The following is a 144179-nucleotide window of genomic DNA, read 5'->3' as shown; positions in this document are numbered from 1 at the left end:
TAGTAACATGCTCATAATAAAAGTATTATTTTTAATTACACTACTTGTTGACTACTTATTAGAGAGGTAACTGGTTTGAAGTATCACTTGGGTTGCTAGATTTCAGAACGACTATATGCTAAAATGGTCTTGCCCTCCAGTAGTTCTCATCTGACCATGATCCTTATTTGTTAGTCTTGGAGTACAAAATAAAAACTATTAATAATACTGCAAACCTCCCCAAAAATAATATATACGAGTTATATATATATATATATATATATATATATATATATATATACTCTGGCCAACGATGAGAACACCTAATAAAATTCTAACATATCTTCAACTAAAACTAGAAACTCAATCCTTTACGTCAAACACCTCGAAAATGGTTAGTACCTGATGTGTGTAAAACGCACTAGTTTTAATCCTATTACTTCAAACACAAATTAAACACACGAAAGGCAGTGAACCTATCGATTAATAGTATAGTTTAAGCAAGTAGGGTATCGAACACAGGGAATGGTAACAATCAAATTAAGTACTAGTATTACCTAATTAAAAACAATTAATAAAAGAGGGGGTTTCTCTAGTTTTGCAAGACTAGAAACTTAATCAATCAATCAATTAACTTTCAAACAAAGACAATTAACAACTAAGAAGAACAAGAAAGGACAACTAGATTCAATGATAAAAGAGACTCCTGTTTAGATTCGATTCACTTATTCCTATGGTTGATTTCGTGGCAAGTGCAATGCATTAATATGTCAATGGTTACCGATTCCTAATGTGATTGGATTCATGTTCATTATTACCAATCCTTTAGTAGACAAGTTAATTCAAACAATGGTCAGTTGATTAAACTAACAAGTTTCCTAGTGTTTAGTTCGTATCAACCAAGACTTATAATAATAGTTAATCAAATTTGTTCAATTCAATCAACTCATGTATAGATGTTCATCACACATGCTCACACATTGATTTACATATTTTATAGTTAACGCTAGTTTCATATTCACTATTCCTAGGCATACAATCTTATATTTATAAAACTATATGAATCAAGTAATCAAGAAGATATTCATGCAACTCAATCGCTTATTTGTTAACCAAAAACATTTATCATCAATACATAAGGATCTTTAATAAGCTTAACAAGATGAATAACCAAATTAATATCAATTCAACCACTCAATCAAACCATATTCATAAGATTATCTCATCCAAACAGAAGTAAAAAGCTTTTAGCTCATATCTAAAGCAAGTAATAACCTAAAATCAAAATCTAATGTTTCAAACATGGTTCAAAACAAAGATTAAGAAAAGAAGAATGATTATTTTCCTTTGATTCTCTTCTAAATTGTCTCTTATGTTGCAATCTCGAAAATAGCAGCTCCAAGAACCCTTCTGGTCTTCAAAAGTCGCAACTAGCCTCCACAAAAAGTTAGGGTTTGAATGAGAAGAGTTTCTTTATATAAATTCTGAAAACAGCGTCAAATCGACGAGTTTTCACCAAAAACTCGTCGAGTTTTTTCGATAATCCGCGTATACAGTGTGTACGGCAAGGCATCCTTAAATCGAGAATATTCCAACCAACTCGTCGAGTTTTTCGTAAAAACTCGTCGAGTTTACTTGGAATCAACATTTTCACAAAACACGAAAGTCGTCTGAAATTGTGTCTAGTTTTCAGAACATTTTGAATCTCGTCAATCGGAGTTACGGTTCATGAGATATGGCCAAAACACTGACGATGGGTCAAACTGTCCAACAACATCCTTCTTTCTTCAGTCTTCATTCTCCAAGCTTCCAATCACTCAAATCCTCTTCCTTTTTCACCCGAGCATGTCTTTTATTGCTGAAATTGAAATATTAAGCTAATTAAGTACCTTTTATCCATTAAATGATATAATATCTACAATAATTAATAAGATAATGAATGATTTCTATGACTAAATAAGCCCATATCAAAATACCCCACACTTGACTTTTGCTTGCCTCCAAGCAAAACCGAATTTTAGCACGCTAATATCACATAAGACAATCCCAATTGAACCCAACCATTATGCCAAGACCGCAACGCATGCATTTGTGTCTAAAATTTTTCCTAAGGACCCCCCTCAATTCTAAATACTTACAATCCTCATAAACACTCGCCCACTTCTTTTGAACAACGCTCATTTTATGCATCCCTCCGAATCCATCCTCAGAAAACTTTCTTAACCTCAAGTCATTTTTGGTTAAATCCCCTAGCATACATACAATAAAATAACCTAGAAAAGAAAATTACAAATAAAAGACAAATACAACTTTTGATTGAATCTTTTATACTTTGTAGCTTTTCTTCATGATACTCTTCTTTGTCTTCATAGCTTTGTAGATTCTTTATTCAAACATTTCATCACTCTTTTTTTTTGCAACTTTTTTTTTCTTCTCTTTTCTTTTCTTTTCTTTTTCTTTTTTTTTTCAACGCACTTTTTCCACTCAAAACTAAAAACCTAGAAAAACATATGCTTAAGCAAGGGAATTTAACTTTATCCTTTATTGGTTAAAGGCATTAGTCTAGTGTGCAATGACTACTTAAGCTCTCCTGGATACATTTCTGGTATACGATGCTAAACATGTTGCGATCCTCAAACTAAGCGAGGTTATGTTCTTGTCCCATGATTTCACTAGAATAAAGGGGGCCACAAATGCACTATAACGTATGTTGGCTTAACTAAACATTTGGGTCCTCTTGCAATCATCAAACATAATATTAACGTGGGATCCTAATTGCTTTACCAAAATTTTTTAAATTAGCCCTAGCAATTTTTATGCATTTTTTCAAAAATTAAACCTAGGATTCTAATATAACTAATGTAATCAACCCCCTACCCCACACTTAATTTATGCAATGTCCCCATTGCATGTTATGCATGAAAAAGAACATAAAAGTAGAGAGAATTAGAACAAACTCCCCTGGGATAGTAGTTGCGAGGTTGATATTCTTCTTGTTAAGCTCCATCTTTAGCTGATTTTAGACATGGGAACAGCTCATCCATGCCTTGGGTGCCAAATCTTGTGTGGTTATGCTCCAAAATATAGAGGAAAAAGATCTTAGACTTTGCTTGAAAAATAATCATTGACAACACAGCCAATTGCCTCCTTAAATTGTAGTCAAATCACCAACTCAAAGGTAAGAAAAAGAGCCACTCGTCGAATTGGGTCGCTGAAACCGGCACAGTTGGGTTTCTCCAAAAGAACTCGTCGAGTTTATATAGAGAACTCGCCGAGTTTTCTTCGCTGAGTGAATAAAAGTAGCTCCGGCTTCAGGTTTGTTTCGGACTCGTGATTGGACTCAATTCACCTAATCCTCTCGTTTTAGACTTGATTTCACGTTTATTTCTCTCACGCTTTTAATTAGTTCATCAACTCTCACCCTAACTTTGGCAAGATAAAAAAAATACCAAGTAATAATAATAATAAAAACGTCAAAATAAAAAATCCTAAATTATCCCTAAATACTAGAAGTTTAGAAAGAAAAAGAAAAGCAAACTCTAATGACGGTTTGCCTCCTGCAAGAGCTTCTTTTTGTGCGAGTCTTTAGTTGGACTCTCAACTTAATAAACTTCCAATAAACTCAATACCAATCCATCCGTTGCATTGAATATTTTCTTTGGACCAATTTGTAAAATTTGGCTCTTTGCTTCTAAAATCGGCCAAACTAGCTTGAATATATAAAACCCAAGAATCTTGATAAGGGTTAGGACCGGTTGGATACTAATTAGAAATGGATCGCGCTTCAGAACTTTCTACAAAGTTGGAATCGTCACCCCATGCTTCGAAACACAAACCGAAAAAACAGGGGGCCACGTCGTGGTAATGGTCAAACCACGGCTTGGTTCCTGCAACTCAGCTTGTTCTTGTTCTTCATATGACCCTTCTGCTAGCAATCTTTCCAGCTCCTCCAAATCTCTTTCTGGATTAAATTCTTCATCTTTTAACTCTAGCTCTTGCGACTCAGATTTCTCTTGTTCGTTAGACAAGATGTTATCTAACCATCTTCCAAATTTCATCAAATCATCATCTGAGTCATATTATTCATCTTCTTGGTCAATTTCGTGTACTACTTCCTCAAGAAAAGCATCAAAAGCATCGAGATTTGGAAAATACATAATAAATAAAAATAAAAATAAAAATAAATCAATAAAATAAAAACGATAACAATTAGCAAATAAAATTAACTATTTGAGCCGTTCCCCGGCAACGGCGCCAAAAACTTGATGTGTGTAAAACACACTAGTTTTAATCCTATTACTTCAAACACAAATTTAATACACGAAAGGCAGTGAACCTATCGATTAATAGTATAGTTTAAGCAAGTAGGGTATGGAACACAGGGAACAGTAACAATCAAATTAAGTACTAGTATTACCTAATTAAAAACAATTAATAAAAGAGGGGGTTTCTCTAGTTTTGCAAGACTAGAAACTTAATCAATCAATTAACTTTCAAACAAAGACAATTAACAACTAAGAAGAACAAGAAAGGACAACTAGATTCAATGATAAAAGAGACTTCTGTTCAGATTCGATTCACTTACTCCTATGGTTGATTTCATGGCAAGTGCAATGGATTAATATGTCAATGGTTACCGATTCCGAATGTGATTGGGTTCATGTTCATTATTACCAATCCTTTAGTAGACAAGTTAATTCAAACAATGGCCATTTGATTAAACTAACAAGTTTCCTAGTGTTTAGTTCGTATCAAGCAAGACTTATAATAATAGTTAATCAAATTTGTTCAATTCAATCAACTCATGTATACATGTTCATCACACATGCTCACACATTGATTTACATATTTTATAGTTAACCCTAGTTTCGTATTCACTATTCCTAGGCATACAATCTTATATTTATAAAACTATATGAATCAAGTAATCAAGAAGATATTCATGCAACTCAATCGCTTATTTGTTAACTAAAAACATTTATCATCAATACATAAGGATCTTTAATAAGCTTAACAAGATGAATAACCAAATTAATATCAATTCAACCACTCAATCAAACCATATTCATAAGATTATCTCATCCAAACAGAAGTAAAAAGCTTTTAGCTCATATCTAAAGCAAGTAATAACCTAAAATCAAAATCTAATGTTTCAAACATGGTTCAAAACAAAGATTAAGAAAAGAAGAATGATTATTTGCCTTTGATTCTCTTCTAAATTGTCTCTTATGTTGCAATCTCGAAAATAGCAGCTCCAAGAACCTTCTGGTCTTCAAAAGTCGCAGCTAGCCTCCACAAAAAGTTAGGGTTCGAATGAGAAGAGTTTCTTTATATAAATTCTGAAAACAGCGTCAACTCGACGAGTTTTCACCAAAAACTCGTCGAGTTTTTTCGATAATCCGCGTATACAACGTGTACGGCAAGTCATCCTTAAATCGAGAATATTCCAACCAACTCGTCGAGGTTTTTGTAATAACTCGTCGAGTTTACTTGAAATCAACATTTTCTCAAAACATGAAAGTCGTCCGAAATTGTGTCTAGTTTTCAGAACATTTTGAATCTCGTCAATCGGAGTTAAGGTTCATGAGATATGGCCAAAACACTGACGATGGGTCAAACTGTCTAGCAACATCCTTCTTTCTTCAGTCTTCAATCTCCAAGCTTCCAATCACTCAAATCCTCTTCCTTTTTCACCCAATCATGTCTTTTATTGCTGAAATTGAAATATTAAGCTAATTAAGTACATTTTGTCCATTAAATGATATAATATCAACAATAATTAATAAGATAATGAATGATTTCTATGACTAAATAAGCCCATATCAGTACCATACATAAGCCTTACTATGAATAAACCTAGAATGTGCACCTATGTTATTTATGGTCGAGCAAGTGTACAACCAACCTTGAGCAAGGTGTTTGGCAGACTATAATGGTTGATCTTACTAGAATAAACCTGGAATGTGCACCTATGTTATTTATGGTCGGGCAAGTGTACAACCAACCTTGAGCAAGGTGTTTGGCAAACTATAATGGTTGAGGTAAAGATTGAAGAATGTTCTAAAGATTCGCTACAGATACCTAGTACCTTAGATTCCTTATATCAACTCCCAAAAACAACACATACATTTTAAAAATCATAAAAATCTGTTATCCCATGTTTTCCTGATTTACTTAAATCCGAAGACGAACAAGGAACCAATAGCTTCGCTACCCTCTTAAGCAGAGAAACCCATAGTTCCCAGTCAATTGTTCAGTAGTGTCCAAACTTCTCTCTCCCCTATCTTCCAAAGAGGACAAGGATACTTTCGAGGTCGAACCATCTAAAGAACCCACTAAAGGGGAGAGACCCGATGAAGAGAAAGGAATGATCAAAGATAAGAAACCAGTTTGAGAAATCAGAAAGAATTTTAGTTCTCTCCCTATCATTTGAAATCATTAGGATTTCAGTTCTCTTCTTATCATTTGAAATTATTCATATGTCAATTCTCTCTCTAACATCTGTAATCAGAAGAGTTTCAGTTCTCTCCATATCATTTGAAATCAGTAGGATTTCAGTTCTCTACCTATCATTTGAAATCATTAGGATTTCAATTCTCTCTCTATCATTTATAATTAGTAGGATTTTAATTCTCTCGCTATATATCATTTGAAATTAGTAGGATTTCAATTCTCTCTATCATTTGTAATCAGTAGGACTTTAGTTCTCGCTCTATCATCTGTAGGATTTCAGAACTCGATCACTCTCTCTATAATTTGGAAATCTATAGGATTTTAGGAACAAATTACACTACTACAATATCATAAAATACAACTCATACATACTTGTTTATGATTACATGGTGTAAAACAACATAACTTATCCGTCTAAATATATTAGGACAATGGCCCCTCGAAGGAATCAATAAGTTCGTCTACCACCATTATTTCAAATGGATCCCACACTTATGCAAACCCTGCTTGCACAAGGGATTTCCACATCCCTAGCTATCTATGAGGCTGCCCGCAACGAATCTCCCGTAAACAATATAAATGGTGGTGGTATTCCAGTCTTTAACAGAAACAACCCAAGATCCTATTCATACAAGGATTTCTTAGCCTACAAACCCCAATCCTTCCTTGGTACAGAAGGAGCTGTTGGGCTATCCCGTTGGGTAAAGGTGATAGAGGCAATGTTCCGCATTAGTTCTTGTACTGATGACTGCCGACTTAAGTATGCTACTTATACGCTAATGGATTCTGCCCTGAGTTGATGGAATGGCCATACTAAGTCTATGGGAATCGATGCAGCCTGTGCATTTACTTGGGGATCCCTGAAATAGAAGCTGATCGATAAGTCTTGTCCTCTATAGGAAATTCAAGCTATAGAACAAGAATTGTGGAACCCTACTATGAAAGAGTCAGAGGTGACTGCTTACACACTCCAGATTTAATGACCTCGCTAACGTCTGGCCGAGAATAATGAACCCGAAATACAAGAAGATAGAATGGTACATATGGGGGCTAGCTCCCCCAATTCAAGGATTGTTTGCTACAGCCAGACCCACTACCTTCAATAGTGCTAAACAATTGGCCTATCATAGGAAGGAACAATATCTCCGTCAGGATTCCACGACCCAACAGACAGAACAAAGTCGAATGGAGGGTACAAAATGGAAATACTACAAGGAGTCCAAAGGGAAATTTAAACTACTCAAGCCCAAATAAGAACCTATGATTGTCTATGCCGCAAACACAAAAACACCCACCCCATCCAAGTTCGACATTGGGACTTTAACCTACTATACCAAGTGCAATTTCCACCATGTCGAAAATTACAGGATGTGGTTTGCAACAAATGTAACTCGAGTGGTCACATCGCTAGGCAGTGAAGAAAGGCCCCAATCACTACAACCTCAACCACTACTACAGGAGGAAGCCGTAACTGCTTCAAATGAAACCAACTGAGACACTTCAAGAAGGATTGCCCTAAAATGAAGTATCAAGGTGATAAAGGAAGAGCACTGTTATTGGTGCTAGAGACGCTCACCAGGAACCAACTATGGTTACTGGTACGTATCCTATCAAAAATATATATGCTCCTGTATTATTTGATACTAGTGCCGATAGAAGCTTTATTTCCCATAAATTTAGTAGCATGATAAACCATAAATCATGCAAACTTAACGAAGTTTACACGGTAGAAGTAAAAAATGGCCAGTTATAAAGCACTTTAGAAATACTCACCAATTGCCTTCTCATCCTGAATAACCACATCTTTCATGCCGATCTAATGCTCATAACCATTGGAAGTTTTGATGTAGTCATCAGAACGGATTGGTTATTGCCTCATCAAGTAGAGATTTTACATTACGAAAAGGCCATTCAGCTACCTTTTCCCAACAACGAAGCCCTCATGATTTATGGAGATAAATCAAGAAAGAATCTAGGAGTCATCTCTTGCATCAAGGCGAGAAAGTATTTATAGAAGAGATGCTTCGCTTTCTTGACCTACGTGGTAGATATGCAAGGAAAGTGGAAATCAAAGAAATTCCACAAGTATGCAACTACCCAAACATATTTCCAGACGATTTACCCGGAGTACCTCCAGTCAGTCAGGTTGAATTCCAAATCGACCTAATCCTGAGTGCAGCACCAGTGACAAGATCTCCTTGTCATCTGGCTCCATCGGAAATGCAAGATCTCTCTAGTCAACTCCAAGAACTTATTGACACCTTTATCTGACTAAGCTTCTTACCATAGGGAGCTCCGATATTATTGTCAAAAAGAAGAATGGATTGTTAATAATGTGCATCGACTATCAAGACTTGAACAAAGTCACCATTAAAAACCAATATCCACTCTCGAGGACCGATGACCTATTTGATCAACTATAAGGATCATGCTAATACTTGAAGATCAAAGTGATTGGGGATTGGAAGAACCAACAATGCCAACTGAAGCATGCCAATTCCTAGGGCTTGCGGGCTATTACCGAAGATTCTTCAAGAAATTCTCCAAAATAGCCAAGCCTCTTACAAATCTAACCCAAAAAAAAAAACAAGAAATTAGATTGGGGAGAGAGACAATAATCCGCCTTCAAAAAATTGAAACAACTGTTGTGCTGTGCACCAGTTTTGTCTCTTCTAGATGGAACAAAAGATTTGTATTATTCTGTGGTGTCTGTCAACAAGGGTTAGGATGCGTATTCATGTGAAGGAATAAAGTAATTACATACACATCCAAACAACTTAATCCAAACGACACAAAACTACACTACCCATGAATTAGAGTTTGGAGCTGTAGTATTTGCCTTAAAAATTTGGAGACACTAACTATACAAAACGAAGTGTGTCGCATTCACCAACCACGAAAGCCTTCAAAACATTTTCAATCAGAAGGAGCTCAACATGAGCCAACGAAAATGGATCAAATTGCTAAATGGTTTCGAATGCAAAATTCGTTATCATCCCAGTAAACAAATGTTGTAGATAACGCTTTAAGTAGGAAAGAGCGAGAAAGCTGCTTCATGTAAAGGCTATCCTAACGATCCACTCCAATCTCGTCACCCAAATTCGAGACGTGATACCCGAAAATATCTTAGAAGAAAATCTACGAGGGATGGACAAAAAGTTCGGCCCTAAGGAAGACTAAACATGATATTTCATGAACCGAATTTGGACCCCAAAGTTTGGTGAAGTCAGGAGTCTAGTCTTAAATGAAGCTCATAAGTCAAGATATTCGATACATGGGGATCAGATAAGATGTATCTCAATCTTAATAAACTTTATTTGTGGCCCAACATGAAGGAAAAGATTTCTACCTATGTCAGTAAATGCTTGACTTGCTTTAAAGTCAAAGCAGAGAGTACTGAAAGCCATCTGGTCTACTACAACAATCGTCAATCCCGTAATGGAAATGGGAACAAATAACCATGGACTTCATAACGAAGTTTCCAGAAACTTTAAGCATTTATGAAACCATTTGGGTATTAGTTGACTTTTTTACCAAGTCTGCCCATTTCTTAGCCATCAAAGAAGATGACAAGATGGAGAAACTTACCAGGACCTATCTCAATGAAATAGTCAGACTGCATGGTGTGCCAATATCTATCATCTTGAATTGAGATAGTAGATTCACTTCCAGACTTTTGCAATCATTGCATAGGTCCCTAGGAACCAAACCAGGCATGAGTATTGCATATCATCATCAAACGAATGGACATAGTGAAAGGACGATATAAACTCTATAAGACTTGCTCCGTGCGTGTGTGATAGACTTCGATAAATCATGGGGTACTCAATGATCGCTAGTTGAGTTTTTATAAAACAAATAACCTAGAAGAAAATAATTTCGGGATAAAATTCCTTTAACGGGTAGGTAATGTGACATCCTAGAATTCAGGCCTAAAACTATAGATAGTCAATTCACCGCAAACCTCTTTGAAACCTAACCTATTGAGATTTTGTTCATATTTTGGAAAATAAATAGTTTCATGACAATTAAAATAAGATATGAGATGGTATCATACTTCAAATTGTGGAAAATCTCAAACAAAACATGCAACCCTAATTAACATGTGTGAAAAACTAAAACTTCATATTAAGCAATTATGAGCAAAGCAAACATTATAGTTTCGTAGTACATGTTCACCTAATTGCATAAATATAAAGAACGTCCAAAACAGACTTCATATGCAAAAGATACGGCCGTTATAAGAAACCAAACCACTATAATACTCATTTCTTTAAACCGCATAAACAGTTTCAATCTGTTGACGCATTTGCACACCTCTGAAAGAAATTATGAGAACATTTTTGGACTCAGGTTATGGTATATTATTTAATTCCATATTCAAAATATTTTTAGTAAAAATATTTGTAAAAGTCGAAAAATCGGACGTTTCGGGTGAATTAAACACGAATCTTTGAACACAATTTCTCGGAGTTCTACAACTTGAAAAGTTAATCCGTTTGAGTTCATGAACTTGGTTCTATCATTCACCACTTTCAAAAAAGATATTAGGGGTCAAGATTTTGGCACACAAATCTAGAAAGGTTTTGGGGATTTTTTGAGATGATGACATGATTATGTCCCACCATACTTGCATGAAATTCCAAAAATTCAGCCAACTCTTCTCCTTCCTTGCTTCTCACGTCAACCATCATCATCATACTCCATCACCACGTTACCTCTTGAAGTGCACACTACTCCAAAGTACCAAGCATGGGTTTGTTTGTGTAATTGACTAACTTTGAAAGTATGGCTTGCATGATCTTGTGAGACATGCTTATGACTACAAATAGAGACACACTTAGGAATATAAATAGAGAGCTTAGAATTCTCAAAAATCATCACCAAAATCCCAATCATCTTTCATTTCTTTCCTTCTTCGTTTTCTCTCTTTTTCTCGGCCAAAACCACCCCCCACAGAAGGTGACGACCAACGACCGAGGAACACCTTTAGCCTCCAAATTCCAACGACAGTAGCCCCATGTAACACTCCAAATCAGGTAAATACCCTTTGTACTCTTAAAATAAGAATTTATAGGATAATGGTCCCTTACTATGTTGGGCGTACTTCAGGAGTACGCTTAGCGTACTAAGGATGGATGATCGCGAAGGGTGGTTGCATACGCTGGGCGTACCAAGATGTAAGTGGGGCATACGCGACTAGAAGAGCAAAACCCTAAAAACCGGACTTGAGACCTATGTATTCAGTCTTTAGCCTCTTTGACCAAAACCCTAATCAGCCTCCTGGACCAAGCCTTAATCAGCCTCCATAGCCTCATTTCACCCTTTTACCCCATATTTCCTTGTGAGAGTGTTCTTGAGCTTAAAAAGTGTATATGTGGCCATTTTAGAGAGTTTTAAAGAAGAAGAAGTTAGCGAGGATGTTGGGACCCGAAGTGTTGTGTATGTGGCTCGCTCCATAGTCCAGTTTTGTTACCGGTTTAGGCCTGTCTAACCGTGTTTATTTTATTAGGGTTTAGTATTTAAGGTGCATGCATGCATCTTTTGTCATCATCACTTTCATTATTATTCTCATAATTGTACTGCAAACCCTAGCTCGCCACTACAGTGGAAGTTATTCATCGAGCTCTGCTGAGGTGTGACTATTCTTGAATCATTAAGCAATACTTTGATTCTATCTTGTGTTTACTGTGTTTGTTTGTTTTTATTGATTAACCTGTTGAAGATCTAATCGAGCTAAGAGTTTTCAACTCATCAGTTGGTATCAGACCAGGAGACTGTGTAATCCATACACATCTCTTCTGTTGAAGAAGATCTTAGGGTTTTCCGCTTTGATTGATATTGTTAGAGCCGTCATCTGCTATTGACGTAGTTCTTTAATAGTCGATCTTACCCTAACATTATTTACAAGTCTGATCTTAAGCAGGTTTTTGAACAAACATCATCATGTCCATGGAAGATTCTCATACACACATAATCAATATCTCCAACAGTATAGGATCGACGACAAGGATTCCTATATTACACACTCAAGATTATGAAGTCTGGATGCATCACTTCGAAGACTATGTGATTGGTTCAGAAGATAATGGATACTTGATCTAGGAGGCGATTACTGTAGGTCACTGAAGCACTTCAAGAATTGTTAAAACTCAAAAGGAGTACAATCAACTCGTTAATGATGTGAAAGACATACCCCAAGATGAGAAGGAAAAGTTTCAGTGCAACATCAAAGCTTTAAGGATGATAAGGTTCGCTTTACAATCGGACATGTTTCGGTTGGTAAGCTCACGCACAACAGAGAAAGAAATTTGGGACAGGTTGAAGGAATTGTACTCTACGGATGAAGATCTTGAGCATTGAATCCAAACATTATTGCTCTAAGAATTTGGTGACTACAAGCAGAAGCCCGCAGAGAATCTTATTCAAGCCTTTGATCGCTTTAATAATCTCCTTAGAAAGATGATAAAGCATGGGATTGAAAGGAAAGTCATTGAACATAAGGTCACATTCATGAATGGTCTTAGACCCGAATGGATGACTGTGGTGTCTACTGTGAAGGCACATGAACAATTCAAGGCTTATTCTCTAACAAAACTGGTGGGAGTATTAAAGTCACATGAGAGTGCAGTGACTAAAGAAACGAACGTGGTTTCTAGCATGGGGTCCTTGGCCCTAATCTCCGAAGGAAAGAATGCTGCTGAAGAAGAAGAAGATTTATATCTTTCTGAGTATGATCTAACAAGTGAAGATTATGCTTTGATGGTGTCAAATCCCAAGAAGTTCATCAGAAGAAGGTTCCCAGCTAATAAGAACCGAAACTGGCAGGGAAGCTACAGTGTCGAGAAAGCGAAGGAGGAACCAAAGAGTGTTTCTCAGACCGAAGAACCAAAGAAGGAAGTAAAACTTGGTGGTGACTCTGGTTTTAATTGTCACTACTATGGAGGCAAAAATCACTTTGCCAAAGATTGCATGTTGAGAAAGATGTCAGAGAAGAATGATGATGATGATGAGGAAGCGAACCTCATATGAAGATTAGAGGAAATCAAGAAGAAGAAAGCTTGATCTAATAACACTATGAATGATCTTATTATGCAGGGAAATACTATTGACGATCTGTTTGGCGGTGTTGAATTTTGGTCCATAGATTCTGAAGATGAAGAAGTGAGGAAGCCCACTCATGGTAGGGCTTTGTTGGTGAAAGAGGAGGACGTTGCAGGAAAGTGTCTAATGGTGACCTCATGGGTGTGAAAAATGAGAGGATATACCACTGATGGGGGACTAGACAAAGCGAAAGAACGAGAAGACAGGTGTTTTGCAGCGAAGCCTGTTAGTGAGTAGATCAACGAATGCGATGAGTTGATCAAGAAGGTACAATCTATTCTTGCTTCTTCACAAATCCCCATCACAAACTATGAAAAAGAACTAAATGGATTAAAATCTAAATTTTTTAGTATAAGTGGTATTTTAACTCAAACTCGCGTCACAAACTCAAACCTAACCGATCAAATCAGCAGGGAATCATCGAAGAGTGAAGAGAGGCGTATGTGGATTGAGCAAAAGGAGAAGTAGTTGACTAGGTCTAGGGATGAAACAATTTATTTGCAAAGAGATAATTTAAAGCTTTTAAAACAACATAATGTTTTTTGTTTGATTGCTAAACGATTATATTCCAACAGTACTCAATTGCATCTTGATTGTGATATAGGTAAGAAGACACATCATATGATTTTACCCTTCCTTGAGTTAAAGGAGGATGAAATCGATGCCGATGCATATAATTGTGAAAACATTGTTTCTTCTGATGATATCTCTCCCGCTTACAAAATTGGTCTTGAAAAAATAGAGTCCTTCATAAAGTCAAAAGACCATAAGGACATGCTCAAAAATTTGTTGGATGAAAATGACAGATTAAAAATCAAAACCGAAACTGTATAGAAATTTGAGTCTTTGAATGCGAAGTTGAGCTAAGAAAATAAAATTGATATTGAAAACACTTCTAAATTCAATGAGGATGATGATATGAGTGAAATATTTGTAGAAGATGAGGTGGACTTTTCCGAATTTGTCAAGAGCGAACCCGAAACCAACAAAAATCATATTTCTGATCTGTTGAGTTCGCTCGTTTGTCCAAAGACAAGACCAAAGTCCTCAAGGCAAAGGCTGTTGTATATCAAAAGGTCTAAACAACTCCAAACCAAGTTTATACAGTTAAAGGAGTTACTCAGCAACAGATAGCCGAACAGACAACATTAGTAGAAGAAGATAATGTTGATGGCTGTGATGAGTTTTTCTGGTCAGCACCGATGGATAACGCCGACGAAACAGTTGGTCTATCTAAGAGAACATCATGGAGGGTTAAAGGTGATAGGTTTTGAGCAAAACATCATTCCTATGGTGTACATGCAGACCCTAATAGCTTTTGGATCTAGTTTGTCTAATGAACATGCAATTGAATATCCAAAGCTATAAACCCTAGATCTAGCATACACTTAATTATATTAACATAAGATTGCGGTTTAGATCTTACCTTGATTGTTATGTAGCAATAACAATCTCAAATCCTCCCTTGCAATGGCTTGAGAAAGCTTAGAGTCACAAGTGTCACTCCTCTAATGGCTCACAAACACCAAGAGCAAGAGGATGAAGAATGATAAGAGAGGAGGCACCCAAAAACGTGTAGAAACCTTAAGGAAACTCTTCTCAACGTTTTTGGTGCTCTAGGGATCCTTAAATAGTGAGGCTATTAGGGTTATCTAACAAGGAAACCCTAATTTGACTGGTTAGGCCTTAAGCAACCCATGGACTCCCTCTTTAGAGGCCTTGGACATTTTCTAATGGGTTTCCCCATAGAATTCGTCCACTCCATCCTCTATGGAGTCCATTAGCCCAATATTCAACTATCACAAAATTGACAGTTCTAGTCCCCTTTATTTAATTAATATCTTTTAGCCACAAAATTAATTCTTGACTAATATTAATTAAACAATATGATTTCTCCTTTAATATATTATTATCATAATATATTAAGAAATCATAATTAATCCTCTCTCTCCATAATTTATCCTATTAAGTTGCTTTGATGAAGGCAACCCAAAATGACCATGCACCATTGGGTCAGGTACATACCAAAATAGTTATGGACTTAGACACTAATCCAACAGTCTCCCACTTGGATAAGTCTAATAACTATTATACATATGAATTCAGATCCTGACCCGCAACCGTAGCTTTCAAAAACCGATGTCAACTCTGATCCTATCAGAAGCGTGTCCTTTAGATAAGGGATCATATATTCCTCCATTCTAGATATCGTATAGACTGAGACAAGGATTTAAATCATTCTCTCTATCTATGTGTTGTTTCCTGATTTCCGATTTACGACGACTGACAACAGACTATAATTGAACACATCAAATTAGTCTCGGCTTGGCCAAGCACTTATGTGTCATCACTAAATCATCGAGGGCCCCACAAATATCGCTTTTATCCCACTTTGGATAAAAGGAACGGATAAACTTTGATTCAATGCTTGCTTGCACTCACTCACCGAATCACACACAACAATATGTTTTATAACACCAAGTTACTGGTGCGTTTGCATATTATCAATGTGTAACCGACTTGCAAGATACAACTCACACATCTCGGTTTCAAGAATATAAGATGTTATCGTCGCACCAATCACTCGTGATAAAATCCATGAAGTGATCCAAGTGAGAGTGGGTTTAATCTAATGCTCAAATCATATTCATAAGCAGTCATGAACGTTACAACAAACATTTGCTTATGTCTAATACACTTTAGACACTCCACACACCAATTCACGACAGTCTTCATTCATACCTGCTTCGAATAATTTGATTGTTCTGAACTAATTTAATTATTCAGGAAGTCAAAACATGCAAAGTGAAACACAAGAATAATACTAATCCCATATGGCCCCAAACTCTGGGTATAAATAAAACATTTTATTTAATCACCATATTGATTACTCTTTATTTGTTGTTTCGGGTAATCAACTTGTTACTTGAATTATTACTACACTTGTCCCATGCTCTCAGCATGAACACAATGTTTACCTATGGTCCTTACTTTGTGAAATAGATCAAATAAACACATTTCCAATCATAGCCATTTCACAACTCCCAATCCTTATCATAAGTATAAGAATATCAAATTCTTGTTACTTATGCTAGATTCTAACATTTTATGCAATGATTCTTTTGTAAAGTCATAGCTGAAAATCATCAAGACTTGGCCAATCTCTATCAGAAACAATTCTATAGATAAGATGTCTCTCACTCAAAGTACATTCCTTTGAACATCCTTCTTGCATAAAAGTTTCTAATCTAGACATAGATTCTCAATATCCAACTCCCAATATGGAAACATTTCCATATTTGCCATATGACAATTCATTCTTAATAGAATCTTATCTATTCATAATAATGTCGATATGGTCCATCCAATACCATACATCCAACTACTCACAAGCAACCAATCTTCAGCGAACTTTGGATCGTCCTTTGATAGTTGTTTAATTATTTTAGTCAAAACTAATTCTAGTCCTTTTTCCCTCTAAATGCGCTAGACATTTGGAAAATTTTAGAATGGTCAAATATAATAGCGCTGGCAATCAATCCTATACCCGAAGCATATGGGACACGATGCATAATGTCTTAAATAAAGATATGATACTTTATCAATCTTCCGCCATAATATTTTATGTGTCACGTTCTTACAATTCGAACTATGAAGAGGGATAGCATAATTATAATAGAAATTTAAGAACACACTATGTATACTGTGACTAAATTTATTAAAATTTCTCAATCTAAGCTTTAGATTTTGTAACGAAGTACAATATTCTCTCCCTTAATTATAGCAAAACAACTTTTCAACCCTTACGACTTTGCAAAGCATAACTCTTGTTTTCTATAATTAATGTTGCTAACTTGCAATACATGCCTTAATAATCATAAAAGCACAACATTTATGCTCCCACTATCATGATTATTATCATATAAGCATAACACTTTTGCTCCCACTAGCTTTGACATGTTTTAGAAAACAACTGAACTTCTAGAAAACAACACTTATTGAATTTCTGAAGTTCATATTTCTAATACCTAATGCTTTTATAATCCTTTATCAAAGCTTCTTAAACTTATACACCATTGCCTTAGATAGCTTATATGTGTGTCTAAACAATTCAGACTAATTGCCAAATCTCACAATTCGAATTATGGAAAGGGATACCATTACCATAATCGAATTCGAGAATACAATTTTCTCAATCACAATCTTCTTAAAATCTCTCTTAGTGAAAGCATTTCCTCATAGTCATTTTCATGAACGAGGGAATCTTATGACACTTAGATTTTAATGGTGTATGTGTTCCTATCCATACGAATTTGTCAAAACCAAAGTTTGCGAGAAATCCAAACTCATATGGACTGAACTTTCTCGATCTTGATTTCTTGCGTTATGGTAACATGAGTGCCCACCATGTCTTCCAAGTAGTTAAGCAACTCACCCTTTCATATCAATGGACTTTTCATTGATCAAGGTGCTTGCTTTAATTCGTTCAAATGAGAACTCATAGAACTCACATGCATAATTAACTCAATTGGAATGGCACAGAAACAAAATAATGTCAACACAATAGGTCATAAACCTCAACTCGTGTGCTAGTGATGATTGATAAGGTTTATTCTTGATTTGTTCTTGAAACCTTTCAAGACCATTGAGACTCCCATTGACTCCTTGACATATAAGATTCTCTTGTCAATAAATATTTCTTGACAAACAAATATTCAAGAGTTAGTGTAGCTTTTATCAAGACAAAACACTTCACAAAATTGGTCCTAGTTGGTATTTGTATTATCGAAGACATCACAACTTTCCAATTTCAAATGTGCAAGAATAAGAAAACCTTTTCCAAATTCCACATTTGATGAATGTTACAAACCTTCTTGAGACTTGTCACTCAATTCACAATCTTAACTCTGAGACTTGATATTGAAACGAAGTATGATTGACTTCTTGATTTAACCATTTCTTCAATTCTTGATTCCTCTTCTCAGACATACAATTGCACTAAGACTCACTTAGAGGATCAATGGAGATATGGTTCTTAATTATTAAGACCTATCATCAAAACATAATAAAAGGTACTCTCCCTTCTTCTTAGAATGGAGAAACTTTTAACTTTCTGCCTACTTGATTCTTCTTTATTCGTTCTGCTATTTATTGAAACTCTTTCAATCAACTGAGAATTACACTTAATCTCATAAGTATAATCATATTTACTTAACCTTAGTAAATCATGACGAATATCTTTGTTACTCTTGTGGTGGACTTGATCAACACACAACCTTGTGTACTCGATCTCCTAGTCCTTCATTTGACACTTTGTCAACGAATTAGTCTAATTTCCAAATATGAAATTTCTCATTCATCATGCAACCAAGTTGTATGATTCCAAGTTTCTGTCCAATTGAACCTTGGGCGATGAAAACTTTCCTTATTTGGTAAATTCTTGACCTTTCCACAAATATCATAATTAAGAATCAAATCCATTATTGTTAATAATAGAAACTTACAAACATCAATTTTTCATACACGCCATTGCAAGGATAAATAAATAATATAAAATCAAAATTTATATTATTGCGGAAAAATTTGTCCTTACAATGCAGTTCAACTGAAAAACTATGTTGTTACATATTCCTAAGCAATCTATTCTAACTCCAAGTAATAGCTTAAGAGTTTAATCTTCAAGCAATGCGATTGAAATCCATTTCTTCACGATTAGATTCAGCTCATTTCTTCCTTTAAGCTCCCTTTCTTTTCTTCGATCCTTCAAACATCAAAATGTAATCTTATCACATCATGTATCAAGAATCTAGAATAGGAACTTAAAAGATTTAGTTAATGGATTTTACCTAAACTAGAGCCATACATTTGACTCTCCCATCTCTTAGATCTCTTAGGTAAGTTGGGCAGCTTCGTCTCCAATGCCCCTTCTCTTGGCAATACAAGGAACTATCTTAGAATTTACCTTTTCTGGATCTCCAATGTCACCATTTTCAATGTCCATTGAAGTTTGGGAGTTTGATTGACCAGAAAAATTTGCTCGATCAGCTCGCCAAATCATTGCTGATTCAGCAGCTATAAGCAAATAGGTCAAATCAATGAGGGTCACGTAATGATCCATCATATAGTACTCTCTAGCGAACTCACTATATGATTCAGGAAGCAACTAAAGAACCCAGTCAATATGCAACTTACCTGAAATCTCGACACCCAATATCCTTATCCTATAAATGTGTGACTTCATCTCTAAGACGTGTACACACAGGTTTCCTATGTTTACTTGACAAAACGGCTTGAGTGAGCTTGAACTTTTCAAGCCTTTGAACTTGTGGGTTAGGGAGAATAATTGGAGGAGGTGGAGGAAGTGAAGCATGATCTCTTGTTCCCCGATCGAATCGTGGAATATCATCTTCATGTGGAAAGTTTGTTCCACGAGATTTGGGAGGACCATAGTTTTCATACTTTGACATCTACAAAACGGGAGAAAATTCAAGTTAAGTTGATTAGGATCCTCGATGTGACACCCAAATGAAACATCGAGGCTAGGATCCAACACAATACGCCACAACCTAGAAGAGGGATGCCGTAATCCAGTTGCAGAATATTTGAAGGTAGGTAAATGACGATTTACCAATTTCCACCATGAAAAATGAAAAAAAAATTTAAGTTTTAAATCTATTGAAAATTCCTAGATCTTTTGAGATTCATTGAACATTTCAATGGCATGTTTAAATCTCGATATGCCCCTCGATTTGTGACTGGGATTTCGAGGATCACAAAACAGGGTGTGAATAACCATGCAAACTTACATGGTGCCCCCAATGTTACATTCACCTATTCGATGTGTCTGTTAACCACACACATTCCACCGAACTATGACAAACAATGAGTCACCCTTTGCTACCTTTGCTTAAAACCATTTAGTGTGTCGGTTAACCACACACACTCCACTAACGTCTTCGCAAGGGCACAAAGTGTAATTTCATGGAATTGCATCAATTCACTTTTGCCTAAAGTAACTAAGATTGGGAATTTTGTAAGAGCATTTAGTTAATTTTGTACTTCATTATACTTATAATGGAAGGTTTCTGTCCTATCCTACCCGTTCGGCTAACGACCCTCCACTAGTCAAGAGTGCGGTGAGTAAGAGTGGATACCCATTCAATCGCCATTTTATAGGCAATTTCCTTAAACACCCCTTATAGACTAGCTTCGTGAATGAGGCCTACTAACGGTAAGACTGACTGTTTACTCATACATATATAATACTAGACTTTTAATGTTATATATAGTATAGGGTGTATTTTACACTTTTAAAATACTAGGTGGTCTAATTTAATAAATTATACTTTTAATTTAATCAAATGCAAACCAAAACTTTATGGGTTTATTAAATCTCTTTTAATTATACACTTTAATTAATTAATAAAACCATAACGGTGTAATTTGAACTTTTCAAAACAATACTAGGGTTTTAGAATTTAACATTTCTAAATTAAACTTTTAATCAACTTTTAAATTCCAAAACTTGAGGGCATGTTTTGAAACATTTCAAAACATTAGGGTTTAACTTATTTAAATTTCAAAACCAAAACTTTTAAGTTCAAATTTAAACTATAAAACCTAAAGGGATTAATTTGAAACATTTCCAAACTTTGTCAAGAATATTCTAGATCACAAAATTCAAATAAGGAAATTAACAATTAATTGGTGGTTATCTAATTTGACCTAGTCCAAATTCTTGCAAGATAATTCATCAAATAACTCAAATAATTAAACATTATCTTATAAGGTAACAAATATTTGATTAATTGGTAATTATCTTCTATTTTGGTAAGGATATTCACCCAAAATCAATAAACATCGGATTTCATTCATCAAAAACGTTTTTGTAATAATCCTAAGCCAAAATAGCACAAAATCCTGATTTTCCCTCTTTCTGACCAGCTGACTCGTCGAGTCAGACATGAACTCGGCGAGTTCATCTATGGACTTGGCGAGTTCAGCCCCTATAAACCCTAAATTTCGAATTTTAAGTAAGGATAATTCATCATAGCATCAAATACATCAAACAAACAACCATGACTCGGATACCACTGATGGGTTTTGAGCAAAACATCATTCCTATGGTGTACATGCAAACTCTAATAGCTTTTGGATTTAGTTTATCTAATGAACATGCAATTGAATATCCAGAGCTATAAACCCTAGATCTAGCATACAATTAATCATATTAACATAAGATTGGGGTTTAGATCTTACCTTGATTGTTATGTAGCAATAACAATCTTAAATCCTACCTTGTAATGGCCTTAGAAAGCTTAGAGTCACAAGTGTCACTCCTCTAATGGCTCACAAACACCAAGGGCACGAGGATGAAGAATGATAAGAGAGGAGGCACCCAAAAACGTGTAGAAACCTTAAGGAAACTCTTCTCAACGTTTTTGGTGCTCTAGGGATCCTTAAATAGTGAGGCTATTAGGGTTATCTAACAAGGAAACCATAATTTGACTGCTTAGGCCCTAAGCAACCCATGGACTCCCTCCTTAGAGGCCTTAGACGATTTCTAATGGGTTTCCCCATAGAATTTGTCCACTCCATCCTCTATGGAGTCCATTAGCCCAATATTCAACTATCACACAATTGACAAGTCTAGTCCCCTTTATTTAATTAATATCTTTTAGCCACAAAATTAATTCTTATTAATTCTTGACTAATATTAATTAAACAATATGATTTCTCCTTTAATATATTAATCTCATAATATATTAATAAATCATAATTAATCCTCTCTCTCCATAATTCATCCTATCAAGTTGCTTTGGTGATGGCAACCCAAAAGGACCATGCACCATCGGGTCAAGTACATACAAAAATAGTTATGGAGTTAGACACTAATCCAACAGTCTTGGGGCTTCGGCTCAGCAGTTCGGTCCCTTCATGGACCTTCGGCCCTAAGAGGGTTCGGCCCTTTAAGAGGGGTTTCGGGTCCTTAAGTCTATTTTACCCATTTTTATCCCGTTTTAAGTGATTTTTGACCCGGTTAAGGGTCGGGATGACCTGAATGATTTCAAAAAGTTAAAGGAACCTTCTAGAGAGATTTGGGAGAGATTTTTAATAGAGAGAGATAGAGTGAAAGAGATTGGGAGAGGCTTCTTTTGTGACCTTTTTGAGTGTTTGGCTTCGCAACGCAAGGTCCGTAAGCCTCGTTAAGCCATGTTTAAGGATCTTACACACTCCCGATGAGTATGCAACATTGTTTTATCGGTTTGGTTCATTACTTATGACTTTGCAAAGCATAACTCTTGTTTTCTATAATTAATGTTGCTAACTTGAAATACTTGCCTTAATAATCATACAAGCACAACATTTATGCTCCCACTATCATGATTATTATCATATAAGCATAACACTTTTGCTCCCACTAACTTTGACATGTTTTAGAAAACAACTGAACTTCCAGAAAACAATATTTATTGAATTTCTAAAGTTCATATTTCTAATACCTAATGCTTTGATAATCCTTTATCAAAGCTTCTTAAACTTATACACATTTGCCTTAGATAACTTATATGTGTGTCTAAACAATTCAGACTAATTGCCAAATCTCACAATTCGAATTATGGAAAGGGATACCATTACCATAATCGAATTCGAGAATACAATTTTCTCAATCACAATCTTCTTAAAATCTCTCTTAGTGAAAGCATTTCCTCACAGTCATTTTCATGAAGGAGGGAATCTTATGACACTTATATTTTAATGGTGTACGTGTTCCTATCCATACGTATTTGTCAAAACCAAAGTTTGTGAAAAATCCAAACTCATATGGACTGAACTTTCTCGATCTTGATTTCTTGCCTTATGGTAACATGAGTGCTCACCATGTCTTCCAAGTAGTTAAGCAGCTCACCCTTTCATATCAATGTACTTTTCATTGATCAAGGTGCTTGCCTTTGATGCGTTCAAATGAGAACTCATAGAACTCACATGCATAATTAACTCAATTGGAATGGCACAGAAACAAAATAATGTCAACATGATAGGTTATAAACCTCAACTCGTGTGCTAGTGATGATTGATAAGGTTTATTCTTGATTTGTTCTTGAAACCTTTCAAGACCATTGAGACTCCCACTGACTCCTTGACATATAAGATTCTCTTGTCAATAAACATTTCTTGATAAACAAATATCCAAGAGTTAGTGTAGCTTTTATCAAGACAAAACACTTCACAAAATTGGTCCTAGTTGGTCTTTGTCTTATCCAAGACATCACAACTATCCAATTTCAAATGTGCAAGAATAAGAAAACCTTTTCCAAATTCCACATTTGATGAATGTTACAAACCTTCTTGAGACTTGTCACTCAATTCACAATCTTAACTCTGAGATTTGATATTGAAACGAAGTTTGATTGACTTCTTGATTTAACCATTTCTTCAATTCTTGATTCCTCTTCTCAGACATACAATTGCACTAAGACTCACTTAGAGGATCAATTGAGATATGGTTCTTAATCATTAAGACCTATCATAAAACATAATAAAAGGTACTCTCCCTTCTTCTTAGAATGGATAAACTTTTAACTTTCTGCCTACTTGATTCTTCTTTATTCGTTCTGCTATTTATTGAAACTCTTTCAATCAACTGAGAATTACACTTAATCTCATAAGTATAATCATATTTACTTAACCTTAGTAAATCATGACGAATATCTTTGTTACTCTTGTGGTGGACTTGATCAACACACAACCTGGTGTACTCGATCTCCTAGTCCTTCATTTGACACTTTGTCAACGAATTAGTCTAATTTCCAAGTATGAAATTTCTCATTCATCATGCAACCAAGTTGTATGATTCGAAGTTTCTGTCCAATTGAAACTTGGGCGATGAGAAAGTTTCCCTATTTGGAAAATTCTTGACCTTTCCACAAATAACATAATTAAGAATCAAATCCATTATTGCTAATAATAGAAACTTACAAACATCAATTTTTCATACACGCCATTTCAAGGATAAATAAATAATAAAAAATCAAAATTTATATTATTGCGGAAAAATTTGTCCTTACAATGCAATTCAACTGAAAAACTATGTTGTTACATATTCCTAAGCAATCTATTCTAACTCCAAGTAGTATCTTAAGAGTCTAATCTTCAAGTAATGCGATCAAAATCCATTTCTTCACGATTAGATTCAGCTCACTTCTTCCCTTAAGCTCCATTTCTTTTTCTTTGATCCTACAAAACATCAAAATGTAATCTTATCACATCATGTATCAAGAATCTAGAATAGGAACTTAAAAGATTTAGTTAATGAATTTTACCTAAAGTAGAGCCATACATTTTGACTCTCCCATCTCTTAGATCTCTTAGGTAAGTAGGGCAGCTTCATCTCCAGTGCCCCTTCTCTTGGCAATACAAGGAACTATATACTCCACAACAGAGAAGGGGACAACTCATAACTTCTCGGCTCCATATACTCCACAACAGAATGGAATTGTCGAAAGGAAAAACCAATCTTTGTGTGAAGCAGCCCGGAACATGCTTAGCTTCGCTTATCTACCTCTATATTTTTGGGCTGATGCCATTGCTGATGCTTGCTTCACGCTGAACATATCTTATCTCAACAAACATTTCTCCATCACTCCTTATGAGATCTTGAACAACCGAAAGCCTAATGTAAATTTTTTCCATGTGTTCGGTTCAAGATGCTTCATATTCAATTCAAAGGAGCACCAAAAGAAGTTTGACGTCAAAGCAGACGAAGGAACCTTTTTGGGTTATTCCTTAAACTCCAAAGCATATAGGGTTCTGAACAAGCGTTCAAAGAAAATTGAAGAGACCTATTATGTCACCTTCGATGATAACTACGTCAAGAAACTGAAGACAACCGAAGGTTCTGTGGAGGAAATATTTACAAAATCTAGTCAAGCTGCAGTACCAATTTCAATCCTCTTTGAGCAATACATGCTGCTATTTGATGAACCAACAAAAACCATTCACTCGGTGTCACACCCCAAAACCCATAATGCCGGAAAACGTTTCGGGGTGGAGGACGTCATGTACATTATCATCACAATTGCATAATAGTAAAACAAGAAACATACAACCATTGCATAACATAGTGAGTTTAATTACAGTTGTGTTTTGTAATGTTTAACAAGCACCAAGAGTATTACAAAAACAAGAGATGGATCTTGTATGCTCCACCTTCTCCAAAATGCCGCACCTGTACCTGTCTATCTTTGACCTGAGGATACAAGTTGTTTTGAAAACGAATATCAGCATAAAGCTGGTGAGTTCATAAGAGTTTAGTGTGAGTTTTTGTATAAAGAGCATTAGAACCGATAGTATGAAAAGCTGTAATTTACATTCATAATTAGTAGAAAAACCTAGAAAATCCTATATTTTCCAGAAATACATTGTAAGTGAAAACCTTCAAGGAACATGTAATTTTCATCTTTGAAGAAAAACATTCATTGTAACAGTATAATAGTGGATTTCCAATAAGTAATGCAATATGGTAGGTTATGCCTGAAATCAATAATAGTGGTGCAAACTTTATTTAGTGTTAGATTCTTGATTTCTTCGGGATATTAACCTAACTCTTAGTTTAGTATTTTAGTGTGGTTATAGTGTATTTCTTGTATGTTACCGATAATGTGAGTAATAGAGGACGCCATGACCTTCCCGGTCATGCACAATGTAGTGAAGTAGTGGCATCCCTGGACCTGTACGGCTCGGACTGAAGTTAACAGTCGGGATGTAATAGCATCTGCCCCGTATAGATCTATACATATCGGGTCGTCTTCCTGTCAGAAGACTCTGGGCGTAGTGCGTAGCGAATAGAGTATCTCGTAGTGGGTTAGTGTGTTATCTCTTGATTAGTGCTTTCTCTTGTATTATAGTGTAGTAGTCTTTTGTATAACCCGTAGTGTGTTCTCTTATTAGTGTATAGTATTGTAATAGAGTGTATTATAGTGTGTAGAGTAGTAGCTATAGCGAGTAATAGTGGCCTTAACTTTACCTATTATAGTTAACTTAGTGTGTATGATTCTTGTCAGTTTAGTGGTTTAAACATCGAATGAAATGAAAATACTCGTATCCAACACTAATATATATATATATATATATATATATATATATATATATATATATATATGAGATATAACTAAGAAATCAACGACAGTCAGATGAATCGGGTGGTGCAGTGGTAGTGGGGGTTGCTGTTGCTGGAGTGGAAGAGACTTCATGGTTGATCAGACTCTGGGCCAATTCCTTGGCGCTGTCGAAGGTGGTAGGGCGTGAGGCCAGAACGTTTCCTTGATATGGGGGCACTAGGCCCCAGATGTATCGTTCGATCTCTTTGCTTTCGAATGGGATCATATTGGGACACATAGCCGCCAAGTCGCAGAACCTGACCGTGTAAGCTGTTATGTCAGTCCCTTTCATCTTGAGGTTCCAGAGTTCCTCCTCAAGCTTCTGAACTTCGCCCCTAGGGAAATACTCCCCTCTCATGAGATCTTTTAGAGTGTCCCAGCCCATCGCATTGGCTGTAACCAGGGAGAGTGCACTGACATGGCCGTTCCACCATGTCAAGGCCCTATTAGTGAGGGTGGCAGTAGCGAACTTGATTTTGCTCTCTCCGGGGCAAGAGCACATTTCAAATACAGCTTCAGTTCTTTCGAACCATTGGGACAATGCCAGAATTCCTCCGGTACCATCGAAGAAAGTAGGTTTACAGTTCATGAAATCCTTATAAGTGCATCCCTGCACTCTTTGATGCACTTCACCGAATCTAGAACTTCCACCGCTCGCGTCCCCAGAGTTCATTTGGGCCATGGCTACTGTCACAGCCGCAGTCACAGTTGTTTGGAACAGAACTAGATCAAACTGCGGAGGAGGAGGTGGTGGAGGAGGGGTTTGAGTTGCTGGTCTTCCTTTGTTCGGACGCTTTCGTGGAGGCATCTTTCACTGGAAGATTATAGAAATGATAGCAATAGTAAGAGTCTATTGCGAATATGAATAGAGTGTTTCATGGATTAAATCAACATAATCCAAAATCAGAATGAGAGTCATAGCAATAGAGTAGTCAACTGCTAATATACTGGTATTAATGATGTAACACAAGTTCATGAAATGTGACCTATCAGTAGGTCTTACATCAAACCATAAAGAAAATGTTGGCAGTTTAGAGGTCTAGTTAGAGTATTTTTAAGCTAGGAACGTTTACAGACAAGAGATCTACGGAACATAGAGAGGAAAGGCTAGTCCTTTAAACAAAAGAGTGAGGTAACTAGACGTCTTCTACTGGCGACGGTTTCTTGTTGGGCGAATTCTCAGATCCGCTAGCTGACGTATAACTTCTTGAAGGTGTCAATCATGAGTCCTTTAGCGTGCTCGGAGTTCCCTAACTTTGGCTCGGGATGTAGCCAGCTGATGCTGCAGAGCCTTGTTGGTCCTCCTTGTCCTGTCCATGGCTTCTATGAGTTGGCAGATGCGAACCGTATTGAGATTCGAGTTGGCATCCACTTCTACAACTCGACCAATAGCACCTTGACCCTGCTCGACATTCCTGGCAATCCTCCGGATCATGATGGGAAGAGCCCAATCCGCTGATCCTCCTTCTCTTATGTTGTAGAAGCTTCGATCTCCATTGTAAGGTAAAGGCTGGCCCTGCTCCTCGCTCCATCGATGCAAAGATATGGCCCACATAGGAGTGGGACCCTGAAATGCCGGACGGAGGTTAGGGTTCGGAGCTTCAGGAGGTTATTTGTTAACTTCTGGTTTGGAGCTCGAGCTATTCGAGAAGCCTTCAGCACGATGATCATCCAAAGGGATCGAGTGATCATCGTCTGACTCCTCATCGAGCCATCCTCCACTGCCCTGGTTTGGATAGTACGGATCACCAGGATGGTGGAAGCCAGCCATGCTATCTACGCGAGAAAGGGGAAAGGAAAGGTTAATAGACGTACTACTCTAAGATACTCATAAGTTGAATCGTTATTAGTCGACCCAATACTTGCGTAGTGCGTACCGATTACATGTAACCGAAGCAAGATAGTCCTTCGAATAAGCAACCCTAACTTCAGACCCCCAATCAAACAAGAACAGGGAATGAAGCAAAGGCTACAGATTCTGAGTCTATAGCGCCCTAATCACATGTAACCGTGGTGTATCCACTTAGCAACTATTGTCCTACCAGTAACGACCCTTTTAGTTATCACACATGTATGTTTTAGTGATACAAAATACTCCTATAGTATTCTTATGGTAACGTTATTGTTGTAGTGTTGGTAAGTTTTTAGACTTGTTGTAACACCACAACCAAGCATAGGCACATGCTAGTCACCCCCAGGAAAACGTAGTTGATCAGGCTACATCCCCCCAAATGTGACTATATGTCTCTAAGCCCAATTGTGCTACCCAACAATCTTAATACTTTTGTTTTGTTTTAGGGTGATACTGACTTCTGTGTTTTATAGTGATGTGTGTGTGTATATATATATATATATATATATATATATATATATATATATATATATATATATATACTTAGTTAAATCTTTTAGATACTTAACAGTATACATTCTTGGTCAGAGTGTTTTAGTCCCGAAGTGTTTATAGTTCGTATATCTTTTATAGGTTGATATACTTGATTCACTATAAACCTGGCTCTGATACCAATCTGTCACACCCCAAAACCCATAACGGCGGAATACGTTTCGGGGTGGAGGACGTCATGTACAATATCATCACAATTGCATAATAGTAAAACAAGAAACATACAACATTGCATTACATAGTGAGTTTAATTACAAGTGTGTTTTGTAATGTTTAACAAGCACCAAAAGTGTTACAAAAATAAGAGATGGATCTTGTATGCTCCACCTTCTCCAAAATGCCGCACTTGTACCTGTCTATCTTTGACCTGAGGATACAAGTTGTTTTGAAAACGAATATCAGCATAAAGCTGGTGAGTTCATAAGAGTTTAGTGTGAGTTTTTGTATAAAGAACATTAGAACCGATAGTATGAAAAGCTGTAATTTACATTCATAATTTGTAGAAAAACCTAGAAAATCCTATATTTTCCAGAAATACATTGTAAGTGAAAACCTTCAAGGAACATGTAATTTTCATCTTTGAAGAAAAACATTCATTGTAACAGTATAATAATGGATTTCCAATAAGTAATGCAATATGGTAGGTTATGCCTGAAATCAATAATAGTGGTGCAAAATTTCTTTAGAGTTAGATACTTGATTTCTTCGGGATATTAACCGAACTCTTAGTTTAGTATTTTAGTGTGGTTATAGTGTATTTCTTGTATGTTACCGATAGTGTGAGTAATAGAGGACCCCATGACCTTCCCGGTCATGCACATTGTAGTGAAGTAGTGGCATCCCTGGACCTGTACGGCTCGGACTGAAGTTAACAGTCGGGATGTAATAGCGTCTGCCCCGTATAGATCTATACATATCGCGTCGTCTTCCTATCAGAAGACTCTGGGCGTAGTGCGTAGCGAATAGAGTATCTCGTAGTGGGTTAGTGTGTTATCTCTTGATTAGTGCTTTCTCTTGTATTATAGTGTAGTAGTCTTTTGTATAACCTGTAGTGTGGTCTCTTATTAGTGTATAGTATCGTAATAGAGTGTATTATAGTGTGTAGAGTAGTAGCAATAGCGAGTAATAGTGGCCTTAACTATACCTATTATAGTTAACTTAGTGTGTATGATTCTTGTCAGTTTAGTGGTTTAAACATCGAATGAAATGAAAATACTCATATCCAACACTAATATATATGATATATAACTAAGAAATCAACGACAATCGGAGGTTTAACAACTACCCTAAGCCCACAATCAAAGAAGAACAAGAAATAAGGCGAGCTATCAGTCCTAAGTCCTTCAAGTCTTACTTATATAAATATATTGGTGTGGTTACATTTTATAAGGAATTTATTTAATAAAAATCTTGTCAAAAGGGAACATTTAGAAAATTGTTTACTTATCCAAAATAGTTTTGAAAACGAAATCATTTTCATAAAACATAGTGGTAAATCACATGTGATTTGAACTACGGATAGTGAATCACATGTGATTAATGTCCGTAACATGAATAATTGACTTGTAATAATTTCCATAAACATGTATAATTGACTTGTATCCCCCCCTAAAACATATAAAACATTTGAAAGGTTCATTAAAGGGGTATGAACTCACCTGAAACCGAGTAAATCGGGTAAATCGGGTGAAAGTGTCGGTTGAGCGTTTTGTACCAATTGAGGACTTGTGCACCTTTTAAGACCCTAATATCATACGAAATATGTATTTTACAATAAATTAATCATTTTGTGCTTTTCTTTAAGATATTTAGATATTCTAGCATTGATTCGGGGTTTTAGGGCTTAGAAGGGGTTCCCGGGGATCGTATAAGGCCAAATAGGGGTTACCGGGGGGGGGGGGGGGGTGGGTCCAAGAGTTTACTCCCTCAGAGTTTACGGCCCAAAGGCCACTCCTTGGGAGTTTACGGCCGTAAGCCCCTAGGCTTGGCCGTAAACTATTGTCCTTCACCCAAAATGCAAGATAAGGCCTTTAATCCATCCCCTAAATTTCTAGTGAATGCCTAGGACCAAATTTGGGGGCTAAAACCTTCATTTGGTGGTGTTTGAGGGAGTTTATGGTCCTAGCTTGTGCTTGGGCCGTAAACCCCATTTTGTCCCTCAAAATGGATTGTTAAATTGTCCTAATCACTCCCTTAAATCTTAGCTAAATTCTAGAAGGCCTTAGGTGGGTTTTTGGGACATTTTAGCATGAGAAATGGGTGTTTACGGCCCAGGTATACTATTGGCCATAAACTCCATTTTTAGGTCCTAAAATGTGTTATTTAATGGTATTAAGCATTTCCTAAGGTCATAGCTAAATTCTATCATGCCTTAAATGAGTTTTTGGGACAATTTAACATTGAAATTGGGTGTTTACGGCCTAAGCACAAGCTTGGGCCGTAAACCCTCTTTTAGACTCTAAAAACTTGTGTTTTCATGTCCAAACTCATCTAGGCTATTTCCTTAATTAGTATCCAAGCTTAAAGGAAGGGAAAATGGGGTTTTTGGCCAAGTCTTGGGTGTTTACGACCTAAGAGGCTTTCTAGGCCGTAAACTCCATGTTTTCCACTAAATCCTATGATTTTTGTGTGCTAAATGCAATGGAGTACGTTTAGAACAAGCTAGGGAAGAAACTCTTACGTTTGGAAGCCGGAATTCGCGGTTTTGGAGTCGGGTTCGGGTCTAGAGAGAGAAAGTAGTGAGAGAGAGAGAGAGTGAATGACTGGTAAAAGGGTTTAAAGTGATTTCCATTTCCTTTATATATGCCTCGGGTATTGCACCCGGTACACGGCTACCCGATGCTAAAGTTTAACGGGGTTAAAACTTTTTACCCGGGTGAAGTGGTTAAAAGTAATATAGTTTTGTTTGGTTAAACGGGGTTAACACTTACAAGTTATATTTACTCAATAACAAAATGATAATGTCAAGAAAATATAAATAGTTAGATATTTATTTATTGACGACTCCAAATATTACAGAAATTAATACATAACGACGAATTCCGTTAGGTGAAACGAGATTATGTAACGACAATAAATTTGGGTTGTCACACTCGGAATCCAAAGCTGCAGACAACAAGGTAAACAACTTGAAGAAGATAATCGATGATGCTGCAAAGAAAATGGCAGAAGAACAACCGATATCAACATAACAACCTGACACAAGCGAATCTCCAAAAGATAGTTCTCGTATTCAGGGGGAGGGTTCGTCGTTTCTAAATAACCAAGATTAACCATTCTAGGGGAGAACCCATCATATTCCATACCAACCGAAAGTCAAGTCCAGGGGGAGAATTATGAGCCTGAAGTTGAGGAAGTATCATCATTCGAGGTGGAGAATGCAAATACAAACGATGATGAAACTCAGCCAGAATTCGAAGAAGAAGTGAATGTTGAACTGGATCCCACATATGATTCTAATTACCATCCTCTCACCAAATGGACCCAAGATCGTCCACAAACACAAATTATTGGTGAATCAACAGAAAAATGTACTCATACGATCACAACTGAAAGCGAAACAAACTGCACTATTCTCTAAAGTGGAATTTTTCATGTTTAATTCATTCGTCTCCAAGGTTGAAGCGAAGACGATCAACACTGCACTCGATCATTCTAATTGGGTACAGGCGATGTAGGACGAACTAAATGAGTTCGAGCAAAATAAAGTGTGGAGACTGATTCCAACCCCAAAGGATGCTTCTGTGGTTGGACTAAAGTGGGTTTTTAGGAACACGATAGATAAGGAAGGAAATGTGATTCGCAACAAGGTAAGATTGGTTGTGAAAGGTTACTATCAAGAAGAAGGCATAGATTACGAAGAGACCTTCACTCCAGTAGCAAGGCTAGAATCAGTTCATATTTTTCTCACCTATGCTGCACACAAGAACTTTAAAGTATACCAATTAGATGTGAAGTGTGCCTTCTTAAATGGAGAACTAGAAGAGATGGTGTATGTAGATCAACCACCAGGTTTCGTGAACAGGAAGTATCCAAATCACTGCTACATTCTGCACAAGGCAGTCTATGGTCTGAAGCAAGCAACAAGGGCATGGTATGAAACGCTAACTAGATTTCTCAAAGTGTCAAAGTTTAAACAAGGTTCGGTTGACCCAACCTTCTTTCGTAAGAAAGCGGGTGCCTACCTTATGATCGTTCAAATTTACGTTCATGATATCATCTTCGGTTCCACAAATCCTGGCTTAACAGCTGAATTTAGGAAGTTGATGGAAGCTAAATTTGAAATGAGCTCAATGGGTCCTATAAACTTTTTGCTTGGCTTGAATATTAGACATGGACCCAAAGGCATTTTCATTAATCAAGAGGCTTACAAGAAGACCTTGCTTGGCAAATTTTGAATGATGGGAGATTCAAAAGTAAAGGTTCCTATGGCGTTTGGCACGAACTTAACACCTTCTCTGGACAAACCGGCTACTGACATGACCCTCTATCGTCAGATGTTAGGGTCCCTAATGTATCAAACAACAAGTCGACCATATATAATGTTCTCTATTTGTTATTGTGCTAGGTTTCAAGCTAATTCACATGAACGTCACCTGCTAGCTATGAAGAATATCTTTCGATACCTAAAGCGAACCTCTTCTCTCGGTCTATGGTACCCAACCAAATCAGGGTTCTTTGTCCAAGAAGTCTCAGATGCTGATCTAGGACGATGTGGACCGGACTGAAAGAGTACCACTGGAGGATGCCAATTTCTGGATGGCAAACTTGTTAGCTAGCAGTCAAAGAAACAAACTTGTGTGTCTCTCTCTACAGCAGAAGCAAAATACATAGCTTCAACATCGTGCACATATGAGGTCATTTGGATACAAAGTCGACTTCGAGACTATGGCCTGAACATGAAGAAAATCTCACTATATTGTGACTCAGAGAGTGCAATTAGGATTTGTCATAACCCAGTGCAACACTCAAAGACGAAACACATAGCACTGAGGTATCACTTTATCAAGGAACATGTGGAAGATGGTAATGTAGAAATTCATTTCGTAAGAACCACTGATCAATTGATTGACATCTTTACTAAGGCCTTGCCTGAAGCAAGGTTTAATAAAATCCTACAAGGCTTAGGAATGATGGAAGCTGAATCTATACCAAAATCACTTTCGCCTCAATAAAAATTGGAAGCGAAATAGAGCGAACGCTTGGTCCTTTTCGGGTTCGGTTCTTCTAGGAACCGAAATAAACCGAACGCTCGGTCTATTTCGGGTTCAGTCTTACCGGGCTCGGTTCACCTCTCATCTCCAAGTGATGGTTTCGGTTGTATAGTATGTACACTCTTTTTTCTCGTAATTTATTTTATGTTTTTCCTTTTATTTTCATAAAATCCAAAAATATTTTCGTTTCTGTTTTTAATTTTTTCAACAAATCTTATAAAATCCAAAAATATTTTTCATTTCTGTTTTTATTTCTTTTCAGAAAATTCAAATCAGAATTCAAATTATTTTCTTTCATTTCATTTCTGTTTACTTCATTCTTAATCTAATTCGTGTATAAGGACTATTCTTAATGATGGAACTGGCGCATGTATAATGCTTTATCTATGTATTAGCTAAGTGTCCCTAGAAGCATGCTGCTGCATGTTGACCCAAGCCTCCAAAGATTTTGTGTGAAGCCTTAATGACTTGATATATACAAATCATGTATTCCCAATTAGGCTGTCAAATTCACACTAATCATGAGCTACCTTACTCTTCTCCAATTGAGTTAAGAGTTTTTCTGCTTGGTCCATCTTTTATAGCAGAGGTACATTCGGTTCTTTAACCACCTCAAACTTATTCTCCATTGTAATTCGTTTCAATGTAACCCTTGAGACTCTCAACACTACCACAGAGGTTTATGGTTACACAACTTATGTGTTAATGATCTTAGTTTCATGCCACTACGTGCTAAGTGAAACCCAAAATTCAATACCTATAATGCATTGACGGTGAACAATTAAATGTTCTAGCTTTCACCTTTGACTTAACGAAACAACTTTTTTGGAAGTACCTTGAAATCTCCTTTTATTTTGAGAGATCCTTATGAAAATGTATATCACCATGACTTTTCTTCCCATATGATCCAATTTTTATTTTTCTTTGAGATTTCTAATTATCGAATGTCAACAAGTCACTAAATATATTGCAAACCTACTTGTTTAACATGCCACATCGGTCTCACAAGTACTTCGTTCTATTTCGGTCTTATGTCAAGAACCGAAAACTGAATTAAAGCGAAAGCCAACCATAATAACTTTATATATAAAAGGTGTCTTTCAATGCTTCTTAATAAGTACTTGATCGTAATTCAATGGGAATCCACACAAGCACTTTGAAGTCTCTCTTGACTTTGATGGAAGAGATTCGTGCCCGGGATCAACTGCTTTATGTCTTAAATGAAATCACTAAATCCCACAAATAGTTTGATTTATTTCTTTTTATTTGACACTATCTTGCACGAAAATCTTGGATTTTCCAAAAGTCTAGTTTGGTCACTCACAAGCTATTACTAAATATATAGCTTCGGTTCCTAACGGTGTAATGCTGTTATTTACAAGCAAAGGGATGAGTCAGTATATAGCCTATGTTAATTATGGTGGTGACGGTTCAATTAAAGGTACAAGAGGTGAGTCAGCAGGAAGTCTAATAAAGTGTAGATTTGAAAAAGGGGATAAGTATGGAAAGGCACATGAGTTTGAACCGCTTACCCAGTCATGCATCATCAGCTACTTTATTGGGGTTGCTTGTTGTCTAATCATGCCTTTTTAGGCGTCGTTTCCCAAAAAGGTGGAATCATTGCTCCAAATTTTTTTCTCTCTCCACAATCGTATATAAGGGTTTTGATTACCGTGTCTAATTTTTTACCACTCTTCAACTCTCTCAAGCAAAAGAAGGCGATTTCAGGTAATTACGTGTTCACTGTTCATCTTCCTCTTCATCAAGCTTCAATAATGGCAGACTCTTCCTCAGTTCAAGAAAGCTCTGCGCACTCCATTCTTCTCACAATCAAGCCTAAACAAAACTTGCTGATCAATCTCACACCATTCACATATGATACTTACATGTATCAAGTGGTGGAATGTCTTAAGTATTCCCCACTCGTCAACGCTCTATCAACGGTGGAAGTCGTACCAATGGTGTGCCTCTCACAAATCTACTCCACTACTACTTTTGACAAAGCTGCAGACAAGATTTATTTCGACATTCTCAACCAGAAGGCTTCAATCACCAAGAACCGATCCTGCTCGCTACTAGGGCTTACTTATGAAGCATCCATGGTGAATCCTGATTACACTTCCACAGTTCAGCTCTTGTCGATGTTCTACAACATGGGGTATACCAAAACCCTAACTACTGTGACCTAGGTCAAGAAATCATGCCTTCCTCCTCAACGAAATGGACTCTTCACCCTCCTTTTCAAAGGGCTTTCAGAACGAAGTGCCGGCTTAGATGGTGCTAACAAGTCATTCATGACTCTGCTTTATGGGTTGTACCATGGTATCAACCTGGATTATGGTTCGGTTTTATGGCTTCAACTGGTTCAAAGTTTGTCATCTACCTCTCGCCACACAAAAATTTCTTGTGCCCACTTCTGGACCATTGTCACTCAATGGACAATGGAGCGCTTTCATGTTCCCATCATGGCAGATTCCCTACTCTCCTCCATCGCTACATTTCACACTACGAAAATTGTTGTCATTGATCCCTCGATGTATCTCTTTATTGGCTCAATTCAAGAGTCAATGTATGCCTGTGTGTCCCCTGAAAGCAAGATTATTCAGGAGTACAAGAAGCTCCCTTCATCTGGTCCAAAGGAACTCAATCCAAAAATGATGAGGTCTATTGAAGAAGCAGACAAACCTGCTAAGAGGAGCAAAAAGCAAGATGCGAAAAAGTTTGAGAAGGCAGCACCTTCCCAGCCCAAGCAGAAGAAAGCCAAGATACCAGTTAGGAAGCTCATTCTTTCTTCATCAAGCGACTCAGATTCAGAGTACGTGGCTACTGGTCATCATCCCATCAATCCACCCAACGAATGTGAATCAGAGAGCGAAAGCTCAGATGACGAAGGTTCGGTTGGTGGAGACACACCACCTCGTTCGCCTACACTTGAGGTATTAGTTCGCTCCCAAGCACCTTCTCCCCCATCTATTTCCATCCCCATTTCCATTCCTCCCATTTCCCTTATCATCACATCTCAACCCTCTTCCTCCATTCCTATTCCTAATCCTATATTCTTTAAAGCTACAACCACAACCACTACTGGATTCATACCAACGTATCTGATACGGGGGTTCATACTTCAGCACCCGAAACCCCTGTTACTACCAAACCTCCATCCCCTACCCAATCAACAGACACCAATACCATTCTTGGTGGTGAGGGTGTCAATTTCGATACCTTCTACTACAGTCCATACAGGGTGCAGAGCAATGACGATGATGATGCTCCTGTAACCAAGAGGCACCTCAAGGATTTGCACGAGAAGCTTGAAAAGCTTGTGGCATCTTCCTCCTCTTCCCAAAACTCATTTTCATAAGTTGCAGTTAAGGCTATGATGGCCACATTTGTAAAAGAGCATGAGGCTTCAGTCACTAAGGCAACCTATGATACAGATGCCTCCTTCCAGCCCTGCAAAGAAGTGACTGAAAAAGTCGACAAACTAATTCTTGAAGCTAACATTTTTCTGGAGTCATTATAGGTGCAGCGGAGTTAAATGCAAACTGATGGGTTTTGAGCAATTCTAACACTCCTATGTGTACATGCAACCCTAGAAAACCTTGGATCTATGTTTGTCTAAGATACATGCAAAATACTTTTTCCAAGGTTCATAAACCTATCTAGCATACCTGGGAACTTTATAATATAAAAGATAGCTAGAAATACATACCTTGTTGTTGTTATGATTCCTTGAAACCTTGAGAGCCTAGCACCCCAAGTGTGATGCCTCAAATGCTACACACAACACCAGATGCTTTGGAATAACTTTAAGAGAATGTGTAACACCCTAAAAATCGGTCAAGCCCTCTTGTCACTATGTGTAGCCGATTTTGGTGAGTATGATGTTCTTTATATAGTGTGTCACATCTAGGGCTACACCATGTAAACCCTAATGTGGCATGACTCTTCATTTCCATGACCCATGGGTTTGGAACTCCCATGGAGCCTCCATGGAGCATCCAATTGGTTTAACCCAACTTGATTATCCATGGAGCCTTTTAGCCCACTATATAAGTTATGGATGATTTACATAATCAACCCATATATTTAATTAGTCACCATTTGATCACTTAATTAATTCTAGATTAATTCTTGATCAATACTAATTATATAATACTATTAATATATTAGAACTTATAATATATTAATAAACCACAAGTGTTAATTCTCTCATTTAGTCTATCCAAAGGCATGATGCTATGCAACCTAAATGGACCATGCCGAGTTGGGTCAAGTATATACCAGAAATAGTTATGGACTTAGACACCTTATCCAACAGTCTCCCACTTGGATAAGTCTAATAACTATAACTACAAGTATGACTTCAGGAACCGATCGGCAATCGTAGCTCTTTTCAAGGTTTCTCGGAATTGAGAAGATGATGATACGCCATTTCAGATAAGTGATCATATAATCCTGTATTCTAGATATCAGCCAGACAAATACATGGAACAGTGTCTTACTTTTTGTCCAGTAGTTTGTTTACCGATTTCCGATTTGTTTGACATAGAACTTAATTGAACACATCAACTTAGTTCTGACTAGGCTCGGTACATGGGTCAAAACAAAATCATCGAGGGGCCCAGATATCGCTTCTAATCCAAAAAGGAACAGATAAACTTCGACTCATATGCTTGATCTTCTACTTGTGAAATTACACACAACCACACATTTTATAACATTGAGTTACCAATGCGTTTTCACACGATCAATGCATAACTAAATCATAGTTAACAAGTCATATCTCCAGGTTTGAAGACTTATATGATATTACCGTCTCACAATCACTCGAGATAAATTTCATGAAGTGATACCAGCGAGCGTGGGTTGAATCCAATACTCAAAACTTATGAGCACTCATGAGTGTCGAGGTCATGTCCAACGTCTTAGACCACTACAACCAACTCATGACAGTCTTACTTCATATCTATTTCCAACATATTACTGACTGTGGATAATTTGAATAATATGTAAAACTAAAGATAAATATTTTGGAAGTCAAAACATGAAAACAAAATAGTAGTAAGCGATTGACAAGGGATAGCAACACTTTACTCATAAATAAACACACCTTTTATTCATCATCAAATGTCAATTAAACTTTACAAATTTCAAAATTATCTAACTACTAAAACTAATATCATCCTTCAGCCCTATGCTCCCTGCATCCTAGAGATGCTTAACACTACCCAGTCCCTTCGTGAGGGGATCTGCCGGGTTCTCATCCGATAATACCCTCTTTGCCACGAGGAGTCCCTCTTCTATACGATGTCTGATGAAATGGTATTTTCTGTCAATGTGTCTGGATCTCCTGTGATCCCTTGGTTCCTTTGCTAAGGCAACTGCACTTTCACTATCACAAAAAATCTCTATGGGCTCCGCTATAGTTGGTACAACTCCAAGGTCTCCAATGAAGTTCTTTAGCCATATAGCCTCCTTTGCTGCCTCGCTTGCCGCTATATACTCTGATTCGCAAGTTGAATTAGCCACTATCTCCTGCTTGGAACTTTTTCGAGAGATTGCTCCTCCATTTAAGGTAAAGACCCAGCCCGACTGAGAGCAGAAATTATCCCTATCAGTCTGGAAGCTAGCATCACTATACCCTACAACTCTCAAGTCATCATTCCCACCAAGGGTAAGGACCCAGTCCTTAGTCCTCCGCAGGTACTTGAGAATGTTCTTTACCGCTGTCTAGGGAGCCTTACCAGGGTTCCTCTGATACCTACTAACCATGCTTAAAGAAAAGGCTACATCAGGACGAGTGCATGTCATAGCATACATGATCGAGCCTACTGCAGAAGCATAAGGTACTCGACTCATTTCTACTATCTCAACCTCAGTACTCGGGATTTGATTCTTACTCAGTCTAGCGTTACTCTGGATGGGTAACTCTCCTTTCTTGGAATCTTGCATGTTGAATCTCTTCAGCACCTTCTCCAAGTATGTACTCTGACTACGCCCAATTAGTCTTTTACTCCGGTCCCTCAGAATCCTTATCCCTAGAATATAGGCAGCTTCTCCAAGGTCCTTCATAACGAAGCACTTCCCTAGCCAAGAGTTAACTTCCTACAAGGTTAGGATGTCATTTCCTATGAGTAGTTTGTCATCCACATACAGTACCAAAAAGCTAACTATACTCCTACTAGCATTAACATATACACAAGATTCATCTTCACTCCTCAAAAATCCAAACTCTTTGACTTTCGCATCAAAGCAAAGATTCCATCTGCAAGGTGCTTGCTTTAATCCATAAATGGATTTCTCAAGCTTACACACGCTATTAGGGTACTCTATGCTGACAAAACCCTCTGGTTGATTCATATAAACATCTTCAGCTAACTTTCCATTAAGGAAATCGATTTTGACATCCATTTGCCATATTTCATAGTCATGAAATGCAGCAATGGCTAACAATACCCTAATGGACTTAATCTTGGCTACTGGTGAAAAGGTCGCATTATAGTCAACTCCTGGAGTTTGAGTAAAGCCCTTTGCAACCAGTTGTGCCTTATAAGTGTGTACATTACCATCCATGTCGGTCTTATTCTTGAAGATCCATTTGCAACCAACTGTCTTACGACCTGGGACATTGTCAACCAAGTCCCAGACCTGATTGTCATACATGGACTGTATCTCGCTATCCATTGCCTCTTTCGATTTAACAGACTCGGGGCCTGCCATGGCTTCCGCATAGTTGTTAGGTTCATCCAGACCTACCAATGTCCCATCACTGATAAGTGTCTCACCTTCCGTAGTAATATGGAAACCATAGTAATGCTCAGGTACATTCCTAACCCTTGTAGAACGCCACAGAGGTACAATTGGAGGTATAATTGGATCAACAGGAGTTTCCTCCTCAAGTTGACTGCTAGGTTTTGAGGTTCCTTCACCACTTGACTCTTGAATTTCTTCAAGGTCAATTTTCCTCCCACTGTTTCCTTGGCTAATGAGCTCTCTCTCTCTCTCTCTCCCTCTCTCTCTCTCTCTCGAAAGACAACTCTCCTTGCTACAAAGATGTCACACCCCAAAATCGAGAACGGTGGAATACGTTCTGGGGTGGAGGACGTCATGTTCAGTATCATAACAATGCATAATAGTAAAAACAAGCAACCACGTCCATTGCATTAATACAATAATTGTAATACAAGCGTGTTCTGTACATTTATGTAGACACCAAAAGTATAAAAAAAAATAAAAGATGAGTCTAATATGTGCTCCATCTTCCAAATGTTGCACCAGTACTTGTTTATTGTTGACCTGGGAATACTAGTTATTTTGAAAACGAGTATCAACATAAAGCTGGTGAGTTCATAAGTATTTAGTGTCATTGTTTGTATAAAAGTGTTTGCAAATCGCATAGTATGACATTTATTAACAAAGTTTGAAGATGGTTTGATCCCTAGAAAATCCCATATTTTCCAGCAAAAGTAGTCTTTTACCAAGACTTAGTTATTTGTAAATTTGTTTCTTTGAAAATGTAATAGTTTTCTTATGAAAGTATCAGAAATGAAAAATAAAGTTTTAAATTTGTTCATTATAGAGAAATTACAGAGTTTCACCCCAACAGCATCACTGCCGGTTAAGTGTATTAGTGAATGCAAACTTCGGATAGTATTATATGTGTACACACCTCGGGATGTGTGTTTAATTAAGGTTTGAATGTGAGCTTGTATGTAACCATACTGAGTGATAGTAGTGTAGTGGCTGACCCTCCAGGTCACCAATGGTGTAGTAGTGTTTTGTCATCCCTGGGCCTAAAAGGCTCGGACTGTAGCTAGCAGTCGGGATGGGGGAAATATCCGTCCCGTATAGATCTATACACGTAGCGATCGCTCTCCTTCCAGGATACGATGGTTATCTGACGATCGCATAGCGATAGGTCATATAGAGAGATAGTGCATCACATTCTGTTGTAGTATTTTCTTTCGTATGGTATATAGTGTTCTCTTAGTATACTATGTACTGTTCTCTTGATGTAGTTTATAGTATTTCATCTTATAGTGGGTAGTGTTTCCTTAGTATAGTGTATAGTGTTCTCTTCGCATCGTGTATTGTACATATAGTCTTGTAATTGTACTGACCATAGTGTGTATCATAGTAATATCAGAAATGAGTGGTAATCCTTAACTATACCTATTATAGTTAAATTGAGTACTTGATTGAGTGTCTTTGATATGTAGAAGTATCGAACTAGAGTGAAAACTTTTATGTCTAACGCAAATATACAAGATATATAACTAAGTATTCAACGACAGTCGGACAGATAACCTAACACCCTATGTCCACAATCAAACAAGAACAGGAAATAAGGTCAGTTATCTGTTCTAAATCCTTCAATACTTACTTAGATAAATATATTGGTGTAGACATGATTTGAAAATAATTTAAGGATTGAAAATATTGAAAATTTGTTTTAAGATAATTGATTTGCGAAAATGAGGTTGATTGTAACACTCGTGTTTCTAGCCTAGGCATTTATATTGAGTTGATAGTCTAGGTTAACCTTTGTAACTCATTTTGATGAAATGAAAAGGAATTATGTGAATATTATGTGAATTATTTGTTTTATGCTTAATTATTAGGGCTTAATTAATTAAGAATAAAAATAAGCGTCAAAATTAAAGTGTGAGGTAAGCCCGATATCTTTACATAAAGTTGTAGTGGTCGAAGCAAGGATTTCGGGGATATAAAGAAATACCAAAATCCGAGTTATAATGAAGAAGTTATAACCTGTCGAAGTTTCGCGACAAAACCGGCACGGCGCTGAATGTCATAAAAAGTGAGTTTTTGATAAACTACTTTTTAGCCTTAGTAATCTAAACAAAAGTCGTAGTGTTCGTTAAGCCGAGAAGTTCGATAAAAAGAACGCCCAAATCTGACTTCGTATGAGGAAGTTATGATTTTTCGAAGTTTCAGCTTAGTAGTAGACAGCTAAAAACTTGAATTTTAGATCGAGCGATTTTTAACAAACACAACCTAAACAAGAATTCAAGATCTCGTCATTAGTAGCACAACGGTAAAAACTCTGACAAAAACGGACGTCGGATGAAAAAGTTATGAATTTTTAACGAATTTCCTGTCCCGGTCTGTTAAAAATAATAATAAAAAAAGTAAAGTCAAAATTAGCCGACGAAGTCTAAACGGAAGTTGTAGAGCATAATTTTAGGTACGCGTGCATATAAAGAACGTCAAAAACGGAGCTCGTATGCGAAAGTTATGGATTTTTCAAGTTTTGGCGCGAAAATCAAGAAAATTCGCATAGTCACACTTTGCCACGTCCCCTCGCTTAGAATGTGACACGTGTCCTGCTGAGTCACCGAGCTGTTGAGTCATCCGAAGCCGTGGCACATCCGAGGAGCGACGCGTGTGCAGCCTAGTCCGTGCCCCGCAATGCCTGCCGCGTGTCCGACCTTCGCACCAGCTGTCTCCCTTCCCTCCTGCTTCGGGTCCGAACCTCGGACCTAGACTCCGGTCCACTTAGAAGCTGCCAGCGAGCCCTGGCAGGTGCGACCCATGTTCGAGCCATGCGCAGCCACGTGCGAGCTACCTCCTCTGCGAGCTTCTGATCTGCGACGCGTGTCTTCTTTTTGACCGTCCGATCAGAAGCCTCGCCCTTATATATAGAAGGGTGCGAGACCTCCCGGGTAACTTTGAAAAATTGTCAATTTTAACCCCTAAACCCATATTTCTTTCATCTTAACATCCCGCAAAGCCCCGATATCGATTGTAAAGCCCGGAATACTCCACGAAGTGCCCGAGAAAACCGGAAAATTGATCTTTTCGGTTTCGAAGCCCGACTTTTACAAAGCCCGGTTTCTCAATAAAACTCTCGGTTTTATTAGAAACGATCGTTTTAGGAAACGAATTGCTGCCCGGTTATCATCAAATCATGTGAGTGTGTAGTTACTTTCAATTTACACATAGATATGAAGTATTTACCTTGAAATACGTGTTATGTGTAAATATGCTAATTGTTTATTTGAGGTGACTGTTGAATTGATATTTTATACAAGTTTGAAACTGTATATGCTTTTTATCTACAAAATATGTTGTGTAGAACATGGGTAGATGAAATAGTTGATGTGTGTTAAAATGGTGAGAGGCCTCGATAATGTGGTTGTTGTTGTTGTTGTAGTCATCTAGCGGAGTATAGATGACAACCACAGACTTTTCTAGACAGTCTAGTGGAACACTAGCAGGTTCGCAACTTGTAGGTGTTGATGAATTAAATGTTCTTTGGCGTACTCCATCCCCCTCATGGTTACCTTTAGGACATGTATGACTGAGGAAACCCCTTAGCAGTAGTTTCCATCCCGATGATAATCCTTAGGCTAGGTCCCTTGTGATAGGTGTTTAGGGACGTAAAGTGAGGACAACGGGAATGGGTAATCAGGGTTATTGTTGATTGGTGAACTTAATAAGTATATTATTATTGTGGGTTGAAAACCCTATATGCTCACCAGGCTCCCAAGCCTGACCCACTCAGTTTTTATGATTATAGGTAGTGAACCCCGAGCATAGTCGGAGGACGACGAGAGAATTTTGGATTATAGGCCAGTAGTTGTAAATAGCTATTGAAAGGCTTAGAAGGACACGGTCTGCTACATGGAATTCCAAGGATTTTCTTCGTTTATCTGCGTAACTTTTCTGTCGGTCTCTAGCGGCTTTCAATCTTTCACGAATCTGAATGATCTTCTCGGTCGTTTCTCGAATGATCTCGGGACCTATGAGAGTGCTGTCAGGAATTCGTCCTTTAGCTAACTGAGTGTCACCCACCTCAGCCCATCACAGAGGGGATCAGCACTTTCGACCGTGGAGGGCTTTGAATGGAGCTGCCTTGATGCTCATGTGGTAACTGTTGTTATAGGAAAACTCGACAAGGGGTACGTGGGTATCCCACGCTTTACCAAAGTCGATCACACAGGCTCGTAGCATATCTTCCAGACTTCAGATAGTCCTCTCACTTTGTCTGTCGGTCTGCGGATGGTAGGTTGTACTCATGTCCAACCTTGTTCCTAAGGCACTCTGCAGTGATTGCCAGAATGTCGAAGTGAACCTACTATCCCTATCGAAGATAATAGATACAGGAACACCATGTAATCAAACAATCTCTTGGATGTAGATTCGTGTGAGTCTTTCCATCTTGAAAGTTTCTTTGATCGGCAGGAAATGGGCGGATTTCGTCAATCGATCAACAAGTAACCAAATGGTATCGTACCCACTCGGAGATTTAGGTAATTTGGTAATGAAATCCATAGAAATCATCTCCCATTTCTACTCAGGTATCTCGGGCTGTTCTAGTAGACCTGAGGGTTTCTGGTAATCGACCTTTACCTTGGCACAAGTCAGACACTTGCCCACGAAGGTAGCGATCTCGGCTTTCATTTTTGGCCACCAATATGACTTTTTGAGATCAAGGTACGTCTTGTCCGAACCTGGGTGAATGGAGTACTTGGTCTTGTGAGCTTCGTTCATGACCACCTCTCGGTAACCACCAAACTTTGGGGTCCAGATTCGGTCCCTGAAACAATAAACTCCATTTCCTCTGATCTCAAGATTCTTATCCATTCCCCTCAAAACTTCGTTCAGCACGTATTCTGGTTTTAGGGCTTCCATCTGGGCTTCTCGGATTTGGGCGGATAAGTGGGAATGGATGGTCATCGTCAGTGATTTGACCCTTCGACTAGAATATTCTTTCCGACTTAGGGAGTTTGCTACTACATTGGCTTTAACCTTGGATGGGTCCGTGTGGATTCCTTGCTCGCTAACCACGTGTCCTAAGAATTCGACTCTTCGGATCCAAAATTCGCACTTAGAGAACTTCGCGTATAGCTTCTCCGATCGCAGGGTTTCCAGGAGTCATCGTAGGTGTTCGCTATGCTCCTCCTGACTTCGAGAGTAAACCAGTATGTCATCAATGAAGACGATTAGATGATGACGAATTGATCCAAGTAAGGACGGCACACCCTATTCATTAAGTCCATGAATACTGCGGGTGCATTGGTCAGTCTGAATGGCATCACTACGAACTCATAATGTCCGTAATGAGTTCGGAAGGCAATTTTCAGAGCATCCTCTTCGAGCACTCTCAACTGATGATACCCGGACCTAAGATCAGTCTTGGAAAAATAACTTGCCCCTTGTAGTTGGTCAAATAGATCGTCGTTACGCGGAAGAGGGTAACGATTTTTGATTTTGAGTTTGTTAAGTTCTCTGTAATCGATGCACATACGAAACAAACCGTCCTTCTTCTTTACGGACAAGACCGACACTCCCCAGGGTGAGAAGCTTGGTCTTATAAAGCCCTTGCTGAGCAGCTCGTTAAGTTGACCGAATTCGGAGCTATCCGAAAATCCCTCTGCGCGGTGATCATCCAAAGGGATCGGGTGATTATCATCTGGCTCATCGTCAAGCCATCCTCCATTTTCGTGGTTTGGGAAGTGCGGATCGCCGGGAAGGTGAAAACCAGCCATGTTATCTACGCGAGAAAAGGGGGAAAGAATAGTTAATAGACGTTCTAAGATACTTATAGGATGATCATTACGAGTTGGACCAATACTTGCACGGTGCATTGTAATCACATGCGGCCGAGGCAGAATAGACCTTCGAATAGATGACCCTAACTCTAAATCCACAACCAAACAAGGAACAGGTGGTAAAGCAAAGATCACGGATTCTAAGTCTATAACGCCATAATCGCATGTAACTGTAACGTATCCACCTAGCAACGATTGTTCTAATAATAATGACCTTTTTAGTTCTCACATATGTAAATTATAGAGATGCAGAATACTCCTATAGTATTCTCGTGGTAGTGTTGGTAAGTTTTAGACTTGTTGCAGCACCACAACCATCCTTAGGCACATGCTAGTCACTCCTAGGAAAATGTAGTTCATTAGGCTACATCCGCCTAGATGTGACTATATATCTCTAAGCCTAATTGTGATGCTCAAAAATCTTAATACTCTTGTTCTATTCTAGTATGATACTGACCCCTTGTACTCGTGGATGTATATATATATATATATATATATATATATATATATACTTAATTAAATATTTTAGTATCTAAAAGTATATATTCTTGGTCAGAGTGTTTTAGTCCCAAAGTGTTTATAGTTCATATATCTTTTATGGGTTGATATACTTGATTCACTATAAACAAAGCTCTGATACCATTCTGTCACACCCCAAAACCAAGAACAGCGGAATACGTTCTGGGGTGGAGGACGTCATATTTAGTATCATAACAATGCATAATAGTAAAAACAAGCAACCACATCCATTGCATTAATATAATAATTGTAATACAAGCGTGTGCTATACATTTATGTAGACACCAAAAGTATAAACAAAATAAAATATGAGTCTTATATGTGCTCCATCTTCCAAAAGCTACACCAGTACCTGTTTATTGTTGACATGGGAATACAAGTTATTTTGAAAATGAGTATCAGCATAAACCTGGTGAGTTCATAAGTATTTAATGTCATGGTTTGCATAAAAGTGTTTGCAAATCGCATAGTATGACATTTATTAACAAATTCTAAAGATGGTTTGATCCCTAGAAAATCCCATATTTTCCAACAAAAGTAGTCTTTTACCAAGACTTAGTTATTTATAACTTTGTTTCTTTGAAAATGTAATAGTTTTCTTATGAAAGTATCAGAAATGAAAAATACAGTTTTAAACTTGTTTATTATAGAGAAATAATAGAGTTTCACCCCAGGAGCATCACTGTCGGTTAAGTGGATTAATGAATGCAAACTCCGGATAGTATTAATTGTGTGCACTCCTCGGGATGTGTGTTTAATTAAGGTTTGAATGTGAGCTCGTATGTAACCATACTGAGTGATAGTAGTGTAGTGGCTGACCCTCCAGGTCACCAATGGTGTAGTACTGTTTTATCATCCCTGGGCCTAAAAGGCTCGGACTGTAGCTAGTAGTCGAGATGGGGGAAATATCCATCCCGTATAGATCTATACACGTAGTGATCGCTCTCCCTCCAGGAGACGATGGTTATCCGACGATCGCATAGCGATAGGTCGTATAAAGAGATAGTGCATCACATTTTGTTGTAGTATTTTCTTTCGTATGGTATATAGTGTTCTCTTAGTATACTATGTACTGTTCTCTTGATGTAGTTTATAGTATTTCTTCTTATAGTGGGTAGTGTTTCCTTAGTATAGTGTATAGTGCTCTCTTCGCATCGTGTATTGTACATATAGTCTTGTAATTGTGCTGACCATAGTGTGTATCATAGTAATATAAATAATGAGTGGCAATCCTTAACTATACCTATTAAAGTTAAATTGAGTACTTGATTGAGTGTCTTCGATATGTAGAAGTATCGAACTAGAGTGAAAACTTTTATGTCTAACGCAAATATACAAGATATATAAATAACTATACAACGACAGTCGGAAAGATAACCTAACACCCTAAGTCCACAATCAAACAAGAACAGGAAATAAGGTCAGTTATCAGTTCTAAATCCTTCAATACTTACTTATATAAATATATTGGTGTAGACATGATTTGAAAATAATTTAAGGTTTGAAAATATTGAAAAATTGTTTTAAGACAATGATTTGTGAAAATGAGGTTGAGAAACATTTGAAATAACTTTACTGACCAGGTACTTTGAAAATGTAGAAAATCTTTTTGTTAGTGTGACAACCCAAAAACTTCCGTTAGTTTTAACGTCGAAGTTAACGTCAAAAATGAACGTCGCAATTGGTAACGTCAAAAATTAGCCAAATTTATCCCGAAAATATTTTTGACCGGATTTTAAACCCGTTGGAATATTTTTAATAATATTCGTCTAGCGAACCAAAATTAAGGCGGTATAATTTTAAAATTTGCCGTGATTAATAATAGTTGTGAAAAACCCCGTTCGTGGTTGGTGTCAGGTGAACCCCAGCCAGACCATAAACTCCACCCTATATAAGGGAGGGATGGGTTTCATTCCCACCTTTTTCCCACCTTAGACACACACTCTCTCTACTTTCTCTCTCTACAAATGGGTTTTGGTCAAAAATCGCCCCTCAGAGCCTCAAATCGGTAAGTAAACCTTCCTAGCTTGTTATCTAACTTATCTATCTTTCAAATTCGTGACTTAATCATCCAAAAACCCCAAGAACATGAGTTTACGGTCTTGGGAGCCTCCCAAAACCATAAACCCCTTGAATGTGGGTTTTAATGCTCAAAAATCCTTCAAAACCACTTCTCATGCTTAACAATGACTTAGAGGCTTACCCGAAAGGACTTAGAACACCAAAATTGGACCAAATGAGGAGTAAACATGAGTTTACGGTATAAGGATGTTCTTAGACCGTAAACCCATATGCATGGACCATAAACACCTTTAAGGTGTTAAACCACCCCTCAAACACTTCTAAAAGCTTCCACGAGTGCCTAGAGCCTTGTAATCCTTCATTTGATGCACCAAAACATAGGATTCATGGAAAAAATGAGTTTACTACCGTAAAGTCATGTTTTTAAGGTAGTAAACTCCCCAAGAGCATCTCTTTAGACCGTAAACACCTTTCCAAGGTGTTTAAGTGCCCTATACACCTTCCAATGCCTCTAAAAGCCACTAGAACCTTACATGCATGAGTTAGAACAACCAAACAACCAAAGGAATGGGCTAACATGAGTTTACGACCGTAAATCATGTGTTTACGGCCGTAAACTCCTCAAGGAGTGAACAATGGACCGTAAACTCCCAATTGTGTTCATTTTGAGCCCTAATCACTTCCTTAACCCTTGATTCAACTCTAGCATGATTCTATGAGTGAGTTAAGACCTTTAAACATCCCATGACACTACTACCATGAGTTTATGGCCGTAAACTCATGGGGGAAAGGGTCTTGAAATCGTAAACACTCATAAGGGCCATCATTTGAAGAGTAAACTCCAATGTGAGTCCATACACACCTTCTATGCAACCCTTGATACTTCTAACACTTGTAGCAAAGTGTTTTTATGTCGTAAGACATCCTTACTTTCTTAATGAGTTATTAAAATGACTAATTAGATACATAAATGTATCATTACATGTTAAATAGGATTCGCGTGTGTGGTCAAGTCCTCACTTGACACTTAGCATCCTATACCGGCACTTTCGTTCGATCCGCTTACAACAGGTGAGTTCATACCCCTGAATTAACCTTTTAAATGTTTCTACATGTTTTTATGGGGGGGGGGGGGAATACAAGTTAAACATACCACTTATCATATCAATCACATGTGATTGATAACCTGCATGCACGAGGATTTCTTACACTGTCAACTGTTTTACCAAGTATGATACTGTAAATGGTTTTCTAAGACGTTTTTACTTGTTCAAAGCTCTTCTCAAATTGTCTCTCGCGCTGTATGTTTTATTTCAAATTCAGTTACAACAACATTTTAAACAAATGTTTTCTTTACTTATATTGTCTTAGCAAAGTTATAATCAAAACTTGTTTATGAAAGGTTTTCAAACTTATTTTACAAAAGAATACCAAGTCGTGATTTTCTTAAAGTATAAAGGTTTTCCAAAGTTTTCTTCCATGCTTTTATACTCCTACTCTGTTAAGATACTACTACTTCACTTCTACTTAGTTAATGCTTCTACTTGTTAACGCTTTCGCTTTGTGATACGCTTATACTTCGAGAAACACTTCTACTTATTAACGCTTTTACTTCGTGATACGCTTCTACCTAGTGATATGCTTCTACTTATTAACGCTTCCACTTCATGATACGCTTATACTTCGAGAAACACTTCTACTTATTAACGCTTCCACTTCGTGATACGCTTATACTTCGAGAAATGCTTCTACTTATTAACGCTTCCACTTCGTGATACGCTTATACTTCGAGAAACGCTTCTACTTATTAACGCTTCCACTTCGTGATATGCTTATACTTCTAGAAATGCTTCTACTTAGTTAAATGTATGCATGTGCTTGTATAGTTATATAAATAATGTTTAAAGGACTTAGGAAGGCTAGTTCGCCCTATTTCCTTTTCTTCATTGAGATGTGGTCTAGTGGGATCGGATATCCGACCGAATGTCGTTTGATCATTAATTATATATTACGTCGGTCAGTTTATTGTGAGTCTCTATCATGAGTCCAATATTTACATCAGAACTCACTACACGAGATGCATCGTCAGGAACGGCCTTCTCCGTTGTCTAGTTGGTAACTAGAGTCTCCTATAGGGAGAGCGGGCTTTATGTGTATAGATCTATATGGGATTGACACCCCCACACCCTGACTGCTAGCTTCAGTCCACGGCCTACCAAGCCAAGGGGTGACAAATGTCACATTCTTTCCGACGCTTGCAAGGAGTCAAGTTCTCTAGTGTCTATCAATATGGTTACGAGTATCTCGGGGTTACCTTATAATTCATAGCCTTAAGGTAACAGGAATTAACATTGTATTCACTGTTTTAGACCTTGCTAGACGTATCATTCATTTGATACTGTATGGGGTCTGTGTTCGCTGTCTTTAGACCTTGCTAGACGTATCATTCATTTGATACTGTTTAGGGTCTGTATTTACTATTTTTAGACCTTGCTAGACGTATCATTCATTTTATACTATCTGGGGTCTGTGTCTCCTTTCGTTAGACTGAACCAGTCGTGTTGTTCATTCGATACTCTCCTGGAGTCTATGATTTCTTTTGCCTTAGTCAGCAGTATTTCCTGCTGAGGCCTATGTTATTTCCCCTAATGCTTTTACTTGTGATATCCTTCTGCTTTCTTTAAATCCAAATACCGTATTTTGGTAAGGATAATATTTTAGGGAAAATTCTCTTTAAAACATAACACTGTCGGGTCTTCGTAGAAGACTACTTTTATTTAGAAAATATAGGATTTTCTGGAAAGGAACTCTAATACACCGTTGATTCTAAACTACTACTTTTTATAAAGTTATTTGAATAAAATGACACTATATACTTATGAACTCACCAGCATTTATAAAAATGCTGATACTCACATTCAAATAACTTGTATTCTCAGGTCAGCTATAGACAGGTATATCCCAGGAGCTTTTGGTGAAGACACTTTAGTACCAAGCTGCACCTATATTATTACTTGTATTACTTTAATGTCTCTATGAAATGTAAACCATGTAAAACTATTACTATTAATGCAATGATTGTTGTACTCTGATTACTATACTTCATATGTTGTGATACTTGACATGACGTCATCCACCACAGAACGTTTCCGTCGTTCCGGTTTTGGGGTGTGACAGTTAGCAAGTTTTAAATCACGTGTGATTGATACTATAATGTATTGAATTCAACTTGTATTCCACCCCATAAAAGTATTTAAAACATTTGAAAGGTTAATTAAGGGGTATGAACTCACTGTTTAACGTAGGGTTCGAGTGTGCGATTCGTATGAGTGTCGAGTGTCAACGGATGCTCTGAACGCAAGTAGCCCCTATTAATCATATGGTGACACATATATAGGTTAGAGCTAAGGTGTTTCATGACTAAACATGATGGGAAATCCCTCCTAAGGGCTTGGAATCACTAAGACTATGTGTCCCATGTTCTATACCCAATGATCTATGCAAGTTTAAGGCCAAATATGGGTATTATGGTGTGTGTATGGCCATAAAGGTGAGTGTGCGGCTAGGGAATGCGGCCAGACTGGTGTGTGTGAGGCTGCACACTAGAGTGCACGGCCGTACAGGGTGTGTGTGCGGCCGTACACAAGGGTGTGCGGCCGTACACTCCTTGTTTGAGTCCTATGTGTCGATTGTGTGGCTTTACTCTCACTTTGGAGGGTGTTTTGAGTGTGTGCGGCCACCTGATAAAGGTGTGCGGCCGCACTCCTTCATGGGATGAAGAACACGAAGAACATTATGAGTTTGAGGCTTGGATTCAAGTGTATTACCTCTATGACAAGCTGAATGATGATGTTCTTCACGTTTTGGAGGCCTTATAAGTGTCGTTGGGTGGTTTTCTAGAGAGAGAAAGTATAGAGAGAGAAAGGATGCAGCCAAAAGTGAATGGAAGAGGGGCCTCCACTTTATATAGGGTTGAGTGTGAGGCTGGAGTGGTTTGCTACTGGGTGTGCGGCTGGCTAGCCGCACACACCTCTCTTGGTGTGTTTGGCTGGATTTTGTGATGCAACACCCTTCCTAACCCTTCCTAAGGTCCATATCTATTATATATTAAGCCTAAAGCACTCGTGCAGACCCAACATTCAATTAAAAGATGCTAAATTCAAGTGAATTATAGATACATGGATCGATTGCATAGTGTAAAAGTGTCGGGTTGTCACAAAAGACCACATTTTCACTAGGTCTGTAGAAGAGGTAACCAAAGGATTTTTGTGGGTAGCTGATGAAAATACACCTCTCACTTCGAGGTTCGATCTTTTTGTGAGCCTCGCGTCTCATGAAAGCCTTGCAACCCCAAATCTTGATGTGGGCTAGACTAGGAACTTTTCCAGTTCACATCTCGTGAGGTGTTTTGGCAACCTTCTTTGTAGGGACCAGATTAAGGGTATGGGTGGAAGTCTCTAAGGCATACCCCCGAATTGAGATTGGTAACGTAGCTCGACTCATCATGGAACGAACCATGTCCAACAAGGTTCGATTACGCCTCTCATCTATACCATTCAACTGTGGTGTTCTGCGAGGTGTCAATTGTGAGACAACCCCACATTCCGTGAGATTGTCGAGGAACCCTATACTAAGATAATCACCACCACGATCGGATCGAAGCATCTTAATGTTCCTGCCCAATTGATTCTCGACTTCCTGGTTAAACTCTTTAAACCTTTCAAAAGTCTCTGACTTATGCTTGATTAAGTAGACATATCCATATCTACTGCAATCATCAATAAAAGTCAAATAATAACAATTAGCATCCCTTGTGGCATGTTTGAAGGGTCCATACACATCCGTGTGTATAAGATCTAACAAACCTTCACCCCTCTCACAAGAACCAGTGAAGGGTGACTTTGTCATTTTTCCAAGTAAGCATGATTCACAACTATCATCTGAGTTTAGGTCAAATGATTCCAAAACTCCATCCTTTTGGAGTTGGCCTATGCGTTTCTTGCTTATTTTTCCAAGACGACAATGCCATAATGATGCTTTATCCAAGTTATTATCATTTGTGGAATCAATACACAACAAATTATTTCCTAAATTATCTACAATAGACACAACTTCATACACACCATCACAAGGTAATGCTTTGAAATAAAACACATTATTAAGGAAAGCATTTATTCCACCAATTTCATTATCAAAAGAAAAGGTAAAACCTTGTTTGTACAAAGCATGAATGGAAATAACATTTCTTGCCGTTTTTGGCGAATAACAACATTTATTCAAATCTAAAGTAAACCCACTACTTAGCAACAAAGTATAAACTCCAATCTTGGTGACAGGTGAAACTTTCCTATTTCCCATGATCAAGTTTATCTTTCCATGCTCCACATTCTCACTTCTTCTTAGTACCTACAAGTCAGAACAAGTATGAATACCGCAGCCGGTATCAAGGACCCAAGAGTTAGAATTGAGTGAATTATTAGATAAGATAGTGTAAATACCTGCATGGTGGGGTTTCACTTTCCCATCCTTCAAATCTTGCTGGTACTTTGGGCAGTTCTGCTTCCAGTGCGCCTTTTCATGGCAGTAGAAGCATTCAGCCTCTTTGGGATCAGAAGAAGGTGTAACAAAATATTTCTTGGTTCCGCTAGAAGAGGAGCCATCAAGCGTCTTACCCTTGGTACCCTTCGAAGGGGTCTTCCTCTTCTTACATTTCCCTTTCCCGATTACCAGGACAGTTGAGGAGTTTGGAGTAGGAGTAGAAGTGGTAACAACCGACTTACCTTTAAGACCTGATTCTGCGGTCTTAGGAGTCCCTGAAGTTTGCTGAGGGTGACTTATTCCTGGTTCATGTGGTATGTCTTAAGGAGTCCCGAAAGTTTGCTGAGGGTGACTTCTATTTCTAACTCCTCTGGGAAGTTCACATTTAGCTTCATCAGACGGTCCACATACCTTTGCATTTTCTGCATGTGGCCTGTGATGGGTTCACCATCTTTCATTCGGGTTGTTATCATGGAGGAGATGATTTCATATCGTTCTTGACGATCACTCTGATGGTAGCGGTCCATCAAATCCTGGTGCATCTCAAAAGGATGGTAGTCCTCATAGGACTTTTGGAGCTCGACTGTCATAGTGGCCATCATGATGCATGCCACTTTGGTAGCATCTCTTTCATGTGCCTCATATTCAGCAAACTCCTCAAGAGTAGCAGTTGGCTCAGGCACCTTGAGCTCCTTGTCGAGAACATATTCCTTGTTCTCGTATCGAGTGACCATCCTGATGTTTCTGATCCAGTCAGTAAAGTTGGATCCATCAAAGATGTCTCTCTTACAAAGGTTCATGAGAGAGAAGGAGCCAGTAGGGTTTGAGCCAGGAGTAGCATTGTTGGAAGACATCTGAAAAGAAGAAAACAAGTTTTGTTTAGATATAGAGAAAGTCCTTAATAAAACACCCAAATGTAATATTAATGCTAGGATCCAATCACAATATATTATAACTTAGAAGAGGGATGTTGTAATCCAATCTATAACACACTTGAAAGGTAAGTGAATGACGATTCACCAATTTCCACCATGAAAACGAAATATAAATTATTAGGTTTTATTTGGTTTTTAGAAATTCCTAGATTTTTTTGTGATTCATTGAGTTTTTCAATGGCATGTTTCAATCTCGAGTGTGCCCTTCATGTTTTGTGACTGGGATACCGAGGATCACAAAACAAGGTGTGAAGTAACCATGCAAATTACTTGGTACCCTTAATGTTTTTCCACTTAATCGATGTGCCGATAAACCACACGGGCTCCACCGACCTTATGAAAAACCTTAAGTCACCCTTTTCCTACCTTGTTAAGTCCAAGTTAGTGTACCGGTAAACCACACACGCTCCACCAACGACTTAAACATAGTGTAAAGTGTAATTTCATGGATTAGCACCTTATTCACATTTTTCCTAAAGTAACTAAGATTGGGAATTTATAAAACATTTAGTTACTTTATAATAATCATCATACTTTTTAATGAGAATTTTAAGTCACTGTCCTACCCATTCGGCTAACGACCCTCAACCAGTCAAGGAAGCGGTGGGTGAGAGTGGACACCCATTAAGCTGCCATTTTATAGGCAACAACCTTATACCCCCTTATAGACCGGCTTCGTGAATGAGGCCTACTAACGGTAAAACGACTTGATCTTGTACGTATATATATATATATATATATATATATATATATATATATATATATATATATATATATATATATTAATCTTATAATATTAAAAGTATAAGGGTTGAATTTTTACATTTAAAATTCTAGGGGTTGGAACTAAGGTTAATTAGGTGACTTTACAAGTTCCAAAACTTGAGGGCAAGTTTTGTAACTTAACAAAACTCTTCAATTCATAACTTATGAGATTAATTGGTTCATTAAAATGAGTGACTCTTCATTTTATATAACCTATGTGTTTCTTTAATGGACAGTAAAAGATAAAACATGTGGTAATCCATAACTTGAGGACAGATTATGGATTCCATTAAAACACATAATGATAAAAAATTAAAAACTAGCAAGAAGTTACACATAATTCCTATGATCATCTAAACTCATAAGAACATGAATATGAATATCAAAATTTCAAGAACACATAAAATCATGGAAATTTGATATTAGCCATTGTAAATGGATTAGAACTACCATTACACCATCTAAAACAAGTTTAATAACACCAAAGCAGTTTAGGGTAATGTTTCTCGTCCATTTCCAGCATCAAAAGTCAAAAAACTGCATTCCGAGCCTCCTACTCGTCGAGTGAATGAACCTACTCGACAAGTAGGATGAGTTTTCACATGAACTCGGTGAGTCCCCCCATGGACTCGGTGACTTCAGCATGCAGACAGCAAAAAATCGACTTTTTTCACTATTTTGCATCAAGTATCAAACAAGCAAGCCTAGGCTCTGATACCACTGATGGGTTTTGAGCAATTCTAACACTCCTATGTGTACATGCAACCCTAGAAAACCTTGGATCTATGTTTGTCTAAGATACATGCAAAATAATTTTTCCAAGGTTCATAAACCTATCTAGCATACATGGGGAACTTTATAATATAAAAGAAGCTAGAAATACATACCTTGTTGTTGTTATGATTCCTTGAAACCTTGAGAGCCTAGCACCCCAAGTGTGATGCCTCAAATGCTTCAAACAACACCAAATGCTTTGGAATAACTTTGAGAGAATGTGTAACACTCTAAAAATCGGTCAAGCCCTCTTGTCACTATGCGTAGCCGATTTTGGTGAGTATGATGCTCTTTATATAGTGTGTCACATCTATGGTTACACCATGTAAACCCTAATGTGGAATGACTCTTCATTTCCATGATCCATGGGTTTGTAAATCCCATGGAGCCTCCAATGGGTTTAACCCAACTTGATTATCCATGGATGATTTACATAATCAACCCATATATTTAGTTAGTCACCATTTGATCACTTAATTAATTCTAGATTAATTCTTGATCAATACTAATTAAATAATACTATTAATATATTAGAACTTATAATATACTAATAAACCACAAGTGTTAATTCTCTCATTTAGTCTATCCAAGTGCATGATGCCATGCAACCCAAATGGACCATGCCGAGTCGGATCAAGTATATACCAGAAATAGTTATGGACTTAGACACCTTATCCACCACAAACAAGGTGAACACCACTGTGGAAAAGCTTGCTTTGTCTCTTGAGACGGAAAAGTAGCACTTTGCCACCATGCGTCAGAATATCCAAATAGATAACGCTGAATTGCAGACCTCTATCAATGAGCGTCTCAACAAGCTCTAAGAAGATCTGGCCTTGGAAAGCAGGATCATGGATGAAGTGGCTCTAAAAAAAACTCAACTGAAGACCAAGTCACTGTAACTTTCTCAGGCGAACAAGGAGGTTGACAACCTTCACTCTGAGAGGACAGTCGTCAAGTGTTTTGTCTCAGATGTTCATACCAGTCTCTCCACTATTCTCGAAGCTAACAACTTAGTTCTCACTCTTTCTGTCAGACGTCACCTTGCAGAAAATCATGGCATGACACTTGACATGTTAAGTTGGATAGAGGGTGTTTCGGAGACTGTTGTCCCTTCGAAACAAGGCGGAGAAGGAATTACAAGCACTACTCAACCTCCTCCTACATGAAAAACTGTTCCACCAAAAGTCACCACTGAATGACCGAAGAGTAATGAAGCTTCGGGTTCTAGTGTGAAGGACAAGCGAAAAGGTGTTATAGAAGATAGTGACGAAGAAGAAGAGACCATTGCTGAGGCTCTGAAGAGATAGCAAAGGGACAGGGAACATGATCTTAATGCTAAGGCTATTAGGGAAGCCGACGAGAAGGAGAGAAAAATGAAAGAAGCTCACGATCTCCTGGAAAGCAAGAAAATGCTTTTTCCTCTTTGGTCGGTAGAAAAGCTGATTAAGGAACCTATCAAATGTCCAAGCACACATTGGCTTGAGCCGGTAGTGTCACTAGACCGTGAGAACACTAGGGATTCTCAGTTTTGACATGCCTATAACCCAAAAGGCATTTGTCTTTCATTGCTTCCTTCTTATTGCTGAAGTTCCCCATCTTGACTCAAAAGTAGATAGGGATCTGATCGACTACTATCTTGAGTTTGCTCAGTCTCAGTATCTTACCTAGAGCGCTCAAAAGTTAACAACTGTCATGGTACTAAAACCAAATACAGCAGGGAACTTCATCAAAGTCAAATTCAAGGTGACCAGAGGTGCAGCTAACTCTGAGCATATAATTTCTGTGGCTGATCTACCAAATCTCAATCCCCACAACTGGATTTTGCTAGACAACTTTTTGATCTCCAATCCAGTTGAATATGAGCCGATCATCGATCACATCAAGAGGATGTTGGTGTGCTACATTGTAGAAGTGGCAAATATGGATCAAGAAATTGATTCGGTTCTTAGAAAGAAGCTAACGGTGTTACCCATTGGTTCATCTAGCGACATCAACAGAATGAAGATGGGGAAGATTGACCTGAAGCTCAACTCTGTGATGTTCACCAGAAGCGAAGGTCAAAAGTTCTTGTTCGCTCTAATTGACAAACATCTTTACACTACAACTTTCTTGGAACGTGTTTTGGATATCATACATAAATGCAAGCAAAACAGTGAAGGTGACAAGAAGTATTTCACTGACATGATTAGATGGTATATCAATTTTTGTCAAGTCCTACTCGCTATCATTCCGAAGCTGTTCAAAGTGGTGAAGCGTACTACAGCGAATCAACATAAGTGAAATCTCGCCCTACGCAAAGGGGGAGATTATTGGGACCCGAAGTGTTGCGTATTTTGCTCACTCCATAGCCCAGTTTTGTTACCGGTTTGGGCCTGTCCAACTGTGTTTATTTTATTAGGGTTTAGTATATAATGTGCACGCATGCATCCTTTGTCATCATCACTTTCATTATTATTCTCATAATTATACTACAAACCCTAGCTCGCCTCTATAGTGGAAGTTCTTCATTGAGCTCTGCTGACGCATGACTATTCTTGAATCATTAAGCAATACTTTGATTCTATCTTGTGTTTACTGTGTTTTTTTTTGTTTTTATTGATTAACATGTTGAAGATCTAATCAATCTAAGAGTTTTCAACTCATCAGAGGAAGCTTGGTGTGGCATTGAGCTTCAAGATTCTGCATCTAGTTCATCTTAAGGAGCTTCTGGAGGTATAAAGTCTTAATCGTGGCATATAATTCATTAGATTGATAGAGTTTTCTATATTGTCCTCTTTTGGGTTCATAAGTCACCTGTTAGGAGTTTGAGCAACTACAGAGCTTAGGAAGAGTAGATCTGAGGTCCCTTAGTTCATTCATACCATAAAAACGCAGTCTTGATGGGTGTTTTGACCTCATGCATGAGTTAATACCCTTGGAAAGGTCTTAATGAGTTGTAAAGGGTTGTGGGGAGCATATGGAGCATGCAAAGGCATAAAGTTTCAAATTTTATGCCTTAAGATATCTTAGTGGACTCAGATCTAAAGTTAGATGTTAAAATCCCAAGCATTAAGATATTAATGGTCGTTTGTGCACGTCTGACTTGTATGTCGCGTGTAGTAGCACATACGTTGCACGTAGTAGCACGTACGCAACACGTACTACTTAAGGAACTAGTACGCTGAGCGTATTGGAGTGGTATGCAAGGCGTACACACTTAGATGGGGTTTGAGCCTATAAGCCATTGGGACTTATTCAACGTTGGGTTTGGACTCCTTTTAGAGTTTTGTGTTGATTTTCGTGTTTTGGGGATATAGTTGTATTGGTTGGGCCTTATTAGGTCATGAGGCATATTAATAGCTTTGGACATGGACTTTGAGCCCACTAGCAAAGGAAAGACTCCTACGTTATTATAAAAGGACTTGGGCTTATGTAAGTGGGTTCTTTAATTAGATTGTATTTAATCCTAATTTTGGGTTAATGGTAATATTGTTCAACATGGGTGGTTTCAGACTGTTAGGCTAGCAACTTTCGTGTTCAACAAACTAAGGTGAGTCTCCTTACCATACCAATGGGTCGAAGGCACCAAGGCTAGCCCATTATGTGTTATTTGGAATGCTAGTTGATTTTGTGATGTGTGATATGTTAGTTGTGCTTGTGATACTCGCATGGAAGGCCTCGGGGGTTTCCCGTGGCAGTGGACTAACACCATGCAGAGGTTCCCATGGCATCTGGTGTAAGAACTTGGAGGGCTTCCATGGCATCCTAGTATGTTTGCATGTTTAGCTTATATGACATTTTTGTGGTTAGCTAAGACCATGTGGGGGTTCCCATGGTAGGTAGCTAAGACCATTTGGGGGTTCCCATGGCAGTAGGTTAAGACCACATGGGGGTTCCAGTGGCACCCGGTGTAATACCTTGGAGGATATCCATGGCATCCTTATATGTTTATTGTTGGATTAGGTGTCTAAGCCCATAACTATAAGTGGTATGTACTTGACCCTAGAGTAGCATGGTCCATTTGGGTTGCCTTCACCAAAGAAATTTGATAGGATGGACTTTTAAGAAGAGGTTATTTGTGATTTATTAGTATATTATAAGTTCTAATGTATTAATATGAAGTCATATTATTTGATTAGTATTGATCAAGAATTAATTTGGAATTAATTTAGTGATAAGAGACTAATTAAATATACAAGGACTGATTAAGTAAATCAATGATTCTTATAGTGTGGGCCAATGATCCATGGTTATTTAGGATGCGCTAAACCAATGTGATAGTCCATGGATAGTCCATGGAGGTTTAACCGATGGAGCCTAAGTAATACGAAGGGTCATGTGAATTAGGGTTTGCATGGATGTAACCCCTAGACCTTGCCGCACTATAAAAGGAACCCATAGTCACCAAAATTGACCCCATACATTCTAAGAAGAGTGATAAACAATTTTGTATGCAAAGTAGCCTCTCTCTCAAGTCCTCCTTTGCTCATGGTGTTTATGAACCATTTGCGGCATCACATTTGAGGTGCTAAGTTCTTAAAGGCCAAAACTACAAGCTACAACAAAGAGGTAATTCCATAACTCAATTCTAGGTTGTTTATGTCAGTTGTATGATAGTTGTAGGCATAATGCTTTGGAAATAATATTGCATGTATAATTTGAAAACATAGATCCAAAGCATTTAGGGTTGTATGTGCGTCATAGGACGTTGTAGTATACTAAAACCCAACAGCGGTATCAAATCCTAGGATTGTTTTCCACTATATTTGATGCATGGCTTTTTTTTCCAAAGCTGAAAAATTGATCTAACAACACCTACTCGACGAGTACATGCTTGGACTCGACGAGTAGGATGAATTTTGCCTTGAACTTGACGAGTAGGATGAATTTTGCCTTGAAATCGACGAGTCGATAGTTGGGCTCGACGAGCTGTATGATCAGATTGCAGTTTTTCGGGGTTTTTTTTTGCCAGAATTGGATTAGGATCACCACAACAAACTGTTTTATATCATTTTTTTTTCTGATATGGTAGTGATTATCCTTTTCCAATTAAAAGATAATTGTCAAAATTTCAAGATTTGTATTAGTTTATATGATAAACTAGTTTCTTGTAAATTGTTGATATGAATTGTCTTGACTTATGAGTTTAGCTAGATCATAGATAAATTATATGATAATTTTTTATTTGTTAAAATATTGATCTAAATGTTCTTTAAAGTCCGCCATAACTTATCCTCAAGTTATGGAACATGAAATTTTTTTCCATAAAAACCACATTAAACTCCTAAGTTATGGAAATCAAAGGTTTTTAAAGAGTTACAAAACTTGCCTTCAAGTTTTGGTATTTGAAAAGTCTCAAATTAAGAAACTCTTGTAATTAAAAAGGTGTATATCTTAGGTTCATAAATTATAAAAATTAATTAATTAGGTTTTAATTTTGAATTTTTTATATTTAGAACCTTGAAGTAATTTAGTAGTTCAAATTGCACCTTATGGGCTTTATTAAATTAATTAAAGTGTTTAATTAAAAGAAAATTAATAATTCCATAATGACATGGTTGATGTTTAATTAAATTAAGCGGATAATTTATTAATAGATTAAACCATCTAGTATTTTAAAAGTTTAAAATACACCCTTATACTATATAAAATTAAAAGTTTAATATGAGGGGGGTATATGATTACTTCCTATAAAATGGTGGTTTAATGGGTGACCACTCTCACCCACCGCTTCCTGGACTGGGGGAGGCTACTAGGGTTACAAACAATAAAAAGTAATTTCTCTGAATGATCGACTCCAAATCTTACGTACTAAGATGCATGCAAGCATCAATAAATACTAAGCCCTAGAACATAACTCACGGATGGACAGGCCCAATCCGGAAACAAAATTGAACTAAGAACGAGCCCAAGACGCAACATATAATGGACCCTACAATCTCCCCCTTTGCATCAATTGGAGCGAGATTCTACTTCGGCTTGCTGGGTCCAGCTGCAAGAACTTTCTTTGTGGTTTCGAACAGACGAGGAATAAGGGCAAGGATGGTTTGTCTGAACCGAATTTACCACTGGATCTGTCATCAAAATATATCTTGTCATCTGCAGAGTTCTGCTTGCATCGACTGATGATCCCCAGAACATGTTCCAAGCACGCAGTGGTATACAAATGCTTGTCTGCTAAGGCGAACAAGCATTTTGGCCTTCGTTCCTTGTGAACATGATAGAGTTCCGCTTCGGGTCGATTCTTCCCATCTGCATCATATTTAAATCACTTGCAGAACCAACAGGAGAGATGGTGGGCTTTTTCTTGAAAATACTTGCGATCTCCTGATCCATCTTGGCAACCTCCATTATGTAGCAAACCAACATCCTTTTGAATTGATCTATGATTGGCCCATATTCAACTTCGTTGGTGAGGAGGATGTTATGCAGAATGATCCAATCATGTGGGTTCAGGTTAGGAAGATCGGCAAGTGAAATAGCATGTTCGGTTTTGGCAGATCCCCTCAGCACTTTGAACCGAACATTCGTGAAGTTACCCTCCCGAAAAGGTTTGAGGACCCCAATGTTTATTATCTTCTGATCACTCCATGTCTGATACTGAGGCTGAGCAGACCTTAGATAGAATTCAACGAGCTCCCTATCAACCTTCGGGTGAGGATGAGGGAGAAAGCATGAAAAATGAAGGCCTTTCGGGTCAAGGGCCGAACTGAGAGTCGACAGAATTAACCTTGTCCAAGGAAATCACCGGTTCGAGTCATAAGATGCTGGGAGTATCAATGGCTTCTTTGATAAGCTTCTCGAGAGTCCACGGAGGGAATAGAGTTTTTCAACTCTCAAGAAGATCATGAGCCTCCTTCATTTTTCTTTCGTTCACCTCGGCCTCTCTGGCAACACGAGCACTCATGTCTTCATACTTTTCCCAGCCTTGTTTCTTTAAGAGATCAGCGATGGCCTCTTTATCATCATCATCATCATCACTGTCTTCAACAATCTTCTTCCCTTTATCTTTAGCACCCGAACCTGAAGGTTGACCCGTTGGAGGAGGTTTGGTTGCTTTAGTTGATGTAGAAGTAGGAGGAGGTTGAGACACATCTTCTCCCCCTTATTTTGGATGGGCTACGAACTCAGGAAGCCCTTCAATTTTCCTGAATAGGTCAAGGCCGGGAGCAAGCTTCTCAGCTAGAGTGCGCCTCACTGAATAGTTAAGGATGGGATCATGTGTTTCAATAATGTTGGAGAGGGCGACGGGGACATCCGAAACACACGTGGAAATGACCGCTCGCTCAGATCGGAGAGACGCACCCTCCTTTTCTGATTGGAAAAGTTGAAGACTCTTGACTTTTAGAGCAGTGGTTTTGCGAGCAAGAGCATCCATCACGGAGGTTTCTGAAACGAGATCTTCTTGCAGCTTTGTCAAGCGCTCCTCAACAGTCGCCTGGAAGGTTTTATTGTCAGCTTCAAGAGACTGACGAAGACTGGCAAAGAATTGTTGTTCTAATGCGAATGAATTGGCCAGCTTTTCGACAAGAGAGTCAACCTGCGCTGCATTGGAATCAGCGGCTCCCTGTAAAGACTGTAAAAGATTGTTAGCATTGACAAATAGTTTTTCGACTTTTTCGGTCGCTGAAGCACACGCCTTTGTAGATGCGCCGATAGTAGCAGTGGCGGAGTTGATTGAGGCTTCATGTGCCTTGGTGAACGATTCAACTAGCCCCTAAATGGCAGCCTCTGAGATAGTGGACCGAGAGGAAGAGGAGGAAGCGATGAGACTGTCGATTTTCTCATGAAGTTCCTTGAGATGCTTTTTAGTGACAGGAGCATCATCGTCATCATCACTTTGAACCTGGTATGGACTATAGTAGACAGAGTCAAAAGTCATGTCTTCTCCTCTAAGAAATGTCTCGTCATCTGCTGAGTGATTGGGAGATGAAGGTGAAGGTGGAGGTTCGGTTGTGTGAGTAGTTTCGGGTGTGGAAGTATGTTCAGTGGCGGGTGTGTGTTTGTGTGCTGAAGTATGAGCCCTCGTATCAGATACGTTGGTTCGAACTTCAGTGGTGGTTGTTGTCGTAGCTTTTGAGAAAATAGGAGGTGGTACAGGGATAGAGGTGGGTGGTATATGAGTAGTTGAGGTTATGGGGGGAATGGAAATAGAGATGGAGATTGGGGGAGGAGAGATAGGTTTAGCTGAAACAGGTACCTCAGGTGAAGGAGAACGGGGAGGAGTGTTACCTCTAAGCGACTCCTCTGAGTCTGAACTCTCATCCTCTGATTCACTGGAGGAAGATGCAAGAATTAGTTTGCGCCTGAGCTGGGTTTTCCTCTTCTTTGGTGGAGGTGATTGAGCTGCCTTCGAAGGTTTTCGCATCCTTGGAGAAGGACCTTTCGCTCCTTTGACAACTTTCTTGTCTTTCCCCTTTTCTGGTTTCTTGCCCCTGGGAGCAAGCTGGTCAGCGTCGTGGATAGATTGAATCATTTCTGGAGTGAAACTCCTTGTAAGTCTTGATGATGCGACTATCCCTTGGAACACACACATACATTGACTCAAGGATTGAGTTAACGAACTGAAACTTGGAAGAATCAGTCACGATGATCTTCGTTGTGTGGAAAATACCGATCGAGGATAGTGGAGAATCAGCAACGACAGGGACATGATACTTGTCCATTACCCACTTTGTGACTAGAGTCCAGAATCTGGCATAAGTAATCTCAGAATGTAGAGAAGTGGAGGCAAGACTTTGGATCAACTGCTGCCATAACACAGAGCCATAGTCAAGATTAAGGCCATGATATAACCCGTAGAGAATCGTCATAAACAGACGGCTAGCCCCGTCAGAACCTGCACTTCTCTCTGACAAACCCTTGAACAACACCGTGAAGAAGCCATTCCACTGTGGAGGAAGACAGGATTTCTTGAACTTTGTGACTGTAGTCAGAATCTCAGTGTATCCCATGTTGTAAAACATGGAGAACAACTGTCCCACAGGAATAGACTCAGGGTTAACCCTAGACTCATTAGGTTCGAACCCTTGACGCGAACAGAATCGCTGTTTGGAGATGGAGGTTTTGGTATCAAGAATGTCGAAAAAAATGCGACCGACAGACTTGTCATAGTGGGCAGTTGAGAAGATCTGCGACAAACACTCCATTGGAACGATTTCAACCTTGGTTAACGCTTGAACCAGTGGAGAGTGTTTGAGACACTCCACAATTGGGAACATGAAGGCGTCGTAGACATGTGGGGTGAGATCAATGATCAGGCTTTGCTGAGGTCGGATAGGCAGAATGTAGGAGGTTGCGTGAACAGAAGAAGAATCCGCCATTGAAGAGTTTTTTGGAGAAGAAGATGAACAGTGGGAGAAAATAACCGTTTCTTGCTTTTTGAATTTTGGGTGCAGTAAAGAGGTAAAAGACCTTAGGGTTTACCCTTTATACCATGGGTTAGAGGTGAGAGAAGAATCCGCCCCCAAATCTTCTTGAAAATTGAAGCGTTTCCTGAGTTGATTGACGCGTGACAGTTTAGCAACTCCTAGGATAACGCATGAGAGAGAAAAACTCTTTCGTTTTGCACGCCTTCCCATCAAGCGCCGTTTTGAATACCAAAACGTTTAGACTTTTGGCTGAGTCAGCAACTTATCCTCTTAAAATTAGCTGTCTTCACTAAATAAAAGCGAACATGTGTAGCATTAACAACAACATCCCGTTTAGAATATAGCATTAAATCCCAGTGCCAAAAAAATAGCTTGTAATGAAGGAAACCAGATTTTTGGAAAATCAAAAAGATTTTCGTGCATAGAGTGTCAAAGATAAAGAAATAAAGCAACATATATGTGGGAATTTGTGATGCCAATTGAAACAAAAAACTGTGGATCCCGGGCACGAATCTCTTCCTTCAAAGTCAAGAGAGACCTTAAAGTGTTTGTGTGGTTTCCCGTTGAATTACGATCAATCACTAGTTAAGAAGTTTTGAAAGGCATCTTTTAATAAGGCTTATTTGGGAGGCTTTCGCTTCAGTTCAAAATTCCTGATCTTGACATAAGACAGAAATCGACTGAAGAACTTGTGAGACCAATGTGGTCTATTGAACAAGTAGGTTTGGATAATGTGTTAGTGACTAGTTGGAAATACTAGGGGTGAAATCTACAGAAAATTAAAAACTGGATTCTAAGGGAAGAAATGTTATGGTATTTAACAATTTCATAAGAATCACACAAAGAGAAAATTAGAGATTTCATGGTACAACCACTTGGGTGGATTCGTTAATTCATGAGTGAAAACTAGAGCAAATTTAATTGTTCACCGTCAATGCATAGTAGGTATTGAATTGTGGGTTTCACTTAGTACGTAGTGACACGAAGCTAAGATCACAAACACAGATATTGTGTAACCATAAACCTCAGTGGTAATTTTTGAGAGTCTCAAGGGTTACTTGTATGAAGCGAATATGATGGAGAAAAATGTTTGAGATGGTGTAAGGAAACGAAAGTACCTCTGCTAATAAAATAATGACAAAGCAGAAAACTCTTATCTCATATGAGAAAAGAGTAAGGTAGCTCACGATTAGAATAAATGTAGTAGCCTAATTGGGAAGACAAGGTTTGTATATACCAAGTCAGTAAGGCTTTATTCAGAATCAGTTGAGGCTTTGGACAACATGCAGCAGCATGCTTCTAGGGACACTTAACCAGTAGAAAGTGTGAGAATGATACCTGCCCCATCGTTAATTTGTAAACTGTTGATATGAAAAAAAGAAGAGACAAAATGAAAATGAAAGTATTTTTGGATTTTTTGATAATTTTGTAAATAGAAAAACAAAAACAAGACAAACAAAACAAAACAAAATTTGGAACCGAACTCGAAATAGACCGAACGCTCGGTTTATTTCGGTTCAAAAAAAATGTTTTTGGAATTTTTGGAAAAACTATTGTACAAAAGGTTTACAACCAAAGAAACCTCCTTTTTGAGATAAGCGAAAACAAGTGCAATGGGACCGAACCTGAAATAGACCGAGTGTTCGGTTCATTTCGGTTCCCATGTGAACCGAACCCAAAATAGACCGAACGTTCAGTTCATTTCGCTTTCAACTTTTAGTTTTGAGAATGTGTTTTTGGTACCGACTCCGATTCCATCATACCTAGTCCTTGTAGAATTTTATTAAAACTTGCTTCAGGAAGGCTTTGTTGATGATGTCAGCCAGTTGATCAGTGGTTCGGACAAAGTAAATCTCTACGTTTCCGTCTTCTACATGATCCTTAATAAAGTGATACCGCAATGCAATATGTTTGGTCTTGGAGTGTTGCACCGGGTTATGACAAATCCTGATTGGACTTTCTGAGTCGCAATATAGAGGGATCTTTTTCATATTGATTCCATAGTCCCGGAGTTGGCTTTGGATCCAAATCACTTAAGATGTGCAGGAGGCGGCTGCAATGTAGTCTGCTTCGGCTGTAGACAGAGAAACACATGTTTGTTTCTTAGATTGCCAACTCACCAACTTCCCATCGAGGAATTGACAGCCTCCTCTAATGCTTTTCCTGTCTAAACTACATCCTCCAAGGTCTGCATCTGAGTAGGCTTGAACAAAGAAACCTGAGTTTGAGGGATACTAGAGACCGAGAGAGGTGGTTCACTTCAAATACCAGAGTATATTCTTCACTGTCAGCATGTGTGGTTCACGAGGATTTGCTTGAAACCTGGCACAATAGCACACAAAAAACATTATATCAGGCCTGCTAGCTGTGAGGTACATCAGGGAACCAATCATTTGGCGATATAGCGTTATTTCAACTGCCGGTTTTTCCAAAGATGGTGTGAACTTGGTACTGAACGCCATAGGGACTTTGACCTTTGAATCTCCCATCGTGCCGAATTTAGCAAGAAGAGTCTAGGTATATGCTTCCTGGTTTATAAAGATGCCTTCGGGTCTCTGCCTAATATTTAAACCAAGGAAAAAGTTAATCAGACCCATTGAGCTCATTTCAAATTTTGTCTCCATCAACTTTCTCAATTCAACTTTTAGGCTAGGATTCGTTGAGCCAAAGATGATATCATCGACATAGATCTGAACTATCATAAGGTGGTTACCTTCCTTTTTACGAAAGAAGGTTGGGTCAACCGAACCTTGTTTGAATTTAGACATCTTTAAAAACTTAGTTAGTGTTTCATACCAGGCCCTAGGTGCTTGTTTCAGACCATAAACTGCCTTATCTAAGATGTAGCAGTGATTTGGATACTTTTCATTCATGAAACCAGGAGATTGCTCCACGTACACAGTTTCTTCAAGTTCCCCATTCAGAAAAGCGCACTTCACATCCATTTGGTAGACTTCAAAATTCTTGTGTGCAACATAGGCAAGAAATATTCGAACAGATTCCAGCCTTGCTACCGGAGCAAATGTCTCTTCGTAATCAATTCCTTGTTCCTGGCAGTATCCTTTTACCACTAGCCGAGCCTTATTCCGGATTACATTCCCATCCTTTTCCATTTTGTTCCGGAACACCCACTTGAGACCGACAACTGAGGCATCCTTTGGTGTTGGAATGAGTATCCAGAGTTTATTTCTTTCAAGCTCATTGAGTTCGTCTTGCATTGCCTGGACCCAATCAGAATGATCAAGGGCAATATTGACGGTCTTCGGCTCAATTTTGGACACGAAAGAATGAAACATGCAGAACTCTACTTTGGAGAATAAAGCAGTTTGTTTAGCCTTCAGTTGTGAACGAGTTAGAACTTTCTCTAATGCATCACCCACTATTTGAGATACAGGATGATCTCTGGTCCATTTGGTGAGAGGAGGATAATTTGGGTCATAGGACGGATCCAATTCAGCATTCACCATTTCTTCTATTTCTGATTGAGTATCATCGTCATAGAACGCATCAGAATTCTTCCCATCGACAGATGATGAATCATTTGGAGTTGACCCAAAAATTATTTCTTCAACTGGACTTTTAGGCTGATCCGGACTTTCGGTTGTCGATGGACTTTCGGGTGTAACTGGACTTTCGGGTGCTACTGGACTTTCGCGTCCGTCAAAGATTAGATTCTCCCCCTGAATATGTGAGCCCTGTTGTTTTGAAGAGAGTTGATTCTCCCCCTCGACCGAAGTACCGCTCTGGGGAGATTCGTTTTGAACTGGTTCTCCTTTTCCCATTTGTTTGGCTGCATCTTCGATAATCTGCTTAAGGTGATTGATTTTGTTGTCTGCTGCCTTGGCTTCCGAAAGAGTGGCTTTCTCAGGTTCATCAAATAAGTCTATGAACTGGTCAAATAGATTGGTGATTGAGGTTGTGACTTGACCTGTTTGAGAGAAAATCTCTCCAATTGCTTCTTCGGTAGACTTTAGCTTCTTGATGTAATTGTCATCGAACGTCACATAATAGGTTTCTTCAATTCTTTTAGAACACTTATTCAAAACCCTGTATGCCTTTGAAGTAAGAGAATATCCCAGAAAGATTCCTTCATCAGCTTTGACATCAAACTTGTTACGATGTTCTTTGGAGTTGAAGATGAAGCACCTGGAACTGAACACGTGAAAGAACTTGACATTCGGCTTTGTGTTGTTAATAATCTCATAAGGAGTGAGAGAGAAACTCTTGTTGAGATACGACCTACACTGAGTAAAACATGCTGCAGCAATAGCGTCAGCCCAAAAATATAAGGGAAGAGAAGCAAAACTTAGCATGGTTCGGGCCGCCTCGCACAGGGATCGTTTTCGCCTTTCGACAATTCCGTTCTATTGAGGTGTATAGGGGGCTGAGAAATTATGACTGGTGCCTTTTTCAGTTAAGAAATCTTCAAATTCTTTGTTCTTGAATTCCAGTCCATTGTCGCTCCTGATGTTTCGAACGACTTTCCTCAGTTTCACTTCGACTTGCTTGATAAAGATCTTCAGCTTGGGAGTCGCCTCAGATTTGTGCTTTAGAAAGAATACCCAAGTAAAACGTGAGAAGTCATCAACAATAACAAGGATATACTTGTTACCGCCAATGCTCTCGAATTATGATGGACCACATAAGTCGATGTGAAGCAACTCAAGTGGTTCTACAACTCTGGTGTTTATGATGGTTGGATGACTTTGACGACTTTGTTTTCCCATTTCACATGCAGCACATAAGTGTTCTCGATCGAACTTAAGCAATGGAAGACCCCGAATATGACCGCCGATGACAAGCTTGTTGATGTCTTCGAAGTTGAGATGTGAAAGCCTTCGGTGCCACAACCAACTTTCGTCTGAATGAGCTTTGGAGAAAAGACATATGGCTGGATTACCTTTGATTGGTTTGAGATTCAGAGGGAACATTTCACCTCTTCGATCCGATTTGAGAATGACTTTGTTGGATTTCTTCTCTATAATTTCTGAACCTTCGTCGTCGAACGAGACTCTGAGACTGGTGCCTCCCACCAGTAGAGATACGCTGATGAGATTATGCTGCAACCCTTCTACATACGCCACCTTCCTTATTTTAAAGTCTCCATTGGTTATCATCCCATAACCCTTTATTGTTCCATAAGAGTTGTTACCGAACTTGACATTGCCACCATTTTGAAGTGACCGAAACTACCTTAGCTCTTCCTTCCTTCCTGTCATGTGACGTGAGCAGCCACTGTCTATGTACCATTCGTTGTCAAACTGCTCGTCACTAATAACCTGCAAAAATTAGGCAGATTTAGGAACCCAAAGTTTCTTGGGTCCACGTGAGCCTTTTACAGAAACTGGAATAGTAAGAGAAACATCAACGAAATACGTTCGTTTTGTTAAGGTTGTTTCATCTTTTCTTTTAATAGTAAAGACTTTGATTTTATTAGAATTAGATGCAGGTGTTTTGGATTTAGATTCTGGTGTTTGGACTTTAGCCTGCTTTCGGTCTTCATTAGCTGAGGAAATTTTCCTTTTTCCATTCAAATCCTTTGATGATCTTGAATTTGGTGTAGGACCAGAATTAGGGTTAGAAGAAGATTGAGAACGAGAAGAATTAGAGGAAAAGAAATTAGAATTAGAATCTTTCCTGACTTGAGGTTCGGAATGACCCTTTCGGTTGTGGTCATTTGAGGGACCGAACCTGGATTTTCGGTTGCTGATAGATGATGAACCGAAGCTGGATTTTCGGGTGTTGTAGGTTGGTGGCCCGAAACTGGGTCTTCTATTGTAAAAGCTTGATGGGCTGAAATCTGGTCTTTGCCTGTTGTTGTTTGGTGGACAGAAACCAACTTTTCGGTTGTTGTTGCTTTCGGGACCGAACCTATCCTTTCGGTTTTGTTCTTCCTGTGGCCCAAAAGTCTTCCTCTGGTTCTTTTGAATCGGTGATTCGAAGTTCCTTTTATTCCTATTTTCTTCTCCGTTTGACTTAGAATGTTTGTCAAAGAGAGTGTAGTGAGGATTTTGGGAGTGCCAAAACTGCTTTCGCTCTGAGAGATTTTTCTTGTATCTCAAGTTTCTCTGCTGCTTTTGATTTTTTACCTATTTAGATTGTCTGTGGATATTTGCCTTTTGTTTCGGCTTCTTAGCAAAATGTTCACTCTTCATGGAAGAGGTTTCGCTAGTTGAGGTGACTTTTTCCACTGGAATCTCTTTTGTGCCACTGGAACTTGGTACATCAAAATTTGTAGGCTTATTCAGAGGTTCGGGCACATATATTCCTTTGGCCTTCCATGATGTTTGCTCTGACAAACCGACTGTTTCATCTGCGTTGTCTATCGGTGCAGAACAGAAAAACTCATCACAACCATCTGCTTTATCTTCATTCATTATGGCAGTGAGTTCGGATGTTTGATGTTCGGTTACTCCTGTTACCTTATAAAACTAATTGGGAGTTGTTCTAAGCTTTTGAAACACAATGGTCTTTTCTTTAAGGATTGGGGACCTAGTTTTGGACAAATGAGCGAATTCCACAGAATTTTCAGAAATCAGGTTTTGTGGTTTTCAGGTTCGCTTCTAATGAACTCGGAATAGTCAACTTCATCCTCTACAAAAATTTCACTCATGTCATCGTCCTCATTAAGTTCAGATGCATTTTCAACATCAATTTTATTTTCTGAACTCAATTTGGTACTCAATGAGTCAAATTTTTGTATGGTTTCGGCCCTGAGTTTCAACTTATCATTTTCATCCATAAGATTTTTAAGCATGTCCTTATGGTCTTTGGACTTTATAAAAGATTCGATTTTGTCCAGACCATACATATAAGTGGGATTGACATCATCAGAAGATACGACACTTTCACAGTTGTATGCTTCAGCATCGATTTCATCCTCCTTAAACTCAAGGAAGGGTAAAATCATGCGATGTATCTTCTGTCCTATTTCACAGTTTAAATGCAGCTGAGTAATGTTAGCATAAAGCCTTTTGGCAATTAAACAAAAAACATTCATCTGTTTTAATACTTTGAGATTGTCTCTTTGCAAATAAATGTTCTCTTCCCTAGACTTAACCAGGTCCAACTCTTTCTGCTCTATCCATATCCTTCGCTCCTCACTCTTGGATGAGACCCTGCTTATTTGGTCAGTTAGATTAGAATTCGTGACCCGTGTTTGAGTTAAACAACTATCTAGATTCGAAATTCTTGAATTCAAGTTATTTAATTCCTTTTCATATGATTTTTGTGGAATTTTAAATGAAATAAAAATAGATTGTACCTTCTTGATCAGTTCATCGAACTCACTGATCTGCACACTGAGAGGTTTCGCTGTAAAGCACAAGTCCTCTCGCTCCTTAGCCTCTTCGTTTCCACCGTCAGTGTTGTATCCCCTCATCTGAGATACATTTGTCACCATCAGACATCTTCCATCAGCTTCACCACTCTTTTCTACATAAGCCTTTCCATGAGAAGGCTTTCTCACTTCATCATCTTTTGAGTCAGTCGACGACACCTGCACGCCACCAAACTCATCATCATCTACCGAACCCTGCACAATAAGAGCATTCATAGATGGATTAGTAGCAGCTTTCTTCCTCTTAATCCCCTCCAGTCTTTTTAGGAGACTTGCTTCTTCATCCTTCTCTTCATCTTTCTCTGCCATCTTCTTTAGCATGCAATCTTTTGCGTAGTGATTTTACCCACCACAGTTAAAGCAACTGGCACCAGAGTCAACTTCACCCTTCGCTTCCTTCTTCGATTCTTCAACCTTCGGCCCCTCTTTCACTTTTTCAGAGCTGTAGCTTCCCTGCCAATTTCGATTTTTGTTGGTAGGGAACTTTTTCTTAATGAACCTTCTGGGATTTGACACCATCATAGCATAGTCTTCAGCTGTCAAATCGTGGTCTCCCATATTTAAATCCTCTTCATCTTCTGCTGCACTCTTACCTTTGGACAGAAGCGCCAAAGACCCCAAATTTGAAACCAAGCTTTTCTCTTGTAGCACTGTCTTTTCCTGGGATTTCAGAATCCCCACCAGTTTCACCAACGAGTACGATTTGAACTGCTCATGTGCTTTAACTGTAGACACAACAGCTCTCCATTCGAATCTTAGGCCATTTAGGAAAGTGACCTTCTGTTCGATGAGCTTCCTTTCAATATCATGTTTGATCATCTTGCTGAGAAGATGATTGAAACGATCAAATATTTGCGTAACAACCTCTTTTGGCTTCTGCTTGAACTCTCCAAATTCAGAGAGAAGTAAGGTCTGAATCGAGTGCTCCAGATCTTCATCTGTGGAGTACAACTCTTGCAGCCGATCCCAAATTTCCTTTGATGTACTGCAAGAACTCACCAATCGAAATGTGTCAGATTGAAGAGAGAATGGAATTAGTCTCAATGCCTTAATGTTGCATTGAAACTTCTCCTTTTCGTCCTGAGCAACGTATGTCACATCTTTCAACAAATCATTGTACTCCTTTGAGTTTTAATAATTCTAGATGTGCCTGAATGAGCAAAAGGGCCAGATATTATAGATTCCCATATCAGATACCCATTATCTTCAGATCCAATAATATAGTCTTCAAAGTGGTGCGTCCATACTTCGTAGTCCTATGTATAGAGAATTGGAATCTTGGTTGTTGATCCTATACTGTTAGATATGTTGATAGGATTGGATTGAGAGTCGTCCATGCTTGATCGTTTAACCTGTTATAAGATCAGACTTTGTAATATGTAATATTAGGGCAAAGTGAATAATTAGTGAGATACGTCAATTATGGAGTGACGGCTCAATAAATATCAATGAATGCGGATTAAACCCTAATCACTTCTTTCACATAAGAGATGTGTATGAATTACACAGTCTCCTTCTCTGATACCAATTGATGAGTTGAATAACTCTTTGAACGTTTAGATCTTTAAACAGGTTAATCACAAAAACGTAAAACAGAAATATCAGGCACAAGAGTGAATCAAAATATGTCGAATGATTCAATAGATTGAGGCCTCAGCAGAGCTCAACAAAGAACTTCCGCTGTAGAGGCTACTAGGGTTACAAACAATAAAAAGTAATTTATCTGAATGATCGACTCCAAATCTTACGTACTAAGATTCATGCAAGCATCAATAAATACTAAACCCTAGAACATAACTCACGGATGGACAGGCCCAATCCAGAAACAAAATTGAACTAAGAACGAGCCAAAGACGCAACATATAATGGACCCTACATAGTTACTTAGGAAAAATGTGAATTTGGTGCTAACCCATGAAATTGCATTGTGCACCTTGCCAAGTCGTTAGTGGAGCGTGTCTTGTTAACCGACACATTAACATGGAGTAACAAGGTTGGAAAAGGGTAGCTCGATGTTTGTCATAGATCAATGGAGTGTGTGTGGTTAACCAACACATTGATAAGGTGATAAATGACATCGAGAGTACCAAGCTAATTTGCATGGTTATTCACACCTTGTTTGTGATCCTCAGTATCCCATTCACAAACTTGAAGGGCATAATCGAGATTAAACATGCCATTGAAAAGCTCAATGAATCTCAAAAGATCTAGGAATTTCAATTAATTTACAACCTAAAATTCATTTTCGTTTTTCATGGTGGAAATTGGTAAATCGTCATTTACCTACCTTCATATATTTTGCAATTGGATTACGGCATCCCTCTTATGAATTGTAAAATATTGTGTTGGCTCCTAGCTTTAGTATTTCATTTGGGTGTTATATTAAGGACTTAAATCAACTTACTTGAATTTATCCCTTATAGATGTCTAGTTGTGACAACTATGGTCTTCCTCATCCTTTTGGAAAAAAATTTCTTTACAAAGATGATATTCCACAACACGATCAAGGTGAAAGATTAATCCTTTATTCGTGCTGTAGTGGAACTTCACTTCCTCCACCTCCTCCAATAATTCTCCCTGACCCACAAGTTGAAAGACTTAAAAAGTACAAGGTCACTCAAGCCTTATTGGCTATCGAACACCAAGATGTAAGGTCAGTGTGTGCACATGTCTTGGAGATGAAGTCACAAATTGACAGGATGGGAATGTTAGGAGTCGATGCCTCAAGGAAGTTGGTTGGTGACTTGGTTCTTCAGTCACTCCCTGAGTTGTATAGTGAGTTCATTAAGGACTACAATATGACAGATCACGACATGACCCTTATCGATCTTGCCGATTTGCTTGTTTCTGCAGAATCAGCTATGATTTGGCGCACTGGTAAAACAAATTTGATTGGAAGATCTATTCCCCAAACTTCCATGGATATTGACAATGGAAACATTGGAAGTCCAGAAATGATTTCTCTTTCAAAGGGAAAGGGAAAGGCTAAGTCTGTGATTTTCCCATGTACCATTCCCAAAGAGTCCATATGTTTCTATTTCCAAGATAAGGGGTATTGGTTGCGAAGCTTCCATATTTACCTGAAAGATCGCAAAGATGGTAAAGTCAAAAAGTTTGACTCTATTTCCGGTAACATCCACTATCTAACTCTATTAAGTTCCTAATTGGAGATTATTAATACATGATGGAATGTAATTACATTTTGATGTTTTGTAAAATCGAAGAAATGAAAGGAAACTTAAAGGAAGAGTAAGTTGATTCTGATCCTAAAGAGATGGATTTTGATCGAATGGTTTGATGATCAAAATTTTGAGTTGTTGCTTAGGAGTTATGATAGATGTCTTAGGAATAGATAACAATATAGTTTTTATACGTATTTGCACTGTAAGGATAAGTTTTCCACAATTTTATAAATAAGAAAAAATTTTGATTTTATTTTATTTTAAGTTTCCTTACAATGGCATTTGTGAAAATTGTTGTTTATATGTTTCTGTGACATCCCGAAATTTCTATCTTGTACAACCATTCAACTCAATTAAAGTCAGACTTGTTTATGCTATCTTTTAGCATTGTTTAGGGTCTGTTTGAGTGTTCTAAGCCTAGTACATACAAGGAATGAGTGTTAGGAAGTATCTGTTGAAGTTCAAAACCACCAAACAAGCGATAAAATCCATCATGAGGAGTTTACAGCCATATCACATGAGTTTATGGTCGTAAACTTAAGGTGGCCATAAACTCATGGCCTTAGGTATGATATTCCTTCACTTTTCCTCATTATTCAACATTTTAATTCAATAAACCCGAATTCTCTCTCAAGTATCAAAAGGATCTTCATTTTGATCTTCAAAAATGTAAGTGTTTCATCCTTTAATTAGTTGATACATCTCCTTAACTAGTATCACCCTTTGATTTCATCCATGAAATTCATCTTTTGAGTTAGATATTAAAGAACACCAAGAACACACACTAGTTCTTGGACCGTAAATACCCCTTCAAGCTTCAAAACATAAGTAATCTTCCATATAATAGTTATTCTATAGAAGCTCTTCACTTACACCCTTGAAAACAACCATTTCCCAAGAACAATGAGAGTTTATGGCCATGAGCATCTCACTTGGCCGTAAACCCTTGTTAAGGCTCCTAGTTTGGCCATAAACTCTTCTTAAGGCTAGGAATGGGTCTAGAATACTTCCTTGATGCTTGAAAGACCTTAAAAACACCCTTTGGCACAAGACTTCATGAGTTTACGGCCGTAAACACATAGGACCGTGAACACCATGTGTGGCCGTAAACTCCCTCTTATATGGAATCACATGTGTTTGTATCACTTCCATTCAAGTGTTTCCTAGTCCCAAAGTTGTTTCCTTACATGATTAGTTGTATAAACACTAATTATATACATATATGTATCATTATATGCCTTATAGGATCCGTTGTGCCTGAGATTTCACTTAGCACTTAGCTTCCTACAACCAATCTTTCATTCGTATCACTCACTACAAGTGAGTTTATACCCCTTAACTTATCTTTTAAATGATTTTAAATGCTTTCATGGGGGGGGGAGGGGGAATACAAGTAGAACTATTACAGTTATTATATCAATCACATGTGATTAATAACTTTTAAACAAGTGGATTTTCTTATACTTCAAACTGTTTTATCAATCAAACTCTTTAAAACACTTTATGAATTGACATCAAGTCATCTGTTACCATTCAAATGGTTAAAACACTTTTATATGTTAAAACTCTTTATTAAACTCTTTTAAAATTATTTATATTGTCAAAATCATGTCTATATAGATATAGTTATATAAGTAAGATTGAAAGGACTTAGGACTGGTAACTCACTTTATTTCTTGTTCCTTGTTTGATTGTGGACTTAGGATATCCGGTTATTTGTCCAAGTGTCGTTTAATGTCACACCCCCAAACCAAGGATGGCAGAAACGTCCGGAGGTGGAGGACTTCATGTATAGTATCACAACAACGAGTATAATAGTGCTCAAGGTAATTACAACCATCATAAATATAATTGAAAAAGTTACACCAAAGTAAATGTTTACATGTTTCAAATCAATTACATTATGATGACAAAATGAATTGTTTGATGATTTAACGTCCCATCCTCAAAATGCTGTTGGTTTTCCTGTTTCACTGATTTCCTGAGAATACAAGTAGTTTTGAAAAAGTGTCAGCAATGAAGTTGGTGAGCTCATAAGAGTTTTGTTTGAGAAAGAAACCGTTTTCCTTGTAAAAGCGACAAAGTATGCTTCCAGAAAATCCAATATTTTCTTTATTAAGTGAGATGAATACTTCTATGTTATGCGATAATGAACCCTAGAAAGACCTATAGATTCCTTCTATAATCACCCAGTGTATACAAGTTATATAAAATATAAATTAAATAAACCGTCAAATATAATGGGTCTGCCTTAGGTCCACAACCAAACAAGGAACATGAAGTAAGGCGGGCCCACCAATTCTAAGTCGATTATGACTAGATTCTTATATAACTCTAGCATATACACTTAGAAATTATAGTTGAAGCCTAACAATTCTAGATGAAATATAGTTTTAACAGAGATATGATTCCAAAGAAAATCCTATATTTTCCTTATAAAAGTTATGTGGTCCTAATTCCCAGGACCGAAAATAAACAAGTATTAGTCATACTTAAAGATATAAAAGGATGTAAGGCGGGCCCACCAATTCAAAGTCGATTATGACTAGATTCTTATATACCTCTAGCATATACACTTAGAAATTATAGCTGAAGCCTAACAATTCTAGATGAAATATAGTTTTAACAGAGATATGATTCCAAAGAAAATCCTATATTTTCCTTATAAAAGTTATGTGGTCCTAATTCCCAAGACCGAAAATAAACAAGTATTTGCCATACTTAAAGATATAAAAGTGGTTTTAAATCAGCATAAAACCCTTTTTGATTTGGAAGTGAACCCCTTTTCAAAGTAAAATTTTCGATGTAAACTTGAAAGATAGTTAACTACCTATGTGAGTCGCTATAACCATACTATGATGAGAAATAACCTGCACAACGCTTTTCAGACGTTAAGATACTATGACTCTTGTCACCCGTAGACCTGTAGGTCCCACTGAAGCTAGTAGCAAGGTGTGGGGTGTCAAACCCAATATAGATCTATACACAATTATTACGCTCTCCCTACAAGAGACTCTGGTTATAACTTATAGGAATTGGGATCATGTACTCGAACGTACGAGGAGAGAATTGCCTCACAACCTAAGTTAACTAGTTTACACATAGTTTGATATTAAAACCTCTTCCATGAAAGAAGTAAAGTCACCTTTTCTGAATAAATTAGTGATATGAAATCCTTAAACTATTACTATTATAGTTTATCACGTAGGATATGAAAAACCCATTTGTTTTGAGAGTAAAACCTTTTTCATGTAGTAAAAATCCATAAACTATGCCCATTGAAGATTATTATATGTGTTCGAAATGAATGAGTAAACCTTATAATGATTGACTAAATTTCAGTTTATGATGATAAACTAAAAAGATAATACGTTTAATATTTAGAACTTATGGTTATACACTTTGCTCAACATATTACAAAGTGTCATGCAAGTTGTAATATGTTAACTAGTTTTTAACCTTTCAGCACCGTTTTTGAAAAATCATATAAAAATCATACGAAGTCAAAAACTGAATCCATAAATTCCGAGACTTCATAAAATGTGTCTAGTTTATTCATAAATTTTATTATGATTTTGGAAGTCTTTAACTTGTTTTAAAATGTTCATATTCACAGACTGGTCCGAAATTGTTTCTGAAATGATAGACAGTTTTGTAAAAATCACCATACATCGTAGAAAAATCGTATGGAGATGTGCAAGTAGTCATTTTAAAGGTATGAACCTGAAGTATTTGCATATTAAACAGTTTTGAAAGATGTTAAGTTTAAGATAGTCAAAACAGTCCGTGAGTAATACTCAACTTTTCTGATGATGGCTATTAAATGAGTTTAGTTATGTTCTTAATGTTTTAACTTGTATTCCCCCCCCCCCCCCTTAAAACTTAAGAAAAACATGAAAAGATAGGGTTATGAGCTCACCTTGTATGATTTTAGTGGATGAATGTTGAAGGAAAGAAGTGTTCAACTCAAGAACACCTGGAGGTTTGCTTGAAGATTCGAGAATCTAACACAAATATGATGGAGTTTATGTAAGGAATCTATGATTTGAGTAAAAGGAAGTGTAATAACCATATGAAGGGTGATGATAGTTACCAAATGTAGAAGGAAAGCTTGAAAAATGCCTTGGAAATCTAGAAATTATGAGAGAGAATTTGGAGAGTAAAGATGTGTTTGATCTTTGGTGGAAATGAGGGAAAATGAGTGAAGTGAAGAGAGATAGGAGTTTTCAGCCTTTGACCAAGAGTGTGGCTGATCAAATGGTGGAGAAAGTACTCTCAAATGAGCAGGTATGGTGGAAGGACAGTGGTTGGTCATGGAGTGGGCATGGTGGTGGTTACTTGTGTCAAACACTATGGCAAAGTCAACACTCCACTACAAGATCTTACTTAATAGATTTTATTCTTAAATAAGGATCTCCTGAAAAATATGCTGAATTTATGAATATGTGGGACCTTATATGTCAAAATATAAGTTTGGGTGAAAATCCTTGTTAAAAAAATTAAAAACGGGCTTAAAATGGAGTCGTGGTTTAAAACCGGGTGGAAAATGGGAAATCCAAAGTCAGGGGCGATGGTACGGTCTCAGCAGCCTTAGGTCCGCTGGGAAGACTTGGTTACTGTAGTGGATCCGAAGGGGAAGGGACTGCGGTCCGAGCAGGTACCGCAGGCGGGTTTGTCAGGAGGGACCGTAGGTGAAGTTCGGATGCGGTGCTCCAGGTTCAATGGCTGCGGTTCGGGCTGCGGCTACTTAAGGGTGACTCCAGTCTTGCTTCTTAGGACTTCGGCTCAAGGAGGGTTTGGTCCCTATAGGGGGACTTCGACCCTAAAAGGCTATTTTCCAATGTATCTTCCCGTTTCGAGTGGTTTTTCACCATGTCAAGTGTCGGGATGCCCCAAATGATAAAAGTTAATCAAAAGACGTTTTTAGAGAGATTTAGGAGAGATTTGACATACATGGGGAGATTTGGCATACTTGGAGAGATTTGGGTGAGATTTCACATTGTTGGAGAGATTTGGGAGAGATTTCACATTCTTGGAGAGATTTCTCATACAAAGAGAGATTTGGGAGAAATTTCACATTCTTTGAGAGATTTCTCATACAGAGAGAGAGAGATTTGGGAGAGATTTGACATTCTTGGAGAGATTTCTCATACAGAGAGCGATTTGGGAGAGTTAGAGTGGAAGAGATTGGGAGAGGCTTCTTTTGTGACCCTTTTGAGTGTTTTGGCTCAGTAATTCAAGGATCGTAAACCTCGTTAAGTCTTGTTATGATTTTTATATGCCCTTGAGGGTTAAGGAATAATGTTTTATCGAGTAGTTTCATCACATGCCCTGATTAGGATTTAGAATTTCCGAAAACGTCAAAACACTAAGTGATACTTCGTATTAAGATTGCGCGTTGTTCGATAAGAGACATAATGGAAATCCTAATATACAAGGGTTAGATGAGTTGACTAGTTTGACTTGTTGACTTTAGTTGACTTTGACTTGGCCAAAATTGACGGTTGTCACATCATCCCCCCGTTAGAAAGAATTTCGTCCTGAAATTTAAATTTCGACTGGGACTTCAAGAATTTGGAGGAAAGATGGGGGAAGTTTTCGTAGTATAAGAAATTGATATGGTGGGGAACAACCCGCCTGATGTTAAATGACGACCTTGGTATTTCTTATTATAACTCGAGCTGATTCGATTTAAAGGAGTTATTGCTTTGGAATGATAGTGTATTCTACGTGTGCTTTTATGCTCTCCGATTTATACTTGGTATTACCACTATGAATATTTTATAATGTAATTTATGAGTACTAGAATTACGAATGCTTCAACAAATTGTGATGAAATTCGCATAATAAGTCCTACCAGTTCTTTAATAATCGCTTGATGTAACTAGTCGTATATCATTAAGATTACAAGGGCATTCGGATGGGTGATCCTGCCTTAAGCCCACAACCAAACAAGGAATAGGGAATGAGGCGGGATGACACATTCTAAATCCATAGAATCTTAATGATGCATGACGGTAATGTTTACACTAGCCAACATAGATTCACTAGTAAAAACCCTGCGTTTTTATATAGACAATAAGACTTATTCGGGTTTGGCCGTGTGCTCGAGATGCTTTCAGCCTTTCTCAAATTTGTACTAAGTCATAAGTGATAGCTTCTCCTCGGAGCGCTGCATGGGTCTGCTTTAGTGATTCTCGTTTGATTAGATCAGTAGGGAACATACGGGTTCAGTTTACACGACTATACTTATTCGGATGATAGGGCGTTGACTTGCACTCCTGGGTAACCTGGTCGCGAAGTTCATGGTAGGACTCGTACCTGGTCCATCTATCATTAACTTTCGCGTGTACGTTGTATGTACTTAAGGTTGGCAAGACAGTTGGATGGGTGACTCTGCCCCAAGTCCACAACCAGACAAGGAACAAGAAATATGGTGGAAGCACACATCCAATGTCCGTAGAATCTTAATTATACATTTTCCTCGCGTATACACGTAGTAGTGGTAGACTAACCTGTTGGGTTTTGAGTATTCTAACACTCCTAAGTGTACATGCAACCCTAAATACCTTGGATCTATGTTTTCTCTATTATACATACAAATATGAATATCCAAGCTATTATCCTAACTAGCATACCAAAACATCGATACTAGGGTAATAAAATAGATAGAATACATACCTTGTTGTTGTTGCTTGACTCGATGAAGCTTGAGAGCCTAGTGCCCCAAGTATGACACCTCAAATGGTTCACACAACATCATGAACACTTGGAATAACCATGAGAAGAAGACACTCCAAGCTCAAATTGACTAGCCCTTATATGTGTATTACTTGTGTCAATTTATTGAGCTAAAAGGGCTCCTTATATAGTGTGCACATTAGGGTTACACCATGTAACTCATGACTTTACCCATTCCTTATGCTCCATGGGTTTTAACCTCCATGGAGTATCCATGGAACACCACATGGGTTAAGCCCAGCATAAGGAATCTTGGATCTTAAGCCCACTTATATAAGAATAAATGATTTACACAATCAGTCCCCATATATTTAATTAGTCTCTTTTGATCAATAAATTAAGTCCAAATTTATTCTTGATCAATACTAATTAAATAACATAATTTTATATTAATATATTAGAACTTATAATATATTAATATGTCACAAATGTCCTCTTCTCACAAACGGTCTATCCAAATGTTCTGATGCCATGCAGCCCAAATGGACCATGCCGAGTTAGGTTAAGTCTTACCAATTATAGTTATGGACTTAGACACTAATCCAACAGTCTCCCACTTAGATAAGTCTAAAACTATTATTGCGTATGACTTCAAACCTAACTGGCAATCGTAGCTCTCAAAAGTTGTTGTCAAACTCTGACCTTTGTCAATGACTTGTCTAGTAGATAAGGGATCATATATTCCTCCATTCTAGATATCATATGGACTGAGACATGGATTATTAATCATTCTCTCTGTCCATTTGTTGTTTCCCAATTTCCGATTTATGATGACCTACTGGTTGAACAATTCAAATCAGTCCTGGCTTGGCCAAGCACTCACATGTATCATCATTAAATCATCAAGGGGACCACATATATCACTGTTTATCCTGAAGGTAAAAGGAATGGATAAACTTCGACTCATATGACTTGTTCTACTACTTGTTGAATCATACACAAAGGCACGTTTTATAACATCGAGTTACCAATGCATTTTCGTGCAATCAATGTATAACCAACTCATAGTAACAACTCATATCTCTAGGTTTGAAGAATATAAGATATTATCGTCTCATGATCACTCGTGATAAAATCCATGAAGTGATTCCAATGAGTGTGGGTTGAATCCAATACTCAAAACTTATGATCACTCATGAGTGTTGTAGCACCACCTTGTCCAACATCTTAGACCTCTACAAGCCCAACCCATGACAGTCTTGATTCATATCTACTTCCAACATATGACCGATTGTGGATGGTTTGAATAACTTAGTCATTCAGGAAGAACGACCTAGTTATTCTAGAAGTCAAAACATGCAAAATGAAACACAAGAATAATTGAATCCAATATGGTCTCAGAACTTATGAATATAAATAAAACATCTTTTATTTATCACCATATGATTACACATTATTCATTGCATAATGTTTCAGCTATCAAATTTATTCTTGAATTAAAAAACACTAGTTGTCCCATGCTCCGAGCATGTACACTATGTTTTTCTAAACAATAGCTTTGCCATACACCAAGTATGCACTCTATGTTTGTCTATGATCCTTTTCTTTGTGAACTAGATCAATTGAACATAATTTCAATGATTCTCTTTTGACACTCCCAAATCCTTGTCTTAAACGTAAGAATTCCAAATTCCTATCATTTATCGAAATATGTTTAGATTTTAAACTTATATGCATTGATCCTCTTGTAATGATTATGCACAATGTCACAAAGACTTGACAACAAACATTGCAGAGAATTCCAATGGAGATCAACTCCATGGAAACATCCTTCTTGCATTAAGTTTCCTAATCTTACTTAGATTTATTGAACAACTTCCACCTTCCCATATTCCCATTTTGACTATCACTTCTGAACAAGACTTGCTTCTTTTCAGAATATCTCAACATGGTCCTTCCAAAATTAACACTATACTTCCAACTGTCCCTGAGCAACCAATCTTTGGTAAACCTTAGATTGCTCTCGACAATTGTTTAATCATTTTAGTCATATCCAGTTCTAGACTTTTCCCTTCTTAATGCCCTGAGCATTTGGAAGAATTTAGAAAGGATAAATATTATAGCACATGCAATCGATCCTGTACCCAAAGCAAATGGGACACGATTCATGATGTTTCACATAAAGACTTGATTCTAGATTAATCTTTTGCTACAATATTTTTTATTTGCCATGTTCTCAAAAGTTTGACTATGAAGAGGGATGCCGTAATCATAATCGAATTTTGAGAACGCAATATATATGAATTTTCTTATGTTGAACCAAACCAACATAAAATTCAGCCTTTTAGAATTGAAATGAAGTATAATTTCCTCTCCCTTAATTATAGCAAAACAACTTTTTCAACCCCTGCAACCTCAAGAATTGAAAATTTTGTTTTTCTATAATTAACATTGTTGTCTTGAAATACTTATCATAATTATCATGCTTCCACTAACATGATGATTATTAGCATAACACTTATGCTCCCACTAGCCTTGACATATATCCAGAAATTACTCGACTTCTAGAAATCAATACTTTATTGACTTTCTTACCAAAGTTCAGATTTCTGATACTAGATTGCTTTGATAAGACTTTATCAAAATCATACACCTCCCCTTAGATAGCTCACAGGTGTGTCTAAACAATTTCAGAACTATGAAAAGGGATGTCGTAATCATAGTCTCAATTGTTTAGACCTTTGCTTCATAAGTCCATGTTAGTGTGCTGGTTAACCACGCAGGCTCCACTAACGACTTTGAGAATGCAAAGATTGCTATCTACTTAAAATCTACTTGGTGGAAGTGTTTCCTCACCATCATTTTCATGAATCGGAGAGAAACCTTATGACCCTTAGATTTGATGGTATATGGGTTCTTATCCACGTGAATTTGTCAAAACCATAATCACAAGACTAGGTTAGTGACAAATCCAAACTCATATGGATTGAACTTGTGCAATCTAAACTTCTTGCCACCTTGTAGCACAAGGGCCTGCCACTGTCTCCTTGAAATACATGTTTTTCTTCTTTATTACTTCTTGAATCCCTTTTAGGATCCTTTTAGACTCCCACTGTCTCCTTGACCCATAAGACTTTCTTGCCAAATATTCAAGAGATAGTGTGGATTCTAATCAAGACAAACACTTAACACAATTGGCCTTAGTTGGTCTTTGTTTTATTCAAAACATCACAACTTACCAATTTCAAATGTACAAGAGTAGAAAACTTTTACTCTTACATTTGACAAGTGTTTTAAACCTTCTTTAAGACATGTCACTCAAGTTAGAATCCGATAGTATAACTCTAAGAATTGTTTTTTTTTGGAACGAAGTATGAATCATCTTCTTGATTTAACCACTTCAACAATTCATAAGTCCTCTTCTTAACTATCAGAATTCACTTAGAGGATGAATTGTGATAAGGTATCAAAATCATTAAGATGGTCTTAAAACATGATACTAAAGTACTCTCCCATCTTTTAAGATTTGAGAAACTTTTATCCTTCTTCCTAATTTGATTCTTCTTATTCGTTCTGTCATACATTTAAACTTTTCCAATGTTTCAGAATTATACTTAAGCTTGTAAGTATAATCATATTACTAAACCTTAGTAAATCATAACGAATATTCTTATCCATTTTTGGGTGAACTTTGGCTAGTGCACAATAATGTGTACTTGATCCCTTAGTCCTTCTCTTAAGTCACATATACATGTGCACACAGAACTAGTCTTAATTTTCCAAAGTTGAAAATTCTCATAGATAACACTAAACACCTTGTATGATTCCAAGTTTCGGTCCAATTGAAACTTGGGTGATGAGAATCTTTCCTTATTTGGTTAATTTTGACACTACCACAAATGAAAGAATCAAATTCATATTTCCAATATTGCTATAAACATACAAACATCAAGTTTTCATTAATGCCATTGTAAGGAGATAAAAATAAAGTAAAACAAACTTTTATTTATTTTAAAATGCGGAAAAAACTTTTCCTTACAATGCAACATAAAATGAAAACTATGCTATTACATGTTTCCTAGCAATCTATCATAACTCCTAAGGAGTAGCTCAAGAATCCAATATTCAACCAAGCGATAGAAATCCAACTTCACAATCAGATTCAACATACTCTTCTTTTAAGTTTCTTCACTTTTCTTTGATTCTTAATACATCAACATGTGACCCAGTCACATCATCTAACAAGAATCTCATAATATAAACTTAACAGAGTCAGATAATGGACTTTACCTGAAGTAGAGTCAAACTTATTCACTTTAACATCCTTAGGTAAATAGGCTGCTTGACAATCAATGTCGCTTACTTTGAAAATATAACCATATGGACCCTTTGGTAATGGTACATGGGACTATCTCAAACTTAGCCTTTCTGTTTACCATTTGGTCAACTGAGTTGACTATGGCCGATCCCTTCCCATTGGGAAGAGAATGCTTTTTCTGGATTTCCAGTGTCATCATTGTCAATGTCTATAAAGTTTTGGGAAGTTGATCTTAGCAAATAGATAAGATCATTAAGGGTCTTGTCAAAGTCTGTTTCATAGGAGTCCCAAAGGAACTCACTATGTGACTTAGAAAGTGATTGGACATCCAACTTTCTCAAGACTTTGACACGCAACTCTCTCGGCTTGTCAATATGTGACTTTATTGTTGGATATAGTGTCTAAGTCCATAACTATATTTGGTATGTACTTGACCCGACCCGGCATGGTCCATTTGGGTTGCACTTCACCCGAACAATTTATGGATAATATTTGAGAATAGTACAAGTTATGATTTATTAATATATTATAAGTTCTAATATATTAATATAAGATCATATTATTTAATTAGTAGTGATCTATAATTAATCTAGGATTAATTTAGTGATCAAAGATATTACTAATTAAATATGGGCTTCTATATTTATATAGTGTGGGCTTATGCTTATTTGGAATGGGCTAGGCTTGGATCGAGAAGTCCATGGATACTCCATGGAGCTTTAACCCATGGATCTCATGGAAATGAAGAGACATGGGTATTAGGGTTTACATGGATGTAACCCTAATCCACCACACTATATAAAGGAGGCTTTGGCTCTTGAAATCACACTAGTTGACACATGTTGAGGTGAGGGCCGATTTCAAGAGATGTGTGACTATTCTCTCAAAGTTCCAAGTTTGTGGTGATTTGTGACTTTCATTTGAGGCATCCACATTATTGGTGCTAGGCTCTAAAACTTCAAGGAATCAACTACAACTACAAGGTAAGTGTTTCTACTAGCTTTATTTGATTCAAGTTCCCCATGCCATGCTAGTTAGGATATAAGCCTTGGAAAAATAATTATTTGCATGTATCTTAGACAAACATAGATCCAAGGTTTATTAGGGTTGCATGTACACTTAGGAAGTGTTAGAATGCTCAAAACCCATCAGTGGTATCAGAGCCAGGTTTGTTTGTTTGATACTTGTTGCAATATGCTTGAAAAAGTCGAAATCTTGCTGTCTGACTGATGGACTCGCCGAGTCCATGGGGGGACTCGCCGAGTCCACTTGTATCTTCAACCTACTCGCCGAGTAGGTTCATGCACTCGACGAGTAGGGTCGACAGAGTGCAGTTTTTCGACTTTAGTTGCTGGAAATGGATTAGAAACATTACCCTAAACTGTTTTGGTACTTGAAAACTTGTTTTAGAAGGTGTAATGTCTTTTCTAACTCATTTACAACAACTAGTTATCAAAATTACAAAGATTAAAGTGTGATTTTGATATATGAAAGTGTTCATGTTCATGATCTTGTTCTTATGATGTTTAGATGATCATAGGAATTATTTGTAACCTATGTGGTAGATTAATTCTTGATCATAATGTTATTTTATGGAGTCCATAACTTGTCCTCAAGTTATGGAAAACCAAAAGTCTCTTGGATTGAAAACCATTAAAAGAACACAAGAGTTAGAAAAGTGAAGAGTCTTCATTTTATTACTCTATTAAACTCATAAGTTACAAGATATGAAAAGTTTTGAAAGTTTACAAAACTTGCCCTCAAGTTTTGGAACAAGTAAAGTCAAGTTAAAACTTTAGTTCCAACCCTTAGAATTTTAAAAGTTAAAATTCAACCCTTATACTTATATTGTTATGATTTAATATATATATATATATATATATATATATATATATATATATATATATATGTATAAGAACAAAGTCGTCTTACCGCTAGTACGCCTCATTCACGAAGCCGGTCTATAAGGTGGGTATAAGGTTGTTGCCTATAAAATGGTGACTTAATGGGTGTCCACTCTCACCCACCGCTTGCTTGACTGGTGGAGGGTCGTTAGCCGAACGGGTAAGACAAGGACTTATAAATTCTCATTCAAAGTATGATGAATATTATAAAGTAACTAAATGTTTTATTAAATTCCCAATCTTAGTTACTTTAGGAAAAATGTGAATAAGGTGCTAATCCATGAAATTACACTTTACACTTTGTTTAAGTCGTTGGTGGAGCGTGTGTGGTTAACCGGCACACTAACTTGGACTTAACAAGGTAGGTAAAGGGTGACTTAAAGGTTTATTATAGTATCGATGGAGCGTGTGTGGTTTACCGGCACATCGATTGAGTGATAAACTTTAAAGGGTACCAAGTGATTTGCATGGTTACTTCACACCTCGTTTTGTGATCCTCGGCATCCCAGTCACAAAACTTGGAGGGCACACTCGAGATTGAAACATGCCTTTGAAAAGTTCATTGAATCTCAAAGAATCTAGGAATTTCTAAGAACCAATCAAAAACCTAATACTTAAATATTTCGGTTTTCGTGATGGAAATTGGTGAATCGTCATTCACCTACCTTTCAAATATGGTATAGCTTAGATTACGGCATACCTCTTCTAAGTTATATTATATTGTGATTGGATCCTAGCCTTAATATTACATTTGGGTGTTTTATTAAGGACTTTTTATATCTAAACTAATCTTGTTCTCTTCTTTTTAGATGTCTTCAAACAATGCTGCTTCTGGCTCTAATCCTAATGGCTCCTTTACCCTTATGAACTTGTGTGGGAAAGTCACCTTTGATGGATCCAACTTCAATGAGTGGATCAGAAACATTAGGATGATTACCCGCTACAAGGACAAAGAATATGTCCTTGACAAGGAGCTTAAGGAGATTGATGAGACCACTGCAACTCCTCAGGAGATCGCTGAATTTCGGGCACATGAAAGGGATGCTACGAAAGTGGCTTGCATCATGATGGCCACGATGACAGCGGAACTCCAAAAGTCTTATGAGGATTTCTACCCTTATGAAATGCACCAAGATTTGATGGAAATATACCATCAAAGTGCAAGACAAGAGAGGTATGAAATCATCTGCTCCATGATAACAACCATGATGAAGGACGGGGAATCCGTCACGAGCCACATGCAGAAAATGCAAAGGTATGTGGATCGTTTGCTGAAGCTTAATGTGAACTTCCCTGAGGATCTTGCAATAGATATCATTTTGCACTCCTTACCATTGTGCTATGATCAATTCCGCATGACATATCACATGAATAAGGAAGAGGTCACACTCAGCAAACTTCAGGGACTTCTCAAGACCGCAGAATCAGGTCTTAAGGGGAAGTCAGTTGCTATCACTCCTACTCCAAACTCAACTCTGGTTTTGGCAATTGGGAAAAATCGATGGAGGAAGAGAAAGAGATCCTCGAAGGGTACCAAGGCTCGGACCCTTGATGGCTCTTCTGCAAGTGGAACCAAGAAAGGTTTCGTCACTCCTTCTGTAACAACCCGAAATTTCCGTATAAATTATTGTAACTCTTTTGTAGTCCAACTCGCGCAACCAATCGTCATTCCAAATTCGATTTACGATCTTTCGTATAATTAAGTCATTTATTAATACACATTTAAAATGACTTAATGGGTGTCTTAATACATTTAGAAATCATTTTATCACCCAACTTTAGTGATCAAAAAGTGCCTATACAATGAAACCCTAACAATCCCCTTAGACGAAATCGAGATCAATGAAAACCTTAACTTTGTGGAGGAACCGATTGAAATCATGGATCAAGAAGTCAAACGTACAAAACAAAGTCGCATCCCGTTAGTGAAAGTTCACTGGAATGCCAAGCGGGGACCGGAATTCACTTGGGAAAGGGAAGATTCAATGAAACAGAAGTATCCACAACTCTTTTCTGATCCATGATTTGTATCTTGTCTTGTGTTTTAAACTTTGAATTTCGGGACGAAATTCCCTTTAACGGGGGGATAATTTAACAACCCAAAATTTCCGTATAAATTATTGTAACTCTTTTGTAGTCCAACTCGCGCAACCAATCGTCATTCCAAATTCGATTTACGATCTTTCGTATAATTAAGTCATTTATTAATACACATTTAAAATGACTTAATGGGTGTCTTAATACATTTAGAAATCATTTTATCACCCAACTTTAGTGATCGGAATATTTCTAGAATTTGCCGTATCGGGTTACGGTAACTTTATCGGGTGCGACCAAAAGCCGCGTTTAACGTCGGTATCGGGTAGAATTCCACCGCGTACAAGTTTTAAGACCTATATAAACGTATTTTAGCATCGATTTGAAGCTTTTTCCTTCTCTCTCTACTCTCTCTCTAACCTCTCTCCTAAATCCAAGTTTAAGGGTCCAAAACTCAAATTTAAGGCTTCAAATCTCTAAGGTACACTCCTTAGCTTGTATTGTAGCCTCCTTAGCCTTCAAATTCAAGTTCAAAACATGATTTATGACCATATTCATGAGTTTACGGCCATGGAACATTCATTGGCCGTAAACTCATATTAAGTGGGTTTTTAAGCCCTTAAACCCCTCCTTGACAAGTTTGGGACTTAGATATGGCTAAATGGATTCAAGATATGGACCCTAAAAAATTAAAACATGAACTTTGTGAAGTTTGAAGGAGTTTACGGCCAAGGGTCATTCTTGGGCCGTAAACTCATTAAACTAGGGTTTTCATGCCCTTAAACCCTTCCAAATCACTTCTATGGCTTAGATATGAATTATAGGACCTTGGTTTTAGCATTTGGACACTTGAAACATAACTTTTGAGGGACTTATGTGAGTTTACGGCCAAGGTGAGTGCTTGGGCCGTAAACTCCCCAAAACAAGGCATAAATTCAATTCTAAGGTGTTAGAAAGCCATCCAACACCACCAAAAGCCTTGGAATAAATCAAAGGACCAACCAAAAATAGTTTAAGGGACTTAAACACATCATTTGTGGGATTTCTAAGAGTTTACGGCCAAGGCTTGTTCTTGGGCCGTAAACTCCAAGATTTATGGTGTTAGAATGCAAACTAAACACCCTTAAAGCCTTTAGATGAATTTTAGAAGCCCTTCTATGCAAGTTTTAGACCTTGAAACACTTTATATCACCCTATAGAAGAGTTTACGGCCATGAGGAGGGTCTCATGGGCCGTAAACTCCATAACACCCCTCAAATGTCCCATAAAACTCATGTTAGGTCTTGGAATAATCCTATTAATCACATGTGATTTGTTTTAACAACATTTAACACCATTTTCATGAGAATTAAGGAGTTTACGGCCAGGAGCCTATGCTAGGCCGTAAACTCCCATGAATTAATCATTTTGGTGATTTAAATCCATTCCAAGCATTTAGAACAAAACCTAGAAACATTCCCTAAGTGTTAGAAGTTATTTAGCATCATAAACCACCCCCACCATGAGTTTACGGCCGTAAACTCATGGGGAATGGGTGTTTTAGACCAAAAACTCTTCTATTAGTTTACTCATGGGGAGTAAACTCAAGTCCCAAGTCCCTAGTGTCATTTCACGTCCTTAAACGCCACCCGGGTCCCTCCAAACACTTGTATCGGAGTGTTATCGCGACTTGAAGCAAGTGTCCCTATCATATGAATAAACTAAGTCCTAATTAGATACAAATGTGTATCTTTACATTATAATTAGGAAGCTCGTGTATTTACAAGCCCCGGATCAACTCTTAGCATCCAAATCGTCACATTTCCCGTCCGGTGAGTTCATACCCCTACCCTTTTTCACTGTTTTCACTGTTTTCAGGGGGGGAACACAAGAAAAGTACAAGGAAATCCTTGTACTCAGAATATGTTTTTTTAAATGTGTGTTTCATATTTCATATGCTTTCATAACTGATTACCACAACTGATAACAGATTGAACATACAGATCACGTGACCTGTATTTGTGAAATAGGTCTTTAAACTGTTATGTTTTGCATATATTTCACAAATGGTTTTTCCACCTTTTATCAGTTAAAAGCATGACATTAAACATTTGAACATAATACCTGTACACTGTTTTGTCTTCGGTAACACTCCACACACATACATGAGTGGAGGACTATCCTATTATTACTAGTAAATTGTTAATCCTGTATGATTGGAGACATGTCCTCGGAGAACATTCCACCGAAATACGCGAGTGGAGGACTACACCCATAACCAGAATCTCTGGTATTTAGAGAGCGTGACTTGAGTGTATAGATCTATACGGGGCTGACTACCCCACACCTGGCTGCTACCTACAGCCGAACCGAAATGGTTCAAGGGTGACGAAAGTCATAAGTATGTGGACGACTTATTGCCACATGTGGACTACTTATTGCCACAGGTTTTAGTCTATTGTATGGTTATGGAACTCGCAATTAGGATAACAGAGATTTACTTATAGTAATAATGAATTACTTTATACATCTTTTACATCTTTCACATCTTTCACATACTGTAACTAACATTCAGGAAAGTATGGGACATTCCTACGGAAAACATGGAAACTAATCACAATTACATCTTTTACATCCTTAACATCGTTTACATTTGAAACCAACATGCAGGAAAGCATGGGGCTTTTCTGGGTAACACTTACCTAACTAGAAAGAGTAACAAACTGGATAACATTACATCGTTTACAATTTGTAACGTATAATAAGGAAAGTATGGGACTTTCCTGGTAACACATGATAAGTAAACAGAACAGTTTAACCAGTCAGATAATCAATTATACATTTTCACATGAATAAACATGTTTTCAGTGTATCAACTTACTATACCTTACATTTGTGAAACAATAACCAACTATTAAGAAAATATAGGATTTTCTTGGTACATATAACATTTCAGAAACAGAAAGGAAACCTGAAACATTTTCACAAACAAAAACCGCTTATGAACTCACCAGCTTTATGCTGATTTTCAAACCGCTTGTGTTCTCAGGTCAACGTTAGAACAGGTACCCGAAGATTTCTTTTGATCAGAAGACGGAGTACATGAAGACCCGTTTCATTTTGTCTATATATACTATGTATCACAACTGTACAAACTTTACTTTTGAAACAACTGTAAAACTTTATTATGTAATGTAATGGTTGTTTTACTTTACTTACTATGTGCATTGGATTTGATACTCAACGTGGAGTCAACCCCGGAAATGTTTCCGCCTTCGGTTTTCGGGGTGTGACAGATTGGTATCAGAGCTCTTGTTTATAGTGAATGAAGTATACCAAACCTTACATGGTATAAAACTATAAACACTAAAGGGCCTAAGTGCTCTGAATTAAAAGTATCTTCAAACTACAAGTATTTTCAAAAGTATACAAGTATACCGAACCGTCGTCATCCGTAACCACAAGTAGAACCGAACATAAGTAATTGGGTGTTGTGTACTATGGTTAAACCTGGGCAGTTATGTAGTCGTGTCTAGGGTCAATATAGCCTGGCCAACTATATTCATTCGAGACACGGCCAACATGTGCTTGGGAGTGACTGTGGTATGCGGCATGCCTAAAACTTACCCAATATCCCAAACAACAAATCGTCGCTACAACGAACCATGAAATACTATGGGAGTATTTCTCAAGCCGATCCTTTGTAGAAATTCTTGTATACGCGTTATTCCTTGATTATTACTCTAGCGATAAAATGTTCTATCTTGATAACTCCTTTCTGCTTTATCGCTTAGTATGATGCTATATTTGTCTTGATGAGATATCTCCTGTCCCATATCTCTTGATTCAATTCAGAGGACTTATGATCCTCTCTTTCCTGATCTTTTTAGATCAAGATGCCTCCAAGAAAAAGACCCAGCTCAAAGAACAACGACAATCCCTCATCGCCGCCACCCCCTCCCCAGTTTGACCTAGCATCACTCCAGACGATGATGACAGCTGCAATGGTAGCAGCTATGTCGCAAATGAACTCTAATGGTTCAGGAGGTAGTCCTCAATCTCAAAACCCTGAAGGTAGTCAGGGGCACCAAAGAGGGAGTTCCTATAAAGATTTCATGAATGCGAAACCAACATCCTTTAATGGCACTGGAGGTGTCATTTCCTTATCCCGATGGTTCGAGAAAATCGAGTCCATTTTCGAAATCTGTGCTTGTGCAGAGTCTGATAAAGTTAAATTTGCGGCTTGTACCTTCGATGATAAAGCCTTGACTTGGTGGAATGGCCGAGTCAAATCTCTGACCTTACCCGTAGCCAATGCCATGGGCTGGGAGGCCATGAAAGAAATTCTCATTGCTGAGTACTGCCCCCGTGGCGAAATGCAGAAATTGGAGCACGAGCTCTGGAACTTGAAGATGAAAGGTCCTGACATTGCTGCATATACTTCCCGATTTGATGATCTCGCACTTCTCTGCCCGGGATTAGTCACTCCTGAAAACAAAAAGATCGAAAGGTTCGTTTGGGGGTTATCTCAACCGATAAAGATTCATGTTTTGGCTGCTCGTCCGAATACTTATGATAGTGCCAAGACTTTAGCTCAATTTCTGATTGATCACAGCGACGATGTTAAGGAAATCACTACCACTTCTGAGCCAACTCAAAGGAGTGGTGAAAAGAGGAAATTCTAGAAAAAGAAGAAGGGTCAATCTTCTCAAGGATCTTTCAAGAAACAACAGACGGTAGCAGTCCATGCTGCTACTACTACCCCTGTTGTTGCTGTTTCTGTCATGGGATCCACAGCCTCAACTCCTACCAGTAAATATGCTGGTAACCTCCCTCTGTGTGACAAGTGTAAATACCATCATCATCCTGGTCCTTGCCGAGAATTGTCTTGCACCAACTGTGGTGAGAAAGGGCACACAGTTCGATTCTGCAGGACTTCTACCCAATCAGCCAACCAATCATCGGGAGCAGGTGTTAGTCAAGCCTGCTACAACTGTGGAGAAGTTGGGAACTTTAAAAGGAACTGTCCCAAGAAGTCAACTGCTGATAACACTGGAAGGATTCTAACCATGGGACGGGAGGAAGCAGTTGCTGATCCCACTGTTGTTTCGGGTACGTTCCTTCTCGACAACTCATATGCTAGTATTCTTTTCGATTCGGGTGCTGAAAGGAGTTTTGTTAGTCATGCATTCAAACATAATCTAAAACCAAATCCTCAACCACTAACTGAAACGTTTACCGTCGAGATGGCTAACGGAGAGAAAGAAAGCGCTAACGATATATTCATAGGTTGTACACTTACCTTAAACGATCACTCATTTCCTATAGATCTCATGCCCGTTTCCATTAAGAGCTTTGATGTTATCATTGGCATGGATTGGTTGAGTCCCAATCATGCTGACATTCTTTGTTATGAAAAAGCTATCCGTCTCAATCTTCCTTCGGATCAAACTCTCGTAATCTATGGCGATAAACCCAGTTCCAATCTTCATATCATTTCTTGCATCAAAGCTCGAAAGCTCCTTCGAAAGGAGTGCGTTGCATTCTTAGCTCATGTGATCAACGAGAAACAAAAAGTTAGAGACCTCGCGATCATCCCCGAAGTCTGTAACTTTCCCGATGTGTTTCCCAAAGAACTTCCAGGAATTCCCCCCGAACGTCAGGTCGAGTTCCGTATTGACCTAATTCCTGGAGCTACTCCCGTAGCAAAATCTCCGTATCGCTTAGCTCCGGCAGAAATGCAGGAGTTATCCAGTCAACTCAATGAGTTGCTAAGTAAAGGGTTCATTAGACCGAGTTCCTCACCCTGGGGAGCTCCGGTTCTGTTTGTCAAGAAGAAAGATGGATCCTTTCGGATGTGTATCGACTATCGTGAACTAGACAAGTTGACCGTTAAGAACCGATATCCTCTTCCACGAATAGATGACCTCTTCGATCAACTTCAGGGAGCCAGTTACTTTTCTAAGATAGACCTTCGGTCAGGGTACCATCAATTACGAGTCCAGGAAAATGATGTTTCCAAGACAGCTTTTAGGACTCGGTATGGACACTACGAGTTCGTAGTGATGCCCTTCGGTCTAACCAATGCACCGGCTGTGTTCATGGATCTGATGAACCGGGTGTGCCGTCCCTTCTTAGACAAATTCGTCATCGTGTTCATTGATGACATCCTCGTTTACTCCCGAAGCGAAGAAGACCACAAACAACCCTTGAGGCTAGTGTTGGAGACCCTTAGATCCGAAAAACTATACGCGAAATTTTCCAAATGTGAATTCTGGATACGGAAGGTAACTTTCCTCGGTCACGTGATAAGCGGGGAGGGTATTCATGTAGATCCTTCCAAAATTAAAGCAATAGAGAATTGGTCGGCACCGAAAACACCCACAGAAATTCGTCAATTCTTGGGTCTCGCCGACTACTATCGACGATTCATTCAGAACTTTTCCAAAATCGCCAAACCTTTAACCACTCTAACACAGAAAGGTGTACCCTTTTGTTGGAGTGATAAACAAGAAACTGCATTCCAATCATTGAAGAAAGCTTTATGCAGCGCGCCTGTTCTGTCTCTGCCCGAAGGGACAGAGGATTTCGTCGTCTACTGTGATGCGTCTAATCAAGGTTTAGGCTGTGTGCTTATGCAAAGAGGAAAGGTAATTGCCTACGCATCAAGACAGTTGTAGGCACACGAGGTCAACTATACTACACATGACTTGGAACTAGGAGCCGTAGTCTTCGCATTGAAGATTTGGAGACATTATCTCTACGGAACCAAGTGCACAATCTTCACTGATCACAAGAGCCTACAACACATCTTTAATCAGAAAGACTTAAACATGAGGCAACGGCGATGGGTAGAATTACTCAGTGATTATGAGTGTGAAATCCGTTACCACCCCGGCAAAGCCAATGTGGTAGCAGATGCCCTTAGCCGAAAGGATAGTGCAGGCCACAAAGTGAAGAACTAGACGATGACCATCCATTCCAACTTACCCATACAAATCCGAAAAGCCCAACTAACAACCCTCAAGCCCGAGAACATGTCAGATGAAACCCTGAGAGGGATGGAAAGGAAACTTGAGATCAGAGGTGACGGAGTTCACTGTTTCATGAATCGAATCTGGATTCCCAAATCCGAAGGATTCAGGGAAATGGTCATGGAAGAAGCGCACAAAACCAAATACTCTGTTCACCCAGGTTCTGACAAGATGTACTTGGATCTCAAGAAACAATACTGGTGGCCAAACATGAAAGCTGAGATAGCTACATTCGTGGGCAAGTGCTTGACTTGCGCCAAAGTCAAAATCGAACATCAGAAACCTTCAGGTCTGCTCCAACAACCCGAGATCCCCGAGTGGAAATGGGAGATGATTACCATGGACTTCATCACCAAACTACCCAAGTGTTCTAGTGGGTATGATACCATTTGGGTAATTGTCGATCGTTTGACAAAATCCGCTCACTTCATTCCAATTAAAGAATCATGCAAGATGGAAAGACTTGCGCGAATCTACATCCAGGAGGTAGTACGACTACACGGTGTACCTGTACCCATTATCTCTGATCGAGATAGCAGGTTTACCTCCAGATTCTAGCAATCCCTTCAGAAAGCCCTTGGAACCAAACTAGATATGAGCACGGCATATCATCCTCAGACCGATGGACAGAGTGAGAGAACAATCCAAACCCTGGAGGACATGCTTAGGGCACGTGTCATTGACTTTGGAAAATCGTGGGATACACATCTATCCTTGATCGAATTCTCGTACAACAACAGTTACCACACCAGCATTAGGGCTGCTCCGTTCGAAGCCCTATACGGTCGTAAGTGCAGATCCCCTCTGTGCTGGGCCGAGGTGGGGGATACACAGTTAGCCAGGAGTCGAGTCCCCGACAGTGCTCTCACTGGTCCTGAAATCATCTGCGAAACCACCGAAAAGATCATTCAAATCCGTAACCGACTGAAAGCCTCACGTGATCGTCAAAAGAGTTACGCTGATAATCGTCGGAAACCACTAGAATTCCAGGTTGGAGACCGTGTTCTGATAAAAGTCTCGCCCTGGAAAGGCACTGTACGCTTTGGTAAGCGTGAGAAACTTAATCCAAGGTACATTGGACCCTTTGAGATTCTCTCCAGGATCGGTCTAGTTGCCTATAAACTTCATTTACCTCACGAACTCAGTAACATTCATCCTGTCTTCCATGTTTCAAATCTCAAAAAGTGCCTATACAATGAAACCCTAACAATCCCCTTAGACGAAATCGAGATCAATGAAAACCTTAACTTTGTGGAGGAACCGATTGAAATCATGGATCAAGAAGTCAAACGTACAAAACAAAGTCGCATCCCGTTAGTGAAAGTTCACTGGAATGCCAAGCGGGGACCGGAATTCACTTGGGAAAGGGAAGATTTAATGAAACAGAAGTATCCACAACTCTTTTCTGATCCATGATTTGTATCTTGTCTTGTGTTTTAAACTTTGAATTTCGGGACGAAATTCCCTTTAACGGGGGGATAATGTAACAACCCAAAATTTCCGTATAAATTATTGTAACTCTTTTGTAGTCCAACTCGCGCAACCAATCGTCATTCCAAATTCGATTTACGATCTTTCGTATAATTAAGTCATTTATTAATACACATTTAAAATGACTTAATGGGTGTCTTAATACATTTAGAAATCATTTTATCACCCAACTTTAGTGATCGGAATATTTCTAGAATTTGCCGTATCGGGTTACGGTAACTTTATCGGGTGCGACCAAAAGCCGCGTTTAACGTCGGTATCGGGTAGAATTCCACTGCGTACAAGTTTTAAGACCTATATAAACGTATTTTAGCATCCATTTGAAGCTTTTTCCTTCTCTCTCTACTCTCTCTCTAACCTCTCTCCTAAATCCAAGTTTAAGGGTCCAAAACTCAAATTTAAGGCTTCAAATCTCTAAGGTACACTCCTTAGCTTGTATTGTAGCCTCCTTAGCCTTCAAATTCAAGTTCAAAACATGATTTATGACCATATTCATGAGTTTACGGCCATGGAACATTCATTGGCCGTAAACTCATATTAAGTGGGTTTTTAAGCCCTTAAACCCCTCCTTGACAAGTTTGGGACTTAGATATGGCTAAATGGATTCAAGATATGGACCCTAAACAATTAAAACATGAACTTTGTGAAGTTTGAAGGAGTTTACGGCCAAGGGTCATTCTTGGGCCGTAAACTCATTAAACTAGGGTTTTCATGCCCTTAAACCCTTCCAAATCACTTCTATGGCTTATATATGAATTATAGGACCTTGGTTTTAGCATTTGGACACTTGAAACATAACTTTTGAGGGACTTATGTGAGTTTACGGCCAAGGTGAGTGCTTGGGCCGTAAACTCCCCAAAAAAAGGCATAAATTCAATTCTAAGGTGTTAGAAAGCCATCCAACACCACCAAAAGCCTTGGAATAAATCAAAGGACCAACCAAAAATAGTTTAAGGGACTTAAACACATCATTTGTGGGATTTCTAAGAGTTTACGGCCAAGGCTTGTTCTTGGGCCGTAAACTCCAAGATTTATGGTGTTAGAATGCAAACTAAACACCCCTAAAGCCTTTAGATGAATTTTAGAAGCCCTTCTATGCAAGTTTTAGACCTTGAAACACTTTATATCACCCTATAGAAGAGTTTACGGCCATGAGGAGGGTCTCATGGGCCGTAAACTCCATAACACCCCTCAAATGTCCCATAAAACTCATGTTAGGTCTTGGAATAATCCTATTAATCACATGTGATTTGTTTTAACAACATTTAACACCATTTTCATGAGAATTAAGGAGTTTACGGCCAGGAGCCTATGCTAGGCCGTAAAATCCCATGAATTAATCATTTTGGTGATTTAAATCCATTCCAAGCATTTAGAACAAAACCTAGAAACATTCCCTAAGTGTTAGAAGTTATTTAGCATCATAAACCACCCCCACCATGAGTTTACGGCCGTAAACTCATGGGGAATGGGTGTTTTAGACCAAAAACTCTTCTATTAGTTTACTCATGGGGAGTAAACTCAAGTCCCAAGTCCCTAGTGTCATTTCACGTCCTTAAACGCCACCCGGGTCCCTCCAAACACTTGTATCGGAGTGTTATCGCGACTTGAAGCAAGTGTCCCTATCATATGAATAAACTAAGTCCTAATTAGATACAAATGTGTATCTTTACATTATAATTAGGAACCTCGTGTATTTACAAGCCCCGGATCAACTCTTAGCATCCAAATCGTCACATTTCCCGTCCGGTGAGTTCATACCCCTACCCTTTTTCACTGTTTTCACTGTTTTCAGGGGGGGGGACACAAGAAAAGTACAAGGAAATCCTTGTACTCAGAATATGTTTTTTTAAATGTGTGTTTCATATTTCATATGCTTTCATAACTGATTACCACAACTGATAACAGATTGAACATACAGATCACGTGACCTGTATTTGTGAAATAGGTCTTTAAACTGTTATGTTTTGCATATATTTCACAAATGGTTTTTCCACCTTTTATCAGTTAAAAGCATGACATTAAACATTTGAACATAATACCTGTACACTGTTTTGTCTTCGGTAACACTCCACACACATACATGAGTGGAGGACTATCCTATTATTACTAGTAAATTGTTAATCCTGTATGATTGGAGACATGTCCTCGGAGAACACTCCACCGAAATACGCGAGTGGAGGACTACACCCATAACCAGAATCTCTGGTATTTAGAGAGCGTGACTTGAGTGTATAGATCTATACGGGGCTGACTACCCCACACCTGGCTGCTAGCTACAGCCGAACCGAAATGGTTCAAGGGTGACGAAAGTCATAAGTATGTGGACGACTTATTGCCACATGTGGACTACTTATTGCCACAGGTTTTAGTCTATTGTATGGTTATGGAACTCGCAATTAGGATAACAGAGATTTACTTATAGTAATAATGAATTACTTTATACATCTTTTACATCTTTCACATCTTTCACATACTGTAACTAACATTCAGGAAAGTACGGGACATTCCTACGGAAAACATGGAAACTAATCACAATTACATCTTTTACATCCTTAACATCGTTTACATTTGAAACCAACATGCAGGAAAGCATGGGGCTTTTCTGGGTAACACTTACCTAACTAGAAAGAGTAACAAACTAGATAACATTACATCGTTTACAATTTGTAACGTATAATAAGGAAAGTATGGGACTTTCCTGGTAACACATGATAAGTAAACAGAACAGTTTAACCAGTCAGATAATCAATTATACATTTTCACATGAATAAACATGTTTTCAGTGTATCAACTTACTATACCTTACATTTGTGAAACAATAACCAACTATTAAGAAAATATAGGATTTTCTTGGTACATATAACATTTCAGAAACAGAAAGGAAACCTGAAACATTTTCACAAACAAAAACCGCTTATGAACTCACCAGCTTTATGCTGATTTTCAAACCGCTTGTGTTCTCAGGTCAACGTTAGAACAGGTACCCGAAGATTTCTTTTGATCAGAAGACGGAGTACATGAAGACCCGTTTCATTTTGTCTATATATACTATGTATCACAACTGTACAAACTTTACTTTTGAAACAACTGTAAAACTTTATTATGTAATGTAATGGTTGTTTTACTTTACTTACTATGTGCATTGGATTTGATACTCAACGTGGAGTCAACCCCGGAAATGTTTCCGCCTTCGGTTTTCGGGGTGTGACAGATTGGTATCAGAGCTCTTGTTTATAGTGAATGAAGTATACCAAACCTTACATGGTATAAAACTATAAACACTAAAGGGCCTAAGTGCTCTGAATTAAAAGTATCTTCAAACTACAAGTATTTTCAAAAGTATACAAGTATACCGAACCGTCGTCATCCGTAACCACAAGTAGAACCGAACATAAGTAATTGGGTGTTGTGTACTATGGTTAAACCTGCGCAGTTATGTAGTCGTGTCTAGGGTCAATATAGCCTGGCCAACTATATTCATTCGAGACACGGCCAACATGTGCTTGGGAGTGACTGTGGTATGCGGCATGCCTAAAACTTACCCAATATCCCAAACAACAAATCGTCGCTACAGCGAACCATGAAATACTATGGGAGTATTTCTCAAGCCGATCCTTTGTAGAAATTCTTGTATACACGTTATTCCTTGATTATTACTCTAGCGATAAAATGTTCTATCTTGATAACTCCTTTCTGCTTTATCGCTTAGTATGATGCTATATTTGTCTTGATGAGATATCTCCTGTCCCATATCTCTTGATTCAATTCAGAGGACTTATGATCCTCTCTTTCCTGATCTTTTTAGATCAAGATGCCTCCAAGAAAAAGACCCAGCTCAAAGAACAACGACAATCCCTCATCGCCGCCACCCCCTCCCCAGTTTGACCTAGCATCACTCCAGACGATGATGACAGCTGCAATGGTAGCAGCTATGTCGCAAATGAACTCTAATGGTTCAGGAGGTAGTCCTCAATCTCAAAACCCTGAAGGTAGTCAGGGGCACCAAAGAGGGAGTTCCTATAAAGATTTCATGAATGCGAAACCAACATCCTTTAATGGCACTGGAGGTGTCATTTCCTTATCCCGATGGTTCGAGAAAATCGAGTCCATTTTCGAAATCTGTGCTTGTGCAGAGTCTGATAAAGTTAAATTTGCGGCTTGTACCTTCGATGATAAAGCCTTGACTTGGTGGAATGGGCGAGTCAAATCTCTGACCTTACCCGTAGCCAATGCCATGGGCTGGGAGGCCATGAAAGAACTTCTCATTGCTGAGTACTGCCCCCGTGGCGAAATGCAGAAATTGGAGCACGAGCTCTGGAACTTGAAGATGAAAGGTCCTGACATTGCTGCATATACTTCCCGATTTGATGATCTCGCACTTCTCTGCCCGGGATTAGTCACTCCTGAAAACAAAAAGATCGAAAGTTTCGTTTGGGGGTTATCTCAACCGATAAAGATTCATGTTTTGGCTGCTCGTCCGAATACTTATGATAGTGCCAAGACTTTAGCTCAATTTCTGATTGATCACAGCGACGATGTTAAGGAAATCACTACCACTTCTGAGCCAACTCAAAGGAGTGGTGAAAAGAGGAAATTCTAGAAAAAGAAGAAGGGTCAATCTTCTCAAGGATCTTTCAAGAAACAACAGACGGTAGCAGTCCATGCTGCTACTACTACCCCTGTTGCTGCTGTTTCTGTCATGGGATCCACAGCCTCAACTCCTACCAGTAAATATGCTGGTAACCTCCCTCTGTGTGACAAGTGTAAATACCATCATCATCCTGGTCCTTGCCGAGAATTGTCTTGCACCAACTGTGGTGAGAAAGGGCACACAGTTCGATTCTGCAGGACTTCTACCCAATCAGCCAACCAATCATCGGGAGCAGGTGTTAGTCAAGCCTGCTACAACTGTGGAGAAGTTGGGAACTTTAAAAGGAACTGTCCCAAGAAGTCAACTGCTGATAACACTGGAAGGATTCTAACCATGGGACGGGAGGAAGCAGTTGCTGATCCCACTGTTGTTTCGGGTACGTTCCTTCTCGACAACTCATATGCTAGTATTCTTTTCGATTCGGGTGCTGAAAGGAGTTTTGTTAGTCATGCATTCAAACATAATCTAAAACCAAATCCTCAACCACTAACTGAAACGTTTACCGTCGAGATGGCTAACGGAGAGAAAGAAAGCGCTAACGATATATTCATAGGTTGTACACTTACCTTAAACGATCACTCATTTCCTATAGATCTCATGCCCGTTTCCATTAAGAGCTTTGATGTTATCATTGGCATGGATTGGTTGAGTCCCAATCATGCTGACATTCTTTGTTATGAAAAAGCTATCCGTCTCAATCTTCCTTCGGATCAAACTCTCGTAATCTATGGCGATAAACCCAGTTCCAATCTTCATATCATTTCTTGCATCAAAGCTCGAAAGCTCCTTCGAAAGGAGTGCGTTGCATTCTTAGCTCATGTGATCAACGAGAAACAAAAAGTTAGAGACCTCGCGATCATCCCCGAAGTCTGTAACTTTCCCGATGTGTTTCCCAAAGAACTTCCAGGAATTCCCCCCGAACGTCAGGTCGAGTTCCGTATTGACCTAATTCCTGGAGCTACTCCCGTAGCAAAATCTCCGTATCGCTTAGCTCCGGCAGAAATGCAGGAGTTATCCAGTCAACTCAATGAGTTGCTAAGTAAAGGGTTCATTAGACCGAGTTCCTCACCCTGGGGAGCTCCGGTTCTGTTTGTCAAGAAGAAAGATGGATCCTTTCGGATGTGTATCGACTATCGTGAACTAGACAAGTTGACCGTTAAGAACCGATATCCTCTTCCACGAATAGATGACCTCTTCGATCAACTTCAGGGAGCCAGTTACTTTTCTAAGATAGACCTTCGGTCAGGGTACCATCAATTACGAGTCCAGGAAAATGATGTTTCCAAGACAGCTTTTAGGACTCGGTATGGACACTACGAGTTCGTAGTGATGCCCTTCGGTCTAACCAATGCACCGGCTGTGTTCATGGATCTGATGAACCGGGTGTGCCGTCCCTTCTTAGACAAATTCGTCATCGTGTTCATTGATGACATCCTCGTTTACTCCCGAAGCGAAGAAGACCACAAACAACCCTTGAGGCTAGTGTTGGAGACCCTTAGATCCGAAAAACTATACGCGAAATTTTCCAAATGTGAATTCTGGATACGGAAGGTAACTTTCCTCGGTCACGTGATAAGCGGGGAGGGTATTCATGTAGATCCTTCCAAAATTAAAGCAATAGAGAATTGGTCGGCACCGAAAACACCCACAGAAATTCGTCAATTCTTGGGTCTCGCCGACTACTATCGACGATTCATTCAGAACTTTTCCAAAATCGCCAAACCTTTAACCACTCTAACACAGAAAGGTGTACCCTTTTGTTGGAGTGATAAACAAGAAACTGCATTCCAATCATTGAAGAAAGCTTTATGCAGCGCGCCTGTTCTGTCTCTGCCCGAAGGGACAGAGGATTTCGTCGTCTACTGTGATGCGTCTAATCAAGGTTTAGGCTGTGTGCTTATGCAAAGAGGAAAGGTAATTGCCTACGCATCAAGACAGTTGTAGGCACACGAGGTCAACTATACTACACATGACTTGGAACTAGGAGCCGTAGTCTTCGCATTGAAGATTTGGAGACATTATCTCTACGGAACCAAGTGCACAATCTTCACTGATCACAAGAGCCTACAACACATCTTTAATCAGAAAGACTTAAACATGAGGCAACGGCGATGGGTAGAATTACTCAGTGATTATGAGTGTGAAATCCGTTACCACCCCGGCAAAGCCAATGTGGTAGCAGATGCCCTTAGCCGAAAGGATAGTGCAGGCCACAAAGTGAAGAACTAGACGATGACCATCCATTCCAACTTACCCATACAAATCCGAAAAGCCCAACTAACAACCCTCAAGCCCGAGAACATGTCAGATGAAACCCTGAGAGGGATGGAAAGGAAACTTGAGATCAGAGGTGACGGAGTTCACTGTTTCATGAATCGAATCTGGATTCCCAAATCCGAAGGATTCAGGGAAATGGTCATGGAAGAAGCGCACAAAACCAAATACTCTGTTCACCCAGGTTCTGACAAGATGTACTTGGATCTCAAGAAACAATACTGGTGGCCAAACATGAAAGCTGAGATAGCTACATTCGTGGGCAAGTGCTTGACTTGCGCCAAAGTCAAAATCGAACATCAGAAACCTTCAGGTCTGCTCCAACAACCCGAGATCCCCGAGTGGAAATGGGAGATGATTACCATGGACTTCATCACCAAACTACCCAAGTGTTCTAGTGGGTATGATACCATTTGGGTAATTGTCGATCGTTTGACAAAATCCGCTCACTTCATTCCAATTAAAGAATCATGCAAGATGGAAAGACTTGCGCGAATCTACATCCAGGAGGTAGTACGACTACACGGTGTACCTGTACCCATTATCTCTGATCGAGATAGCAGGTTTACCTCCAGATTCTAGCAATCCCTTCAGAAAGCCCTTGGAACCAAACTAGATATGAGCACGGCATATCATCCTCAGACCGATGGACAGAGTGAGAGAACAATCCAAACCCTGGAGGACATGCTTAGGGCACGTGTCATTGACTTTGGAAAATCGTGGGATACACATCTATCCTTGATCGAATTCTCGTACAACAACAGTTACCACACCAGCATTAGGGCTGCTCCGTTCGAAGCCCTATACGGTCGTAAGTGCAGATCCCCTCTGTGCTGGGCCGAGGTGGGGGATACACAGTTAGCCAGGAGTCGAGTCCCCGACAGTGCTCTCACTGGTCCTGAAATCATCTGCGAAACCACCGAAAAGATCATTCAAATCCGTAACCGACTGAAAGCCTCACGTGATCGTCAAAAGAGTTACGCTGATAATCGTCGGAAACCACTAGAATTCCAGGTTGGAGACCGTGTTCTGATAAAAGTCTCGCCCTGGAAAGGCACTGTACGCTTTGGTAAGCGTGAGAAACTTAATCCAAGGTACATTGGACCCTTTGAGATTCTCTCCAGGATCGGTCTAGTTGCCTATAAACTTCATTTACCTCACGAACTCAGTAACATTCATCCTGTCTTCCATGTTTCAAATCTCAAAAAGTGCCTATACAATGAAACCCTAACAATCCCCTTAGACGAAATCGAGATCAATGAAAACCTTAACTTTGTGGAGGAACCGATTGAAATCATGGATCAAGAAGTCAAACGTACAAAACAAAGTCGCATCCCGTTAGTGAAAGTTCACTGGAATGCCAAGCGGGGACCGGAATTCACTTGGGAAAGGGAAGATTCAATGAAACAGAAGTATCCACAACTCTTTTCTGATCCATGATTTGTATCTTGTCTTGTGTTTTAAACTTTGAATTTCGGGACGAAATTCCCTTTAACGGGGGGATAATGTAACAACCCAAAATTTCCGTATAAATTATTGTAACTCTTTTGTAGTCCAACTCGCGCAACCAATCGTCATTCCAAATTCGATTTACGATCTTTCGTATAATTAAGTCATTTATTAATACACATTTAAAATGACTTAATGGGTGTCTTAATACATTTAGAAATCATTTTATCACCCAACTTTAGTGATCGGAATATTTCTAGAATTTGTCGTATCGGGTTACGGTAACTTTATCGGGTGCGACCAAAAGCCGCGTTTAACGTCGGTATCGGGTAGAATTCCACCGCGTACAAGTTTTAAGACCTATATAAACGTATTTTAGCATCCATTTGAAGCTTTTTCCTTCTCTCTCTACTCTCTCTCTCTAACCTCTCTCCTAAATCCAAGTTTAAGGGTCCAAAACTCAAATTTAAGGCTTCAAATCTCTAAGGTACACTCCTTAGCTTGTATTGTAGCCTCCTTAGCCTTCAAATTCAAGTTCAAAACATGATTTATGACCATATTCATGAGTTTATGGCCATGGAACATTCATTGGTCGTAAACTCATATTAAGTGGGTTTTTAAGCCCTTAAACCCCTCCTTGACAAGTTTGGGACTTAGATATGGCTAAATGGATTCAAGATATGGACCCTAAACAATTAAAACATGAACTTTGTGAAGTTTGAAGGAGTTTACGGCCAAGGGTCATTCTTGGGCCGTAAACTCATTAAACTAGGGTTTTCATGCCCTTAAACCCTTCCAAATCACTTCTATGGCTTAGATATGAATTATAGGACCTTGGTTTTAGCATTTGGACACTTGAAACATAACTTTTGAGGGACTTATGTGAGTTTACGGCCAAGGTGAGTGCTTGGGCCGTAAACTCCCCAAAACAAGGCATAAATTCAATTCTAAGGTGTTAGAAAGCCATCCAACACCACCAAAAGCGTTGGAATAAATCAAAGGACCAACCAAAAATAGTTTAAGGGACTTAAACACATCATTTGTGGGATTTCTAAGAGTTTACGGCCAAGGCTTGTTCTTGGGCCGTAAACTCCAAGATTTATGGTGTTAGAATGCAAACTAAACACCCCTAAAGCCTTTAGATGAATTTTAGAAGCCCTTCTATGCATGTTTTAGACCTTAAAACACTTTATATCACCCTATAGAAGAGTTTACGGCCATGAGGAGGGTCTCATGGGCCGTAAACTCCATAACACCCCTCAAATGTCCCATAAAACTCATGTTAGGTCTTGGAATAATCCTATTAATCACATGTGATTTGTTTTAACAACATTTAACACCATTTTCATGAGAATTAAGGAGTTTACGGCCAGGAGCCTATGCTAGGCCGTAAACTCCCATAAATTATTCATTTTGGTGATTTAAATCCATTCCAAGCATTTAGAACAAAACCTAGAAACATTCCCTAAGTGTTAGAAGTTATTTAGCATCATAAACCACCCCCACCATGAGTTTACGGCCGTAAACTCATGGGGAATGGGTGTTTTAGACCAAAAACTCTTCTATTAGTTTACTTATGGGGAGTAAACTCAAGTCCCAAGTCCCTAGTGTCATTTCACGTCCTTAAACGCCACCCGGGTCCCTCCAAACACTTGTATCGGAGTGTTATCGCGACTTGAAGCAAGTGTCCCTATCATATGAATAAACTAAGTCCTAATTAGATACAAATGTGTATCTTTACATTATAATTAGGAACCTCGTGTATTTACAAGCCCCGGATCAACTCTTAGCATCCAAATCGTCACATTTCCCGTCCGGTGAGTTCATACCCCTACCCTTTTTCACTGTTTTCACTGTTTTCAGGGGGGGAACACAAGCAAAGTACAAGGAAATCCTTGTACTCAGAATATGTTTTTTTAAATGTGTGTTTCATATTTCATATGCTTTCATAACTGATTACCACAACTGATAACAGATTGAACATACAGATCACGTGACCTGTATTTGTGAAATAGGTCTTTAAACTGTTATGTTTTGCATATATTTCACAAATGGTTTTTCCACCTTTTATCAGTTAAAAGCATGACATTAAACATTTGAACATAATACCTGTACACTGTTTTGTCTTCGGTAACACTCCACACACATACATGAGTGGAGGACTATCCTATTATTACTAGTAAATTGTTAATCCTGTATGATTGGAGACACTTCCTCGGAGAACACTCCACCGAAATACGCGAGTGGAGGACTACACCCATAACCAGAATCTCTGGTATTTAGAGAGCGTGACTTGAGTGTATAGATCTATACGGGGCTGACTACCCCACACCTGGCTGCTAGCTATAGCCGAACCGAAATGGTTCAAGGGTGACGAAAGTCATAAGTATGTGGACGACTTATTGCCACATGTGGACTACTTATTGCCACAGGTTTTAGTCTATTGTATGGTTATGGAACTCGCAATTAGGATAACAGAGATTTACTTATAGTAATAATGAATTACTTTATACATCTTTTACATCTTTCACATCTTTCACATACTGTAACTAACATTCAGGAAAGTACGGGACATTCCTACGGAAAACATGGAAACTAATCACAATTACATCTTTTACATCCTTAACATCGTTTACATTTGAAACCAACATGCAGGAAAGCATGGGGCTTTTCTGGGTAACACTTACCTAACTAGAAAGAGTAACAAACTGGATAACATTACATCGTTTACAATTTGTAACGTATAATAAGGAAAGTATGGGACTTTCCTGGTAACACATGATAAGTAAACAGAACAGTTTAACCAGTCAGATAATCAATTATACATTTTCACATGAATAAACATGTTTTCAGTGTATCAACTTACTATACCTTACATTTGTGAAACAATAACCAACTATTAAGAAAATATAGGATTTTCTTGGTACATATAACATTTCAGAAACAGAAAGGAAACCTGAAACATTTTCACAAACAAAAACCGCTTATGAACTCACCAGCTTTATGCTGATTTTCAAACCGCTTGTGTTCTCAGGTCAACGTTAGAACAGGTACCCGAAGATTTCTTTTGATCAGAAGATGGAGTACATGAAGACCCGTTTCATTTTGTCTATATATACTATGTATCACAACTGTACAAACTTTACTTTTGAAACAACTGTAAAACTTTATTATGTAATGTAATGGTTGTTTTACTTTACTTACTATGTGCATTGGATTTGATACTCAACGTGGAGTCAACCCCGGAAATGTTTCCGCCTTCGGTTTTCGGGGTGTGACAGATTGGTATCAGAGCCCTTGTTTATAGTGAATGAAGTATACCAAACCTTACATGGTATAAAACTATAAACACTAAAGGGCCTAAGTGCTCTGAATTAAAAGTATCTTCAAACTACAAGTATTTTCAAAAGTATACAAGTATACCGAACCGTCGTCATCCGTAACCACAAGTAGAACCGAACATAAGTAATTGGGTGTTGTGTACTATGGTTAAACCTGCGCAGTTATGTAGTCGTGTCTAGGGTCAATATAGCCTGGCCAACTATATTCATTCGAGACACGGCCAACATGTGCTTGGGAGTGACTGTGGTATGCGGCATGCCTAAAACTTACCCAATATCCCAAACAACAAATCGTCGCTACAGCGAACCATGAAATACTATGGGAGTATTTCTCAAGCCGATCCTTTGTAGAAATTCTTGTATACGCGTTATTCCTTGATTATTACTCTAGCGATAAAATGTTCTATCTTGATAACTCCTTTCTGCTTTATCGCTTAGTATGATGCTATATTTGTCTTGATGAGATATCTCCTGTCCCATATCTCTTGATTCAATTCAGAGGACTTATGATCCTCTCTTTCCTGATCTTATTAGATCAAGATGCCTCCAAGAAAAAGACCCAGCTCAAAGAACAACGACAATCCCTCATCGCCGCCACCCCCTCCCCAGTTTGACCTAGCATCACTCCAGACGATGATGACAGCTGCAATGGTAGCAGCTATGTCGCAAATGAACTCTAGTGGTTCAGGAGGTAGTCCTCAATCTCAAAACCCTGAAGGTAGTCAGGGGCACCAAAGAGGGAGTTCCTATAAAGATTTCATGAACGCGAAACCAACATCCTTTAATGGCACTGGAGGTGTCATTTCCTTATCCCGATGGTTCGATAAAATCGAGTCCATTTTCGAAATCTGTGCTTGTGCAGAGTCTGATAAAGTTAAATTTGCGGCTTGTACCTTCGATCATAAAGCCTTGACTTGGTGGAATGGCCGAGTCAAATCTCTGACCTTACCCGTAGCCAATGCCATGGGCTGGGAGGCCATGAAAGAACTTCTCATTGCTGAGTACTGCCCCCGTGGTGAAATGCAGAAATTGGAGCACGAGCTCTGGAACTTGAAGATGAAAGGTCCTGACATTGCTGCATATACTTCCTGATTTGATGATCTCGCACTTCTCTGCCCGGGATTAGTCACTCCTGAAAACAAAAAGATCGAAAGGTTCGTTTGGGGGTTATCTCAACCGATAAAGATTCGTGTTTTGGCTGCTCGTCCGAATACTTATGATAGTGCCAAGACTTTAGCTCAAATTCTGATTGATCACAACGACGATGTTAAGGAAATCACTCCTCACGAGATGTGGACTGGCAAAGTACCTAAGCTAGACCACATCAAGATTTGGGGTTGTGAGGCTTTCGTGAGACGCGAGACTCATGATAAGCTCGAACCTCGAAGCGAGAGGTGTATTTTCATCGGCTACCCACAGCAATCCTTTGGTTACCTCTTCTACAGACCTAGTGACAATGTGGTCTTTGTAGCAAGAAGAGGAGTCTTTAGAGAGAGAGAATTTATAAGCCAAGGAGACAGTGGGAGGCAAATTGATCTTGAAGAAATTCAAAGATCAAGCGGTGAAGGAACTTCAAACACTAGCCCTCAACTTGAGGAGGAAACTCCTGTTGAGCCAGTTGATGAGCCTGTACCTCTGAGGCGTTCCACGAGAGTTAGGAATGCACCTGAGTATTACTATGGTTTCCATATTACTGCGGAAGGTGAGACACTTATTAGTGATGAGACACTAGTAGGTCTGGATGAACCTAACAGCTACACGGAAGCCATGGCAGGCCCTGAGGCTGCTAAATGGAAAGAGGCCATGGATAGCGAGATACAATCCATGTATGACAATCAAGTTTGGAACTTGGTTGAGAATGTACCTGGTCGTAAGACTGTAGGGTGCAAATGGGTCTTCAAGAAGAAGACCGACATGGATGGTAAAGTACACACTTATAAGGCTAGACTAGTTGCAAAGGGCTTCTCTCAAATTCCTGGAGTGGACTATGATGAGACCTTTTCTCCAGTAGCTAAGATTAAGTCTATTCGGGTTCTGTTGGCCATAGCTGCATTTCATGATTATGAAATATGGCAAATGGATGTCAAAACCGCTTTCCTTAATGGAAAGTTGGCTGAAGATGTTTACATGAGTCAGCCAGAGGGTTTTGTCAGCAACGAGTACCCGAATAGAGTGTGTAAGCTCGAGAAATCCATTTATGGATTGAAACAGGCACCTCGCAGATGGAATCTTTGCTTTGATGAGAAAGTCAAGGAATTTGGCTTTTCGAGCAGTGAAGATGAATCTTGCGTCTATATCAAGGCTAGTGGGAGCATAGTCAGTTTTTTGGTACTGTATGTGGATGACATACTACTCATAGGAAATGACATCCCAACCCTGCAGGAAGTAAAGTCCTGGCTTGGGAAGTGTTTCGCTATGAAGGACCTTAGTGAAACTGCCTATATCCTAGGGATAAAGATTTTGAGAAACAGGAGTAAAAGACTAATTGGACTTAGTCAAAGTACCTACTTGGACAAAGTGTTGAAAAGATTCAACATGCATAACTCCAAGAAAGGTGAGTTACCCATTCAGTGTAACGCCAGATTGAGTAAGACACAAAGCCCTAGTAGTGAGGCTGAGATAGCAGAAATGAGTCGATTTCCTTATGCTTCAGCTGTAGGATCGATCATGTATGCCATGACGTGTACTCGACCTGATGTAGCCTTTGCTTTGAGCATGGTTAGCAGGTATCAGGCGAACCCTGGCAAGGAACACTGGACCGCGGTAAATAATATCCTCAAGTACCTGCGAAGGACTAAGGACTGGGTCCTTACCTTCGGTGGGAGTGATGACTTGAGAGATGTAGGGTATAGTGATGGTAGCTTCCAGACTGATAGGGATAATTTCCGCTCTCAGTCAGGCTGGGTCTTTTACCCTAAACGGAGGAGCAATTTCTTGGAAGAGTTCCAAGCAGGAGACAGTGGCTGATTCCACTTGTGAATCAGAGTATATAGCAGCGAGCGAGGCAGCAAAGGAGGCGATATGGCTAAAGAACTTCATCGGAGACCTTGGAGTTGTACCAGCTATAAAAGAGCCAATGGAGATTTTCTGTGACAGCAATAGTGCGGTTGCCTTAGGCAAGGAACCAAGGGATCACGGGAGATCCAGACACATCGACAGAAAATACCATTTTATCAGACATCGAATTGAAGAAGGACTCCTCATGGCGAAGAGGGTATCATCGGATGAGAACCCGGCAGATCCCCTCACGAAGGGACTGAGTAGGGTTAAGCATCTCCAACATGCTTGGAGCATAGGGCTGAAGGTTGATATAAGTTTTAGTAGTTAGATAACCCAGAAATTTGTAAAGTGTAATTGACATTAGATGATGAATAAAAGGTGTTTTATTTATGAGTAAAGTGTTGCTATCTCTTGTCGATCTTTTACTATATTTCTTTTGCATGTTTTGACTTCCAGAATAATTATGTTTGGTATATCATATTATTCAAACCTCCACAGTCGGTCATATGTCGGAAGTAGGTATGAATCAAGACTGTCATGATTGATTGCAGAGGTCTAAGGTGTTGGACATGGCTACAACAATCATGAGTGCTCATAAGTTCTGAGCATTGGACTCAACCCACGCTCACTGGAATCACTTCATGGAATTTTATCTCGAGTGATCGTGAGACGGTAATATCATATAAGTCTTCAAACCTAGAGATATGATTTGTTACTTACGAGTTGGTTATGCATTGATTGTACATAAACGCATTGGTAACTCGATGTTATAAAACGTGCTTTTATGTGTAATTCAATGAGTGGTAGAACAAACATATGAGTCGAAGTTTATCTGTTCCTTCTTGGATTAGAAGCTGATATCTGGGCCCCTCGATGATTTTCTTTTGACCTATGTACCGGGCCCGGTCAGAACTAAATTGATGTGTTCAGTTGAGTTCTATGTCAAACAAATCGGAAACCGGGAAACAAATGTTGGACAATAAGCAAGACAATGTTCCATGTATTTGTCCGGCTGATATCTAGAACAGAGGATTATATGATCACTTATCTAAATGGCGCGTTCTACTTCAACAGAGTTTAAAGAGCTACGATTGCTGATCGGTTCCTGAAGTTATACTTGCAAATATAGTTACTAGACTTATCCAAGTGGGAGACTGTTGGATATAGTGTCTAAGTCCATAACTATATTTGGTATGTACTTGACCCGACCCGGCATAGTCCATTTGGGTTGCACTTCACCCGAACAATTTATGGATAATATTTGAGAATAGTACAAGTTATGATTTATTAATATATTATAAGTTCTAATATATTAATATAAGATCATATTATTTAATTAGTAGTGATCTATAATTAATCTAGGATTAACTTAGTGATCAAAGATATTACTAATTAAATATGGGCTTCTATATTTATATAGTGTGGGCTTATGCTTATTTGGAATGGGCTAGGCTTGGATCGAGAAGTCCATGGATACTCCATGGAGCTTTAACCCATGGATCTCATGGAAATGAAGAGACATGGGTATTAGGGTTTACATGGATGTAACCCTAATCCACCACACTATATAAAGGAGGCTTTGGCTCTTGAAATCACACTAGTTGACACATGTTGAGGTGAGGGCCGATTTCAAGAGAAGTGTGACTATTCTCTCAAAGTTCCAAGTTTGTGGTGATTTGTGACTTTCATTTGAGGCATCCACATTATTGGTGCTAGGCTCTAAAACTTCAAGGAATAATCTACAACTACAAGGTAAGTGTTTCTAGTAGCTTTATTTGATTCAAGTTCCCCATGCCATGCTAGTTAGGATATAAGCCTTGGAAAAATAATTATTTGCATGTATCTTAGACAAACATAAATCCAAGGTTTATTAGGGTTGCATGTACACTTAGGAAGTGTTAGAATGCTCAAAACCCATCATTTATCTCCAAGATGCAATCACACATAGACTTTGCTTGCCAATAGGGCTAGAGTGACCTTGAACTTGTGGGTTAGGAAGGATAATTGGAGGAGGTGGAGGAAGTGAATTTCCAAGAGATTTGGGAAGATCATAGATGTCTGAACTAGACATCTTTTTGGGAGATATTCAAGATAGTTGATTTGAAGTCCTTAATATAACACCCAATATGAAATATTAAGGCTAGGACCCTACAAACTATTTTATAACTTGGAAGAGGGATGCCGTAATCCAAGCTATATAATATTTGAAGGTAGGTGAATGACGATTCACCAATTTCTACCAAGATAAACGAAATGTATTATTAGGTTTTAATTGGTTTTGAAACTCCTAGGTTCTTTTGAGATTCATTGAACTTTACAATGGCATGTTTCAATCTCGAGTGTGCCCTTCAGGTTTTGTGACTAGGATGCCGAGGATCACGAAACAAGGTGTGAATAACCATGCAAATATACTTGGTACCCTTAATATTTACCCCTCAATCGATGTGCCGGTTAACCACACACGCTCCACCAATGCTATGATAAACATTAAGTTACCCTTTGCCTACCTTGTTAAATCAAGCTAGTGTGCCGGTTAACCACACACGCTCCACTAACTGACTTAAGAAAGTGCAAAGTGTAATTTCATGGGTTAGCACCAAATTCACATTTTCCTAAGTAACTATGATTGGGAATTTATAGATGTTTAGCTACATAGTATTTATCATTAATACTTTTAATGAAGGGAGAATTATAGTCCTTGTCCTACCCGTTCGGCTAAAGACCCTCCACCAGTCAAGGAAGCCGTGGGTGAGAGTGGACACCCATTAAACTGCCATTTTATGGGCAGTAACCTTATACCCCCCTTATAGACCGACTTCGTGAATGAAGTCTACTAATGGTAAGACGACTTCCTCTTATACATATATATAGATATTATTAACTTATAATGTTATAAGGTATAAGGGTTGAATTTTAACTTTTAAAATTCTAAGGGCTTAACATGGAATTAAAGTATTCATGGGAAAAGTTTACAAATTCCAAAACTTGAGGACAAGTTTTGAAATTATTCAAAACTTTTCATTTCATAAGTTATGAGTTTAATGGTTCATTAAAATGAAAACTTTTCATTTTTTTATGTAACCTCTTATTCTTTAATAACACTTTTAAAGAAGTGACTCCTAAACATCCATAACTTGAGGACAAGTTATGGAGTCATAATACTATTTAATGAAAAAGACTCTTCATTTTTTTTGTGTAACTTATGACACTTTTATAACTTTTAAGATTCATAAATGTGACCTTTTATGTAAGTTGAGGACAAGTTACAAAAACACATTTTATGAACTACCTCTAGATTAATTAGGATTGAAAACAACTAAAACACAATTTTTTTTCATTAATCTAAACTAACTCATAAATCAAGGAAACATAAAACTTTTGGTAATCCATAACTTATGAAGTTAAATGATGGTTTTATGGCGAAATTTTTCATGTTCCATAACATAAGAATAAGTTATGGAATTCTTTAAAACAATAACACCAAATTTTGTAACTCCATAAAAACTTTGAATCAGTTTTTTTTTTTTAAAAACCTTTTCATATCCATAACTTATGGAGGTTTCAAAACACTTAAGATCACAACTTTAAAAAATAAAAAAAAACAACTTTTGACCTCCAAAATTTTATGACAAAATTTGTAACTCCTTAAAACATTTAGATCAAACTTTTAAAACTAATAAAATAATCATATCATTTTATCTTTTACTAAATTTGACCTAATTCAACTCACATATCAAATGATTCAAATTTTACAAATAATTAGTTTTTCACAAAAACAAGTAATTATCTTAAAATTTGACAAACGTCATCTTTTTCCCTGTTTTTTCAACTTTGAAAATAAAACGTTTTCATCAATATTACAAAAAAACAATCAGTCTCTGATACCACTGTTGGGTTTTGAGCATTCTAACACTCCTAAGTGTACATGCAACCCTAAATACCTTGGATCTATGTTTTCTCTATTATACATACAAATATGAATATCCAAGGTATTATCCTAACTAGCATACCAAAACATTGATACTAGGGTAATAAACTAGATAGAATACATACCTTGTTGTTGTTGCTTGAATCCATGAAGCTTGAGAGCCTAGTGCCCCAAGTGTGACACCTCTAATGGTTCACACAACATCATGAACACTTGTAATAACCATGAGAAAAAGACACTCCAAGCTCAAATTGACTAGCCCTTATATGTGTATTACTTGTGTCAATTTCTTGTGCTAAAGGGGTCCTTATATAGTGTGCACATTAAGGTTACACCATGTAACCCATGACTTTACCCATTCCTTATGCTCCATGGGTTTTAACCTCCATGGAATATCCATGGACCACCACATGGGTTAAACCCAGCATAAGGAATCTTGGATCATAAGCCCACATATATAAGAATGAATGATTTACACAATCAATCCCCATATATTTAATTAGTCTCTTTTGATCAATAAATTAAGTCCAAATATATTCTTGATCAATACTAATTAAATAACATAATTTTATATTAATATATTAGAACTTATAATATATTAATATGTCACAAATGTCCTCTTCTCACAAATGGTCTATCCAAAGTTTCCGATGCCATGCAACCCAAATGGACCATGTCAAGTCAGGTCAAGTCTTACCAATTACAGTTATGGACTTAGACACTAATCCAACATAACTGTATCCGTCCCAAGCTTCTATGCTTGAACCTTATCTGCTGTATGCGTGACATTCCTGAAGGGTCTTCTGGAAATACTTGTGATAACGTTTTAGAAGGTATAATACTCCTCTGGTGAGTGTTTTGGGGTTTCACTACGAGAGATGACCTGGAGGTCCGTGTCGAATTTATGTTTATGGGAGACAAAGGTTCTGATATTTAGCGGGTTAGGTGAAGGGTCTTTTTGTAGCCTTTAAATAGGGAAGGTGAGGACTATACCGATCGAAATCTAATGATGACAACAGTATCTTTTTAGGTACAAAATGTGTTAAGATGTATTCGTAAGAAGTGCTCATTAGGGTGATAGAGTATCTTGTGTTTCTTTTCAGTGTGTTCCGTTTGGTTCGATGTTATTATTACTGCAGATGATTCGTACTACAGCAACTAGCACTGGTAGTGAGTTGGTTCTGATAGCTAGTAATGCTACTTTATATTATGATCTCTGACAGGTCACTCTATGATCGAGCGGTATATGTATGTCTTAAGTAATTTGATATTGGTGAAATCGTCAAGTGGGTGGCTCCACCATAATCCCACTATTAGACATGGAATAGGAGTCAGGATGGAATTATTTGCTTTAAGTCTTTAGTATTTTGATTATAATTAACCCTGATGTATGCACGAAGTCATCACATCTTATAGGTAATGATCCTAAGGTCATATATGAATGTCTTTGATTTGATTTGTACGAGAGAGTATTTTAACTACTTTTAGGAAGACGGTAATTTTAGAAATCATACCAAATTCATTACAAACATATGGTACATAAAAATTTTTGTCGTTGGAAACATTACAAAAGTCCTAATAGGCTTTCGCTGGTTCAATTGTTAGACTCCTCCTGCTCCTCCGTCATTCTTCTCGGTTGGACAGTCTCTCTTGAAGTGTCCCGTTTCACCACATACGGAGCATATTGGACTTACACCAGTATTGGTGGTTGAAGCGATGCGATGGGTCGGGGTCCTGCAGAAGCCGACGGTATGCCCTTTCTTGTTGCAGTTGATACATCGTGGAATCCGACAAGCTCCTGTGTGATGGTAGTTACACTTGCTACACTTTGGAAGTGTTCCCATATAATGCTTGTCTGGTGCTTGAGCGATAGATCTTGTGGCTGATGTCGAGGCATGTGTTGTGACTGCTGTCATAATTGTAGGGGTGGCCATGGGTTGTTGTATTTTAGCGAATCTTTGAGATTGGTTGCGCTCCTTTTTGTTCCAAAACTTTCGCTTCTTGCTCGTAGGCTTGTGGCCTGAGGCATTTTCGTTGGTAGACGCCCGCTGGTGTTCTTGATTGTTATTGCAGTTTGTATTTCTGACACCATCTCCGTGCCTACTGGCGTGGTTAGCATTGAGCTGCGCCATGACGGCTACCACGGCTGCCATGACTGCAGCTTGAAAAGTAGCAGTCTATATGTAAGGTTGGTGCCTTGCTAGTTGGTTGGTTGCCTCTTGGTGAAGACATAGCTCCGTTTCACGATGAAAAACGACTTTGTGAGTGGGGATAGTTATCTCAAGTGCATTCTTACGATTTATATTCACATGTATAAATTTTTGCACATTGTTGTACTATTCTTAGTGTTTCTACTAACGTTCCTGAGACGGAGTTATGGTAGTGGGTAGAAGTAGGTTTCGTACAAGCGTTAAGCTTTACTCATCTTAGGATCATCTTTGTCCAAACACACTTAGCTGGGGAGTTTTGATGGGATCTGGTGCATTAGTGCTGGTATGATCGCACCCTATAGGTCTACGAAGAAGGCACCTCTCAACCGAAGTGTTTACAGGTGAGACGGTAATGAGTGTTTAGATTGGCTGTACGTCGCGAGTTTTCTAACTAAAGTTATCTTAGTTCAATTTGTAACGTATTTCGGTTGTTTATGGTGTTCTAAAATCAGTTCATAACGAGAGTCTATATATGATAAACTCATGTATTTTAGTAGTTATGTATCCAAGTGAAACCTTGTAATTTGATCCAAGCTAGGTCCTTATTATGACCAATTGAAGTATGCTTAGTTATATAATTAAGATTAAATAGACCTTCGAGTCTGTTAGGTATGTCCTAAGCCCATCTTGTTAATATGATTCTAGTAATTATGGTTTCAGCGAAAATTTTGACCTCGATCATACCAGGAAAAGTTTTGATAGCAAGTAGATCTCTCGATTAGTATGACCATTTAAATCGCAGTGTCGTGCTTAAACCTAGAATAGAGTAGCACCAACGCATGATCATAAACCTAATTTACAAGGTCTTGTTAGCGGTATGAACTCTACTCATGACGATCTGTCCCTTGTGATGCCTAAGGCAAAGTCGATGCACCTTGCAGCTCTGCCAATAGACGTGTGGTTGTAATCATCCTCTCTTTGAATGTCGTGTGTCTACCCTGTTACTCTCTTGCCTCTGCCCGAGCAGCGATATGGTGCTAAAAAGAATTTTGGTCTCTGAAATAGTAGTCTCTTTCCGAGTCTCGGGTATGTGAGACGGTAGGGTCTGTAGTAGCGCGCAGTTTCCGAACTAGGGTTGTAGTCTCCCTGCTTTAATCCCCGATGTTCATGATCTGTTGGGTCTTTTCCAGGAGGGCTCTGTCAGTCGTTCCCCCATGGTTGAGGTCATAGCACCCTCATTGGTCTCCACATGGTCATTGTTGTCGCTGTTGTCGACTCCAAACCTCGATCACGGTTGCCCAACGAGGCCTAGGTCCGACGTAGTCGCAATGGTTTGCGGGAACCCTGGCTATGCATGGAGGATTGATTACCTCCGGTTCCGCTTCTGATTCTATTCATAACCATCTACCATTTCCCTGGTTGGGAAAGTAGGGGTCGCCTGGTAAGTAGGATCTTGCTATGTTATATGTGCGAGAATATGAGTGGAAGAGATAATTAATAGGCGTCTAACTCTATAATTAATTACTTATAGGGGTGATCCTTATCAGTCATGTCTATAATCACATAGTGTATACCAGTTACATATAATCTGAGATAGAATAGACCTTCGAATAAATGACTCTACTCTAAATCCACAACCAAACAAGGAACAGGAAGTAGAGCAATAGTCATAGATTTTGAGTCTATAATATCTTCAATTATGTATAACCTTGGCGTATGCACTCAGTCGTTAAAGACCTACTAATAGGGGTCTTTAGTTTTCACATAAGTTGGTTATAGTATTGCAAAATACTCCTATAGTATTTTAATGTTTGACGTATGCTTTTCAATGTTTGTTTTTAGATAGAATTGGTAAGTTTTTAGACTTGTTGCAATGCCACAACCATTCCCGGGCATATCCTAATCACCTCTAGGTTAGACGTAGTTGATCAGGCTATGTCCTTCCCAGACCTGACTATACATCCCCAAGCCTACTTGTGCCATTCAACAATCATTACTTTTGTTTTGTTCTAGAATGATGCTGAACTTAGTATGTATGCATGCATGTATACTTTTAATAAGAAACTATTTATTTCTAAAAGTATAGTTATTTGAAAAATGTTAAATCAGAGACCTTAGTCCCAATGCACTTATAGTTTGTATATCTTATGTGGTTCGATATACTTAGTTCACTATAAACAAGGCTCTGATACCAATCTGTCACACCCCTAAACCAAGGATGGCGGAAACGTCCAGGGGTGGAGAACTTCATGTATAGTATCACAACAACGAGTATAATAGTACTCAAGGTAATTACAAACATCATAAATATAATTGAAAAAGTTACACCAAAGTATATGTTTACATGTTTCAAATCAATTACATTATGATGACAAAATGAACTGTTTGACGATTTAACGTCCCATCCTCAAAATGATGTTGGTTTTCCTGCTTCATTGATTTCCTGAGAATACAAGTAGTTTTGAAAAAGTGTCAACAATTAAGTTGGTGAGTTCATAAGAGTTTTGTTTGAAAAAGAAACCGTTTTCCTTGTAAAGGCGACAAAGTATGCTTCCAGAAAATCCAATATTTTCTTTATTAAGTGAGATGAATACTTCTATGTTATGCGATAATGAACCCTAGAAAGACCTATAGATTCCTTCTATAATCGACCAGTGTATACAAGTTATATAAAATTTAATTTAAATAAACCTTCGAATATAATGGGTCTGCCCTAGGTCCACAACCAAACAAGGAACAGGAAGTAAGGCGAGCCCACCAATTCTAAGTCGATTATGACTAGATTCTTATATAACTCTATCATATACACTTAGAAATTATAGTTGAAGCCTAACAATTCTAGATGAAATATAGTTTTAACAGAGATATGATTCCAAATAAAATCCTATATTTTCCTTATAAAAGTTATGTGGTCCTAATTCCCAGGACCGAAAATAAAAAAGTATTTGCCATACTTAAAGATATACAAGTGGTTTTAAATTGGCATAAAACCCTTTGTGATTTGGAAGTGAACCCCTTTTCAAAGTAAAATTTTCCATGTAAACTTGAAAGATAGTTAACTACCTATGTGAGTCGCTATAACCATACTATGACGAGAAATAACCTGCACAACGTTTTTCAAACGTTAAGATACTATGGCTCTTGTCACCCATAGACCTGCAGGTCCCACTGTAGCTTGCAGCAAGGTGTAGGGTATCAAACCCAATATAGATCTATACACAATTATCATTCTCTCCCTACAAGAGACTCTGGTTATAACTTACAGGAATTGGGATCCCATACTCGAACGTACGGGGAGAGAATTGCCTCACAACCTAAGTTAACTAGTTTACACATAGTTTGATATTAAAACCACTTCAGTGAAGGAAGTAAAGTCACCTTTTCTGAATAAATTAGTGATATGAAATCCTTAAACTATTACTATTATAGTTTATCATGTAGGATATGAAAAACCCATTTGTTTTGTGAGTAAAACCTTTTTCATATAGTAAAAATCCATAAACTATGCCCATTGAAGTTTATTATATGTGTTCGAAATGAATGAGTAAACCTTATCATTAATGACTAAATTTCAGTTTATGATGATAAACTAACAAGATAATACATTAAATATTTAGAACTTACGGTTAGACACTTTGCTCAACATATTACAAAGTGTTATGCAAGTTGTAAGCTGTTAACTTGTTTTTAACCTTTCGACACTGTTTTAGAAAAATCATATAAAAATCATACGAAGTCGAAAACTGACTCCGTAAATTCTGAGAGTTCATAACTTGTGTCTAGTTTATTCATAATTTTTATTATGATTGTTGGAAGTCTTTAACTTGTGTTAAAATGCTCATATTCAAAGACTGGTCCGAAATCGTTTCTGAAATGATAGGCAGTTTTGTAAAAATCACCATATATCGTAGAAAAATCCTATGGAGATGTGCAAGTAGTCATTTTCAAGGTATGAACCTGAAATATTTGCATATTAAACAGTTTTAAAGATGTTAAGTTTATGATAGTCAAAACAGTCCGTGAGTAAGACTCAACTTTTCTGATGAAGGCTATTAAATGAGTTTAGTTATGTTCTTAATGTTTTAACTTGTATTCCCCCCTTAAAACTTAAGAAAAACATAAAAATATAGGGTTATGAACTCACCTTGTGTGATTTCATTTGATGAATGTTGAAGGAAAGAAGTGTTCAACTCAAGAACACTTGGAGGATTGCTTGAAGATTCGAGAATCTAACACAAATATGATGGAGTTTGTGTAAGGAATCTATGATTTGAGTAAAAGGAAGTGTAGTAACCATATGAAGGGTGATGATACTTACCAAATGAAGAAGGAAAGCTTGAAAAATGCCTTGGAAATCTCGAAATTGTGAGAGAGAATTTGAGAGAAAATATGTGTTTAATCTTTGGTGGAAATGATGGAAAATGAGTGAAGTGAAGAGATATAGGAGTTTTTAGCCTTTGACCAAGAGTGTGGCTGATCAAATGGTGGGGAAAGTACTCTTCAATGACCAGGTATGGTGGAAGGACAATGGTTGGTCATGGAGTCGGCATGGTGGTGGTTATTTGTATCAAACACTACGACAAAGTCAACACTCCACCACTAGATCTTACTTAATAGATTTTATTCTTAAATAAGGATCTCCTTAAAAATATGGTGAATTTATGAATATGTGGGACGTTATATGTCAAAATATAAGTTTGGGTGAAAATCCCTCGTTAAAATAATTAAAAACAGGCTTAAAACGGAGTCGTGGTTTAAAATCGGGTGGAAAAATGGGAAATCCGAAGTCAGGGGCGAGGGTCCTGTCTCAAAAGCCTTAGGTCCGCAGGGAAGACTTGGTCGCTGAAGTGGATCCGAAGGGGAAAGGACTGCGGTCCGAGCAGATACCGCAGGCGGGTTCGTCAGGAGGGATCGTGGGCGAAGTTCGGATGCGGTGCTCCAGGTTCAATGGTTGCAGTTCGGTGGCTGCAGCTACTCAAGGGTGACTCCAGTCTTGCTTCTTGGGACTTCGACTCAAGGAGGGTTTGGTCCCTATAAGGGGACTTCGGCCCTAAAAGGCTATTTTCTAATGTCTTTTCCCGTTTCGAGTGGTTTTTCACCAAGTCAACTGTCGGGATGCCCCGAATGATAAAAGTAAATCAAAAGAGGTTTTGAGAGAGATTTGGGAGACATTTGACATACTTGGAGAGATTTTGCATACTTGGAGAGATTTGGGAGTGATTTCACATTCTTGGAGAGATTTCTCATATAGAGAGAGATTTGGGAGAGATTTCACATTCTTGGAGAAATTTGGGATAGATTTCATTTTCTTGGAGAGATTTCTCATACAGAGGGAGAGCTTTGGGAGAGATTAGACATACTTGGAGAGATTTGGCATACTTGGAGAGATTTGGGAGAGATTTCACATTCTTGGACAGATTTCTCATACATAGAGATATTTGGGAGAGATTGCACATTCTTGGAGAGATTTGGGAGAGATTTCACATTCTTGGAGAGATTTCTCATGCAAAGAGATTTGGGAGAGTTAGAGTGGTAGAGATTGGGAGAGGCTTCTTTTGTGACCTTTTTGAGTGTTTGGCTCTGTAGTTCAAGGTTCGTAAACCTCGTTAAGTCTTGTTATTATTGTTATATGCCTCGAGGGTCAAGGAATAATGTTTTATTGAGTAGTTTCATCACTTGCCCTGATTAGGGTTTAGAATTTCCGAACACGTGAAAAAGCTAAGTGATACTTCATATTAAGATTGCAAGTTGTTCGATAAGAAACATAATGGAAACCCTAATATACAAGGGTTAGATGAGTTGACTGGTTTGACTTGTTGACTTTAGTAGACTTTGACTTGGCCAAAATTGATGGTTGTCATGCTTAAACCTTAGTTATATATTATGTATATGTGTATAGATATAAAAGTTCCTACATCAGTTCAACACCTTTCGATAGCAAAGGTGTACAAACGGGCTCAGTCATTCAAACTATATTACTAGTAAACTATAATAGGTATAGTTTAGAGCTTCACTACTCACTACTTCTAGTACAATGAAACATTCAAGAGTCAGTTCATTCATGAGTCAATACAAAATTACTATTTTGAGAAACAAAAAGAACATAATATGAGAAGAAATTAAGAGAACATACACTACACTCTACAAGAGAACATACAATACACTAGAACAGAGAGAACATACAATACACTAAAACATACTATACAAACACTAGAATACTATAACATTAATGTGAGCTAGTACTTTATGGCATGACAATCTACTGTTGTGTCACGTTTTGTAACCAGAGTCTCCTAGAGGGAGAGCGTGAATTTGTGTATAGATATATACGGGACTAACCGTCCTACACCTTGCTGCTAGCTACAGGGGGACCTGCAGGTCTACGGGTGACAAATGGCGTACCATTTCGACGTCTTTGATCGTCGTGTTTTACTAGTCAATCAACAACCTCATCACATTTTACCTTAATTAACATAATGGTTTAAGGTAGTAAGTACATTAGTAGTTACTTATATACAATACTACAATAAATTGTTATTTTCCCATTACATTCACATTGTCATCCTCTCACATAAACGGTAATGTAAACTATATTTTGGTAATGATAGTCATACTTGGGAAAATTACTCACTTTTATAAACAAACAACATACAGAACATTCGGGCCTTGGTAGAAGGCTACTTTTAGTAGAAAATATAGGATTTTCTAGGAGATACAAAAATTTACTACAAACACTTAGAAACATTTACATCAAACATTTACAAACACTTTCATACAAACAATGACACTAAAATACTTATGAACTCACCAGCTTTAATGTTGATCTATGCTTTCAAAATAACTTGTATTTTCAGTTCACCAGTAGATAGGTACTGATGACCAAGTTTTGAGAAGATGGAGATTTCGAGACTCGTCTTTATTTTAATTATTCATGTTTGGTGTCTTATATACTATACACAGAACACACTTGTATTAAATTATATTATTAATGCAATGGATGATGTTGTTGCTTGTTTACTATTATGCATTGTTATGATACTGTACATCACGTCCTCCACCCCAGAACATTTCTGCCGTTTTGGTTTTGGGGTGTGACAGTTTCCATTGATAGAAATATTGAAAAATGGATTTGATTCTTTCATTTGTCGCAGTGTCATAATTTACCAAATAAGGAAAGATTCTCATTACCCAAGTTTCGGTTGGATAGAAACTTGGAATCATGCAAGTTGTATTGTGTAATGAATGAGAACCTTCATCTTTGGGAAATTAATACTAATTCCTTGTTAACATGCATATGTGAGTCAAGTGAAGGACTAGGAGATCCGGTACACTCGGTTGTGTGCTGATCAGGTCCACCACAAAGAACAGTAAGACTATTCGTTATGATTTACTAAAGTTAAATATGGTTATACATACAATATTAAGTATAATTCTGAACCATTGGAAAAGTTTGAATGTATGGGAGAACAAATAAGAAGAATCAAATTAGACAGAAAGGTAAAGTTTCTCCAATCTGAAAAGAAGGGAGAGTACTTGAGTATCGTGTTTTATGATTATCTTAGTGATTATGAAACCATATCACAATTGATTCTGTTAGGAAATCTTAGTGCATTTGTATGGCTAAGAAGAAGAATCGTGAATTGTTGAAATGGTTAAATCAAAAAGGTGAATCCTACTTCGTTCCAAAATCGAGTCTTAGAGTAACACTCCAAGATCGAGCCTCGAGTGGCATATTCTTAGGAAAGGTATATAACACTTTTCAAATGTAGAGTAAAATGTTTTCTACTCTTGTACATTTGAAATTGATAAGTTGTGATGTTTTGGATTAAACAAAGACCAACTAAGACCAATTGTCAGAAATATTTGTCTTGATAAGAAACCACACTAATTGTTGAATATTTTTTTGTCAAGTAATGTTTCTTGACAAAGAGAATCTTATATGTCAAGAGGTCAGTGGGAGTCTTAAAGATCTTGAAGAACTAATCAAGAGTAAACCAGTTGTTTATCACTAGCACACGACTTCCAGTTTATAACCTATCTTGTTGACATATTCTTGTTTCTATGGCCATTCCAGTTAAAGTTGACTATGCATGTGAGTTCTATGAGTTCTCAATTGTTTGCATAACAACTTGGAAGCAATGGTAGGCCCTTTTGCTGCCAGGTGGCAAGAAATTAAGATTGAACAAGTTCAATCCATATGAGTTTTGATTTGTCACTAACCTTGTCTTGTGATTATGGTTATGACAAATTCACATGGATAGGAACACGTACACCATAAAATCTAAGTGTCATAAGTTTTCTCTCTAATTCATGAAAATGATTGTGAGGAAACGCTTTCACTAAGTAGATTTTAAAGAGATAGCAATTGTGATATTTGCATTCTCAAATTCGTTTATGATTACGACATCCCTCTTTATAGTTTGAATTTTGAGAAATGGCAAAGGTCTAAACATTTGGGACTTATTGTTGTAAGTTCTAAAGTTGTTTAGACACACATCTGAGCTATCTAAGGAAAGTTGTATGAGTTTGAGAAGCCTAGATAAAGTCTTATCGAAGCATCTTGTGTCAGAAATCTGAACTTTGGTAAGGAAGTCAATAAGTATTGATTTCTAGAAGTCCAACTGATTTTTGCGTACATGTCAAAGCTAGTGGGAGCATAAGTGTTGTGCTAGTAAGATAATAATTATTATATTGGTGTGAGCATAATTATTATGGTAAGTGGTCCAAGTTAGCAATGTTAATTATAGAAAACAAAGGTTTCAATTCGCAAAGTTGCAGGGTTTGAAAAGTTGTTTTGCTATAATTAAGGGAGAGGAATTCATACTTCATTTCAAATCTAAAAGCTTAGATTGAGATTTTAATCAAATTTAGTGAAGAACATATATGAATGTTATGTTGAAATTATTCAATATAAGGAAATTCTATATGTGGAAATATTATAGCAAGAGACTGGTAAAGTATAATGTCTTTGTGTGAAACATTATGTATCATATCCCATATGCTTCGGGTATAGGATTGATTACATATGCTATAATATTATTATGTTCTAATTTTCCGAATGCCTACGGCATTAAGAGGGAAAAGGGACTAGAACGAGATATGACTAAAATGGTTAAGCAATTGTCGATGACAATATGAGGTTTTCCAAAGATTGGTGGCCTATGGATAGTTGAAAGAATATTCTGAATTTTGGAAGGACCATAATTGCATACTCTGAGAAGAGGTAACTCTTGTTCAGAAGTGATAGTCAAAATAGGAATATGGAAATGTTTCCATAAGTGGAAGTTATTATTTAAATCTGTATAAGATTAGAAAACTTAATGCAAGAAGGATGTTCAAAGGAATGTACTTTGAATGTGAGGCTTCGTTTCCATGGAATTGATATCCATTGGAATACTTTGTATTGCCTGGTACCAAGTCTCTGTGACTTTTGTGCATAGTCATTACAAGAGGATCATTGCATATAAGTTTAGAATCTAAGCATATTATAGCCAGTGGCAAGAATTTGGTATTCTTACATTTTTTATAAGGATTTGTAATTGTGAAATGAGCATCATTGAAATGTTGTCAATTGATCTATTTTACCAAGAAAGGATCATAGGTAAACATAGTGTGCATGCTTAGAGCATGGGATAACTATTATTTTAATTCAAGTATCAAGTTGATTAACCGAAACATTATACAATGAATAATGTGTAATAAATACGGTGATTAAATAATAATTGTTTTATTTATATTCTTAAGTTCTGAGACCATATTAGATTCGATTATTCTTGTGTTTCACTTTGCATGTTTTGACTTCCCGAATAACTAGGTTTTTCAAACCATCCACAGTCGATCATACTTTGGAAGTAGGTATTGAAGCTAGACTGTCATGAATGGGTCTGTAGATTGTCTAAAGGCGTTTAGACATAGCACAAGTTTGTTGCAGTGTTCATGAGTACTCCTGTAATAAGATTTGAGTATTGGAATAAACCCACACTCACCTGATTCACTTTATGGATTTTATCACGAGTGATTGTGAAACGATAATATCTTATATTCTTAAAACAGAGACGTGTGAGTTGTAGCTTACAAATCGGTTGCACATTGATGATGCGTAAACGTACCAGTAACTTGGTGTTATAAAACGCATTGTCGTGTGTGATTTGATGAGTAAATATAGAAACAATATGAGTCAAAATGTATCCATTTCTTTTAACCTTAAAGGGATAAAAGTGATATATGTGGGCCCCTCGATGATTTAGTGATGACACCTGAAGCGCTTGGCCAAGCGTATACTGATTTGATTTGTTCAATTAGTCAGTTGTCGTAAATTGGAAACTGGGAAACAACAGATGGATAGAGAGAATGATTATAATCCATGTCTCAATCCATGTGATATTTTGTAGAATGGAGTAATATATGATCCCTTATCTAATAGACGCATCATTGACTAGGTCAGAGTTCGACAGTGACTTTTAAGAGCTACGATTGCTAGTCGGGATGTGGAGTCGTACTTGCAGTAATAGTTATTAGACTTATCCAAGTGGGAGACTGTTGGATTAGGTGTCTAAACCCATAATTATAATTGGTATGTACTTGACCCGAGAGTAGCATGGTCCATTTGGGTTGCCCTCAGCAGAGCAATTTGATAGGATGGACTTTTGAGAAGAGGTTATTTGTGATTTATTAATATATTATAATTTCTAATATATTAATATGAAATCATATTTTTTGATTAGAATTGATCAAGAATTAATTTGGAATTAATTTAGTGATCAAAAGAGACTAATTAAATATACAGGGACTGGTTAAGTAAATTAATGATTCTTATAGTGTGGGCCAATGGTCCATGGTTATTTAGGATGGGCTAAACCCGTATGATAGTCCATGGATAGTCCATAGAGGTTCAAACCATGGAGCCTAAGTAATATGAAGGGTTTATGTGAATTAGGGTTTGCATGGATGTAACCCTAGACTTTGCCACATTATAAAAGGAACCGATAGTCACCAAAATCGGCCCCATGCATTCTAAGAAGAGTGATAAACGATTTTCAGTTCAAAGTAGCCTCTTTCTCAAGTCTTCCTTTGCTTATGGTGTTTGTGAACCATTTGAGGCATCACATTTGAGGTGCTAAGTGATGGGTTTTGAGCATTCTAACACTCCTATGGTGTACATGCAACCCTAGAAACCTTGGATCTATGTTTGACTAAGATAAATGCAAATAATTATTTTTCCAAGGTTCTTATCCTATCTAGAATGGCATGGGGAACTTGAATCAAATAAAGCTAGTAGAATCACTTACCTTGTATTTGTAGTTGATTTCTTGGAGTTTTAGAGCCTAGCACCAATAGTGTGGATGCCTCAAATGGAAATCACAAATCACCACAAACTTGGAACTTTAAGAGAATAGTAATCACCTTTCTTGAAATCGGCCCTCTTACTTTACTCACCAAAACTAGCGTGATTTCAATAACCAAAGCCTCCTTTATATAGTGTGGTGGATTAGGGTTACATCCATGTAAACTCTAATACCCATGTCTTTTCATTTCCATGAGATCAATGGGTTAAAGCTCCAAGGAGTATCCATGGACTTTCCATGCAAGCCTAGCCCATTCCAAATAAGCATTAGCCCACACTATATAAATACAAAAGCCCAGGTTTAATTAGTTATACTTTTGATCTTTAAATTAATTCTAGATTAATTATAGACCAACACTAATTAAATAATATGATTTTATATTAATATATTAGAACTTATAATATATTAATAAATCATAACTTATACTATTCTCAAAAGATTATCCATAATTGTTCGGGTGAAGTGCAACCCAAATGGAACATGCCGGGTCGGGTCAAGTACATACCAAATATAGTTATGGACTTAGACACTATATCCAACACTAAGTTCTTAAAGGCCAAAACTACAAGCTACAACAAAGAGGTAATTCCATAACTCAATTCTATGTTGTTTATGTCTATTGTATGCTAGTTGTAGGTTTAATGCTTTGGAAACAATATTGCATGTATAATTAGAGAAAACATAGATCCAAATCATTTAGGGTTGTATGTGCACCATAGGATGTTGTAGTATACTAAAACCCAACATATATATACATGGATTATCTAGCTTATATGGATGATATGGTTTATGTGCTTATATGAATTGTATGGGGTGTGTTATGGGGAACTCACTAAGTGTTAGATTATAGTTTTTTGGTTGTTTTAGGTACTTCAAGATCGAAGGGCAAGAGCCCGACGTTATGGCGCGACATGAACTCTTCTATGGTGTTTTATTTGGGATACTCTGATATTACGAATAAATTGTCTGATGTTATGGATTTTGAAAACAAATTTGATTGGAATTTTATATTTTATGGAAATGATTTTGTTACTTAAAAATGAAAAAAATTATTGGACATTTGGGATGTTACAAGTTGGTATCTGAGCTTCGGTTTGAGGGATTCGAGCATACTCTCGGGTGTGTCAAAACTTAAGCTGAGGAAATGGTAAAACTGTTTTTCAAAATTAAAGTTAAAAACATCTTAAAACCGATTTCTTGTAAGAAAAAGGGAGTGTGCAATGCGCGTAATCGGCCGAGCTTAGGTAAGTGTTTTCCCCAATATGTTAGCCATGCTATATCAATATTTGGAATGTGATAATCGGATGGATCTTGCTATGTTTGTGCTTTCAAAATTGTATACCGTTAAGATCTTATAGCCTTAGAATAACTGATTTGGCCTTATTTCTTGTTCCTTGTTTGGTTGTGGTCCTAGGGTAGAGTCGGTTATTCGACAGTGTATTTGCTCTCGTTCTGTGTATAATATGCAGCCATAAGGCTACCTGTTATGATTGATTTTGGTTTGATGGGAATGGAGCAAATCTTAGGATAGCCTAGGATTTGAGTTATGCGGCAGTTTGTGAGATATGTTTTGTTCTGGGATGAATTAGAGTTATCAGATAGAACCTTGGGGAAGGTATAAGTAGGTGTGGAAGGTAGTATTGACCTCGTACTACTGAAAGTATAGGACCTGTACCCGAAGTAATGTTAGATCTGGAAGCTCTAAGGAGACCGATGTGGAAGGATATCCTTTTTGAATATCTTGATCATTATGTTTTATGATATTTCAGATCAGAATAATGGTGATGCGTCATGGAGCAGGGGGGTCAGGATCAGTATCCAAATCTGGGTCGGCTACGCTACGGAGCCCATGGATGAGCGGTTCTGCAAGCTTATTGCAACTGAGGTTACGAGGGGCATTCTTGACGCAACCCTAATGATTTTCGAGACCGTCAAGGAGGGGATTATGAAGATCATGGCGGAGCGGCTTAGGTCTCTTTGAGCCGAGATTACTGCGGGCCAGGTTGGGGCCTGAACTCCCTCGTTTCGAGAGTTCAAGGCGTGTGGGGAGCCTGACTTCTTTAGGGTCAGGGACTCCATACTTAGTTGACGTTGGGTGGCAGACATGGAGAATGCCCAACACACTTGCCTTTTCCCCGAGGCGGCAAAAGTGGATTTTGGTTCATGCATGGTAAGGGACTGAGCCAGGGACTGGTGGGTGGAGTTGAACCACCAGGTGGGATCAGCAGGAGTGGCTGAGATCACCGCAGAGCACCGTCCATTGAGGTGCAACGTTTAGTGAGGGAGTTTCACGAACAACAGCAGAGCACCAGGACTGTGGTGGGGATCACTGCCATGTTTCGAGAATGAGCACTATTGATTATGCAGTATGTTGTAGATGAGGATATGAGGAGGTCGAGGTATCATTCCATGACGAGGGAAGATATCCATGAGTTTGTGAGCTTTTCATGGTGCAAAACCCTGAATGAGATGGCGGAGAAGGCCTATAGCGGGAGATGGAGTTGGAGTTCCACACCAAGCGGAAGCCAGAGCAGGCTTAGACAACTATAGTTTAGGCTAAAAATCCTAAGACCATGGATTCTCCTTATAGGGGCCAAAAGGGCCATGGCCGGTGTGCCAAATGTGGGAGGTCGCACAATGGAGTTTGCCATGTGACGGGCTTGGTATATTATACCTCTGGTCAGCCAGGCCATGTGATTAGGGACTGCCCCAAGATGGGCTTGATTTGTTTCCATTGCAACCAGACCGACCATAAAAAGGTCGATTGTCCGAGGTTGCAAGGAGGGGGAGGAGCGGTGGTGGTGCTTGTGACCGCCACAAATGAGGTGGATGCTCCTGTGGTGAAGAGTCGTGCATTTCAGTTGACCACAGAGGAGGCTAGAGCGGCGCCAAACATCGTGGCTGGTACGTAATCTATTTTCCCACTCAATATTAATTTTTTATGCTTATGTATGTATGTGCTCTTATATAGGGAGCTTTTTGGTAAATGGTATGGCGACTCATGTTCTATTCGATTCGAGAGCTACCTGATTGTTCGTATCTCTTGCGCTTATCAAGAAGTTTCAGGATGCTCTGGGGAATTTGGATTCCCCGCTTGAGGTTGAGATTGCAGATGACCGCACTTTGAGTGTTGCGAGGGTATATCGGTACTATGTCCTGAATGTGTTTGGGGAGAGGTTCCGTTTTGATCTGGTTCTGATACCGTTGCGAGGGCTGAAGGTGATCGTCGGAATGGACTGGTTGGGGGCCAATGGGTCCATGATAGATTGCGAGCGCTAGATGGTGAGAGTTCGAACCCCAAGTGGGGGAGAACTGGTTATTCAGAGAGAGAGGGCCCCGCAGGGGACAACTCTCTGTTCGGCTGTGAGGGGTAGGAGACTTCTCCATCCAGGTTGTTTGGGATTTTTGGCATACATCTCAGATATGAGGGTTGAGACAATGACAGATTTGGTTAGTGTACCGGTTGTACAGGATCTTTGGGATGTATTTCCCAAGGAGTTGATGGGGTCCCTACGGAGAGGAAGGTAGAGTTTTGCATTGATTTGGTGTAAGGTTCTGCTTCGATAGCCTAAGCACCATACCGGCTAGCTTTGCCTAAGATGCAGGAGCTATCTACGCAACATCAAGAGCTGTTAGACCGAGTGTTTATCTGTCCGAGCAGCTCTTCATGGGGAGCACTGATCTTGTTTGTAAAGAAGAAGGATGGGTTACACAGGATGTGCATCGATTATCGGGAACAAGCTAACGGTGAAAAACCGTTACCTGTTTCTAAGGATCGATGATTTGCTCAATCAGCTTCAGGGTGCATCTTGGTTTTCAAAGATTCATGTTCAGTGAGGGTACCATCAGATAAGGATTAGGATTGAGGATATACTGAAGACAACCTTCAGGACTCGATACCGTCACTACGAGTTTGCGGTGATGCTATTCGAGCTCTCCAATGCCCCAATAGCGTTCATGGACCTCATGAACAGGGTGTGTAGATCGGTGATCGTTTTTATCGATTATGTCTTGGTCTATTCTAAGACTAAGGAGCAGCGCGAGCAGCATTTGACGGAGGTATTCGAGACAATGAGGACATAAAAGCTTTATGCCAAGCTCTCAAAGTGTGATTTCTGGTTGCGTGAGGTGCAGTTTTTGGGGCACATCATAAACAAAGAGGGTATTTTTGTTGATCTAGCCAAGATTGAGGTAGCGATGCGATGGGAAATACCGATGAATGCATCTGAGATCCGTAGCATCTTGGGCCTAACGGGGTATTATCAGAGATAGATACATGATTTCTCCATGATTGTCGTAGCTTTAATTTGCTTGACCAAGAAGAAAGTGACTTTTCGGTGGGGCCCAGATCAGCAGTTTGCTTTTGATACCTTGAGACAGAGGTTATGTGTGGCCCTGATTTTAGCAGTACCCGAGGGGTTAGATGACTTGGTAGTGTATTGTGATTCGTCTATCACCGGGTTAGGGTTGTTTTAACGTAGAGGAGCAATATGACCGCGTGTTCCTTAAGGCAGCTGAAGCCTCACGAGGCAAACTACCCCACTCACGAACTGGAATTGGCGGCGGTTGTGTTTGCCCTCAAAATATGGAGGCATTACTTGTATGGAGTCCGGTGCACCATCTTTACTCACCATAAAAGTTTGAAGTATTTGATGGATCAGCAGAACCTCAACATGTGGAAGAGGAGGTGGTTGGATGTAGTAAAAGATTATAATTGCGAGATTTTGTACCACCCAGGGAAGGCCAATGTGGTGGTCGATGCCTTGAGCCGCATGGCGGCGAGTACTCCGATTGGAGATGTATGTTTGAGGATGACGGTGATTTCCCCCTTGTTGGATATGATCAAGGAGGCTCAGGTGGAGGGTTTGAAGAAAGGGAACTGGAAGACAGTAGATTCGGGGTCAGATCCCCTTGTTTCTTCAGAATGGTCAGGGTCTTTTGACACAATGTGGTCGGGTATGGGTACCTGTATTTGGGGGAGTGAGACAAAATATCTTGGAGGATGCGCACAAATCCAACTTCTCTATACATCCGGGGGCTACAAAAATGTATATATATATGAGGTTGAGTTACCGGTGGCCTTGCATGAAGCGAGAGGTCGCTTTGTTCATGGAGCGGTACTTGACCTGCAGAAAGATCAAGGCTGAACATCGGAGGCCTCATGACAAGGTTCAGCCGCTACCCATTCCCATGTGGAAATAAGAAGAGATCATCATGGACTTCATCACGAAGTTACCGAGGACGACGAGGAGTGTGGATTCCATTTGGATCATTGTGGATAGGTTGACGAAGAGGTGGTGGCCAGGCACGGAGTGCCGGTATCCATGGTCTTGGACCGTGATGTACGATTCATCTCTAGGTTTTGGAGGAAAATCCATGAAGAATTGGGCACCTAGTTACATTTCAGCACCGCTTACCACCCTTAGACCAATGGTCAAAGCGGCGGAGGATTGAGACGCTCAAGGATATGCTTTGAGCTTGCGTATTGGATTTCGGAAGGAGTTGGGATACATACCTCCCACTAGCAGAGTTTTCATATAATAGTAGTTATCATGAAACTATTTACCGACTCCCGTTCAAGATGTTGTATGGAAGGAGGTGCAAGACTCCCATATGTTGGGGCGAGGTAGGGCATCGAGTCATGGGAAGCACCAAGGTGGTGCTAAATACTACCAAGTTGATTCAGCAGGTGTGCGACAGGCTACGAGTTGCGTAGAGCCGTCAGAAAAGTTATGCTAACCGGGGTCAATCGGATCTCGACTTTCAAGTGGGAGATTTCGTTTTGCTAAAAGTGTCACCATGGAAGGGTGTCATTAGGTTTCGGAAAAGGGGCAAGTTGGGGCCCCGATTTATTGTTCCATTCAGGATTTCTGCCCGAGTCAGTAGGGTTGCTTATCGGATGGACCACCCAGATGAGTTGTGTCAGATTCATAACACCTTCCATATGTCCCAGCTTCAGAAGTGTGTCACTGACGAGGCTGCAGTTATCTCCTTGGACGACATTCTGGTAGATGAGAGTCTGAACTACATTTAGAAACCTATTGTGGTTTTGGATAGGAAGCCTAAGGTTCTTCGTAACAAGGAGGTGAATCTAGTGAAGGTGCAATGGCAGCACCGAAAAGGCTCTGAATGGACAATGGAGCGGGAGGATGAGATACGGGAGCATTACCCAGATCTATTTGCATATGTGGACTTCGAGGACGAAGTCTAGTCCAACTGCGGGAGAGTTGTAACACTCCAAATATGGTAAATACCCTTTGTACCCTTGAAATAAGAATTTATAACATAATGGTCCCTTAGTACGTTGGGCATACTTCAGGAGTACGCGTAGCGTACTAAGGATGGATGATCGCAGTGGGTGGTCGCGTATGTTGGGCGTGCGAAGATGTACGCGAGGCGTACACAACAGAAGAGCAAAACCCTAAAACCTGGACTTGAGACCTATTTATTCATCTTTAAGCCTCTTGGACCAAACACTAATCATCCTCCATAGCCTTATTTCTCCCTTTTACCCCATATTTCCTTGTGAGAGTGTTCTTGAGCTTAAAAAGTGTATATGTGTCCATTTTAACGAGTATTCAAGAAGAAGAAGTTAGTGAGGCAGCTTGGTGTGGCATTGAGCTTCAAGATCCTACATCTACTTCATTTTGAGGAGCTTCTGGAGGTATAAAGTATTAATCTCGCCATCTTATTTATTAGATTGAGATAGGGTTTGCTATATTGTCCTCCTTTGGGTTCATAAGTCACCTCTTAGGAGTTTAAGCAACTCCACAGCTGATGAAGAGTAAATCTGAAGTCCCTTAATTCATTTGTACCATAAAAATGCAGTCTTGATGGGTGTTTTGACCTCATGCATGAGTTAAGACCCTTAGAGAGGTCTTAATGGGTTGTAAAAGGTTGTGGGGAGCATATGGAGCATGCAAAGGCATAAAGTTACCAACTTTATGCCTTAAGACATCTTAATGGACTCAGATCTATAGTTGGACATTAAAATCCCAAGCATTAAGAGCTTAATGGTCGTTTGTGCACGTCTGACTTGTACGCTGCGTTTAGTAGCACGTACGCAATGCGTACTTAAGAAACTAGTATATTCAGCGTACTGGAGTGGTACGTAAGGAGAACACACTCAGATGGGTTTTGGGCTTTGGTTTGGGCATGTAAGCTATTGGGCCTTATTCAACATTGGGTTTAGACTCCTTTTAGAGTTTTGGGTTGATTTTGGTGTTTTGGGGCCATAGTTGTTTTCGTTGGGCCTTATTGGGTCATGAGGCCAATTCGTAGCTTTGGACATGGACTTTGAGCCTATTAGCAAACGAAAGACTCTTGGACCATTATTAAAGGACTTGGGCTTATGTAAAGGGATTGTTTAATTAGATTGTATTTTATCCTAATTTTGGGTTAATGGTATTATTGTTTAGCACGGGTGGTTTCAGACTGTTAGGCAAGCATCTTTCATGTTTAGTAGACTAAGTTGAGTCTCCTCACCATACCAATGGGTCTAAGGCACCAAGGCCAGCCCATTATGTGTTATATGGAATGCTAGTTGATATCGCGATGTATGATATGCTAGTTATCCTTGTGATACTTGCATGGAAGACCACAGGGGGGTTCCCGTGATAGTGGATTAAGACCATGCGGGGGTTCTAATGACATATGGTGTAAGACCTTGGAGGGTTTCCATGGCATCCTAGTATGTTTGCATGTTTAGCTTATATGACATTTTTGTGGTTAGCAAAGACCATGTGGGGGTTCCCATGACAGGTAATTAAGACAATGTGGGGGTTCCCATGGCAGTGGGTTAATACCACGTAGGGGTTCCAGTTGCACCCGGTGTAAGACCTTGGAGGATTTCCATGGCATCCTTATATGTTTATATGCATAGATTATCTAGCTTATATGGCTGATATGGTTTATATGCTTCTGTGGATTGTGTGAAGTATGTTATGGGGAACTCACTAAGCGTTAGCTTACAATATGTTGGTTGTTTCAAGTACTTCAGGATCTAAGGGCAAGAGCCAGGCATGATGACGCGGCATGCACTCTCTGACATATTATTTGAGACCCTCTGATATTATGAATAAATTGTCTGATGTTATGGATTTTTAAAACAAATGTAATTGGAATTTTATATTTTATGGAAATGATTTCGTTACTTAAAAACGAAAAATTTTATTAGAATTTGCGATGTTACACCCAAAACACCCCTACCACGTGACCTTTTTCCCCTCCACTTGATGCCTTTTCCCTTCTCGTTTTGCTGCCAATAAACGAGAAAATAAACAAGAAAGGGGACGCCGGAAGCAACCCCCTTGCCGCCGTGCTACCACCGTTAACCCACCACTCAATCACCACTTTTTTGCTACCTCTTACTGGCATTTTTTAGTGATAATAGCAAGTTCAAGACTCAAGTTTTTATTGTCACCCTATTTAAGCACTTTAACCTCCAAAGGATGGCCTCATTTGTAGCCTCTATCACTCCAAAGGGGGCCTGAGCAGCAGGCGGTGTTCGAGACTATGAGGCAGAGGTTGTGCGAGGTGCCAATATTAGCCCTGCTAGAGGCTGTTGAGGATCTTGTAGTATACTGCGATGCATCCATTTCGGGTTTGGGCACAGTGTTGATGCAGAGAGGGAACGTCATTGCCTACCCCTCAAGGCAGCTAAAGCCTCACGAGGTGAACTACCCGACGCATGATCTAGAGTTGGGGACGGTTGTTTTTGCCCTCAAGATTTGGCGACACTACCTCTATGGGGTCCATTGTGGTGAAGGATTACGACTGTGAGATCCTCTACCACCCGGGGTAGGTCAATGTAGTGGCCGATACGCTAAGCCACAAGGCATTCGTAGCCCAGATCAGAGACATCATTCTAAGGATGACAGTAATGACTCCGCTTCTAGAGAAGATCCGAGAGGCCCAACATGAGGCTATGAAGGAGGAACACCGAAGAGTGTGCGTATAGTGGGAGAAAATTTCCTCCTTCAACTATGTAGCTGCGGGCTGTTGACACTTCACCGCAGGGTGTGGGTTCCGTACGCAGGTGGTGTGCGCCAGATCCTGATGGATGAGGCATATAAGTCCAAATTTTCCATCCATCCCGGGGCGACGTAGATGTACAGAGATATTCGCTCTGAATACTGGTGGTCCTACATGAAGCGGGATGTAGCCGGGTACATTGTGAGATGATTAACCTATAGGAAGGTTAAGGCAGAGCACCAGAGGCCTAACGGCAAGTCGCAGCCATTGGATAGCCCTGTGTGGAACTGGGAGGACATTACTATCGATTTCATCACAATGCTTCCTAGGACTGCACAGGGAGTGGATTCAATTTGGGTCATCGATGATTGATTGACCAAGAGTACCCATTTCATTATGATCTAGGAGAGCATTTCGGCCGAGAAGTTGGCTGAAATCTACATCAGAGAGGTAGTAGCTTGACACGGAGTGCCAGTCTCCATGATTTCTAACCGAGACGTATGGTTTACTTCCAGATTCTGGAAGAAATTTCATGACGATTTGGCTACTCGTCTGCACTTTAGCACTGCTTTTCACCCGCAGACGGATGGTCAGAGCGAGCGGACCATCCATACGTTGGTGGGTATGCTGCGAGCATGCATATTAGACTTCAGTGGTAGCTTATATACCTACCTTCCCTTGGAAGAGTTTTCCTATAATAATAGATACCACGCGAGTATCGACCGTTCTCCCTTTGAGATGTTAAATGGGAGAAAGTGCAGAACCCAATATGTTGGGGTGAGGTTGGGTAGAGGGTCATGGGGAGTAACGAAGTGGTACTAAAGATGACAGGGAGGATCCAACATGTTCGGAGCAGGATTCGTACTGCTCAGTGTCGGCCGAAAAGTTATGCCGACAAGCTCCGTTCAGACGCGGAGTTTCAGGTAGGAGATATGGTTCTCCTGAAGGTGTCACCTTGGAAAGTTGTTATCTGGTTTAGGAAGCGGGGCAAGTTAGGCCTCAGGTACATTGGTCCTTTCTGGGCTATAAACTGGGTGGGCAAGGTGGCATATAGGTTGGATTTTCCAGCCGAGCTTAGTCAGATCCACAACACCTTTCATGTCTCCCAGCTGCGGAAGTGCTTGGTAGATGATTCTACAATGTTGCTTTTAGAGGATATTTAGGTGGATGGTAGCCTGAACTACATCGAGCGACCGGTAGGCATCCTTGATAGGAAGACGAATGATCTAAGGAACGAGAGGGTTGAGTTAGTGAAGGTGTAATGGCAGAACCACAAGGGCTCGGAATGGACTTGGGAGTCGGAACACGAGACGAGGGAGCATTAACCAGAGCTATTCCCATATGCAGCAGACTGCGAGGATGAAGTCTGAAATAAGTAGGGGACAGCTTGTGATTCAGGGCGAGAGGCCGCATTATGTACCAACTTTGTGTTTGGCAGCAAGGGCTAGGCGCTACCTCCAGCAGGGATGCACAGGGTATGTCGCCTACGTTATGGATATCCGGGAGACGGGTAAGGAGACCGTGAGTGATGTACCAGTGGTGCGAGAGTAATCGGACGTGTTTCCAGAGGAGTTGCCTGTGATACCTCCAGAGAGGCAGGTGGAGTTCATCATCGACCTAGTCCCTGGTGTGATACCGACATCCAAGGCACCATATTAGTTGGCCCTCCCGAGATGCAGGAGTTGTCTACACAGCTGCAAGAGCTGTTAGACAAGAAATTCATTAGGCCGAGAAGTTCACCTTGGGGAGCCCCAATCCTGTTTGTGAAGAAGAAGGACAGGTCACATTAGATATGTGTAGATTATTGGGAGCTGAATATGATAACGGTGAAGAACCTTTACACACTACCGTGGATTGATGATCTTTTCGACCATTTACAGGGGGCAATTTAGTTTTCCAAGATAGATTTGCATTCAGGCTACCACCAGGTGCGAGTCAGAGATGAGGATGTAAAGAGGACTGTATTCCGAAATTGCTATGGCCACTACAAGTTCGTGGTGATGCTATTTCATGGACCTCATGAACCACGTATGCAGACCGATGCTGGATCGGTTTGTGATAGTCATTATTGATGACATCTTCGTTTAATCCAAGATGCAAGAGCTACAGGAGGAGCACTTGCGGGAGGTGTTGGATATCCTAAAGAGGGAGAGCTTGTATGCCAAGTACTCCAAGTGTGAGTTCTGGTTGCGCGAGGTGAAGTTTCTGGGGCACATTGTCAACCAGAATGGTATTTTGGTTGACCCGGCCAAAGTGAGGCTATGATGAGATGGGAGGTTCCGAAGTCTCCATCTGAGATTCGG

The sequence above is a fragment of the Lactuca serriola genome, chromosome 1 (assembly GCF_051521515.1).
Source record: "Lactuca serriola cultivar US96UC23 chromosome 1, Lser_US96UC23_V15, whole genome shotgun sequence".
NCBI lineage: Eukaryota > Viridiplantae > Streptophyta > Magnoliopsida > Asterales > Asteraceae > Lactuca > Lactuca serriola.
Note: the sequence above shows the minus strand (reverse complement) of the source record.